This window comes from Mugil cephalus, chromosome 6, assembly GCF_022458985.1.
Source record: "Mugil cephalus isolate CIBA_MC_2020 chromosome 6, CIBA_Mcephalus_1.1, whole genome shotgun sequence".
In the NCBI taxonomy this organism is placed as follows: domain Eukaryota; kingdom Metazoa; phylum Chordata; class Actinopteri; order Mugiliformes; family Mugilidae; genus Mugil; species Mugil cephalus.
Window position 1 is genome coordinate 4714056 of NC_061775.1, and position 114504 is coordinate 4828559.

The 114504-nt window shown below is 41.3% G+C and overlaps 3 protein-coding genes and 1 long non-coding RNA gene across 9 annotated transcripts; 2 read left to right on the forward strand and 2 right to left on the reverse strand.

The window, feature by feature from the left end:
• Positions 1 to 5351: 5351 nt before the first annotated feature.
• Positions 5352 to 6609, reverse strand: LOC125009944. Its single transcript, XR_007112999.1, has 3 exons — positions 6504 to 6609; positions 6183 to 6353; positions 5352 to 5767 (listed from the first exon to the last, which is right to left on the reverse strand). It is a non-coding gene; the product is annotated as an uncharacterized LOC125009944 (long non-coding RNA).
• Positions 6610 to 16326: 9717 nt separating this feature from the next.
• On the reverse strand, positions 16327 to 31698 carry LOC125009516 (guanine nucleotide-binding protein subunit alpha-11-like). 2 transcript variants are annotated; one of them, XM_047587547.1, is made up of 8 exons: positions 31429 to 31698; positions 30857 to 31019; positions 27456 to 27640; positions 26944 to 27098; positions 23581 to 23709; positions 22404 to 22533; positions 21011 to 21164; positions 16327 to 19248 (listed from the first exon to the last, which is right to left on the reverse strand). In XM_047587547.1, exons 2-8 carry the CDS (start codon positions 31005 to 31007, stop codon positions 19043 to 19045), a joined length of 1110 nt encoding a protein of 369 aa, XP_047443503.1. In that variant the 5' UTR covers positions 31008 to 31019; positions 31429 to 31698; the 3' UTR covers positions 16327 to 19042. The 2 variants fall into 2 exon arrangements, with proteins under 2 accessions (XP_047443503.1, XP_047443502.1); XM_047587546.1 differs by having other exon boundaries at positions 30857 to 31030; positions 31429 to 31696.
• Positions 31699 to 39336: 7638 nt separating this feature from the next.
• On the forward strand, positions 39337 to 74807 carry LOC125009101 (guanine nucleotide-binding protein subunit alpha-11). 3 transcript variants are annotated; one of them, XM_047586723.1, is made up of 7 exons: positions 39337 to 40558; positions 61127 to 61311; positions 62577 to 62731; positions 63203 to 63331; positions 67197 to 67326; positions 69751 to 69904; positions 70279 to 74807. In XM_047586723.1, the coding sequence occupies exons 1-7, from the start codon at positions 40423 to 40425 to the stop codon at positions 70467 to 70469; spliced, it is 1080 nt and encodes a 359-aa protein (XP_047442679.1). In that variant the 5' UTR covers positions 39337 to 40422; the 3' UTR covers positions 70470 to 74807. The 3 variants fall into 3 exon arrangements, with proteins under 3 accessions (XP_047442679.1, XP_047442678.1, XP_047442680.1); XM_047586722.1 differs by lacking the exon at positions 63203 to 63331 and adding an exon at positions 63915 to 64043 and having other exon boundaries at positions 39338 to 40558; XM_047586724.1 differs by lacking the exons at positions 39337 to 40558; positions 63203 to 63331 and adding exons at positions 57495 to 57507; positions 63915 to 64043.
• Positions 74808 to 77053: 2246 nt separating this feature from the next.
• tle5 (TLE family member 5, transcriptional modulator) lies at positions 77054 to 114092 on the forward strand. 3 transcript variants are annotated; one of them, XM_047587102.1, is made up of 7 exons: positions 77060 to 78392; positions 93250 to 93338; positions 96994 to 97057; positions 101414 to 101458; positions 107748 to 107810; positions 108601 to 108675; positions 110042 to 114092. In XM_047587102.1, exons 1-7 carry the CDS (start codon positions 78366 to 78368, stop codon positions 110264 to 110266), a joined length of 588 nt encoding a protein of 195 aa, XP_047443058.1. In that variant the 5' UTR covers positions 77060 to 78365; the 3' UTR covers positions 110267 to 114092. The 3 variants fall into 3 exon arrangements, with proteins under 3 accessions (XP_047443059.1, XP_047443058.1, XP_047443057.1); XM_047587101.1 differs by having other exon boundaries at positions 77066 to 78392; positions 110039 to 114092; XM_047587103.1 differs by lacking the exon at positions 108601 to 108675 and having other exon boundaries at positions 77054 to 78392; positions 110039 to 114092.
• Positions 114093 to 114504: the final 412 nt, after the last annotated feature.

Below are 114504 nucleotides of genomic sequence, written 5' to 3' on the forward strand. Positions count from 1 at the left end.
ATTATTAGAAATTGTTTAACAATTTAATTCCTTGATTCCTTCATTCAAAATCTAATTCTAAAAAACTATACTTTGTGGTTTAATGTCGGACACTAGTCTTTAATTGTTGCCATGAAATCTATCAGCCTTGACCAGACTTCAGGGAGTTACCTATTATAAAAAGGAGATATAACGCCTCTTCATAAGTGTTTAAGGTGCATGTAGGCATCATTTTTAAACCTTGGCTTGAGCCAGGCTAGTTCTCCCCCCAGTTTGTCTGCCTTAAACTTGGTTTAATCCAGATCTATGCAGGGCCTGCACCATAGTCTACACAAGTGGCATACACCCTTGTAAACACGTATACATGTGTCCTGGTGTGTCGCCGTTGTTCCATAATTGCACCACTACAGTGTTAGCTGGTGCCTAGTCAACTGGGTCGAGATGCTTTGTGTATTGAAGACGATGGCGACAGCCACTACGCAGGAGAGGAAATGTGTCTCAAATTAATCACAATTTACCATGTCCCATGGCCTGACTTACTATGTTACTGTTGCTAGGTTGGACAAACAATGGTCATGTTGGGCTCCATTTCTATGGAAAAGGTTGAAAACATGTAGATAGGAAGAAATCTGTAGGACCACTACTTTTTCCAACATCTGGTTGTTAACGTTAGCTGTCTCTTCTCCATGTTACATCTAGTCTATTATTACAGGCTTTCAACATTTTTCTATGGGAATGGACCCCCACATGGTTACTGTTTGTATGTGCTAATAGCAGGAAGTGAGCCCTCTGGTTAGTGGTCAGCAGACCAAGCTCAATCGCCCAACAGATACAAAAGAGGCTTATTTCATTGATTTCTCAGCAAGAAGGTGAATAAACACAATCCTCGCTCCCCTGCTGCTATTCTTAAATATCAGACAAACTCTTCAACGGTGTGAGCACAGCTAGATTTTTGACAAAACTTAAGAAGAAGGTTATCAGGGTGCTTCCCTAATAAGAAGCCGAAAACCTAGTCCTGGAGCGTTGCTGCAGACGCAAAGAGCAGTCTGACTCATCTTATCTGAAACAGTGTGACCACTGGACCAAAAAAACAAAACAAAAACACAAAGCATAAGAAAAGGAATGAAAATGACTGTACTGGGTGCTTTTGTGGTTGGTAATAGAAGAGCTTAAACCCTCATCATCTGCTGGAAAAGAACATCAGCTAAAAGCCCTATGGCAGTGGCTTAATAGTACTAATTACTACAAATGAGTATGATGTCATGAATCCACAAAGAGTACCCTAACTGTCTGTGTGAGTGCAAGATTATGAGTAATTATAGACTTAGGAAGGTTTGAGAAGTAATTAGGTTATGAAAATACTGAAAGTAAAGCATTGCAGTGACAGTACAAGGTGAACATGTCTATATAGTGAGTGCACAAGGCTCCACTTCTGCATGTTTCCACTTAAGATTTAACAGCTTTGATTTGTATATAAATAAAGCATGTGTATGGAGTTACTGTGAAGAGCCAAATGTTTTAGTAGTGTTTCACATTAAAGTCTTCAGAGAAGTGTCATATTCTCCTCAGCCTATAATTGTCCAGGATAGACGGGCAAAATCATTGCTGAATAGGTCTCTCAGGGAGCCGATGTTATCTGCGTTTTCTACATGCACCGCTGAATGCCATAATTACATCTATCACATTTCAGGAGCCTGAACAGCACTCGCACAAGGAGAGGTTTCACTTCTCCTCAGCAGCTTTGCCATTCAGTCTGACACATGTGCGTCACGCAGGTAAATTACATGTATTCACATAAGTACACATTCAGTGTACTGTACAAGAAAAAAAAAGGTGCATGTACACATTTTCATTCTGCAAAGAGTCAGTCTAATGCTTTTCTTGTCCACCCGTCTCTTGGTATTTCACTTGGCATTGCTGCTGATCTTTGTCCCAAGGATGCTAGGCAGCCACTGGTTCCACTTCATGGCGGTGTGGCATGATAATTAATTAGCAGAGACTGCTTGAAATTGGTCATTCGTGTCTCTGATCAGTTGAAACGTCAGTTTACTGCAGGGCAACGCCGGTAGAATTTACATTAATAAGTTGTTATGTAATCAGTTGACCAATTGTTAAACCCCCTTCCTTGAAAAGCAATTTTCTAATGATAGCTTAGCAACTGTAACTAGGCACGGCAGGTCAAGCTTTGGATTACGAGCATTGTGCAAACAATGGAGCAAATGTTGTTTATCTGCTTTATCATCTGCCAAGCTTTACGTTTAGGACTGAAGAGCACCTTATTAACTAACTACATTAGTATGTGAGATTATATGCACTCCTGACTGTCACATCCACCTATATGTTACTATTATACTAATGTGTTTATAGGTTTATAATCCAGCAGATAAACTTAAACCAAGACAGTGTTGTGTTCTCCAGACTCAAAAGCAAAACACTGTTATAAAAGCTGAACAAGGATGGAAGCCCAGAAACCCAAAGAAAATAGTGTATTTGACTCATTCAATACAATAGTACAAGAACAAGGCTGTTTATTTATTCCTCCTTGAGAAGATAATGTAGCCTGGGAGCCTGCCCACAATATTTGTGTCAGGGATTTCCGGTCTGGAGACGCTCCATTTGGAATTCACCTTCACTCTTTGATGCACCTTCATCAAAGATCTGCCGAGCCAACCAAATCATTTGGGCAGGCGTTGTGTGGTGATGGACAGAAGAGTAACAGGGACATAGTCACACACTTCATCTGAGTGCCATTGAGTTGATTTTGTTTACAACATAATGGCTGGTGTTGAAGAAGTGCTAAAGGAAGAACAGTTAGCCCTGATTAAGGCAGTTGTTGAGAAGCACTGATTGGTCATTGTATCCAACTGCATGCAGAGGTATTTTTTTATATATATAAATCTAAAGAGAAATCTAAACGGTGTCCTACACCAGGGAGTTTACGACTAGAAAGTGAACAATGAATAATGAATGAGATGTTCTGCTTTTTCTACATAGTGTCTATACAGCAACTGAATGCATATCTAGGACTACACAACAAGGTTCTCATTTTGAAGATGTCTGCAGCAGAAGGCAGGAACAAAACACCTCTCACTTAACTCAACAGTACAGAGTGTCTAGAAATGAAAGGGCTACATCCATATAGAAGGAAGCTCACATCGACCTTATAGGGTAATGCTTTTAAGCTCAGTTTGTTACGATTTCTGACATTTAACCCTGGTAAACAGCCGCTGTCTTCAGATCACTTTGGGACTCGACTTTATTTTAAGGCTATGAAATCTCAGAATAACAGTAGAGAGAAAATGCTGGGATCATGGGATGCATTGCCTTTAAATTGCTGAACGTGGGTCAAACATTTGAGGTAGCCTTCAAAAAATCTTTTGCAATATGTTGCAGGAATTTTAGCTCATTCCCAAACAAAAGACAAAACTGATGTAACTGAATCAGGTTTGCTGGGCTCCTTGCTTGCACACAGCTTTGAAGTTCTGCCCACAAATTTTCTGTTGGTTTAAGGTCAGAGCTTTGTGATGACCTCTACAGCACCTCACATTTGTTGTTCTTAAACCATTTGGCCACAACTTTGTAAATAAGCTCTAGATCGATTTAGAAGACCCATTTACAACTGAGCTTTGACTTCCTGGCTGAAGTTTTGAGTTGTTGCTTCAATATATCCACACAATCTCCTGTCGTCATGATGCCATTTATTTTCTGAAGTGCACCAGTCACCCGCTGCAGCAGAGCACTCCCACAACTTGATGCTTCCACCCCGAGTCATCTGATTTGATAAAAAGACATCAGGGAGACACTTAAGCTTGGGATGAATCTCAATTTTTAAATGATTCAAGAAATTATTAATTAATTTACAAATGAAACAATCCAAGATCAAAATGACCTCGGGTGCTTATAACCACATTTAAGACTGTTGCACGGCTCGCACACTCTGCTCCACCAGGACTCTGGGCAAACTGGGTTACTCCTTCAGATTACTGCGGCTGGGAGCTTTTAAAACATTTTACCGACTGAACTGCTGCTCCACACCAGCCCAGACAATGTGTTCCCTCGGGGACAGGAGCGGGCCACGAGACAGAAGCTCTCCATTTAGAAGCGCACAGCCGTTGACCTGATGCGGATCTCATATCTTGCCAGCGTCCCCCCCAGCTACAAACACATGCGTGTATACTTTTCCATTTGATTTGGTGTCAGCGGTCAGGGATGATAATGGGGTAAACAGCATATTGCTCACAGAGTGTCTCACCAACTGGAAAAAAAAGAGGACTTTTAGGAACTTTTGTTGTTAGTAGTTGCTGTTTCGTGGTAAGAGGCCTTTAGATACATTTCTGTGTAGCCTTTACATAATTGATAACTCTCTCTCTCTCTCTCTCTCTCTCTCTCTCTCTCTGTGTGTGTGTGTGTGTGTGTGTGTGTGATGCTGTAACATTAAGCCCCAAGGGAGATAAGAGTAGATGATCTGCAGTCTCTCTTCCTTTTGACTTGTGTTCCATTAGATGAAGTGATCAGAGTGGCGCCATGCCGGGTGACAAAGAAAAGACATAGACGAAAACTCAAAAGCCTTACATGATGGCAAAGCTATCACAGCAGCACAACACAACTCTAGTGTCTTCTATATGAAAATACATCTGAAATGTGTGAGCGGTTAAGGACAACAGATGGCTTAAATTAGCTTAACTATCATATTATCATATCAGTCTATAGTGGATGGAATAGTGAATATCAGGATAAAATGAATTAAGTCTGTGTTACCTGATCAGTCATCTGCAGAGTGTTTATCCTGCTCAAAACGAATACAAAAAACATAATCATGGCTTTGTTTTAAAAGGTCATTGGCCAAAAGGCAATTACATTAACTAAACAACAATCTGGTCCACAAAATTATTCAACCTCATTTGTTTTCAGCTGGTTTTAATTTAGTTTAAGTTAATTATTCCATGGTCTCAGCATATGTTGGTGAAGTTTTTTACCCACTCAAACTCAGATGATTTCTGTGGCATCATCTGGGGGGAGACAGCTAATCATGCAAGTCTAGACTTAAAAGCTTTGAGCTTTGACTTTCAGGGCCTCTAAACTCGGTTCACCATTCACCTCGTTTCCTCACAGACTTCATTTAAATGTCTACCAAAGGTCTTTCTATTTAAACGTTAAACTGTGTTTCGGAACACTGTCTGCTTTGGACTGATTCGATAAATTAGTATTTTCTTTATGGATGAAGATGCTTTTTGTTTGAACTGTCCTGTTTGTTTCTCATTTTGAGTCATTATTTTGGGCACTTTGTAACTTGGTTTTGAAAAGAGCTATCTGAGTAAAGGTTTTTGATGAAGATTATTATCACAGGTTGTAGACGCTGTCATCTGGAACAGTTTTTTTTTTTTTATCACAACTCTATTTCATGAAAATACTTTGTGATGTTTAATAGAGGTGATATGTAAGCAAAATTGACTTGCTTCCAAATGCTTTTTAGATGAGCTGGTGTAACAACCTCACACCTTTCACATTTATTCCTTATTTGTGAATAGATGATTTCATTTTTATACCTGGGAAAGTAAGAAAATATCAAATGAAAAAGTAAATATGCAAAACTTTCTGTATGACTACCTCTCTCCATGAGGTAGTCATACAGTTTTCCAACAGTCTTGAAGGAGTTTGCATACATGCTGAACACTTGTTGGCCTTTTTGCCTTCACTCTGTGGTCATCCCAAATCATCTCCATTTGGTTTAGGTATAGGTCAGGTGACTGTGGAGGCCAGGTCATCTGGCGAGGTTGGGGTCATTTTCCTGTTGATAATTAAATAGTGGTCCAATTAAACGTAAACCGGACGGGATGGCATGTTGCTGCAGGATGCTGTGGTAGCCATGCTGGTTCAGTATGCTTTCAACTTTGAATAAATCACCAATAGTGCCACCAGCAAAGCACCCCCACACCATCACACCTCCTCCTTCATGTTTCAACGTGGGAACCATGCATGTAGGGACCATCCATTAACTTTTTCTGCATCACAAAGACATGGTGGGTGACTGGTCTAATGATCATTACTTGTGTTTCTTGGCCCGAACAATCTCTTCTGCTTGTTGTTTTTCCTTGGTAGTGGTTTCTTAGCTGCTATTTGACCATAAAGGTCTGATTCACAGTCTCATCTGAGCAGTTGATGTAGAGATGTGTCTGTCTGCTACTAGACAGTGTGGCATTTACCTGGGCTCTAATCTGAGGTGCAGTCAACGTGTGATTTCTGAAGTGGGTGACTCAGATGAACTTATCCTCAGCAGCAGAGGTGAGTCTTGATCTTCCTTTCCTGGGGCGGTCCTCAGCCAGTTGAGTTGTGGGCCAGCTTCATTGTAGCGCTTGATGGTTTTTGTGACTACACTTGGGACACATTAAAAGTTTTTACAATTTTCCGGACTGACTGACCTTCAAGTAATGATGGACTCTTATTTCTCTTTACTTGGCTGATTGGTTCTTGCCATAATATGAATTCTAACAGCTGTCAAATAGGGCTGTCAGCTGTGTACCAACCTGACTTCTGCACACCACAACTGATGGTCCCAACCTCATTAAGAAGGCAAGAAATTTCCCAAATGAACCCTGACAAGGCACACATGTGAAGTGGAAAGAAAGGGTGTGTCATGGTCCTGCTGTTCCTGCTGCTTCTTTTTTCCATGTTCTTATTCTCTCCCCGTTTCCCCCATCTATCACCGTATTAGGCTCACCTGGGCAGGAGAGTGGCAGGAACACCCAATCGCAGCTGCGGCCCATCACTATCAGGGCTCTTTAAAAGGAATGCCATGGCTTCCCTCCAGTGCCAGATAATTTCGCTTTTCTCGGCCTGTGCCAGCATGAGAGCTACGTCTCGAGCAACAGAAGAAAACCTCCTGTTGAAAGTGTTTGTTTCTCAATGTCTTTTTTCTTCCTTTTTAGTGCCTCCATGCCGACCCGGTCTCCTGCCCAAGCAGCTGATTTTGTGTTTTTTCTCCTGGAGTTTCCAGTGCTTTCTGTTTGCCATTTTCTCTGTTGGATTTCTTCTTGACATTCCAGAGTTCTGAGTCTCTTGCATTCTGGGTCCAACCTCTGAGTGGCCAGCCGTCACAGAATTATCTGGCCAAAACTACGGACCCTGCAGAGACTGGACACGTGCTTAATTTACTAGAAGAAGCAATGGTGGGACAACATAATGCCATACTCCAAACCCTTACTGCCCATCTATACTTGCTGTCCTTAGGAATGACTCTGATCGTGACTGGAGACGATCATCACCCAGCTCACTGCCTCCGCTGTTCTAGTGGCTCTTCCTCCGGCAACTCACACAGAAGCTAGCCCGAAGGAAGAACCGATGTAGTTGGGCCACACTCGTTTGACTCCGACTAGGCAGCAGTGGTGACTAAGGCAGTGCCTTTGCATATATTAAGAGGCTGTCTCAGTGCCCTGAACTTCATCACTCAACTTCCCTCATCAAGTCTCCCATGGCCCAGCCTACAGCCTCCTTATCCAGAACCGGCTCTTGCACCCTTCTAAAAGGTACTCTGCTCTGGCCCCACCACGTCACGCCAGTCTGCACACTGGTGGACAGCGGGGCTGACGAGAATTTCATTGATGCAGTTTCTGTCCAGGAACAGGGTCTACCCTTGCGAAAATTAGATGCGCCCAAGGAGGTGCTGGCCATAGATCCAGGTGTTGGTGGGGTTACCCTGGCTGTGGACTGGGGATCGACGATGATACGGGGATGGCTTCACTACTGCCTTGCCCAGTGCCTCTGGTCAGTGGTCCCCAGTTCAGAGGCCTCAACACCACGCCTGAACAGATCAATTTGGTCAATGAACCCTCGGACTACCGTGACCTGTAGGAAGTTCTTGGTCCAGACCAAGAACCAGGTCCTCTCCTTCCCTCCTCACCGTCCTTGTGACTGCTCCATACGACCTCCTTCCGCTTTCGCCCCTCGGATCTAAAAGTCTGTACAGTCCCAGCAAACCCGAGGACACCATAGAGAAGTACATCACTGAGTCTCTGGATGCCGGGCTGTTATGACCGTAGAGGTCATAATTTGTATTCAATCTTGGTTTTCTGTGTTGTGTCGTCCCTTTCTGTCCGGGGGGGGGGCTATGGCATTGTGTGTCCAGTATGTGCCCTTGCAGGTGGATGCTGCCGATTGGAGGAAGTCCTGGAGGCTGCGGTTTCAAAAGTGGAGCTGGCAACAGACTCTCTTTCTAGCATCACCCGCATCGCGATCGTCTCCCCCACAAATCGGCGACTCCAACCACAGTTGGCCTTATTAGTGTTGCCTCGCTTATGTGCGGATGAGATGTTGTATCTCACTTGTAAATACTGTAAATAGCATTGACAGTGTGCAGTCCCATATTAGTAGGGGTGGGTAGCCTTTTTATTTTGGTCCATCTTTTCTCTTGTTTTGTTGGCTAGGGAGTGAGGTTGGAAACCTGTTCTGTTGAGTCCTTTATCTTTGGGTATAGGCAAGTCAGATTTCATGTTTTGTTCATTGTTTTAGGTGATGGTCACCTGTTTTCATTTGGGTAAATAAATCCCTTCATTTTTGGATTGCATTTCTCCGTGTTCTGTTTCCTTTTCATAAGTGTGGAAGAGGGAGACTTTTAAAAAGGGTATCCCTAGGCCGGGCATAACACCGGCTCATTCGGTCCTCCTCTTCTCCAGTGGGTGGAGGTTTGCTTTTTTGTTGAGAAAATCAACAAACCTCCATCCTTGTATTGATTACACAGAATTACAGCCTTAATTACATAACCGTCAAGAACAAATACCTACTTCCACTCATGGACTCGGCTTTCGAGCCATTACACAATGCCACCATCTTAACGAAGTTGGATCTACACAACACCTACCACCTTGTTAAAATCAGGGAAGGGGATGAGTGGAAGATGGCCTTCAACACACCACTAGGACATGTTGAATGTCTTGTAATGCCTTTTGGTCGCACTAATGCCTCTGCTGTTTTTCAAACACTGGGACCTCCCTGGTAGGACGCCATGTTTTACATGATCTGTTGGCATTAATACGTATTTGTCTACCTAGATGACATTTTCATGTTCTCCCGCGCCCCCAAAGAACCTGAACACGTCCGGGAGGTGGTCCGATGACTGTTGGAGAACAGACTGCATGTGACAGTGCGAATTCCATGTCACCAAAACCAACTTTTTGGGGTATGTTATTGAGGAAGGGCAGCTCAGCCCTGATCCTGTGAAAGTTAAGACGGTTGCAGTTTGACCAACTCCCCCATCCCATAAGCAGCTACAACGCTTCCTTGGCTTTCATAAACGACTGGATGATTTGAGGGACAAACTAGAAGGGAGACAATTTTACCTCCCTGGGGGAACAAATTGAGCAAGCCATTAGCCTGGATAATCGACTTAGTAAAAGACGAAGGGAACGATTAAGCAGATCCAGATTGCTGCGCTCTTACCCAGTCACAGAGCCTTGACCAAACAAGGCCCCAACTTATGCTCCCTGCTAAACCAAACCCAACTTCCTCCTGCAACCTGCAGGTATCGAACTGAAGGAAGAACCGATGCAGCTGGGCCGCACTCGTTTGGCTTTGGCTATGCAGCAGCGGTGAGTAAGGCAGCATCTTTGCATATATTACGGCAACAAGAGGCATACCCTGGCTCAGTGCCCTGAACTTCAACACTCAACTTCCTTCATCACGCTCAAAGTCTCCAGCGGCCCAGCCTATGGCCTCCTGATCCAGAACCAGCTGTCGCACCCTTCTAAATGGTGCGTTGCTCCAGCCCCACCATGCCATCCGAGTCCACATACTGGTGGACAGTGGGAGTGACACCCTTAAGAGATGCATCCCGTGAGCATCTACAATGCCTCCTTGGCTTTGCCAACTTTTACTGAGGTTTTATCAGGAATTACATTAAGATTGCTCTCACACTTATCTCCATTAGGTGTCCATTTGCATGGAGCCGGAAGGCACTGTTACCTTTTGAACATATTCAAAGTTTATTAATGCACTTGTGTGATGTATTGTAGTTTATAGTACATTTTTTAAAAATACCATTGTATCTATGTTCATAATAGATCAGTATTTTGCTACCTGTACAGTATAGACAACTTCTTATCGGAAGAATATATTGTCTAGTGTCTGAAACTGGTCTGAGATGACAAATTGCAGATACAATATATATATATATATTATATTTTTTAGATAAATAGTTAATTTTCAGTGACCTCAATAAGAACCTGTATAGTGTCACACGTCCATGGAAATGGAAGAGGGAAAACAGGATTTCCTGGATATGTGATGTCAGCAGTTAGCTGTTGTTTCAAAGTAAAAGGTCCATTTTCAGAGTTTAACAGTAAAAATATAGATTTTATTTTACTGTCTTCCATAAATTTATAATACATTTTTGCCACATGGCAACACCAGGCAATAGATGGAGACTATCTTCTGGACTGCCTGATTTGAATTTAACAGATTTTGTCTCCTTTCTAAAAACATTCCTCACCTATTACAAATCAAAATAGTGAGACAGAGGTTCCTTACTTTTAGCAATACGCATTTTAGTTTGCCATATTGAATTAAATAGAGGGATACAGCATCAACTACTGCTGATGAATTCAGTATAAGTATTTATTTTTCCTCCACCCTGCACAGCTCTGTGGCTCTGCTCTTCAGTAGCAGACTGAGACACCAAGGGAGCAGTGCAGCCTTCGGTGCTTAATGGCCTGTCTGTGTGGCAGAGATTTAGGGACACATACAAAAGTGGAGCTGCAACAGGTACCCGCTGCTGCAATTCATCTTCATTTTAATTGGGAACATTTTGTGTTGCTCACTCCTCCACATAAATAAATCAGAACCCTACCCCATTTTCTCAAAAACTCATTAATGCGCAAAAGGCTGTCCTGTCCAGGTGTTTCTGAGCGGAGGACATTCTAAAAAGTAGTTTGTTTGTTAGCTTGTTATCATCAGTATTATCCATGGCATGCACTAAGCTGTTTGCCGTAATCCTGATTGCAAATAAAAGCTCTATGTGGTTTAACATTAAGATAACTAGCTAGCTAGTTAGAAAGCATTAGTGTTCACTCTATTGCATCTGGTGTGTTCGCAGAAGAAGAAATATTCAGAGAACTGCTGTGCCCCGCTTTGTACTGCGTCATCCAAACACCAGGGTAATTTCACCATCTCTCACCAGCAGATGCTTGTGATCATCTCTTAGATCCAGCAACCCCCGATGACTGAAGCTTTTTAAACAGGTAGTTATAATTTTGTTTATAGGAAAAAGAATAGAAAAGCACGGAGCTACCTGGAAGGTTTGTTAACTTTAGCAAAGGTGTACAAAAAATGCTACCTTTCACTAGCTGGCAGTTCTTGTACACACTTGTATACGCATAATTTAAATTGTGGTTTTAATTCTCCTGCAAATCAAAACAGAATTCATGAACTTTATCTTTGAACTTACCCACCCAGCAAAAATGAGTCGAAAAGACATCGAAAAGACGTAACTCATGTGTGTTCAAACAACGTCTAAATTTAGTTGAAAAGTGAACACAGCCCAATTTTCAATGACTATTTCTGTACTAAATCAAGACTACGACGGACCGACCAGATTCAGCCCAAAAACCTACGTCCAAATGACGTCTGGTGCTTGGTGGGTAATATAGAGATAAATGGACCCTCACTGACGTCACCCATGGATCTTCTAATGAGAGGTTTTGAAGCTCAGTGTAGTGGCCTTGGCCCTTGCCATCTTGGCACTGCCTGACTCCAACTAATTTCCACCTATTCCAAACATGTGGAGCCCAGACTGGCTGTTGACAGCTTGGCAGAGACCTAAATACTTGTGGTAACAATCAAACTTTAAAATGCCATTTGAGAAATAAGTTATAAAAGAAATTCACCCCACACAGAGTTGAATGAACAGAGGTTCATTCACCTCTGTGTGAATGAACAGAGACCACAACTGCCTCTAACTCCCAAACCCTCTTTCTTACCAGATTCTAAGTGTTTTTTCTGCTAGAAAGGTGTTTAAATATTTGGACCTAGCTTCAAGCGGCTAATGAAGGGACATTAGTATTTGAGACTTAAATGCCCCCTTCATTTTTCTTGATTTTAACCTGATTGAAGGCGAGGAGACATTTAATGAAATCTGACTGTCATCAGTGTTGGATATGGAAACTGCCCGAGCAGTAATGAGTAATGAGCTGAGTAAAAGCAGTCATTAATTGTCATTTAAATTTCTGTAGCTGCATTATGATACAATAGATACTAATCCCATAAACGTGATAATGATCGACGAGATGTAAACCTCTGGATTTTATCACTGAGTAAGAAAACGGCTTTCAGTTCTGGCCGACACTTGTCAGATCAGTTGAAGCTCTTGTAGGGTTTATCGATGTGCAGCATCGAGAAAAACTCTTCCCCCTCCTGAGTTGAGCAATGTGTGTGAAACAACACACAGAGAGGGAGAAGCTGCCTACAAAGGGCCAGCTGCTCCTGCAAATGCTGGAGCTGTTTTGGGAAACAGAGTGGTGATTCATGCTGGCAAATTGATTCATTTCTTGTTGCAGATAAGCACCTTTTTTTCTTTGTACCCTCATGCTGCAATGGCTTTGAAAAGAGTCGCTGAAAAACATGTCTCCCTTGCCACGGAAAAAAAAAAAAAAAAAAAAAAAAAACTGGGTGGATGAACAATAACAGTGACATCTTACAATATGGTCCTGGAGTTCAGGTCAGCGTCACCAACTACAGCTTCAACAATGAGCACACAGTTAAAGCTGCAGCTTAGTGAACGCTACAAACTTCACTTTTCCGCTTTGTTTGGTTAGGATTAGGCTACAGGTGTTGTGAGGCTATTTTTATACACTAATCTAGACAGGTTATTGTTGTGATTGACGCAGTGTGAGAATCTGTGTGTGGATCTCTGTATGTGGAGCATATGCTTGATAAGTGCACAGCAGGTGTGTTTCTGCTTTGAGGAACATTGGTGGAAATGGAAAAGCTTTGACCGGCTCTTATCAGTAACAGGCAGTCCATAGCAACAAACCAGGCAGCAATATAGGTTTTAAAAAAGCCCCCAGGTAAACCAGCGCTACACATCTCTGCTCAGCTTCCGCTCAGGAGATCACCCATGCTGGAAAGCTGCTGGACTTCTCACCCATCGCTCAGCACCCTGGGGCGGCGAGCACATGTGAGCCGAGAAGGGGGGTTTTTGATCATTATAGTGGCGGCTAGTCGCTGAATATGGATATGTCATCTGAGATTTACATAAACAAATCCCTCGTTATATCAGCAAACGGTACCGAAGCCCGGTTTCCCACCTGTTGTTAAATCCCTTCCTTCAAAGCAAAGCCAATTTTTGGGAGGCATGCACACACAGTGCTGAAGGAATCAACCGTTTTAAATGTCAGCCATGCAAAATTGGTTTTGTCCCAAATGCTCAGGAGACAAGTCAGTCACGGTGGTTTCCTCTAGGTAGAATTAAAATAAATCTTATTGTTGTTGTTTTTTTTTTTTCAAAGATGAAGATGGAATGATATTTACATATCAAGAACAAGAAGCCAAACACAGCCTCTTTCTTGGTGATGCACATTGCCCGACATTATTAAACATAAGATTACGCACAGAGGATAGAGAAAAGAATGAACCTGAATGACTCCCCTCAGAGTTGTTATTCCAAGCCATATGGTACACGGCTCTGTCTTCCATTTGGCAAATATTATTATTTAAAAATCATTTAAATAATTATTATTTAAAAAGTACACTTCTTGTTTAAAACTAGTTTGACTGCCAGAAATGGTCTACCAACACGATAAAGCAGTGGGTCTTGAAATAAAGTCACCAGTGTGTGAATGCAGGATTAGGATGTGGACGTCAGTGTCTCTTTAGATCTCAGAGGAAAATAGCCTATCCCTGCTGGCATTTAGAAACAGGCAAGACTGCCAGTCGATCAGAGAGCTAACACGGAGACACAAATAAGCAATCAGGCTCACATGGACACCTCCAGACAATTTAACTAATAAGCGTCTCTTTGGACTGTGTGAGGAAGGTGGGACACCTGGAGAAAACCCCTGCATTCATATGGAGGACATCCAAACACCACAGAGAAATGCCCCAGCCATGTCACACCATATTGATTACTTAATTTATTCACTGATTCATTGTTGGGGTGGTGGATGTTATTATTTACACATATCGATGAGTGTTTGAAGACACATTTCTCTGCCTTTTTCTTTCACCATTTCCTCTCCTGCTCCGATCACCTCTAGCTTTAAACACCCTGTCTGGACCAAAAATAAATCTCTAATATTTCATTGCACTGTCTTCAGCTTTGATTACAGCAGCATTCTCTTTGGTATTGTTTCAGTAAATATCTGCAGTGTCACAAAATATATTTCCATCCAGTGTTGCATTAACATTTCAGCAAGATCTTGTATTGATGATGGGAGAGTCTGACCACTGCACAAAGCCTCCTCCAGCACATCCCACAGATTCTCAATGGGGTTCAGGTCTAGACTCTGTGGAGGGCAATACATGTGATGTAAAAGAAAAGTCACCTTCTTCCATTTCTCCGTGGTTCATTTCTAATGATCACATGTTGATTGTTGGGCAGGAGTCAGCATGTAAACTCTGACTGGTCTGTGGTCATGCAGTCTTATAGTCAACAAACTGCAGTACACTGAGTATTCTGACGCATTTCTATCAGAGCCAGCTTTAATGTCTGAGTAGTAGTCTGTGGGACCATGAATCAGCCTTCGCTCCCCACATGCATCAACAACCCTTGGTCACTCATTACCCTGTTCACCGTTGCTCTGTATCTGAAACACTTTTGGTAGATACTGCCCTCTGGAAACCAGCAACACGCCTATAGCTCTGACCCAGTCGTCTAGCTGTCACAGTTTGGCCCTTGTCAAACTCGCTCAAATCCTTCCACTTGCCCATTTTCCCTGCTTCTAACACTTCAACTCTGAGAACAAAATATTCGCTTACTGCCTATTATATCTCGCCCACTACCAGGTGCCGTGATGAAGAGATAATCAGTGTTTAATGTAATGCCTGATCTGTGTATATCTGACAAGGGTTGAAGATGCCCATTTGTTTCCCTTTGTCTTTGTTTGACCAGTCACTGTCTGACTCAGTCAGGTTGTATAACACAGTCACTGCTTAGACAGGTCTTTGTGGAGTGTTAAATGACATCGCTGCTAAAAAAAGCATCTTATTGATGGGAACGTTAAGTGTGCAGCAGTGTGCTTTTTCACTCCAGTAACAAGGTTGCTGAAAGAAGTATGAGACGGAGACAGAGACAGAACGGCCGACTTGGCCCTGTCGCTGTCTGAGACTTTGACACACACGCACACACACACACACACAAAGTTGTATTTCTGTCTCTGTGAGGATGTTCAATTGACACAATGCCCTCCCAAGCCCCTTTTCCCTAACCATCTTAGCTGTATGTCAGACATAATGATAACCTAATTGGAACCTTTACCCTCAAACCAAGTCGTGAAAAGGTTTTACCTCTGAAAATATAATGGTCCCACAATAATAGTATGCAATGAAACACTGGCCCCCATAACTTAATAAAAACACACACACACACTAAAAGAAACACATAAAGCCAGGCTGCAGACACACCACTCACACTTCTGTGGGCAAGATGAATAAGTGCATGTACCCTCAGAGACATACCAGCCTCTCTCTCTCCCTCTCATGCACAAACTCACACACACAAACGCACACACTTTAAAATGTCAAGTCGTCTGGATGGAACTGACAGTTACCAGGGCCATTGGATCACAGTCTCTCATGGTGCGACACCCTGACAGCCACTACCAGCCACTACCAGTCATGGTGTGTGTGTGTGTGTGTGTGTGTATCACAGCAAAGTTTCCCGGGATGGGCTTCAGCCTCTCCACATGATATTCGTTATGTAAATATGTGTCATGCAGAGTGCACAATGTGTTTCTGTTGTCAGTGGAAGGAAAGTGTGATGGTATTATTGTTTGGGGGGGTGATTTGTCACCAAGCAGGGAGGAACTAGTTCTTCTGCCAGGGGAACGCAGCAGCTCGAACGGCTCTCACATGACCATGAGGCCTGATCTACAGCCAATCTGCATTTCTTAGACTGACAACAGGTTATAAAGTTTCAGACACGCATGCTGTTTTATGCTAATGAGTTGCAGCATTTACACGTCACTCCGATGCGAATCCTGTAGCGTTTTATTTGCAAACTGCGGGTAACAGCGAGCGTGTGAGATTTTTTTTTTTTCTAGGTGACAGAGACAGCTCTGTGTGGTGAAAACACACCACACAGACAGACGCGGAGACGCTCTCTAGTCGTCTCTGCCAAGGAGACAAACAAAAGAGGAGGCAGTGTGTGTGTTCAGGAGTTTGTTTTTATTATGGACTAGAAAAAAAAATCGTATGCCCACTTCCTCCACCCGAGTCTACACGAAATAATTTGCTGTCACTGCTTAAAAGAGATTTCCCAATGCCAAGAAGTAGTCCACCAGCAGACACGCTCTCTAGTCACAGTTTAGGAGCTGCTGGTCGACAATATTAGAAAATACAGCACTTACAAATCAATCAAAAGCAGCAGTTGTAGATAAATTACAGTAAAAATTACACATTTGAAGGAATAGTTTAAAAATGTAGCTACCACATGGGAACACAAAGCAGTGTAGAGATCAAAATACTTAATAGTTAGCAAAACAGCAGCTCAGCAAAAACTCAACGCTCAGGGTCTGGGCGTAGAACTCCAAAGACTGATCAATATGACAAAATCCCCCTCCTCCCAGTGAGTTCTCACTGCCAACTCTTACTGACATTCATTATCTATCACTCTAGTCACATGTCACCTGTTCAGGTGTTTTCTTTGATTGATCTTTGTAAAGCTGTGGTTTAACTTAGACTCCTCCGATGACTTTAAGAGTACTCCCAGAATGCTGCTCTCGGCTGTATTGCTGCTTGTAAACAGTGAGTACAAATGGTATTAAACATTTGTAGTGAACATTTGTAGGTCTGCGTTTTTATTTGGAGACTCTTCTGGCACAGTTCTGCATGATTTGCAAATACCTTTATCTTTTAATGGCTTTTCATGAATCCATTCAGTTCAGACCGGCTGTCGGTGAGTGCCTTCCACTCTAGCTCGTGCACCGCACCAGCGTCACTGCTAGTAAACGGACTTCTGACGGCGGCGCTTCCAACGTGTTCAGTCCACGGCAGAACAAGTCGGTTAGAGAGATCCCTCTGATTGGCTGCTCAGAGAGCCAATGCACCGAAAGAGAAACGAAAGCGAGCAAGTAAATGACGAGTCAAAAGCACTACTTTTCCTCCTCGTCTCATTACACCATTCCGCAAAGTTTCACAACATCTCCATCTGGAATAAAGAAAGGTCAAATATCCATCTGCGGTCCTAGCTGTAATCTTTGCGCCATGTTCAAGTGTATCTTTTTGGAAAGGACGTGAGGCGCCACCTTCATCACCACTTGATCTTCAATGTGAGTTTAGTGTGTCCTGGACTTTAAGCAGGTATTTTCAGCTCCTACATCCTTAAGGTCCTAAGTCTCCCAATGTGTCTGTTCCATTCACATTGGCCAACTTTGAGAAGCTGTTGGCTCTGGAAGCTAAAACAAACAAACAAACAAAAAAATAGTAGCTGTATTTCACGTCTTTAACTCATTCTGCACTCAGACACATCCATACGTCGACAACCTACTCGCTACAAACACCACAAACCGGGCGCACGCTTGTTGTTTTGTGGAGACAATCGGGCTCAAAGCAGAGGTAACACTGTGCTCAGAGCAGACTGAAGACACAGAACGTTTTTTTTTGTTTGTTTTTTTACATGTGCATATAAACGAAAGAACATCCCAAAAAACTTGTGGTATCCACTTTACCAAGAGATTTCTTTTTTCTTGACACACAGAGGCAGCAAAAACCAACTCAACACAACATTGATAAGGCAGACTTGACAAGCTTGTAAGGACTAAGTGACCCAGCAGGTACTTAACTGCTTTCCAGTGCACTCTGATTTGTGAAATGAAAAGTCATTAGTTAGATCTGCTTTGAATTTATGCAAAACCCCCATTAACTCCGACTGTCTTTGTTTCTCATACAGTTGCCAGGTGTGACCCATGAGCTGCCTAACAACAAAGCAATTTAGCACAAAACAATCAAGTCACCGGGTGCAAACTTTCACTGTCACTGGAGGCTGGGTGTGAAGATGTTATTACATGCTCCTGCTAAGGCACTTCGAGATTGACTCAGTGGGTGGCAGCTACACAAATGACTTCCTGCACGCTGATTGACAGACACATGTGCTGAATGCAGATAGCATAAAAAGAATATTGCCCGTGTGAGATAACTGTAATCAATAGGGATTGTGACACAGTGCTAGTGAAAACTCTGTGGTTCCAATAACACAGAGAGGGAACTGCATATCCAGGACGTCTGATAATAAAGACAGAACTAGGTTGAAACATACATTTGGCCTGTGTTTACAGTTGGACTTAGTGTGTCTGAACATCTGCTATACCTGAATGTGACTAATAACTAAAGCATCATAAACGTGTGTGTGTGTGTCAGCGGTGTGTGGCGCACCGGCATGCAGCCCCATCTCCACTTGTAAAAGTCATTACGCTGTTAATGGCAGCACAGCACTTCAAGGCATCTCTGCTCCTGCTTCAATTATGGATCAATTCTGTCCCAAACACAGCATCATCATCATAAAAAATAAAAATCTAAATGAGAAATAGCTGAAAGTTGAGAGAAATGAAGGGAATTACAGGTTCCCCGCTGCGTGGCCAGAAATCACACAGTTTTTGTTTTTTTTCTGACACTCCCTGGACGTCATCGTGCGTACTACTTCATCATTAAGACCTGATGGAGGGGGAGGAGGCGAAGGCGGAGCGGACAGAAGCGTTAAGCATCAAAAAGTCTCGCGGCTGATGGTCTGATTGTCCAGACTTTGGAGGGAATCCATTTTTCATGCGGAGAAAGATATCACATTTTGGCCTTCATCAGAGTCTCCACTCATAGAGACGGACACAAGAATCAGTCTTTTACTCCTTTTTCTTTTCTCTGGAAAAGTTCAGATGACTCCGTAGTCCCGGAGAGACTTCAGCAGCACCGTGTCCTTGACGTCACTGAACACCCGGCGGATGTTGCTGGTGTCTGTGGCGCAGGTGAAGTGTGGGTACAGAGTCTTCCACTCCTCCCTTTTGTCGCGATTGATGGCCTGTTGCTCGTACAGCTTGCGGATGTATTCCTTGGCGTCTTCGGGGTCTTGTGGTTTACCTGTTAAGGAGGGAAGGCAACAAACAGATGTTTGGTATAGGGCGGAAACAAAGGGAATATATTTTAAAAAGGCATTTTGACTTATTTCCAATGAAGCAAACCTCTCTGATGGCTTATAGTCGTATATAACATTCAACATTCATGATTTATGCATATGTAGATGTCGGGTCGTCAGGAAGGTGTGATGTATAAGCTGGAGGACTGAAAAATAACACTAATACTTAGTTAGTAGTGATGCCTAATTATTTAAATTATTGATTAATAAGGTAGATGATATATAGGTGATGACAGCCCCACTACAAAAAAACAAAAAACAACAACAAAAAAAAAAAAAACAGAAATAAAACTGTCACATTTTTAAAAGCTGAACGCTCTGATTGTTTGTTTGAACTGTTTCTCAATATTCAGAACGACTGTGGGGCTATTTAACAGGTAAAGGAGCAGGAAGAAGAGTCTCTACACAGGAACAGAGCAGCATTGCCAGCAAACAGCAGCTAGTGGTAGAAGCTGCTCGGAGTTGTCATTAAGGTTAAATTGACATCAAGTAGCTTGACCCTGTATGAGTCATTATTTCACCCTGCTAATGCCGGTGGTGAAACACACTGGGAGCGCTGCAGGTACACACGCATGTGCGCATTTCCGCCTGAAGTCACTAATTCCAGACCTGTGCGCACACACACACACACACACACACACACACACACACACTTCATGCGTGTGCACCTGGGGGTGTTCAGGAGGGGGAGGCATGGTATCTGTCTGTGGTTGTCATGGGTAACAGTGGGAGGACGGGGTGGTGGAGGTGGAGGCTGTAGGTTGACGTTCTACAGGCTTTCACACACCAGCAGAACTACAGCCGACAGCTTCATCATTAAGTACTTGAAGTGACTCATATGTGACTGTGAAAGAAAGGAAAAAGAAAGACAGCCTTTCTATATTTGTCGGCGGTGATGTAGGTAAGCCCTTCTCAGTTCAGAGCCAGAGGGGGAAAAAAACAAAAACAAAACACACTGTGGTAGAAATACATTTTTGGGAAATGAGAAATTTTCAGCGGCTGCGGCAGGATGTAATGAGATAGCTGCTTGCCCAACACAAATTGGCTGGAGCAAAAAAGCGTCACAACCCTGATATCTGGGATGTGATTTTGTCCACACAGTGATGAGATGAGATAAACACCTGCAGACAACTTGCTGCTGTTGTGCTCGTGCGTGGCGGTGAAACAGGCTGCTGACAAAGCTCTGCTCTGGTTTCATGTTTGAAGGTTTGCGCCTCTACTTTGAGTGCTGGATCAATTTTGACATTTAAAACCCTTTAAAACACTTTGCTCCCAGCAATATTTCTGCCCAATTTGACCAAAAGTATCCTAGCATTAGTGGGGAAGCCGTGACTCTCACATATATGAACAGTTCACTTTTCACCTGCACCTGTTTCCTAATGGTGACACTAGAGGAGCAGTAAAGCCTCTAGGACCTAACCTCTAAGGACCATGAATTTCTGTACAATGTGTCAGAGTAATTCAGATTTTTCCATCTGGACCTGGAACTGGGTTGATAGACACCTCCTTGGAGAATAAATGGTGACAAATGTCCATCATAAGTTTCCATACGCCATGTTCACTCTGACCAGTCACACTCATGTTTGCTTCTTTTCTGCTTCATGAATAAAACCACAAAAGAATCTCTGTCCAGTCAGCTTTTCAGCATGACTTACTAAATGTTTCGTCTATTATAAACCTCATTAAAAATTTAAATAATGAGTTCACCTCCAAAACTGGGGAAGTATTTCTGCAGGTCAGACGTCTTGATCTTGTCAGCCAGGATGTCAGTCTTGTTGAGGAACAGGATGATGGAGGTGTGGAGGAACCAAGGAGAATGGATGGTGGTGTAGAACAGAGCCAGGCTCTCCTGCATGCGGTTCTGAGGAAGAGACCGTTACAAAGCCTTAGTTATCCTGGAGCCTGCAACGCTTTGCCCTGTAATTTCATACTCTGACCCAGGATATTTAGTTGTAGATAAAATAATTACACCAGTGGGTTTTTAAGCCATGATCTTGTCATGAGAAGGGAAAATAAAAAGGATGTATTGTGGAATGGCCAAGTTGTGATATTTTTTATTTTTCTTGTAGGAGGGGGTAATTCAAAGGGTTAGCAGACCAGAAAGTGGCTGGAAGAGATAAGCGGCTTAGTGGCAGGATGGGAGGAAAGAAGAAGAGACCAAGGGGGAGAGATTTTCTTGTACAAGAGGGACACCTGCTGGTGCAAGGACTCTATGACAGCAGTGAGCATGACACTGGGAAGTTGGAAGGCAAAGAGCTGATCCAGTGAATTTAAATGGTTTTACACTACCTAATTTACCCGTTAGCTTTTGTAATTGACTTGGAGATTCTGATTTTACATTTAAAATGTCCGATCAGTTCAGAAGAAACACGAGAACGCCTCAGTGAAACATAGGAGCGGCTCTACAACTTTAGCACAGACAAACATTGGCTACAATGTCGGACTCGCTGCGTGTGGAGAGCAGACAACAGCACAAAATACCTCAAATTAAATATACAGTCATTTTATATAGATTTTGTCTGGTTTGTTTTGTGTTCTCCAAGTGTAAGATTTGTTAGAAACGTGGCCCTGTATCCACCCACAGCATTCAGAGTCTTAAACAGGGAAAACGGCCGAGATGCCAAAAGCCTCATCTCTCGTCATGGTGATTTGTGGCTCACTCTGCTTCACGTGGGGCTTTCCAATTATTTTGCTGGCAGGGCCAAATGTTCTGGCACAAACCTGCGGCTCAGGTGAGCAAACTGTGAATTCAGTTAAAACACTCTCAGTCGGGGTCTTGTAAGAAATTCCCAAGGCCGACTGATTCACTTGAAACTCTTAAGTCTCACTGTTGTGACGATTTTGTCAAAATACAATAGCAATCTCCTTCCTTTCTTTAGTTTTTACCATGAACTTTCGACTCAAAATGTCTACTTTTGCAGCAAGTTTGAAGAGTGGTTCAAATTACCTCCAAATTAATGTAGCTGTAATAATGATCCAATAACAAAATATATCATGTGTGATGATAATAATAGTAATAATAATAATGATGATGATAATAAACACTCTGAAAGTGGTTGTTCTTCCTAATGTCTGTTTCTAAAGACACATGTGCTCTTACAATAGTCTCTCTCTCCTCCAGGACCTGGTCGTACTCGCTGAGGGAGGCCAGGAAGATGAGGGATGTCACGTTTTCAAAGCAGTGGATCCACTTCCGACGCTCTGACTTCTGACCACCGACATCCACGATCCTGTCAAGAACCAGACGGAAGAGAAAGGAAGGAAGAGCTGTTAATACAATTGCATTCATATTCATCAAAATGTCTTTGGGGGTCTATTTAAAAGAAGTGATATGAGTTCAAAGGGCGAGTTCTAGTAATATTAGCTGCATACAGACAGATATAGACACATTTTGAGATGAGTCACATCTAAACTGTGAATGTGAAGCAATTCTTATAGAAACAAATCATTATAGATGGAAACATTAAAACTGGAGGTCAGAACCTCTAGTCTGGTCTAAAGATGATTATTTGTTTAAAGTTTAAATGTGGTTAATGTCTCAAAAGCCTGGAAAACAGACTAAATGGGCCCCTCTGATATATGGATGTACAGCATGTATATAAGACACAGTAAAACTTCATTCATTCATTCTTTCATTCATGCATTCATTCATTCATTCATTCATTCATTCATTCATTTGCCTGTGAAGCGCACAGAGCTGAAGAACAGAGTCAGAAACAACAACAGAAAAATAAAATGTTCTGGTAATCAGAGCCTGCAGCCTTAGTGCTATTAAGGTTGAGTCATGAAGATGCACCTCACATTGACAACATGTCACTCTTCTAATGTTACACTTTCACACAGGAAGAAACACGTCTTCCACTTTCTCCAAACTCCTGAAGAAAAAGATGTAGCCAGCACCTTCACGGCTGACTTATTTTCTGTCTAATAACAGGACTCCATATTTCATTTTTTCCATTAAATCAGATTATATTGTCCTAAGGGCAGGTGTCATTTTGTTTCTGAACACAGTGTCCCTCATAAGTGAACTTTGGATCTGCTGAGCTACAGTCAGAGCCCCCTCCACATGTTCAAACTAAAGCACACAGAGCGACACCTCACTTCCCAGCAGGAGCTCTGTACAGAGGCAATCAGAAATGCGATCCTGTTGTGTCCAAACAGGCGTGAGCACACAAAGCCTTGGCAAGAGTCAATGGTATTTTTTTTGCACAATGCAGTGAATAGTGTCGGTATTGGATTTGTCCCTGTGAGAGGTTGGTAATCTGAGGACCAGTCACCTTAGCGTGATGGTCTTGATGGTGAAGGAGTAGTCGTGGATGCCCGTGGTGGGGAATCGAACTCGCAGCACGTCCTGTTCTGTGGGGATGTAGTCCGGCGCCGAGATGCGTTTCAGATTATTCATGTAGCTGAAACAGAAAAGAAAATGGGAAAAGAAAAGGTTTTTACAGCAGTGCTACAGGAGTAAAACATATTGCCTCTGTTTACTTTACACCCAGCCACGAGCGTGTAAAACAAACTCGAGTGACACAAGATGTATGATGAATTAGTGATGATAGAAAAAAACTGTGATTAAAAATACAAAGATGGAGCGGGGCTGTGTACAGACGATGGCTTTATGACGTGTTGATACAAGCCGTCCTTAGCTAATGTTGACTGCCTGTCCCTTATCGTGCCCACACCGTGATGATTGAGCTGCCGGGTAAACAAAGAGCAGAACAGCAATAGAAAAGAGAGAAAACAGGGCCCACGGCTTTGTTCTGTGATACTTGAGATACTTGGAGCACAATGCTCTCACCTACTGCTTGTTACATCTCTTCATGTTGATTGAAAACAGTCGGTCTGTGGGCGAATCTGTGCTCTGACGTTTTACAGGTTTCAGTTATCGTTTTAAAGCAAGATTAATGATGTCAGGGTCACAGAGCTGACACTAAGACAAAGAAAAAATAATTACAGTAGAATAAGCGCACGCTTCAACTTGTCTCGATCGGTTTTTGTCAGATGTCAGATGATTAGATAGGAAATAATTAGTACAAGATGTAACAAGTTTACTCGTGATTACACATTCCCCGGCTTCCTCCATGACTGTACGACGTAGCCTTTCACTTCCACCCTTGAACCGATGTAAACAGGTGAATTACACTATGGGCTAAGCTCGAGTTTTTTCCAGTGTGCTTGTTTACATTATTAAGAATGGTTTGGTTTTGCTACGTTGCATTGCGTGTATTGACAGTGCTCCATGAATGACTTGAGAACAAATGTTTTGAACTGTCCCGCCCTATCAGTCCAGTGTGGAAGCCAGTCCAACTTCCTTGTCCAACTGTTGTTAAGTTGCTCTTAAGTTACTTCATTGGAGACTGATTATGCTACAGCAAATATCTTGGACAGGCTTTATGTGGTTATGGACAAAGGAGTGACTGCAACATAGTCCTCCAAACCAGGGTGCTGTGGAGTTTAACTGGTTTCCAACAAAACTAAAGAAAGACTTTCTATATTTCTGACTTCCCAGTCAGGAAAAAAACACAGTGTCTGAAATAACTTTGTAAATACACTTCTGGGTAATGATAGATTTGTAGCAGGTTCAGCAGGATGTAATGACTGAATCAGCTTCTAGCAGCGAGGCAGTTCTTAAGAAAACAGTTCCTGTCACAGTATGTCGACTATCAAGAACAGCAGTGACGGTTCATAGAGAAAGTCGATGTGAACACAAACAATATTTTATTCATCTGTATGAAGCAAACTGCGGCCGGTATAAAAAAACATATATTTCACTAAATCCTGACTTTACTTTCAGAACTGAATGATTTTTTTTTGAAGACACAAAAAGGTTTAGGGCGCTTAAGGGATTTCATAATAGTTGTGTCCTCAGTGAAGTGAGAGATCAAAGAAGAAAAGATTACAAAGGCACTCTGGTTGAAAAAGTATTCAAAAAAAGCCTTTATTTAAACATGGGAAAAACTATATTGGCCTTCATCAGGACATGATGAATATGGCTGCAATGCATGGGCCTATGTGCTTTTAACCAGTTTAAATAAAGGCTTTTTTATACTTTTTCAACAACAGAGTGCCTTTTCTTTTCTTTTTAGATTTTTCTTACAATATCATGTTTGTCAGAACTATAATCCTCCTCAGTAGAGGTGGATGGTATGGATAAATAAAGTTAAAACAATTAGTTAAAACAAAAGTTAAATGGTATGGATAAATAAAGTTAAACAATTAGTTAATAAATCTTTTAGTTGAGAGACAAGCAAATTGACAGTTATTTAAATGATTTGATTTCCCTTTTATATATATATACTACTAGCCAAAATTCTGGACACACTTTCTCATACCTTACCTACTATATCATATGCCACTTTATTAGGAACACCTGTTCAATTGCTTGTTAACACAAACAGCCAATCAGCCAACCACATGGTTGAAATTCCATGCATTTAGAGAAGATCAAGACAACTTGCTCAAGTTCAAACTGAGAAAAAAAGGAAAAAGGATTTAAATGACTTTGAAGGTTGTATGGTTGTTGGTGCCAGATTCATGCGCAACCATCTCTAGGGTTTACAGAGAATGGTCCAAAAACGAGAAAATATCCAGTGAGCAGCAGGTATGTGGACAGAAATGCCTTGTTGATGTGAGAGGCCAGATGAGAATGGACAGACTGGTTGGAGATGATAGAAAGGCAACAATGACTCAAATAACCACTCGTTACAACCAAGGAATGCAGAATACCATCTCTGAACACACAACACGTCCAACCTTGAAGAAGATGGGCTACAGCAGCAGATGGCCACACTGGGTGCCACTCCTGTCAGCTAAGAACAGGAAACCGAGACTACAGTCCACACAGGCTCATCAACATCGGACAATAGAAGATTGGAAAAACGTTGCCTGATCTGACGAGACTCTTGATTTCAGTTGTGACATTCAGATGTCAGGGTCAGAATTTGGCGTAAACAACATGAAAGCATGGATCCATCCTGACTTGTATCAATGGTTCAGGCTGCTGGTGGTGGTGTAACAGTGCGGGGTATATTTTCGTCGCACACTTTGGACCCCTTAACACAAACTGAGCATGGTTTAAATGCCACAGCCTACATGAGTATTATTGCTGACCATGTCCATCCCTTTATGACGACAGTGTACCCATCTTCTAATGGCTACTTCCAGCAGGATAATACATCATGTCACAAAGCTCATATCCTCTCAAACTGGTTTCTTGAAAATGACAATGAGTTCAGTACTCCAATGGCCTCCACAGTCACCAGATCTCAATCCAATAGAACAGCTTTGGGACGTGGTGGAACGGGACATTCATATCATAGATGTGCAGCTGATAAATCTGAAGCAAATGTGTGATGCTATCATGTCAACATGGACCAAAACCTCTGAGGAATGTTTCCAACACCTTGTTGAAAGTATGACATGAGGAAAATTTGGGTTAGCTTTTTGAAAAATAAGCTGCTCGCAATGAAAATGAACGTTCAGGTGCACTTTCTTGCCAACTGCTACGATTTACCATCCATTCCTGTAACATAACAGCACAGCTGGCAGCACGTCGTGACAGTGTTTCAACATGTGATACTATGTGACACCTAACCGAGGGTGTGGCACACAGCTTTGAGCTCCAGTTCAGCGCAGATACTCACTACTCCGTGGAGTCCAGCAGCTGGTACTCGGAGCGGCGGCTGTAACAGACACGGATTCCCGGATCTGTCCACAGGCGGCCGATCGCGTCGACGTACCTCGACTCGAGCTGAGTGATATGTACAGTGTTCACGTCCTGCAGCCACTTAGCATATATCTGGAAGAAAGCAATGTGTTTAGTTTCACTTCACGGCGTCCTGATGTGCAGTGTGTGTAACTAAAACTGTAGATACAGCTGCTACAAGAACTAGAGAGAGCACTTTTTGCCTTGCTCAAGGATTCAGGCTGTGCATGTTCACAGTGAGACCTACATCTATATATAGGTTACGGTATGCCGTGCGAGTGTTTCTGAGCCAGTGCTTCTGATATCCTTTCTTCAGTGTGGGTGCAACCCAACAAGTCTGTTGGCTGCACTTGATTTGATGAACGCACACCTGTGTTGACACCTGTCAGTGCTCGTGCGTATCTAGTGCATGAGTAGGTGGAGGCTTATGTGCTGGATATGTCAGCGTACCTCGTTCTCTGCGTTGGAGTAGGGGATTTTGAGAGTCGTCATGGCCATGGACATTGCCTTGATGGCAGTGAAGATGTTCTGGAAGATACATTTGGCGAAGGCCTTCCTCTCCTCCTCTGAGAAGCCTCGTCCATGGATGATCCTCATCTGTCGGATGAAGGTGGTTTTTCCGCTCTCCCCGGTTCCTGAGGCAACAATTGGGAGAAATTAAATTGATCCAAAAATACTAATATACAGGGCTGCAAACATGTTGATGTTGGCTCTTTTGTCTGTGGGATTCAACTGGTTTCCCACCACAATCCAAAGATGAGCCGGTCAGACTAAACTGGAGAAGATATTTATAAAAGAGAAAAAAAGTGTCATTTAAAAAGGGACAGTGCATTTTTTCCCAAAAGAAAAGAAAATTGGAGGAAGAAAATTAGGAAAGAGGGATTTCACTATGCCTGAGAAGGCAGGGGCATTGCTATGTAAACTGATAAGTTACAAAGTGGGCTCAATATTATTTTGTTTAGATTTTGAATAAAACGAAACGCTCCATGAATTACGTAGATACTGAAGACATCCCAAAAAATAATCTTCTGAACCGCCCTGCAGTCTATTGTAACAGATCTAGAACAAGTTACCATTTTTTTTAATCTTGGCAAATAGTTTAATAACAGACAATAGTAGGCAAAGCTGTAGCCATAAAAGACTAATGCAGCTTTAAACTAGGACATAAACATCTTCTGCTACAAAGGCATGAATGTGATATTTAGTAGATTAAGTTACGGTACGTCTCAGCTAACAGAATGACTCAACCATAAGTTATTATCGAGGGGCAAAATTCAAATATATCATATAATAATAATAATAACAACAGATAAATGCTATTCTCTCAGAATCGACTGTTAAACAATTCACTCAGTCTTTAACAAAGGTCATCAGGCTACAGCATCCTTTTCTCCATAGCTACTTCTACATGATGACAAAAGCAAAAAGCCCTTGAAGGAAATCCAGTTAAACCACAGCAGAGCAAAAGATGCTGCTGAAGTGCACGCTCTTCTCACAGAGCCAGATTATATCTCAAAGATCAGATTCGAATGGAAAGGAAGTGCTAGGGGTTAAATATAGAAACTTTGATTCACATTTGTTCACCCTTTGGTCTAACAAGGACACTGTGTGTATCAGTTCATTATCACTTTATTATCACTTTATTATCACTTTATTATCACTTTATTATCGTGCCTTTATAGCACGCTGCCTGAATCTCAGGACAAGTTTCAAGTATGTATACTGTTTAGTAGTTGTAGTATGGGGAGTAAATGATCTGCAGGATAACATCACCTGAGGTCATAACAAATACACACTTTCAACTGTCTGCAGGAGGAAACCTAAACTATTTTTATTATCAATTTATTAGAAGGTTTATTATCAGTTTATTATCAGTTTATTATCAGTTTATTATCGTGCCTTTATAGCACGCTGCCTGTATCTCAGGACAAGTTTCAAGTATGCATACGGTTTAGTAGTTGTAGTATGGGGAGTAGATGATCTGCAGGATAACAGCACCTGGGGTCATAACAAATACACACTTTCAGTTGGCTGCAGGAGGACACCTAAACTCTTTTTTATCAGTTTATTATCGGTTCATTATCAGTTTATTATCGTGCCTTTATAGCACGCTGCCTGTATCTCAGGACACGTTTCCAATATGTATACGGTTTAGTAGTTGTAGTATGGGGAGTAGATGATCTGCAGGATAACAGCACCTGAGGTCATAACAAATACACACTTAAACTCTGAACCTGTTGTTGTGCCAAACACATTACTGTAATCTCTCAACAGTGTTGAGAAAGTCCACTAAAAAAAGAATATATTTATTGACAACTCTGTTCCCGTACACAAACATTTGTTTTCTGTAACTCTATACGGTGATTGTAGGAAAAACAGGAAGACTGAGTGTTAACTAAATAATATTATTGTTGACTGGACCTCCAGATCATCTGGGGTTTGCCCCACAGTTGACACATCCTGCCCGGTTATCTATTTAATTTGCTGACAGCAGACTAAACACAAGGCCCCCTCATTAAATATGTGGCTCTAATGAGGGTAAGAGTTAAGGTTTCCTCATACACACAGCTGAAAGTCTGTGTGTGTTCTGACCTGAGTCAGCTGAGAAGATCTCATTTTGATTTGATTATCTTTTGACTTTTGGTTTGAATAAAAAGATTCAGTCAGATCAGTCAGAACAAAAATCATTAGATTAAATGTGTAGTTGGAGCCACACTTTGTGAAAGAAAAGTGGGATTTTGATACGATTACACTAAGCAACAACATCTTTGAACGCGAGGAGCACCCTCATGTTGAGAAAATGCCAGCGGAACACTGGACTGTCATAAGAATGTCAATGATATTTACTTCTACTGTCACTGGTCATAATGTTGTGGCTGACTGGTGGACATTTTGTCCATATTGGTGCGGAGAAATTAAAATATTTCTTCTCGCAATTCGATTAAAAAAGCTTTGTAACAGCCAGAGCGAGGCAAACACTTATTTACTCCCATTGATTAGTTTTATTAACGGATACGTTTTCCCATTGTTTGTTAAAACAATGGGACGTTTGATAAAAACGGATGTTATAGTATATAGGTGGTAGACAAACAGTAAACACCAGTCAGAGTATGCCAGCTCAAATCATTAATCAAGACAACTGCAGACTTTGAGATTAAGGCGAGGAGAAACTAAAACTCTGCCAAACACTTTACTGTCATATGTCAGCACTGCTCTCCAGCACTGACAGAACTGTTATTGACAGTCATGTTCCTGTACACAAAGATCTGCCAGGACTCTGTACAGTGATGCAGGAACACAGGGGCATAATTTGATGTCAAGTGGTAGTAAAAACATTTCCTGTCTTTAAAAACTGGTTGATTGCATGAAAGGGACTAAAGAAAAGCCAAACCATATCACAGTGGTTGTCAATCGTGTGTTGGTCGTCTAAACAGTGAGTAGATTATTACCTTCAGCTCTATCTTTTGCTTTAGAGCTCGTCCTGTGAAGCTACATGTGTCTGACTGTATGGCAGTATTAAAGCGGCTGCTGCCATGCCGGTCGTGTCCTGAGCAGCCAAACCGGCTGAGAAGTAGGCTTGTAGGTTTGTGGGCTGCCGCCTGTGTAGTTTTCAGGTGTGATCACAGCTAATCTAGATCATTCTTTACATAATCACGGGGTGAAGCATGCCTCACATTACTTTGTCACTGCTTTGTCCTCAGGCTACCAAACAGGTCAAGCAGGGTGTTCATTAGTATCTGGTCAGACCTAAATCTCAACAAATACATTTGATATTTGTGTGTTTTTACAGGTCATAAGTGGGATATCCGTTGGTGATCAAACTGTTGTGTACGGGGTGTGGAGGTACTGACCCAGCAGGAGGATTTTAATCTCTCTCCTCTGCTGCTTCTTCTGCTGCTTCAGGATTCTCTTGATCTCTTTGTCCACAGCGATGGTCTTCTTCTCCTCCTCAGACAGAAGGCACACACAGGTGCGTTGGCACCACCACGACCAGCCCGCCATGGCCCCAAACCACTAAAATCAGACTGTTAATGGATAATCAGCTGTTGACATGAACAGATAAGGTCTGACAGTGTAATGGTCGTCAAGCTGCTTATTTGATGTCCATTAGTTCTTACGTCCCCACCGACTCATTAAGATTTATTCTAGCTGGGTCCCAGAAACCTTCCTTTAAAAGACAATTATTATCTACACTGAACAGGTGACAACTTTAAATGGCGTCTCATGATATTTATACATTTAAAGTGCACCGTGAGATCAGTAGTAAAGCCTTCGGTATCTATAAATAACCCACCTCCCCCTCCTCACAACTTAAGGTGAGTTATTCTTTGTCAATAATAGTTTCTTCATCAGAAGGTTGTGGGCTCCACACAGAAAACCAGCGCCTGCGGTAGGTAAATAATAAACAGGTACGGCTACTCACCTCCAATCAGTGTGTCACACTCCCTGAAGACGAGCAGGTACGGGCTCTGATCGCTGGTCGCGGGTCCATTTTCCACCGTGTCTCCGTCCCGAGCCAGCCTGCGGGCAACGGCCAAACAGACAAACTAAACACGCGACGGGAATCTCACACCGCTCCGGTGTTTTAACACCTTTTCTCCCAGCTCGCACGAAACAACCTGTGGCTCGGGAAAGTCCGCCGCGCCTACAGAGGAATGCGCTCCGTCCGTGATAGGCTGAAATCACCGAGTGAGAGGAATGTACTCAGGGCGGCGCTGAAGTGGGCCTACAAAATAAAAGCCCGTTGATTCCACTTTCTCCCGGGGCAGGTAGGAGATGAGACCACATCTGACGCCATTACACCTTTTTGTTAAACTTTTATTTCCACTTTTTACACCCGTTTATCAGGTAAAACACGTTTTTAAAGTCTCGCCCACGCAACAGCGTATTCATTAGTCACATGATATAATTTTTTTTTATTATTATTGTACCTATATTATTTGTTCTGTTAATGTACGTATTTCTTACAGTTTCTTTGTCTAAGAACATTTCACTTTAATTACCTTTAATTCACATCATGACGTACTTGTTTAGAAAGAAAACCCAAACCCTCCCTTGTCATCAGGATAACAGTTCTAGCAATTTCACAGGCGACCAAAATTATATACAAATATTATTTAAAAATACAGCACTTATAGAGTTGTGGAGATATACCGCATTTATTTTGGGTATTCTTTTCGCACAGGAGGCAGAAAAATAGACCTTGAGAGGAATTGGTTAATATCACTATGTTTGGTGTTATTTTTTCTTTTTAAAATCATTGGTTACAGGAAGCACAACAAAAATTAAGGAGTTGATCTTTGGATGTTTTCATTTTCAATTTTGAATTCCTGTATGCCACTTCTAGCGTCTAAAAAGTAATGTGCCTTTACGTTGTGGTATGACCTTTTATTCCAGGCGTTGTTGCTCTGACGCTGGTTGCACTGTGAATATCGGCGCAACATGTTTATGACCTTAAATCCACAGAGGGCCGAGAAGCAATAGTTTTTGGCAATCATATGTGATTCATTGTTGATCCATGGCCACACCTGCGGCATATTGTTCAAAAGCAAATACAAAGTCCAACTGGCTTCACGTTGAACTTCACGTTGGAGCAATTATGATTGAGTGCATCACATTGTAAATGCAAAATCTGTGTGTGCAGTATTCCATGTGCATGGATGAGGTTTGGTTAATGCTGTAACTTCTCATTTTTAATGAAACAATGAAGACAGGAGAAGTGTTGAGTTGAGCACAAAAAGAATCCTAAAATTATTTTTAAATTATAACAATTCCTCAACACTTTGAGATTACAGTTGCAAAACAAACACTCTAGACGTAAACAGAATAGTTAAAAATCTCATATCTACATACAGTAAATTCATTAAATTAATTTGAAAACCATATTATTTTGAAAACGACAAACTGTAAATTGATATTATTTCATCCAGTGTGATTCGGCGGTGTATGAATGAGTGAGCTGTGGCCCTGGATACAGTTTCAGCTGATGCACAAGCTCCTCTGCATCATGTTTCAAGTTAGCTTGAGTGAAATCAGGGACTTTCATTTCATATATAGAGAGATGAGGTATCATCAGTTTTCAAATATCATTTGTTAATATAATCTTTTTGTCCAAAAAGACTGAAAACTTTTGATTATTTATATTAAAATCCCATTCCAAAACAATTAACTTCATTTAACATCAGATTATTTCAAAAAATAATAATAAGTTCAAGTAAGTATATAATAAATAAGATAAAATAATAAATCTACTAACACTTTATTATACAAATTTATTTGTACATTTGGACACACACCCATACAAACTCATTACAAATCACTGCAGCTTTCATTGGTAGCAGTATTTATCCACACTGTGGCTGGTTTACCAAGCAGAGACGAAGTATACAGCAATTTTGTCCCTCCTCCTTTGCTGCTGTTTGGATCTCATTCTTTTGTCTCGACCAGCAGAACCGGTTTGTCCAGGCTTTCATAGTTTCAGATATTGAGATCACCTGAGCCCTGCATTGCCGTGGGAACAGGGTGAGGTGCAAGAGCAGGAGAGGTGTGTGGTCTCCCATAAAGTGTAAAGTCAGTAAAGGTTTAATACACTTTTTTTTTCTTTTTTCAGAGATATCATTAGTCAGTTATGGTGAGTTTTGTGTCTCGCGTGGTTTGTATTTGTGTAGTATGTGGTTTAACAAAGCAAAAATACAAAAGGCACTGAACATGAGCCAAACAAAAACAAGACATGAAATAGTATTTAAACTTTCTTCATAGAAATATTTCATTCTATTTATATCAACTCTTTCTGGATCAGTGCATCTGGAAAGTATTCACAGCCTTTCCCTTTTTTTCCACATTTTGTCATGTTACAGCCTTATTCCCAAAAGGATTAAATTAATTTCCCTTCCAAGTTATACACTCTAACGCCCCTTAATGACAATGTGAAAACGTTTTTGGAGATTTTTGTAAATTTATTAAAAAGTAAAAAAAGAACTGTATGTAAGTTTTCACAGCCTTTTCTCAATACTTTGTTGATGCACCTTTGGTAGCAATTACAGCCTCAAGTCTTTTTGAAGACACAAGCTTGGCACGCCTATCTTTTGGCAGTTTTGCCCATTCCTCTTTGCAGTACCTCTAAAGCTCCTTCAGGTTGAATGGGATGTCTCTGGACACTGCTGCATTCACATCTTCCTCTATCCAGACTAGTCTCTCAGTTCTTGCCGCTGAAAAACATCCCCACAGCATGATGCTGCCACCGCCATGCTTCACTGTAGGTGTAGATGGTATTGGCCTGGTGATGAGTAGTGCCTCCAAACATGATGCCTGGTATTCATGCCAAATGGTTCAATTTGTTTGTTTCTCATGGTCTGAGAGTCCTTCAGGTGCCTTTTGACAAACTCCAAACGGGCTGCCATGTGCCTTTTACTTTTCATTCGGCTTCTGTCTGGCCACTCACTCCTTACAGGCTTGATTGGTGGATAGCGGCAGAGATGGTTTGTCCTTCTAGAAGATTCTCGTCTTTCCACAGTGGCTGCTGGAGTTCTGAAAGAGTGACCATCGGGTTCTTTGTCAGGAAGAGTCCTTGTGGTTCCAAACGTCTTCCATTTAAGGGTGACGGAGGTCACTATGCTCACTGGGACCTTTAAAGCAGCAAATTTCTTTCTGTACCCTTCCCCAGATTTGTGCCTCAAGACAATCCTGTCTCAGAGGTCTACAGACAATTACTTTGACTTCATGCTTGGTTTGTGCTCTGACACAGACTGTCAACTGTGGGACCTTATATAGACAGGTGTGTGCCTTCAAATCATGTCCAAACAACTGAATCTACTACATATGTACTACATATGTACTACATACATCTCATGGCAAAGACTTTGAACAGTTATGTACATGTGATTTCTCAGTTTTGTATTTTTAAAACCCTTTGCAGTGTCACGAAATCCAAGGAGAGAAAAAATGTATTTAATCCATTTTGGGATAAGGCTGTAACATGACAAAATGTTGTATAAGTGACGCACTGTCAATACTTTCCAAATGCATAGAAGAGGATTAATTCATACAAAATGATTCAGTGTTTTTGTTTTGTTGTTGAAAATAAGCAATATTCAGTAAGGCATAGACAGTTTCTCAGAGTTTTTCCATGAACATATATTTGATATGATATATCATATATATATGATATGATATATATCATATATCATATATATTATATATCATATATTTGATATATTTTATGTGTTACTAACAGTAATGGAAGTCTTGGTGCATTTATGCAGCTTGTACAGATGATTATAATGCATCTATTTGTTTAAATTAATATTTTCCTATCATATTCAAATTTTAATTCATTTAATCAAACGTACCTTCAATGACAATACATCAGGATGAAAGTATAGCTAAGAAAGAAAGCAGGTGTGGGTGCTAGAAAAATAATCCTGTGAAGCAAGTGGGCGTGAGCTGACGGTAACAGGAAAGAATCTCCTTCATGCTTCCAGTTGCGGGAAAGCAGACGTCTGTGGCATTCACCTGCTGTCAGATGAGAATCGAAATCTCAAGGAATGATACACACACCGGATAATTAGAGAGGCCTTGTAGGTGCTGATATAGCAGCAAATTTGTCACCCTGCCACTTGCTGCAGTGGGAAAGAGACGATGATCAATGTTTAATCTGACGACAGCTATCAGACACAGTGACACACCTGAGACGCTGCAGCACCGCAGGCAGCTTCCTTTCATGTTAATATCGCTCCTAACAGTTGACTCATGTACACAAACTGTTGTTCAAGCAACAGGAATCGTTTCAGTACATCTGTTCAAGCACAGTTTTCAGTTGTTGGAGTTTTTTTTTTTTTTTTTTTTTGTCAGGTAGAATGTATTTAAAAAGGTGTATTTTATTCAGTTCCACCTGGAGCAGATATAAAAAATCACATTTATTTTCCATTTAAAGTCAAATTGTCCAATTTAACCGTTCATGGGGCCAGGAGTCATATATGGCAACTTCAGCACACATTTTAAATTGCGTTCTAGTGCGTCTCAGTGAGGTTTTGAAGAATGTGTTTTCCACACAGCCAATCAGGTCGGCAAGGTCATGAACGCTGAATGTTACTGCTTTATTAGGCAACATGAAGAAGTGGCCTAATGTGATAATATGTACGACAAGTGCCTGATTCAGCACTTCAGTATGTTCAAGTTGAATGAATGAAGTTGCCTGTCATCTCATGGGCATGAACTGGACAGACAGGTTGCTTCCACAGATTTTTCTGATCGTGCTGAGCATGACTTCCATTCTTTCAGGCGACTTTGTGTGTGTCTTTGGAATTTGAGCTTCAGATCAGATCTGACACTGACATGACACCATCTGTGATCATTTTTAACCTGTGATCAACTTTACATATAATCTGATCAAAATACACTTTATTATGAACTGAATATTTTATTTTAATAATTGAAATGTTTGGGAGTACTGTATTACCTGCAGCTGCACTTTTGTACAGTGGACTCCATCTGTTTAAATTAAGGCATGTGGATGAAAACTTGATTGTGGTTTATTTTTGATTCGATCCTTCTCTACCAATAATACTTTTATAAATTCCTCATAAAGATAAAAGGGAAAAGGAAAAGAAGGAATACACACAGAGTATATAGTGATTTTTTGTTGTGCCTTTACTCTTGCAACTAAACCACATGTCCACAAGATGTCTCTTTGCTCAACAACATAACCTGTCAGCTCATTGACAGTGAAGAATCCAGACAAAGTTGTAATATTATTGTTGCCACTAGGCACTAGGGTAGTAAGGACAATGACAATCTACACCATTGTCACGCGTCATCATCCTTGGTCAGAGACACATGAAGTAGTAACATGAATATTTAATATTTATTTATATTTACTGCCAAATATCAATGGCTATACAGTAGCAAAAAAGTAGGTGTCTTTGACAACATACAAAATCACTCTTCCTGACACATGCAGAGCTCGCACAACTCACTGACTCTGGACACTAATCAGTGTCTGAACAATAGCCCAATCAGAACATAAATGTCTCATGTAACTATCTCAGTTGGAACAGACTGGCCTAATCAGAAGTCATTTTCTATCAGATTTGATTCTAAATCTTTAACAATCCATTCAGTGTGAGACTGCAACATCAATAACGCTTCATCAGTCGTTTCTCTCTGAGTGGAAAAAAGGTCATTCTGCACATGTTTAACTCACATAGGATAAACATTAGGTGGCGGGAAAAGGGACAGAAACATGAGCACAAAAATTCATCATAATATATGTACCAGCCATCATAGGTATATGTGTGTGTGTGTGTGTGTGTGTGTGTGTGTGTGTGTGTGTGTATACATACACATACAAAGACAGAGCAGAGCAGAGCAGAAGAAGGTGATGGGGTTAGATGTGGTGATACCAGCTGACGCTAATATCAGAAAGAAGGAACATGAAAAGGTTGAGAAGTACCAATGGTTGAAAGAGCAGCTGGAACAGATGTGGAAGGTTCAGGTGAGCGGGGTCCCTGTTGTAATAGGAGCACTTGGGCAGTGACCCCCAAACTGGGAGAGCGGCTCCAACAGATTCCCAGGAACAACACCCGAAGCTTCAGTCCATAAGAGCACAGTCCAAGGAACAACTAAGATGCTGCGCAGGACCCTCAGCCTCCCAGGCCTCTGGTAGAGGACCCAAGTTTGAGGATGACGCAGATACCACCCCGTGAGCGTGAGAGGGACGTTTAGATATACATGTACAAACACACACTATTCAGCATCTATTAAAACAATTGGATTGGACACTCAAATGGAAAATATTTCGTTTTGGTTCTCTTAAATTGTCCATATGAAGTTAGCCTATGTCTGCATCTCTGAGAAGTAAACAGCTGCAATTACCCCTTATTACCATAGAGGCCGCCAAAAAGAACAAAAATTATAAGTTCCTGATAAAATAAATTAATTACTGCTTCAAAATGTTAATATTCTCGATGTCCGAGTGGCAGTCAACGAGATCAACCCAGAATAAGGCAAGTAGACATAGATGTTCATTTTGTGAATTAATTCACTCAGCTGGTGTCTGATGAGTCATTGTCATGACCAACTGTGCTAAAAAGGAAACAACCGTGAAATTGTTCTTTTAATCTGTAATTTATATATGGGTTATTTGACTTGGGTCCTGTGTGATGCGTATCACATTACAAAGAACGTATAATACTTTCTGTTCTGTACCAGGTTTGCAGAAACACAAGTCACTTTACTCATCCTATCATGCATATCCAAAGGAAAGACAGGAACTTCAAATATTGACAGTATCTGTGCTGCTTCTTGTTTTGTTTGGTAACTACGTGTTCTTTTGGGAAGTAGCTCTGGTCTGATGGTTAAAGACACTACTTAGAAACAATTTCCTTGTATTTTTTGTGCCTTTTTGAGCACCAAATGTTGTATCACTGTATTCCAGACAATGATGGAAGACAGAAGGACCAGCCAAACCATGTAATCACAAGAAACATGAAACTTTAATATCCCACTTCATTTAAGGCAAAGACATATTAGGACATAAATATGACTAAGGTATGAAATGTCACAATATTTTATTTATTATTAGAATGAGTAGTTTTAAATGGCAAATATGGGTACAAGTAGTCTATTTTGAAAATCATGCTATTCAAGTAGATAACATGACTAAATAATAAAACATAACAATTCAAAACGTCTCAAGACGCTTTACAAAATCCGTCCTGAAATCTAAAGAGCAAGCCTGAAGGCAACGGTGGCAGGGAAAAACTCCCTTTTACAAGGAAGAAACATTGAGCAGAACCCAGTTCATATGGAGAGACCCATCTGCCGAAGACCAGCCGTGTAGAGACAGAAAAAGAACAGCAGGAGAAATTAGATGAATTAGATTACATCTGTCATAGATTCATACATCTGACTAATGCAAACAGGTAGAATCTGATGATAACGCAGATACAAGATATAGCTGACGACGTTAAATACACTTAGTTTAATTTCAGTGCTTGCAGCCAGATGTTCAAATATTTCCATAAATGAACCGGTGAAACCCTTGCAGGCAACTGTGCAGAGGGATCAACAGGCGCTATCAGCTCTGTGTGTGGGTGTGCTGCTCTCTGACGGGAGATGGGCGTTGCCCGTCCAGTCAAATGTCAGTCGCCGTCGCAGACACGCCTTCCGAGGAAGGATCGCTCAGGGATCACTATGATCACTCCCTCTCAAGCAAACATGGGGAAGCGAACCACCCGGGAACGCCCCGCCCTAAAACGCCCACATACCCTGCTTTGATTGGCTCTCCCGCTGTCAATCACTCCATCCCGGGTGACGTCAGCAGCAGCGCCACACCGGGGCTGAGGAGGAGTGAGTGACGAGGAGGGAGCGATCACCACCAGCACCAGGGAAAAAAAATACCAGGAGCGATAAAATGCACGAACGACAGGGATCCACTATTTGACTTGTCAGTATTACGCTTTTCGCGCTTTGGGGTTTTGGCGTCGGTGAGGCTTTTTTTTTTTTCATTTTTAATTGGGGAACGTTAGGTGAATGACATGAAGCTCCTCTGTGTGTCTGGTTTTTAGCCAGTTGGCTGCAATTCCAGGGATGGCTCTCTGAGAGCTAACCTAGCCAGCTAACTATTAGCCTGCCCGTTCAGCTACCTTGGTCGCTGGGTGCCTCCGTCTGAAGAGGTACTTGTCCTGGGCGCCGACTACTCGTTAACACAGCCCAGGGTTCGTGGAGGACTTAAGGCGGGGGCTCAGCCTATCTGGATGGACTCTTGGACGGGGCTTGGACAGTGTTGGTGTCGGGGCGGCTAGGCTTGTACTCGGCCGGGCAACCAGAGGGGGGATTGCACAAATGCGGCCGTGGCAGCTAACTCTGTCCCACTATCTCTGGGACCGAAGTTGGTAGTGTTATGTATTTTTCCTCGAGGCCAGGCGCAAAAAGTGATTTTTTAAAAAAAAATTGGCGCATTGGAAATTCGTCAAGTTGTCACGTTAGCTTGGTTATAGCGTTGGTAGCATTTAGCTCAAGGGCTAGTTACTGAGTTATCCAAACTAAAACAGGCTCCCGTGGAAAGTGCATCAAACGAAATGCTTCTTTGCGCCCTTGACAGGCTTCTAAGGTGTTTGCTGACGTGTTGCGTTGCAAATTGTCTGTGAGGAGCTCCCGGTCCCTGTAGCCTGAGGATTTGCTGAAGATTTCTGACTAACGTTGATCTGTCAAATATTTAACTCTTGACAGCAGTTTTCGCATCAACAAAGGAGGCCGGGCTCTGCAGAGACTCTCCAGCTCCGTTCTCAGTGTCTGGATACAAGTTGTTGAAAGGAGACTGTTGAGCAGGGGGGTGGGGGGGGTTATTTATTTGATACTTTGTGTGAGGTCCAGCCCGGCGCCCCTTGTTAGACGGGCTTGTTCAGCTCATGCGGTGATGACTTTAGACTCCATGATGGCTTGTTGCCTGAGTGAGGAGGCGAAGGAGTCCAAACGAATCAACGCTGAGATCGAGAAGCAACTCCGGCGAGACAAGAGAGATGCAAGAAGGGAGCTGAAGCTGCTTCTGCTGGGTAAGTCTGCATGACCTGAGCTGAGTCACATGGACTGTCACTGGCTGGATGCTTGAACTTCATCTGCACCACACACAAACCAGAAAATACAAAAGCCATTGCTGTGATTATGCTCTAAAGAGCGTCTCATGCAAAACACCGAAGCCACAACTGGTCTCGCCTCGCTACCATATCGCCACAGGATTTGCCTGTGATGTGATATGCAGATCTAAATTTACATGTGGTTCAGATGGTGTATCCAGTCTAATAGAGGGATATCCAATAGTAGCCACTGGCACCGTGGGAAACAAATCTACAGCTACCTAAAACACTAACTGAACCTGAAAAAGTTCAAAATCTTGTGTCTTAGATTTTTATTTTTTGATGTACCGTGACCTGGGTGAGTCTTTTGATAATAATTGCATCACATCTTTGTGTCCTCTTTCTTCTCTGTCTGAAAGTCTTTTGACATTGACTGTGGGATTGATGATAAGCTTGTTAACCAGGTGGACAACCAGTCATGAGATGACGAGTTTGGCTTTACTGCCTGCATTCATTCATTTACCTGCAGCTGGATGGCTTTGGTGGCTTAAGGCGATAGTTGTTTAGACTTTGTTTTGCCTGTGATATACATTTGCTGTAACTCATAACCTTAAATAAATTATATTCTCTACATATAAGCCAAGCAGTAGTAGTATCCTGCTCTTACTGTAACTTTGAATAAAGTATTAGAAATCTATTAACACTTGTTCTGAACTACATAGATATGAAGTGTGACTTTGACTAAGCAAACCTTTTCACAGCCAGCTGTCAACAGTTCTCTCTTATTAATATATCTTTTTAAGTCACCTTCTATGTTAGGTTTATAGGTTTATCTGCCTGTAAAACGTGGCTTAAAAGATGAACAAGAGTTGGTTTTTAATTAAGTCTGCTACAAGTGAGACAGCACTCCCTTGGTGTCTGCTCTGGAAAGAAGACTTTCACTGAGGTGTCCCGCTTTGGGAAATCACTCTCCTCCAGAGAGTTGGCAGTGCCCTTCACAGACTAATTTTCATGTTTAAGGAAGACTTAACAGAGCCACTGTGTATGTTGATGTAATATTTCATTGACAAAAAACATGGTTTGTCTGTTCCACAGTACATGAAAGAAGTCGGGAGTTTAAGTAGAGTTATAGAAAATGCAAGATTCAGTATCATGATAAAGGATACTTCAGAGACTTAGCGGTTTGTTATCACAGGTGACTGAGTGTACACTTCCTGGTTTTAAGGGTGCTCTCACTCATAGCTGTGTCAACATCCACAACTCAAAAACATAGAACCGTATAAGACAAAAATGTTTTCTTGCCTCGCTTCTCAAAAGAATCCTATTCAAGAGTTGTTGCGTTGCTGAACCTCAGGGGATTAATAATTCTTGAAAGCTGAAATTTATGCATAATTATGGTTTTAGCTCTTGGAACAAATGAATTGTTAATATGTTATTGGTAAAAGGTGTAGTGGGTAACTGTTTCGCATGGACTATAACCAGAGTAACCTTTTAGAAAGGTCTTTCCTTAAACTAGCTGTCCACAAGAAACATTGTTGAATGTTAACAGCTTTCTGGAGGCAAACAGAACAAGACAAGATCCCCAGTCTCCACACATCACCATTCAGGACCTGCTGATCCCGGTGATGCTAATCCAGTTCGTTTGGTTCTTCAAACCCAAATGAGAATTTGATTCAATCATCTGAGATGATCGTGCACTCCCTTGGTCATAGACTTAGGTGTTTGAATAGATACTGGAAACCATGGTCAGCATCTCTGTGACTGTAGAACCGACGAAAGAGTTTTCACCCCAGGGGAGCCGTGAGCTTCTGTTAGAGGGCTATGAGGAATTTAGCAAGATGATTCCAACTAAAGGTAGTACCACAAAAGCAGCAGAATCAAGAAAATAAGTGTGGGAATAATACAAGAAAAGAAACCTCTATTCTACTAACTCTTAGGGAACATAAACTGGTGCAGCATACAAGTTGGACATAAAAACAAAGCATAATATAAAACTTCAGGTTTAGAAAAAACTATTAACAACCAGCAAAAGTACACCTTGCCTGTAGCCTGAAACATCACCCTTTACAGGATTTTCTTTATGCAAATACCTGCCGCCTGACTTTGAGTGGGACCTGTTTGTGACCCACATCTGGAGTTACATATGTAGCGCTTCATATCAGAATATAAGTTATTAGTTTAAACTAACACAACATACTAAGTATGCAGGGATAGTGTTGTATTAGTTTTAGTTCAGTATTAGTTTTGTGTAGTATTATTATAGTAATTATTTCTGCATGCTGATCCAAGACTTCATTCCGACTTGCACAGAGATGTAAAATGACAATAGACTTAGAGTCACAATATCCTCTCCAATTGAAATTCTCATCTTGTTGTCAGATTGCAGACAGATTGGTTGATTTCTCCAAAAGAGCTGGATTTTAGGCAGTCATCTAATCTCGTTTACATCAAATAAACCACGGAGTTTACGGATATGTTGCTGTGACAACCAGTTCAGTTCCAGGTTTGAAGGACTTAAGAAATCACTCCAAATTGTCAACACTGTAATCCAGATAAAACATTAATCTGTGTATGCAGAGCGAGCCCAAGGTCTCACAATTGGCCTTAAATCGTATTAACTTGAAGTTATTTCCTGAGTCTTGTGTCATTTTGGATAGCTCAGTGTTTGTTTGAACCCAGACAGGTGTTAAACGGGTTATAATCTAGCCGTCTGTCCAGGACTCATGTACTACATGATCTGTACCCCTTTAATTATTTTGTAAAAATTGTCTTGTTTGCCCAAAATCTCGAACTCAAAACACCCTATTATTTCTTTTTTAAAAAGGTTGTGTAGTTATTAAAGTAGTTGCTGGTCATTTTCTGGTTGTTCAGCTAATCAGTTAATCAATGGTCATCACATCTTTAAAAATTAGCTGTCATTCTCTTGTTTCTTTAAAGTGAAAAGAGGAAAGTGGCTGCAGCTGTTTCTGAACTATTAGTATGATCGTACTACAAGCTGTTTCCCTGTACGTCAGATCCTTGGTCAGATCATTGATCTTCATGGGTGAGGAAGTGGTGTTAATGGGAGCCTGAGCAAAACGTGTGCCTTCTTCATAATTCAGTAATGTGATTCTTTCACATGTTTGTGTTAGTTTATGGATACTTACCTGCTATCTGGTTGAACTAGAAAGAAGGAAACTGTGTGACTTATCAGAGTACACAAAACATTCACATGCTTATTATATTGTTTTGATTAATCATTTGGTTTATAAGGTGTCAGAAAAGGCTCAGTAGTTAATGTTTTGGTGTAATGTGCCTCAGTTTGCCTGAATGAGGCCTATTGATGGACTACTTGTCCACGTATAAAATAAAAGTTGGAATTCTTTGGGCCTCGTGGTGTGGTTAGGCTTGGCAACGCGCAAAACATGTCGCTGCTTTATTTGACCCACATGTTGCCAGATACTGATTAGTGATATAAAAGTGTTGTTGGCAGAGAAACATTGTTATGGTCAAGCTTTTCCTGCTCACGGATAAGATGGCGGGATGGTGACTCATAGAGACATAATGATTTGGAAGACAACCCTTTTCTGTCTTCAAAACAGAAAATGATGAAAAAATTGCTTTGTTGGAAGTCTGCTGTCATTTTACTTAAGCCTGCGTGAAAAGGATCTAAGCACTATCTAACTACAGCTCAGTCAGTTTTAGTGTTCTCTGGTTGTCTCACTTCATTTGGAACCTATTATGAACCTCTTTCATCCTTTTTATAGACCTTTTTATTATGTTTTTGGCTGCATGAGTGGGGCATGGATCTTTTATCTCCAGTTGTTTGTAACTTTTTGAATCTACTATTAAAGTTTAGTTTTGTGTGACTGATTTGGAAAAAAAAAACTCATAAACAATGTTATAGTTATTGCTTACCAGTGTTGCTGGTGGAGAAGACACAAATATGTCAGTTTTGAGCTGGAAATACTCGGTAACGCGCATATTTACTGAGCTGAACTTGAACTACTTGAAAGTTTGGATTGATGTGGCATTATATGCTTATCTGCTACTTATAAGGAGCATTTTTCTGACGTTTTACGCGACAGTGTCAAATTTTCCTGCTGTTTATCAGCAGCAGGCCGGCTTTCCTCTGTGGTGTGGTTAGCTGGTCCATGGTGGAAGAGCCTTTGTCAGAGAAGTGCTCTGCCGCCTGCTCTGTAGCTAATGAAAGTCACAAGTAATTAATTGTGTACAGGCTGAGCTCCGGGAACTGCTGCAATAACACCAATTTGTGCTTTCTTCGTAAAATAGGACATATTGTTGCGCTTACAGTCTAGTCCACATTAAATAGTGTTAAAAAAGCTAATGCTGATCATTTTTCATACAGTTAAGTTGTCCGATACACTCTGAAGTATAAACTGGCTCTGATGAGTGTGAGCAGTGGTGGTGGGTCTGACAGTTATCAGTGTTCGTTTCCTGTTCATCTCAAATTTGATCAAGATATATATTTTTTTTCTAGCTATCACTGTATATTTTACTTGTTCATGTGATGTCCTTTTCTCAGAAGTATGATGCCAAATTATTACTTCATAACAAGAAACCTGATTAAAGAACCATGTTAGGTTTTTGAACTGTTATGTTGTACTAATTTGACAAATAAGTCAGGACAGAGGTGTGGCACCTTATAAGAAGTTTTTTAAAAAACAAGAGTGTTAGAAAAAGAGAACTTTATGCTTAGTCGCAGTGTGCAAACATTGACTGGAGACACTGTTGTGGAGCCACTGTTGACTGAAGGATAAGTCAGTCATATGGATTAAACAAAACTACCTGTAAGATGTCATGCAGTGCATTGTCTTGCTGTTGTAGTGTGTTCATATTGTATAAATCTTTTTCAAAGAAGCAAATTAGGAACATTTTGTTGGTAATTGAGTTAGATTGTTCTGAATTGGTCCTTTGAATGTTTAAACACTAGTGTCTGACTTATCAGTTATTGTCTCATCATGTTACACTGGATTTTTTTTTTATACTACACCCGAACACACACATGCACATGTTCATGTCCAAATAATCCTAGACATACACAATTGCACACATTCAAAGGAACAAAACATGAGAGAGCCAACGGGTTGCAAGTATTGATTGCAGCATTGATTTTCTCAACCAAAATATATAAGGCATTAATACAAGTTATAACCTCTTGCAATATAGGTGCTCAGTTTTTCATCTCCTTTGTCCCTTTGTAATGTGAGGATAAAAGTCAGTGGTTTCATGGTTTGGATGTCTTTAATTATGACTTCCCACTGATTAACCGTGGGAGGTTCTGTGTTGAGCCATCTTCTTGTTATGGCTGTTTTGCTGGCTGCCATGTAGATTTTTTAGGAGGTATATCCAAAAAGCTTTTTTTAAAAAAAGCAACTTGTTGAGTTTTGAGAAGACGTTTCACCGCTCATCCCAGTAGCATCTTCAGTTGTAAGGGACTGGTGGGAGGTTTGAGGTTTAAATAGGAAACTGTGGGTATAACCCACCAGGAAGAGAAGTAAAGGAAGTCATCTGTGTGAGACTGGAGAAACCTTCTTTAAACAGAGGATGTGTGCTGACATATAATCTTCTATCAATTTACAATGCAGTCTTAACTTCTGTCCCCACGGGGTTTCAGCACCATTCACACCTTGAGACTGGAGCATCTGACTGACAGTGGCTCGTTAGGGAGCCATTCATAGGGGAGGAGGACAGGGACTAACAGTCCACCACTCTCAATGACCGTATCTAGCTGTTCATCAAAATTAATTGTGCCACTTTTCTGGTCAAGCAAGTTTCTGATGGAATATGCCGCTTTCCCTTTACCTCGGAGGTTGGAAGTCGGAGCTGGGAATGACGTCACACCTGAGTTAAATGTGCTCCAGAGAAACTGGAGAACAGGATGGTTAAAGTTAAAAAATAAATTAAGAAATTAGAGTTGATGTTGAATATTATTAATATAATGTTAAATTGAGTCAGGCTATTTAAGTTACACAATTGTAAATTGAGCTGATAATTTGAACCAACTCATGAGTTTGTTGCTGAAATCTCAAGACCACACAAGGCACAGGGTTAAACAAAAAGAACGCACTTCATACTCATGTAGTTTCTTACTTAAACCTCAAACTCCACCAGTCCCTTAGAACCAAAGAAGCTACTCAGATGAGCTGTGGAACTTCTCAGAACTCAACATGTCCAGATTCTCTTTTAAAATGCTTTTTGGATATAACGTGATGTGGATGATTGAGAACCTTCACAGACATCAGGGGGTGTCTGTCTTTTTGGGGCAATTCTGTGTCCATATTCCCCAGGTAGATAGGTGAAATTGACATTATACTGATCTCCTTCCCAAAGGGATTTAAGACTGGGACAACTCCAGAATATGGGCATATGATAAGCCACACCGTGTCCACATCCTCTCCAGCATGTAGGTTGTAGTCCTGTTTGTTTAGACTTTTGCTTTGCAATTTTTCCAGGAAAAATCTCTGTAATTTCTCATGACAGTATACATCAATAGCTTACTCATAATCATGGTGAAGTAATATATGTATATATATGTGTGTGTGTGTGTGTGTGTGTGTTCAGTATCCAAAGCACTTGGCTAAACCAACACTTAGAACATTTCCACATCCAGCACATTTTGGCTGGCACCACCATAAAACAGACAAGTGTGAATTAATGAAAAATAACAGTATTTTATTTGAATAAATATGAACGCCTCCTACGTTATGTAATTCTCATGCACACTGTAGATGGGAGAGTACAAATACCATAGTTTTGTTGCTCTAAGTGTAAGTACAAGCACTTAGATTTCTGTACAGAGTACTGATAAGTTCTTTGGTTGTTTGAGAAAGTTTAAAACAGAGGAAATAATTAATCCAGTAACAAGGTAGTCAGAATGACAGTGTATTGCCTTGAAGTCACTTAAAAAAACAAACATATAAAAAAAAAAACATGTACTAAAACACATACATTGGTCATGCTAACAAATGCTGACAGCTGCAGCTAAGGATGCTTTCATTGTTTTCATGCCACGATCCTCATCTGTTGCTTTGGTCAGGATCAAATGTGATGCCAACGCATCAGAGATGGTCTGGTTAACTCCTCAAACAGAGGCTGGACAGGCAGCGTCTTGTATAGATGGGTCCACTACTGAGCAGTGAGGCATAAGTATTCAGAGTCCGCTTCTTATATTTGAGAGATAGAAGCGTCATGGTGCATGCTGTTCCAGCTTGTCGTCTTTTTATAGGCAGATTGAGTGGCACCTGAATGTCTTCCAGGAAGTAGGCTGTGGCAGAATATTTCAAGTCACCCAACTGCTGTTACTTCAGAAAAACCCTTGTCAACAGCCAGCGAACAGTGGCTACTCTGCCTATCTGTAGTAAGCTAGAGGTTAATGTTACATTGGTCTAGAGTCACATTCCATGTGATTGTGTCCGAACACATAAAAATAACTGACCAGACCGTTTGTAAAAGACATTGTTGACTGGTTTGTTGTGTGTTTTTTTTTTTTGTCAATAGCATATTTTATCCATAATATCTAGTGTTGTGTTTTTGGTCTCCATCACCTCCAGATGCAAATATGTGGATGTTTTGCTGTTAAATGTTCTGTTACGTCATCAACAGTTTCATTCTGCCGTTTGGTGCCGAGGAGGCTGTGTTCAGTGGAGCTCGGATTCCAATCCAGGAGCACATTCTGTACACCTGAACGAACTAAGGCCCCAGGCAGCACAGGATATTTACCTGAACTCATAATTGAAATGGGAGTCAGGACGCTGTATATATATACACACACACTGTGCACACATTTCATCTGTCAATGTGCACACCGCTCAAACAGGTTGGTAGTATCTGGGTTAATGAGTATTTGTTTTTTGGCAACACCCAAGGATGTCTCATGCATGGAACCTACCTACGCCTATTATGGTTTCTCTTAGTAAGTCTTGCAGTAAGCCAAGCAGATAAGCCTCGTGTTGGCCATATTTATTTGGATCCCTGTTAGTTGCTGCCAAGGTAACGACAGGCATGGCTGTGTTTTGTCAAAATAACAAAATTGCAGACAGTACAGATGAACAACCCACACACACAGAATGAAACCCAAAAGAGACTTGTGAGAGTGTGTATATGAACGGGAACATTGTGGGCCATCACAGGGATGCCCCCTGGTATCCCAGCTCTCCTCGTAGGCATAATAGCACTGCTGAAGGCAGATCTGGCAGATGCCTTCCTACGTCTTCACTCCCACAGCTGTATGTCTGACAGCACCGACAGCCAAGGTGGATCCTTCTAATAATCACTCGCATGAAATTTTTCCTGAATATCAAATCGCTAGACTCTTACCACCTTTCCTGGTATACTGGTATGACTGCGACAACTAACTACCAGTTACTATCACCCAGTTCCTACTGGTTTATATTGAAGTGGTACTGAAGTACGCTGAGTTCCATTACACTAAAATGTACTTAGTATTTAAACAGGTCAAACCAGTTTCAAGTAGTTGTCTTGTGTGCACATCACAACTATTGGGGATTATTGAATACACTGGAAATCTATGTATGTCTCCAGCCAAGTTTTTTTTTCAGTCCATTTCCATTTTGAGTCATTCGATGTCTCAATTTTAGTTTACTAAAATGAATGCTCAGTTAATCTGTTACTTTATTACAAAAATAGTTTTGGTGTGTGATAAGTTACGTACATGTGCTAACTTTAACCAAAGTCAGTGTTAAGCTATGGATCTTTCATTGCGTCATATTGAGTTTAAAGGAAATATTTTGACTGTGCAATACAAAAATTATAAAAAATAAAACTATGTCTTATCCATTAATTAATTGTTAATTTGTTCCAAGACTGGAACAAATGATTGTTTATATTTTTACATGACCTGTCATTTCTAGTATGACAAGAAAGGTGTGCAAGTTACCACATTTTATATGTTACGATTATTAACAACAATATCAAGTTAATTTTACCAGTTAAAATGTTCTAACCCTAATAATGATAACGAACAGTGAATGAACTAATTGTTACAGTATCATATGGAGTATTACATTTAAATGATCAGTTGCATTCTTAATATATCCACGTTACCTTTTATCAATGAGTGAACATCTGAACATCTTTCTAATCTAAAATAAGTTTGGATTTTCTTGTGAATTTACCTTTTTGCTTTTACTCAAGCTCATAAAAAGCGAACTACTACAAGGTTGACCTCTTGTTTCTTCCAGATCTAAAGCAACTTAGGAGTTATAGAAAAGAGTATAACTAAAATTCGAATATAGTTACATCCTTTACCTTGTTCATACGTATATTTTTAGATATTTGACACATACAATCACATTACTTTTCTTGCTGCTTTAGATAAAGAAATATCTGTCTTTCTCTGCCATGTGTGTTCTAAGTTTCATTCATAAGCATTCCTAATAGCATAACTGCCCAAGACATATTTTACTTACTGTCAGAATATCAGTAAAAAAAGCCAATGTGCTTGCTAAAAGTTTATTTTTTCTTGGTTCCCAAAAATGTTCAAATATGACTTAGGCAATTAGACTATTAATGTTTTAGCATGTGTGTGTGTTTTTTTTTTTTTTTTTTTTTTTTTTTTACCCCTAAGACATTTACAGTACATTCAGTTATCAGTTTATTAAGTACATCTGAGGTAATGAAGTTAAGTACAAGTCTCACCTTCATGAAGGTTATGACACACACACATTTTTGTCTGAGAACCATTGTTGTGTTTTGTGTTGCTCCTGAACCGTATACTATTTTAACAAGATGTGCTCTGAAAAGTTCTGATAAATGTGAGAGAAGTTTGACTGCAGACCTTTTTCTCTAAGGTAAACTTCATGCAACCAGAATAGAGCTCATGATCCATTTGTTTTCTGGTGTAGAAGAGGGACATTTAAGTCCAAGTTGTATAACTTTTCCTGTAATGCATCGGCCATCCCAACCATTTTTTTTCAGGGGTGTACATGCACAATCCCGAGCTCTTGTACCTGGAAAATGAAAAATTGAGTTTCGCAGTGAGCTACGAAGGCAAGACAAGTAGGTGTTTGTAGTTCTGCACTGTTTGTCTGGCGGCTCTGTTGGTTGAGCAAACTGATGTTGACACACCCTTAGTTTCGGCAGTTATGTGGCAGTCAGGCCCGTGAATGACTGTCCAGTCCTTCTCATGTCACCGCGTGTCTGGCTTTTTTTTTATTACTAACACATATTGCTCCATTAAAAGCTTCTTATGTTGATATACGTATGTGATTTATGTCTGAGATGTTTGACCCAAAAATGAGGAATTATATATATATATATATATATATACACGCACACACACATATATAACATACAACAGAATGCAGAAGAGTTTTTTTTTATGGAAAGGGTAAAAAAAAAAATTCCCAAATACATTAGGGGTTTTGTACTCATGACCTGATGTTAATGGCATATGAAGTTAATAGCACTTGTTTTATTAATTGGACACCCTTGCATATTTTTATGTGTGTGCAAAAATGTATCTGGCAATGAATCTGTAATAGCTTCAAAGTTCAAAGCTTCAAAGTTCTTTTTAATGTTTGCACAGCAACACATCAGCAGTGGGCAAGTCCCCAACAAAGTCTTGGACTAGGAAGAAGGAAGTGAAGTTGAAGACTGATCAGTTACTTGAGGGATTGCAAACTACAAAACCTCCGTCCAGTGGGAAATACGTCTGTTCCAGTACAACAAGCATTTTGATTAAATGGGAACCAAAATAGGCAGAATGATTAAATTGACATCTAAGTCCTTTAGAAGGAAAAGTATGCCTGGAATTTTCTCAAAACTGGAATCGAGATCTTGTGCCGGCTGCCCCCCTCCCTCGCTGTCTCCTTCTCATTCTTTCTTTCACCAAAGACCTAGATGGGCTCTTACAGTGGACATGTTCCACGCAGACTTATTTCAAACATCCAAATGCAGCACAGGAGACACTTGGGTTCTTATCCTTCCCACCCATTCCTTCCATTGACTCTCTTATTGAACAGGCATGTGAAAAATGACGGTCGTTGGGACCATCTTTGAAGTTTGAAGGTGAAGAATTGGAACATGGATGTTAGAGGAATGATGTGGCATAGCATGTGCCTGGAACCATCGTTTTATAGATGTAACCAAGAGATTGGTGTGTTTTTAAAGTTAAATTAAAGATATTGAAATTTTTCTAAGAGGCAAAGATAGTTGTAGATGTACAATAGATTTGTATTTTGACTCACTCTCACATTTGCTCAGTTGTGCTATTTTGTACTTATAGCTTCACAATGGCTAAAACTGAGAAGCCTGCAAGACCACAGATGAGCAGCGCAATAAATTGTCACTTGTGAAGGCATTTTTACAATCACATTGTAATCTTTTTTTAATATTGAGTTTCATTAGGATATTACAGATGGAATAGAATTGCAGGTGCACATGACATTACAGTGCAATGCAATGCAACACAACCGAACCACCGGATATAAGTTGTCATTGCGTTGAAAAATAAATCCTCTTAAAATATTAAACATCAAATTGGACATATTTAATCTCAGTTAGACCTGACATGTATCGGTTAATCTATTAGTGAGAAAATGAAGCATAGATTTCAGTTTAAGTAATTTCTTTAAGCAAAAATTCTCAATTTCTAAAGTTCATTTTATATACCAAATAATTGAATATTAACCAATAATAATGATAATCATTAGTTACAGCCATTGTGAAGACAATAGCAATACTTTATGACACTAATAACGATTAGAAATAATGCTAGTTACATGTCCCTTGTGGTTTTGTCCTGGTTGTCTTGTAGCTATACGTGTAACCAGTGGGAGAAGGAGATGAGGGGGTCTATCTAGTGAACAGTAACGGGGCAAAACAATATGAAACCATTTTTTTGTCTCTTTCACACACAGCCACTCCTAGACAGACTTGAGTTACTGTATCCACAGCAGCTGAACATTGTGAAAAGCCAATAAGCCTATACAAGCACTGTAGTGACACCACCAGTCAGCCACTGCATCCATGTACCGACAGTGAAATTAGGCAAATAGTGTTTTATTCTGCAAATAGTTCAACAGTCAGTCAGTAACAAAGTAGCCTCAGGATCTAGATGTGTCTTAAGTACACTTGTATTTCTACCACATTTAAAGTACTGCTGTGAATAGGCAAATTAGGCACACAGTGAATTAGCAGAATCATACAGTATATATTTTTTGTCTGTATTTTTCTTGAAGACACACCTTATATAATAATAATAATAATAATGATAATGCATTTTATTTATAGACGCCTTTCAGTACTCTCAAGGTCACCTTACAATAAAACAATCAGAAATACACGGTAAAACAATAAAACAAAAATGAAGCAATAGTACAGCAACAATAATAAAAGACAACAGTAAAACAATAAACAACAGTTAACAACAGAGAAATGCAATATGTTGGGGGAGGGGGGTCTGAAAATGACACGTGCCGCTGATATTTGGACTAATTGAAGTTTATTAAGGGACTTCTTTGGCAATAATCAAGACAGGATGTGAGAAGCGCATTGACCAATATGGAAGTGCTATTATTTGAGAGGGATGGGTGAAGGCGGTTGATATTGTGGAGATGAAAGTATGCCGACCTGGTGATGTTGTTGATATGTGCGGTGAATGAGAGGGTGCTATCCAGAATAGGTGGGAGTGGAGCCAGGAGTGCAGGAGAGATAGAGCTGAGTGTCGTCTGCATAGCAATGAAAGTTGAGTCCGTGATTCCTGAAGATATTGCCGAGAGGGACTAGGTAGATAATGAAGAGGAGGGGGCCAAGGACAGAGCCCTGTGGCAACCCACAAGTGACTGTGGAGTTGGGATTGGTAGTTCTTCAGCTGTACAAGTTGTGTGCGACCGGAGAGGTAGGAAGAGAACCAGGAGAGAGTGGTGTGAGTTAAACCAATAAAGATTAGGCGGTTGAGGAGGGTGCTATGGGAGATTGCGTCGAAAGCTGCGGTGAGATCAAGGAGGATGAGTATGGTGAGATGTCCAGAATCCGCTGCCATGAGAAGGTTGTTGGTGATTTTTGCCAGAGCTGTTTCACTGCTGTGATGAGGTTATGGACCTGTGCAGCAACCACTTTCTCCAGGGTTTTTGACGGAAAGGGAAGGTTTGATATTGCTTGGAAGTTATTGAGGTCATTGGGGTCCAGTCCGGGTTTTTTGAGTATAGGAGTGATAATTGCTGTTTTAAGGGGGGCTGGAATGGAGCCACAGGAGAGGGAGGAGTGTATGATGTCCGTGATCAGTGGGAAAAGAGATGGGAGACCAGTGTTTAACCAGATTGGTAGGGAGAGGGTCGACACGACAGGTGGATGACTTGGATTTGTGTATGAAGGTGGATATTTCTGTGATGGTTGGGAGATCAAAGTTAGAGAATGAGGATGTAAGAGGTGGAGCAGGAGTAAGACAGTCGTTGCAGTCAATGGTTTTGCATAGAGGAGGTAATTAATCATGAATGCTAGATATTTTGCCACTGAAAATGTCCATGAATTTATTGCAGAAGGTAGTAGAGTACATGTGAGAGGCAAAAGTGTTTGGGGGTCGTAACATATTGTTGAGTGTGTTGAACAGAGTATGCGTGTTTTCATCAGCAGTCCCAATAACAGATGTATAGTAGTCCATTTTGGCCTTGGCAATGGCATCTTTATATTTCAGCAGGTGATTGTGGTACATGTTATTGTGAATAGTGAGATCGTTTTTTCTTGAGAGGCGTTACAAACGGCGTCCTTCAGTTTTGAGTGTATGGAGTTCCGGGGTGTACCGGGGGCAGAACGCGTGAAGGTGACAGACCGTGTTTTTAAAGGGGCCAGTGTATCCACGAGGTTTTGGAGTTCAAAGGTATAGTGAGATGTCAGCTCCTCGGGTGTGGTTAAGTGGTCGGCACTTGGGAGAGAGTTTATAGCAGCTGAGAGAGTTCATGGATTGATGTTCTTGATGTGTCTGAATGTAATGCAGCGGGGTGCTTTAATTTATATGTTAGCAAACCTGCAGTTTGTTAAAACAAGTCCATAAAAAAAAATAATTCAAATTGAGCTTTTAAAAGCTGGTGTGTAGCAGCATTTTACATATAAAAAGTACGATGACAAAGACAAGCTGGACAAAAGCAAAGCTACATGCAAGATGTGCCTACTAGGGTTGAAATATTGTGGAACTGCCACAAATCTCCTGAGTCCACCACAGTGCCAGCAAAAACCCAAGCGAGCAAAAATGCATGTCTTTGGACTGTGGGAGGAAGTCAGAACACCTGAAAAAAATCCATGCACAGTCCACACAGATAGGCCCTCAGCAGATTTAAACCCACTGCTGCACTACTGCCTGTTTCATGGAGAATGAATATAAACAGCTTGTTATGGCCTTTGGAATCACCAGGTCTCGTCCATTATCAAGATGTTTCGTGATTGGTTCTCAGGTATTTGTTCCGTTTTCTGTTGCATGAACCATATTAGAACAGCATTTCAAAGTCAACTTTATTGTCAATTCTGACATGTGCAACACAATACAGGATTGAAATTACCTTCTTTAAAGGCCTATGTTGCAGCAACTAAACAAATGTTTAAACACTACTCACTGTTAAGCAGAACTATGCTTGATTATTATGACATTATAAATCACATGACGATAGTCATTCTAATATGCAAACGAACAGGTAACAATGGCTGTCATGTTTAACAGCCCTGAATTATTAAGTCAAGCATTGTTACTTGCTGCTGTCTTAAATGAATCCAGTCAATGCTTATTTGGTATCTGAATAGTTACTATGGTTTCATCAAATATCTCTCCTCAGCAGTACCCTAAGAAACTGCAGAAAGTTCCTAAAAATGTTCCTGGAAAAGTTCCTGCTGCCCAAAAGAGCCACTAGACAGTCATTCAGTCATTCAGTTCCTGTACAGTCAGACAGCTTTCCAGCTTTCCAGTCTTTCCCAACGCTGAGCTGAAGTGGACAGAGCTTCCTGTTTGATGTGCTTGGAGAACTTTTAAGGAATCATTTACTCAGAGCACTTGTCTCTCCTCTACTCTGTCACTTTGCACCTCCTTCCTTTCCCTCTTGCCTTTTTGACTCTTTGTTCTTTTCCTCACAGTGTGGATGCCAGACTCTGTGTTAAGGTATTACTCTTCACGAAAATTATGACTCCAGTGTCTGTCATATCTTCAGCTGATCTTGTTTGAATTTTTTATCTGTTGTGAATTAAGGATTATTTACCTAGGCTAAATGACAAATACGTGGCCGGTGATGTGGGCTGAGTGAAATGGTTCTGCCTCGAGTAAAAGCCACAACTGTGTTGTTAACATTTTCTTCACCCTTTCTCCACTGCCTTTTCTCTGTTGGCGGTTTCAAAATTGCATGTGGCAACTGGAAAGCCTTGATCCCAGCATCTTATTATTGTTACAGTCTTTAAACATCTTCTAAGATTGAGGTTTTGTATACGATGCCTTACTTTTCCTTTGACCCTATGTCAATGAAGCCAATCAACTTTTGCATTAAGCTGACAGAACACAAGGTCACACTTGTCCAGACAGCAGCCTCCTATAGAAACCCAGTTCTGGACTGGAATCATATGAGCTTTTTTGCTGAAGTCTCGTCCTCCTCTAACTTACAAAATGTGAGCCCATGTCTTCTCCTGCACCCTACCCTGATCCCAGAAACAGTCAGCTTGCATGTTTGATAGCAGGCAGGCCAATCGGGGCCTCACTCTTCAGTGTCACTAATAACATGTAGACTGCACGGCATGTAGGATACAGTGTAGGTTCATTTACAGTGGAGCCTACCAGCTGTCAGCTGGAGATAATGGGAGCATTTTGGACATCATATGTGATCTTCCGTGGCATTAAATATTTAAAATTTGCCATGGGGGTTGCAACTACCCTTTTTCTTATTGGAAAAACAGAAGTTAAATTGGACATGGGGATTTATTTATTTATCCCCCAGAATTTCTAACATTTTTGGAGATGGTTGACTTATCCTGGAGATTAAAAAAAAAAACAGGATACAATGGCCTTCTTTGATTTGATTTCGACCATGTTTATCTAACAGCATTATGGAATAATAATAAAATGTTTAACGTACCTCTGATGGGGGTGTACTGCACTTCGTTAAAACTGGTTTTAAGTACATAATTGTTCAAATATTATCCATTGTGACATGTCTTTTGTAGAATATAGTGTGTAATATTCAAAGACTGTCAGGATCTAAAAAACAAACATTATAGCCTTCATGAATATTTACTCCGTGACTGTTTGAGTAAACTCTGTATTGGTCCTTAGCAACGGATGTAAATGAAACATGTACGGTAAGGGCATTATGTGGTAGTTAGTAAAGTACATCAGCAGTAGTTTTTACACAGGCAATGTAACATTTTACAAGGTTTCTTTGAAACCGTGGCAGCAGAAAAATGTCATTGACAAAGTAATAACAGAGTTTTTGTTTTTTGTGGCAAAAATGAAACCAAAAGCAATTTAAAAGTCACCTGTATATATTTGCACAAAACAAAGTGACAAAATAGTTGTGTATCTAAAGCAGACGATACACAATGTCTTATGTCAGTTTCATGTTTTTGTGCCTTCAAAAACTTGATTTCCAGCATAAGCGCAGCATAAGCAGAAAACTCCCAGTTTTGGAGGCAGAATAAGATGCTTGCGTGTAAGTGACAGATCTTTATAGTTTCCATAAATGTAGAATTCCCATAGGCTGAGTGGGGAGTCCTGGCTGAGGATGTTGTGGGATTCTCAACAGCAGCAAAAAAAAAATGTTGTAAAAAGTTGCGTGTTTCACTGTGCTCTGCGGATACACACTGAAGCCTATCAGATGGTGTTTTCTGCCATGTTTTTAGAAGTCCATTGCTGGAGTTGCCATGGGAACTAGCATTACCCCTCAGGAGTTGCTCCAGCGAGTGTACAGTTGCTTGTCCGTGAGAAATGCTTCTGCTGGGTTTTCCAGTTAGGCAGAAGAACAGTGGGATCTGTTGAATTAAGCTGATCATGGCTGCAAGACATGCCCCTTTCCTCTGGTTGTCTGTGTTGAGAAAATTCAAATGCACATGAGTAAATACACGCACACACACACACTTACTTAACCAACACGCAACTCGTATATCTATCCCATATCCGCACCCATTACTTCTCAGCTTATCAGCTTTAAACTTGGGTTTATCACACCAACATGACTGAGTAAGGAAAAGGAAAGCAGAGAAACTGAGCACTCAGTATTTCTTTTTTCTTTCTTTCTTTTTTTTTTGCGCTGTCCCTCACAACACAGTAACAGCCCTCCCTTCTGTTCAGCTCTTTAGTCAATGAGAAAGTGAATTCGCTACTGCTGTGTCTTGACAATTGCTATTTATGTCCCTCTCTCAAAGACATACTCTGTCTGAAGGGGAAACTCCAATGTTGCCTGACCTGCTTTCCACAGTGAAAGATCCTGTCTGGTTAGAGGGCAGTCAGCGCTCACGGCACTCCTCCACTGTACACTCAACTGTGCTCTTCACTCAGCGAGAGTCAAACTTGTCTCTCGTCATCCTTGGAAGACATTTCAGCTTCTTCGCTTTAGGAATAGCGGCTGTACTTCATAGCACAAAGTGCTTCCAATTATCTAATCAGCCGCTGCAGCCGTGCTTCGACAATGTGACTGTGAACGTTATCAGTGCCACACTGGTTTTGTTGTCATGTGTTGTATGTTTTTTTAAATTTTTTTTTATGTCTTTGTAATTTTGTAGTGCCAGTTTAGTGTTGACTCATGTTAGTGGACACTAGAGGCTGGTGGACCTGGCAGTCATTGGTGTAACATCTTTTTTTTTGCCTCCTTCTTGGGACATTGCGCTGTGAATGGCAGTCTTCTGTCCTTCCGCAAGCTTGACTTGGATGAAAATATCTTGTATTGTATTGCTCATCTATCACTGATTCCTAGACAGATGAATTTCTCTAACGTTAGTAACAATCCCCTGACTTAGTACTGCCATTGTGAGCTTGTGGCTTGAAAATGTTCTGACATCTTTTCAATTGAATTTCGGTTTGTCCAATTATAATTGGAAAAAAGTTTCCCTGAAACGGAAGTTTGATGCTCACTTGGGATTTCTTTCCCAATAAGCTCTGATGTTGTGTTCACTTACGACTTACCAGCTGTTTCTCACAAGTCTTCGTGTGGCTCATGCTGCATTGGACTCGTTCCATTTTTTTGTCTTCTTCTCTGGAAAGCTTAAAACACGACCAATACTAAAGTGAAAGAATAAATACAACTTGAAACAAGTTCACGTTCTCTGTTTCTCCTTAAGGCAAGAATAACTTAACTTTCGATACCGCCACCTTCTTACCACACTGTGCTATCTAGTTTATTTGCTTCAAACCACTCATTGGATACGCACCTGGTTTGCATTTTCTCTGTTTTTTTCTTTCTTTTTTCTTTCCAGAAGTCTGTTTCAGCTTTGCTGGAGTATTTTCATGTATGCTTGGATGTAAACATGTTAGCTTATGACATTAGCATTCAGCACTTAAAATTGTACCCAAGTGTTGCCTCACTCTTGTTATTGATGCTTACATTGGTTTCACGGTCACAGCTAAGCCACAAATAAGTGTGTCCTTTAAATTTACAAGTGTGTAGGAAATATGCTTAAAAATGTATCTGATAGGACAGGATTTAAAATAAATAATTTGAATGATCTGATAACTATTCAAAAAATCATTGGATGCTTTTTTATACGCATTTCCTGCGTCTTCTAGTTAGAAATCTCGTTGCAGCCTTCAAGTCTTCAGACTGCACAACGAGATTAGTTCAGGGAGACTGAAAACGTGACAGAGGCTACAACTCTGAGACGCCGTCAGACCTGAAAGCTGATGTGTGAGAGCATTTTAAATTTAAAAAAATATGATGACTGAGAAGAACAAAAGCAAAGCCTGATGCAAGATGAAGTTAAATATTGTGGAAATCCCACAAATCTCGGGAATCAATTCAGGAAATGGGCAGCAATATCCACTCCTATCTTCAACCTGACCTTTGACCTGTGGAAAAGACAGTGATCCATTTTAAAAGGTTTAGTCCTTTAGCTCTTAGCATATCAATACGCAACTTATTGTAAAATTATACTGCAGTTATTTGACGACAAGACATCGTCACCTGTTGTAGCCTTCGTTGAGATAAGTAGAGCAAAAAACAAGCATGAAAAGTAGAGCCCGAGAGAATATGTGAAGCCGAAACTGCAGTGACTCAGACTTGAGTGCTGGGAGAAGTGAGATGGAGAGATGAGTGATGGAGAGTTTGAGCAGGGTTGTAGAGGAGGAAAGTAGGTGCTGCAATGGGGGTGGAAGAGAGGAGAATTGCTCTGGAGAGGGCTGCTTTGAGAAACCAGTGGTTGCGTGTTGGTTAGCCTGCTACCCGCCTTGGTCTTTAAAATGCTCCTCTTAGTGCGAAGACCACAGTGTGCAAAGCTCCGATACTTTCTTCCTGACTTCAGCGTCTCCCAAGCCTAGAGTGGCAGTTTGTTCACAGAATATGTCCATATAAAGAAACAGAACCTGCTGTGGACGGTCTCGTGGAGAAGGTGAAGTGTGTGTGTGTGTGTGTGAGAGCAGGATCTTTGGGGTTATGTGCAGTTCTTTCCCTGCATGCGCAACCAAGTTCTCCTCTCTATGACTCGGTCTTTCTCTGTGTTTATGCACGTGTGCATATGCATGATGACTGATACAAAATTGGAGAAGTGAACTCCATGTACCCGATTCTTTGTTGAGCTGAGGTGAGCCATGCAGTCCTCATGTGGTCACTGGGGCCTCTGTGGTAACCGCTGCCAAAACAATCATTACATTGCATTGTTACGTTGCACATCTGAGGACGCAAGAAACAAGATGGCAACTGTTAATGACTATACCATAAATAACCCCTGAAACATTTGTCACTATATGTATGCTCATAGATCCCTATTGAGAAGGATTTAACTGCCAAACTGCTCAATCACCAGAATTAGAAGCTGCCTGTATTGGTAAAAGAAAAACTGGCATTTTGGTCTGGATCATTGCCTGGGGGCACAATGGCACATATTTTTTGAATAGCTTTATGAATCAACACCAGAGTGTAGGAGGACAGACGAGGTCAGTCTGATGTAAAGACAGACCAATGTAATACCACATGAACGAGAGTTACATAAGAAAGGTCTCTTCTGTAGTAGCTGTTGGTATGCTTGGTTGACCAGTTGAGGACAATTTGGCCTTTTTTTTATAGTTCATTCTTAGAGCAGCAGAAATATCTTTGCTTGTCATTGTGCAATGGGAAAATTTAACGGATTTGGTGGCTAAATGACAGGTTGTGTTGGGACATTAAGGCTTTGACCGATTTTTTAAATAAATCTTTGCACCCATTATTCATACTATTGTTCAGTTAATGTTTGCTTCATTTTGCAGGTACTGTGAGCCAGTACTGCAGACTACTATAACTTTCTGTTGTGCTTCTGGCTCACAGAAAGCCACAGTAATGAACCAAAAAAACAACATCCAAGAGTTCCATATGTCTAAGCTATTTATGATGCTCGGGGGCTCAGCTAAATGCCAGTTTCTTGTCTTTTTTTCAGGTACTGGAGAGAGTGGCAAGAGCACTTTCATCAAACAGATGAGAATAATCCATGGGTCAGGCTACACAGATGAGGATAAGAAGGGCTTCACCAAACTGGTCTACCAGAACATCTTCACCTCAATGCAGGCCATGATACGTGCAACTGAGACCCTCAAGATCCCCTTCAAGTATGAACAGAACAAGGTGTGTACTGTCGAGGATGGAAAGTATTGTCTTATTTAAATGGACACCTACGTTGAAGTGCTAGCTGGCAGTTTACGTACATACAAAGCTGTGTAACTGGGTAAAGACCCTAAGAAGAACCAGATGATGTCATATACTTCTGTTGGCCAGTCGGTCTTTAGCAGTGCTTAATGTCAAATCTGGTATCAGTGGGTGGATTGTGTGTTGGCTGTTATTCAGATCTGCTCAAAAAAATATACAGTACCCACCCAATTGTGATGAATGTGGGTTATAGGTATTGACTGCTGTACTCAAGCTCTGCCTACTGTGGCTGTCACTTGTATTTTAGCCTAGGCTGACCTGCATTAAACAGACTGAAACTGTCTCAAACCACATGTAACATTTGTCTAGGAACATTTGTTTTGGGGACTGAAAAATCAAACAGAATTGGGTATAGGTGCCCAACCCTCCATTCAGTTGTCCCCTATTTAATCACAGAAATATTAAATCACAAACAAGAAACAATACTCGAAGTGCTGTATCTTCAGTCAACATTGACTCAGTTGTCACTCAGTGTTCTTTGAAATACATAGCCAGTAATCACTGTGCTCGCTGAGTCCAACACTCATGTGTTAAATTAATCTCATCAGGTTTTCAGTCAGTCTATCAGTTAGGTTTTTCATCCATTTGAATGTGGTTTGAGATTAGGAATAAACTGAATAAATACTTTGCAATAACTGAGAAATTTGTTATTTTTTTTATTACTTATTATTACTTTACACTTATTATTTTTAGATGTCAGCCAGACATTTTGACGATGTTCTGTATCAGACACGCCGTTCATTCAACATGTGTGTAGTGAAAATATTAGCATCTGAGAGCTCACGCTCACGCTCACGCTCACACTCACTAGCAAAGGCCTTTAGCCAATGTAGTCAATCACAGAGTAGTTAGGACACCACACAGTAAAACGTTCTGCCCAGATGAGAGAGAACACATTCTTGTGTGTACCAAGCTTTACTCTCTTCCAGTGAGCTGTCGTCTCTGGAACATAGACCATATCTGAAAAGGCAGTCAGTTGGTGTGTACTACATGTAGTAGAAACACTATAAATAATAAATAAGTTATAGTACTGCTATAGGACTACAGAGATGGAAATGTAGCCCTAATATAAACAAATAATCCAAGTGTTATAATTCGCTTTACAATCTGGATTTTTTTGGACCATTGCTTGATAAAAAGCATATATTTTTAATAAGCGTGTTCATTCATATTTTTTTTCTCAGAATAATGCACTGGTGGTGCGTGAGGTGGACGTGGAGAAGGTTTCGTCATTTGATCAGCCGTACATTGGGGCGATAAAGATGCTGTGGACCGACCCTGGCATCCAGGAGGCATATGATCGCAGGAGAGAGTACCAGCTCTCTGACTCAACCAAATAGTATGTCTGCCATGTATTCATCTACTAGAAAGACTAATTTTTTGGTTTATTTGTAGAAGCAGTGGAACAGTCTCAAACATTTTTCTGCAGCTTTCTCTCTGGGCTAAAATATACACGACTGGAGGAAGGGATGAGGGCTCAGACAGATGGGAAGAGAAGGGGAAAGGGAAATGTTGGCAGGTTTATAAACGACTGCTAATTATATCACTGCTAATTCCAACATACATTAATCCATTTCACACTAATATGGCTCCTTAGAAAGTTGAGAATTGGGATGAAATCGGAGCTGATAGATGTATACAATGTATGTAAGTGTTATTTATCAGTTGCTGTAGTTAACAAATTGGTATTTTAATATTATTTTTAAGCAATTATTCTTGTGTTATTTTTTCTTACTTTTGTGCATAAGGTCTTGTACAGTTGGTTTGCCTACATGTGCATCTCTGTCATATGTTCCTTCCCCCTTCGCAGTTACCTTAGCGATATAGATCGAATAGCAACACCAGGCTTCGTGCCCACTCAGCAGGATGTGCTGCGGGTCCGAGTGCCTACCACCGGCATCATTGAGTACCCGTTTGACCTAGAGAATATTGTCTTCAGGTACTTGTGTCACATGCTGCCCACAGCGTCACTGGTTGACTAGCTGCGCCACAGTTGGTCAGCCAGTTGGAAACCGTCGATGCCGCTATCTCCGTCTACCCTGTGCTGTACTGCAGGACTTGACACTTTAACATGTCCCTGATGGTACGCTCTCAAAAGCCGGTCTTAAGAACAGGCTCCAGACTAACTGCCAACGTCAAATACGAAAGTAGCGAGTTTTATTATCACTCAGACAGTTTTCTCCTTGAGTGCTAAATCAACATTTGGTGTCAAGTCAAAAGTTCCCGCTTTCCTTAAACTTACAAGCCTCCGCATGGAGCATTTTGACGGGCGCAGAAGTTAAACCTGCCCAAGGACACATTTATCTTTGGGAGCTGCCATCAAGGATGAAGCTGAATTTCTAAGAGGACATTGGGGAGTAGTGGTATGAAATGTCACGTAATCCCCTCATAACTCTTGGGAATGGTCTTCTTTGGTTACATCTGGACTGGTGCACTTGCTTTTGGAGGGGGTGGGCTTTATCTGCTGTTATGCTTCACTTTCTCTTCCCTCCTTCTCTCTCTTGTTGTCCGACCTCCTCTAGCTATCTAAGTGATCTGGATCGTATTGCTGAACCGTCCTATCTGCCAACCCAACAGGACGTGCTTAGGGTTCGAATCCCAACCACTGGGATCATAGAATACCCTTTCGACTTGCAAAGCATCATTTTCAGGTAGAAGAAGACCTACACTACTTTGACTAACCCCGAGTTTGTTCCCCATTTCCTCTGAAATCTGTCAACAAATTAACGTTGTGTTATGTCCTCATTCGTGTATTTAAACTCCCAATCAATTATGCTAATTACTGTATATTCAATGTGAAATACCGCAGTAATATCAATAAGTCCGACAAAATGACCATTCCCTGAATCCATAAATTGATTTACAGAAAATCTGCTCTTCTTTTTAAATAACTAATTAATGATTTAAACTCATTGTTTAATGAAGAATTTAAGCTTATTGTAATAATTGATTGATCATTTCCATCTGATTTCATACCGTGTTTGGAGCAGTTGATCCAAAAACTGTCTGTAATGAGAGAAAGTAAAGTTATAGGATCAGTTAGTTTCCCACAGTTACAGGACACAGCAGCAGAAAGTTTTGACCGTACCATCTCTGCAGTTCTGCACTTCTGTATCTCACTGTAAAGACAGTGATAAGTCAGCGCTGGAGGTCTTATCAAACAGATGAATATCCAGTTTCAGAACTTTTAGGCTTTTGCCAATATTTAGATAAAGGCAGTAGAGATTGGAAATATGAGGACTGACGTGCAGCAAAGGTCCTGACGCCCAAAGTCAAACCAGGAACTTGGCTAATGGGCATGTTAGTGGAGCAGCATCTTCTGTGGCTGGAAAAATACAGCCAAACGTGAAGTGCCAAGACAGTGCAACTTCTTGAAATTACCACTTGAGGTTTACTCCAAAGCAAGTCAATTTCCATTCATACCCATGTTAAAAATTGGGAAACAAATATCTTAAAAAATCTCACCTCCATCCCATATTGAAGCTTGAAATACTTCATAAAGATACAAGGCATAAAACATTGTATCCAACATTACAGAAGTATCTTTGCAAAAACAAATGGGGAAAGGTTGAGGTGTTGGAGTGACAGGTTGCTGTTGTCTCAGGTTGCTAGCCATCCGCCTGACCAGCCTCAACTCCATTCACGTTCCAACGCTTTTTGTCTTTAGAAATGTGTGATGCATTCATACATAATTTTATCCATGCAGTATTATTCCTTTCCACTTGGCCATCATATTACTTTTGAATAACTGATAATATGAATAATATCAATAACTGAGCTCATCGCCAATTAAGTGTAATACAAACAAGTCTACATGAATAATTTAATGTAAAATAAACGTAACTATATGTGGATGCTTTACGCCAGTTGTCATGCTCTGCTCTGACATGTTTGCATATTTAGAAATAAAGGCAGTCATTTTACATCACAGCCCCTCCTAAAGATGCAGGACATATCACACAGACTGTAAGGCCAGCCACCAATACGTAGAGCAGCTTCCTTCCTCCTCCTCCTCCTCCTCCTCCTCTTCCTCTTCCTCTTGAAAAAAAGATGAGGAGATAGAGATGGACTAAGGGAACAAGAGCGATTACAGAAGAGTGCAAATCGATAGGAAGCCATCATGTCAGCCCCCTCCTACGCTTGGCAAGGCTAGAAATAACTCTGCTTGCAATGAGGCTGTGTTGAAGAGGTTCCCAGCAGCTCTGCTGCAGCTAGCCGATAGGCTCTGTTCTGCTTGGCTGTGCTGCTGACGGTGAATCACTGCATGCTCTCATTGACATCCGTTTTCTGCTATGAGACTGAGAAGAGAAATATGAAGAGGCGATGAATGTGAGGTATACGGTTTTAATGGAAGAAGAGTGTCATAATTGAGGTAATAATTAAGGAGAATATGTTGCCACATTCATGGAATGAAACACAGAGCACACTTGATGTAGACGAGAAGTAATCTAGCCCAATATGTGGATATTAAGAATCATGTGTCACTATACAGCTGCTGTCTGCAGTTGACAGGGTCATAGTTGCAACAAGGACGCCTTTCATAGACAAACATCTCCATTAGGCTGGCTTCCTTCCCTTTTAATTGGCTTTTGAAGTCACAGAAAATGTCATTTCACTTGGTTTATCCAGCATAGAAGAGCTTATGGAGCTAAGTAGGTCACTCATCCTTGCTAGAGGGGAAAAAGGAGGTTGTCTTGATATGAAGGAGTTTTATTTTAGGCTAGCTTCTGGAGGACTCCATTAATCAATGCTGTCCCTTCTTCTGGCAGACTCACGGAGTTCACCTTTGTCTGATCAAAGTTTCACTGTGTAGCTGTCAAATGGGACTGAATATCTTCTATGTAATTCAGACTTAAACTTGCATAACTGCCAAGTACTGTCATCGTCAGAGAGGCTGTCTGGCCTTAGAAGTAAAATGGACAGGTCAAACCTCCTAATTTTAGACCTCTCTGAAACTTCTAACATGTGTTAATATAAAAACAAAAGCGAAAATAAAAACAGTTTAACCACGATCCAGGTCTCCTGCACCAGAATCAAAACCAACATACAGCAGCAGGTCCCTTGTTTTGCCCCCCCCTGCTCTCATCCTATTGATCTTGCATCCCTGACACATCGCCTCTTTGTAGTCACTTCTAAACAACAAACTACTTTCGAGACTTGCTTAGCATCTCCTGCATGGACAGTCCTGCATGGCTGGACTGGATGACACTGTTTGTGTGCAGACATACACTTCCTTGTAGTTATTTTAGTTCACCTTAGGGAAGATCTGCTCTGTCCTCTCTGTGATTCACGCTGCAGATTCTCATTTCATGTTTCTTCTGTTTATATTCACGGTGCAAATGGGGTGTTTGGCTTGAACTGTGATCTTCTGTTGTAGCCATCCTACAAGCCTGTCCTTGAAATATATTGAGTGCCCCCCAGTGGGATATGAAGCACAATGTAACTGAAAATGAAAAATTGAGGTGACATTTTCAAGTCGAATGACTCTTTGCACCGATACATTTCATTCTTGAAAAGTCATATTCCCCTCCTGAATTGACCCAGATCCTTGTCTTGTTCTTGGCTCAATCACTTCAATGTTTCATCTTGGGTTGTTCCATTCTTTTCCTCTTTCTGTGGTTGAAATTTTCCTTGATTGACGTTTCCAGAGATTTAACATGAGTTAAATCTTTGAGGTCATGACTGAAAGGCATGCTGATCGTAATTATTAATAGGGGAAGATTAGCAATCAAAAGACTGAGTGATCACTTTAAAGGTAACTGATTCCCATTGCCTTCCAACTCATCCCGCCATATCCCTATCAGGATGGTGGATGTAGGGGGTCAGAGGTCAGAGAGGAGGAAGTGGATCCACTGCTTTGAGAATGTCACCTCCATCATGTTCCTGGTGGCGCTCAGCGAATACGACCAGGTCCTGGTGGAGTCAGACAATGAGGTAAGAAAAGTTTTCTTTGTGCATACACAACATTTTGACTGTGCATATCATAGTGAGCTTTCACGTTTTACTGTATTTTGTAAGGTTTTCACTTTAGTTAATGGGCAAGTTGTTTTCCTCCATATTTGAAGTTCAAATTAAGTTGCTTAAACATAGCGCTGACTGTCCTATAGTTGGAATGTAAAACTTAAAATCCATTTACAGCTGTTAATAATTTAATTTCACTCAATTCAACTGTATTTGTATAGCGCCAAACCATGTGGCATGTTAGGACACTTGACAAAGATAGTATTTTAGAGATAAAATCAAAGCCTTTTGAGAAAGCCACAAATGAGCCTTTATTCTGAAAGCTGTTCCACTTTACCTCAAAACATATACCTCAAAACATATACCATAACAGGTGAGGGTTATGCTGTACAGTATTTCTATTTTTGCATACATTTTTATTCTTATGCTTTTTCAGTGTTGTTTTTTATTTTGTTGTACCATTGAACAAAGTGACCGGAGTCAAATTCCTTGTATGTGATCACATACTTGGCCAATCAAGCTGATTCTGATACGTGTAATGTGAAAGGTATGGCAGTGAAAATGCCTGTTGGCAACAAAAATGGGTGTTTCAGAAGGGCATACTGTGTTCTCTGGGTTACCCCAGATGTAGACACAAGCTAATGGCTGTATAAATTATTAACAAATCTCTCACAACTGACTGGATGCAGGTCTCCTATATGTTTACTCCACTGATATTTTGTCCATGTTGCCTCTCTTTGCCTCCTCTGACTGCTCCGATAGAATTAAGTCTAATAAAGCTAATGTGATCAGCCCCTGCCTGCCCTCTGCTCCTCTCTGACAACAAACCCTTTTTCTGACCTGGTCATATGACGGCCTGTCTTCAGAAACCAGGCCAGCTGCCGTCCTGACTCACTAGATCTACGGTACATCCGAACAGTTTGCCAGGGTTCGCGTCCGTCTACACGTGCAACAGTTTAACTGCACACAACTACTGTAAGCTGAGCCTTCAGTGGTGTGGTGCCTTATAACAAGACAAGGATATAATATATATATACGAATATGTCTTCATTTTGCAAATGTCTGCCATCGATTACATCAACTACTTAAATATGTCGATTTGCATAAAATACATTGACTCATTACATTGTTTCCTTAAAAAAGCCCTTATCCATCAAAAGTGAAGAAATTCATAAAACAGAGAGCCAGACGTTTCTTATTGTTAATACTTTTGTATCCGTTAGAAAGCAGTAACATGACCATTAGCTCAAAACCGCAAAATCCCAAAAGAAAAACACAAAGTTGTTGCACACTTACAGAATGTGTCCCAAGCACAGTGGCCAACTGTAGCGGAGCCGCTGTGTATTAGGACGAATACGTCGAATTCAGTCTGGTTGTTAGTTGATGGTCAAAGACTAGGAATCACCATCGTGTCTAGCTGAAGTTATCATCACAGCATAACGGTCTTTAGGTCTTTCTCTGTGGAGTTCCCGTGTTTCCCCTGTGTCTGATACGTAGACATGCAGGTTAGTTTAATGCAGTGTTTCTTAATTCCCGTCCTCGGGACCCACTGCCCTGCATGTTTTCAATGTTTCCCTCCTCCAACTCACCTGATTCAAATGAATGGAACTGAGAAACACTGGTTTAATGTATGAACGGTGGCCCTCTACAGGATACTATAGATGCATTTCCAATTACAACCACCACAAGTTCAAACATACTATCTGTATGTTATTTAATGAATCAACAGATGAATAATTAAACTCATAGTTTGTCGCAGTACTTGCACGGTTAAAAGATGGTAGGTCACAGGACAAAGCTAGTCCGAACACTGGCTTCACAGTGTGTAGACATTACCCTGTAGTGATGACAGCCTCAAGGATGATACTTTGACCTCTTCAGACCAGTCAGACCCTCACTAGATTGTTTTCAAATGACTTTGATTTCACCGGGTCAGGTCCAGCCCGGACCATGTGATGACCATGGGAGTGATGCAGGCAGTGATCTCAGATTGGGAAGAGGAAGAAGACATTTGATAGGATCTTTCAAACTTAAGTTGTTTATATGAGTACATTTCCAACTTTAACCGTCCCACATTTTAAAGTTTGCCACACAGTTTTGGCTGGAGGGCTAAATCCAGTGTATCTGGACCGGCTAATGTTAACAGGGAGCGCTTAATGTAGTTTTTGTGGTTATTCCCTGCAGTTGTACAGCCCAAAACTATTAGCAGGCGGATATTTTGTGTCTGATTACAGCTAAACATCTTAGTATGTGTTATAATAAAGCAGTAGAGGTCATATATTTATTAAAATCAACTACTTCTTTTCATTATCTGGTTTAGCACCGTTAATACTCTCTTCTATATTCAATAACCCTTTGTTATTTTCTCTCTGTCCATCTTTCCTCCTTGGTCCTTAGAATCGTATGGAGGAGAGTAAAGCTCTTTTCAGGACCATCATCACATATCCCTGGTTCCAAAACTCCTCTGTCATTCTCTTCCTGAACAAGAAGGACCTGCTGGAGGAGAAGATTATGTACTCTCACCTGGTTGACTACTTCCCAGAGTTTGATGGTAATCTCATGACTTCCCTCCACTCTAATTCTGAAGAATTATTACAAATGATAAGAATTTGGTATAGTCCGCTCATCCCCGAGTTATTGACTGAATTTCATCACTTGAGCCCCTGTGTATCCACCACCATTGATTAATCCAGGAACCTTTCAACTGCATATTTTTTATTGTAGAGTGACACCTTATGGTTACAATCCTCCACTACAATACAAACTGTAAAGCTAAGTCATATCCATTCAGAACCACACATTCATGGGAGTGGTGTCTCCCAAAAGTGATTTTCAGAGAACCACTGCCATAAACTGACCCTGTATATTTCAACCGATGCTGCCATTAAAGCGTGATCTGTGAAATAAATTGCCTCTCTCTCCCAGGGCCTCAGCGGGACGCTCAGGCAGGCCGGGAGTTTATCTTGAAGATGTTTGTGGACTTGAACCCAGACAGTGACAAGATAATCTACTCCCATTTCACGTGTGCCACCGACACGGAGAACATCCGGTTCGTCTTCGCAGCCGTCAAAGACACCATCCTGCAGCTCAACCTCAAAGAATACAACCTGGTGTGAACAAGAGAGAGAGAGAGAGAGAGATGGAGCCCCCCACCCACACACCCACAATGCAGAGTCCACTTGTAGAACATGCGCATCTGCATAAAATGCACTGCTCCTCAAGGAGATGAGCATTTAGTTTACCAGACCAACACTCCCCATGTTTTGTCCCTTCTGTCCACTCAGATCGGATCTGTCCCCCTCCTTTCACAATCACACTTAAACCACACGAAATATAGCACTCCCTCCGTTTGTCCTCCTCTCTGGTGGGGTTTTGGTCTGCTCCTGGGCTCCTCCTGCTCTTCTTCTGGCCCTCGATTGTGGCTCACATTTTTCTTTCTTTACACTACATTATCACTTGTGCTTGTGTGTTTGAGGTGCGTAGAGGGCCTTCTCTGGGTAGCCTGAGCTTTTAAGGACAAAGGGCTCTCTCCTGTTCTTATTTAACCCGTGCATGCTACACACTACAGCATGAGGACATGAGCCCAGGCTGCAGGATCTGGACTCATCTGCAAAGGGTAACTAACTACGATGATAGAAGCATATAATCAGGCAGTGCTGGGGTGCAGCGTGGTACTTGGTTGCCCAGGTCTTTAAGTATGTTTGATTTTTTTTTTTCTCCCCCAAATCAGAGCAAAGGAGCTCTGTTGAATGTTAATAAAGTTCACGCTCCTCACACAGAGTGAGGGCCACGCAGAGACATGTTCTCTGTTGACTTATATTTCCACGTAACATCTTGGTTGTTTTATTCCTGCTATTATCCACCAGTCAAAGATGACTACTTAAAGAAGCGCAGCCCTTAAGGAAGAGTCACATTATGTTTCTAAAAGACAATTTAAAATGCAGGAACACACTGTACATCAACTCGCCTGTAATTTTGTGTCACATTGCCAAATTAAGTCCATATTTTTTTTTCTGTAAATATAATTACGTAGCCAGTATCATATTCAGAAGTAGAAGATGTTTGGGAACTGATATTGCCAAAATGAAGTGTTTTCTCGTTTTCTCTCCTCTTGGATCATTCAGATGTTGGCGGCATAGCGACTCTCTTTGCGTGGCATTTCTTCACGTCAGCAGTTGTCTGAATCACACATGTAACCGTACTATGATTTATTTTGTTCCGATTGATGGTGAGAATCATTTTCTTGTGCACAACGTGTGAATGACACCAGATTAGTTCGGTGGAATAGTCGGCTATAGATCGAAATAAAGCTTCTTGCGTTGCCACTCGGCTGCAGTTGGTTGGCTTTTGTTTTACCATATTATTCGGCCAACATTTGATAAACGGTCACATAAAGCGAGAGAGTAAATAGTTCTTTTTTTTTTTGTATGTCTAATTTATCAATCAGATCAGTAAGTGAGACTTCCTCCCCAGTTTCAGCTCAAAGATTTTTCCAACCTTGGAGATGGGAGGAGATTTTATACTGCTGTAAAATATCAAAACTATTTTATGGACAAGTGTTCTATCTTTCTAATGATACTTCATATATTTAGCTGTCGCCGTTCTGTTTTGAAATGCTTGACGAAGGGCAACACTATTTCCCCCCCGTCAGGTTTGTGCTTTATGCAAAAGTAAAATGAAAACAGACAAAAAATACTTGGTGGTTTAAATATTTACTGTTCGAGGATGCTTGCAAGTCTCTTTTTTTTTGTAACTTTTGAAGATATGCGTTGGCTCTTGGTACCAATCCCATATCGTGCGTCTTGCCTGATAGTTGTTTAAATATTCCATTAAGCTGAGAGTTGATAGATGGCTATTTTTGTCTTCACAATGTAATTCAGGTAAGTTTTCATAACTTTTTCATCACAAGGGCTACTCCTAGCAGCTTTGGCAGAAATGAAAGGACTCTATGGATGACATGGAGCAAAAGGTGCAATTAATTAAACGGGGGGAAGGGGTTGGGGGGGGGGTGTCTGAATTGCGAGCGTGTTGACATCCTGTTGGGGGTGATGGCTGCAGAGGTGGGAGGGGGTGCAGCAGTCCACAGAGGCCTACGTGACATTCCTGAGGGACGTCTGCTGGCTGGTTGGCTCTTTGTTCTCTTTTTGCCTTTAGAGGAGGAAAATGGCTAATGTCAAAGACAAGTGGGGTTTTCTGAGGTGCACATTTTCAGTGTCCTAGCTGTCGCACCTTACCACTTCTCTTATCAATGTGCTGATCTTTTTGACTCTTTATTATCTTCTCCACTATGTGCTTATGCATATTTGCCTCTTCATTGGTAGTGTGTCTATGTTTGGCATCGGCTGTGGTGGGAGTTGGGGGGGGTGGGGAGGGAGTGCCGGGACGTTTTGACTTTTATGTGCACATTGAAAAAGCTGGCGGGGTCAAATGACACATCAAAGTGGTTACTACACATCCTGCTGCACTCGTTGTATTTGAAATAGTTTGCCAAATGGTTTACAAATGTTTCCACAGAAATCCTGTATAATCTGCTCAGTTTTAGGGGAGTCTATTCAGCCCCGTGTGTTCCTTAGCCTTGATTTTAGTCCCATGTAACCAGTGAGAGTGTGTTCAATGTGTTTAGAAACCCATTATCTTTTTCTGAAACATTTAATGAAGGAGGGACATATATTTATGCTAAGTGCCGACACGTTTTATTAAATGAAACTGCAGACGTCGCAGAGAAGTTTGGTGGTGATCCTTTTTTTTTTTTTTCCAGCGTGTATTGGTAAAGGGTTGATCTCTGGTGCTTCAGCCAACATTTAAAGGCCTTTTTTTGACCTGTTTTGTCCCATGTGATGCACACTTACTTGCTTGCAAGTTAATTCTGCAGCCGCCACTTTTGTATTTCAGTCCGTGGATTAATAAACAAGTTGACAGCTTAATTTGGAAAAGAATATTGTGTTCTGCTTCAGTGTTGGGATAACATGGTCATGTCTGTGTTTGAAATTTTTAGCTTCCAGAAAGCACACGGTTCCCCTGAACTGTGGCTTGTCACCTTGAGGGCAGGTGTTCGGTCTCTTGCACTTCATTTTCTTATAGATAGCTTACTGTCCTGTGAGTGGACTTGAGAGAGCTTCTATGTGATGTGATGACAAAAAGAAAATATATTTATGAAGAGCATCTGTGGTGGACCCACATCTCGCCTTGATACAGAGCCAGAAAGTCACGCGGCTACACTACCAGTGATCAGAGCCATCAGAGGATCTGGGTCAGACATTTAAAATCCTTCTGATTTCTACTTTTTTTTTTTTTTTTTTGTTCTAAACAAGAGAAGGTTTGGACGACAATCCAGTACAATGTGTGCCAAACAAAATCAATCAACTGAAAAGCGCTGAAAAATCTGTTATAACTTGACCCTGACCTCTGTGGTAAAAAAATAAAAATGTAATGAAGCTTGCGTACTAAGCCTCAGTGTTATCATATTTATTGAAACACTTGCCAAGTGAAGGTACTGAAATTTAGGGGGTTATAACAGTGAGCGAGTGAATATGCTGCGAGTTTCGTCCACCATTCTCTGCTCTGTGGGTTTTTTCCCCTCCTTTATTGGATCGGACTATGTATTCTTTCTCTGGGTCGAAGGCACTGAAACTGCACCAATGCAATGGGCCTGCATCCATGCAACTTAGACGTCCATTCAACCACGCTCGTTGGTACTCTGAGGTGTGTGTGTATGTGTGCATACACTTTGATGGCTGTTGCTTATGCTTGAGATCCATTCTGGTTCTTGGGATGGACATAGTGATATGAAAAGCTATCTTTGCATCGTTTTCTTTTGGAAGGTTGACACACCTTGACACATGTATTTAGGACCACTTAAGACGACAGACTTTCTTTTTTTTCTTTTTTTTTTAAGAGTTAAAATTAACTTGTGTAGTGGTGTACAAATTGAACGTAATGTATTTTTTGTTTGATTTTCTTTCTTTCTTTCTTTCTTTTTTTTTAAGTATACCAAATGTAAATTCTGTACAATGAGTGTGCCAATCCCCTTTCTTTGTAAAGCCAGATTCTTAACAAGTGCCAATGTTGTGAAAAATCAGAGGGCCCGTGAATTTCATGGTCCAGTTTTTAAAACAAACACTAAAGTATGTGATTAATTAACAACAAAAAAGGACAATTTTATTCTATATTTAAGATTAACGATGAACTGCTGTTTTTAAGATAAGTGTCATTTTAATTGCATGTGTTTGTCATGTTGGGGAGGGAGTGGGTGGGTGAGATACTCTATTCATGCAACGCCCTCAAGAAAAGGGTCCTAATGGTTATTGAGTTACAGTATTTTAGCCATATTTCTCTTTTTGTATGTTTCATTTCAACCACTGTTGCCTGAACCTCATTCAAACATGAAAATGATTTTTACATAGCCTTCTCCTTTAAATGTTTTAAATTGGAATAAAATATGTTCCTATACTCTCTCCTTGCATCCTTGTACATTTCCTCTGGGGTGGTTGAAGTTATTTTCTTTTATACTGTGGTGTAAAGATTACAGTGGTTGTGATTTAAAAAAAATCATGAACACGTTTGAAGACGGCGTCTCCTTGAAACATATTGCTTTGGACAATGACTAGATGGTAGCTGTGACATACACTGGACATTCACATATATGGGTTAAACAGAGTAAAATCTGCAGGGTTAATGGGAGGTCACTGGTTCAATCCCCTCAAATGTTGGGACTGTGCCGTCTTTGAACAAGACAACAGTAACTGTGGCACTCGTACATTTTTATCACAATAAGTGTGTTATGATTCACTGTCTGCCTCCAAATGAGGTAATGAAACAAAAGGGTAGTCGGATCAGGATGTCTGTGGAGACATTCCTGCTCAAAATTAAAAGCTGTGCACAGTTAGTGATGACAGACTGGTACATACATAGGCGAAAAATAAGTGAATACTAAATCCACTGTGTCATCTGTTACACAGATGAGAACTTGAACAGGTGGAAGACTTGTGGCAGGAAAGATTTCTTGAGGCGTTCTTTGAGGGTCTGAGTTTTCTTGCCCAGCAGGTATTTTTCTTTCAGGAGGCTAACATCCAACTTACTTCAAACTGACTGGCGGTAAAACGCAAGCAACACGGTTCAGACCTCTGAAATATGAGGGCCAAAAACAGACCTGCAATTACATATAGAGGCCATAGAGGTCGACAAAGTCACTGAAAAGTTTCAAGATTCAAACTGTACGCATTCACTTACATGTGACGCTAAATATACACGGACATGACATAATTACTACTACTACCACACTACCTTTATCACTATAACTACTTCTACTACAATATATTGTTATACTGTTACACAGACACAGGAGAAGCAGGAGATGTACAAGTGCAATCAAGTACAAAACCGTGTTGACATGCACAACTTAAAAGTATAGCCGCAAGTAGAAAATGTAGCTATATAATGAATGTCAATAGTTGTACAGTGCAAATGTATCCATACAAATGTACAAAATACTGTGCTACCGTGGCACAGTGAAAATGTCCATTGTAGATAAGTGGCTGATGTAATGTTTTATGGGTGTGTGTGTGATTAAAACAATACTCACAAAATGAAAGGATTATATTATTTAATATAGAAAGTACTCCAACCCTGAAGAAGTGTGCATAACCTAAGTGTGTATATTTAGTTAAAATGAGAAAATCTGTCATTGCCACACTGAGTACGTCAGGTTTGTTTCCTTGGTAATATTTGTACAAGTTTAAGGTTTTTAATGACAGGGAACATTACATTACATCATACAGTTACACATATTCCATTTATTATTTTTTTAAGCCCAACACTGAATATCTTAAAAAAAGAAGCCTGAAAAAAGAAAACTGAATTAAAACACTGTTAATGTAGTGATGGAACATTTTTCAGGGTCACATAGAAAGGTTACATGTTTCTCATAATGTATGTCACTAATATTTACCATAAATAAAAAAAACAAAATACACAAAATGTTTAGATGACTGTTAGGATTGTCAGTCATCCCACTCATGGTATATGCTGAAAAACAAGCTGAAACCAGGGCAACTGGACTTGTTGAGCTCCTTGATGACACCTCTTCTAAGTATCTTCTTCAGTTCTAAAAGTCTGGTGTTCAGGTGAGGTTCATCATCAGAAATTCACATTACAAGGTTCTGTAATGACCAGAGAAGCTGTTTTGAACTTTTTTTTTTTCTTTCTTCAGTGAATGGGGCTCTACCGACCTATTAATGAACCAAGACTCCAGTCTCAAGGTGTGAAAGCGGGTGAAGCTTCTTGAGGGACAGATGTTAAGACTGTGTCGTAAATTGATGTCACGCTATAGCTCAGCCCACCTCCCGTGCCCAGAGAAATTTTCCAACATAGATGTCACTCACGCCTCTTTCAATACATCCGTCTCCTCTGGCTAAAATGTGTACACTCAAAGGAGCATCATTGGTTCTTCAAGTATAACAGATGAATCCTGTTCTTGTTGGATAAACTCTGGCTGTATGGACGCGAAGAGGTACCGAACAACAGGCTGAAAAACAGCTTTTTCCCCAGAGCTGTTTCCTCCATCACATCCTCCTCCCAATTATACCAAATACACTTTAAGCCCTTTTTAATAGCCACTATACATTTTTTTACTTTTAATACTTGAGTCACTTTTTTTTTTATACTTGCTTGTTTTAGTGTCATTTGGAGAAGCTGTGTGTGGACATATGTGATTTGAGTGCCAACTTACTTTATAGTCTAGTCTATGTAAAGAAATTATAATGAAAAGAAAAAGACAGATAAACGCAGTCTTTGTCTCAAAGTCATGTTTTACTCTACTATTTACTCTACTATACTATTTAAATACTTTTGCTTGCTGAACATGTATGTTTTTTTAACCACTGCTTTTTTTTTTTTTTTTTTAACTTGTCTTCGGATAAAGCCGTGTGTGCCCTGACATCCACGCGTCTCCCTCCCGTGCTGAGCCTGTGTGCTAACCCCCGACTTGTCCACTGGAGGCGCTGCTCGATCAGACATGGGCCGGCTGAGGCCGTAGATCCGCGGCATGTAGATGCGCTTTTCTCGCCGCTCTGTTTCTGTGTGGGGGCGTTTCGCTCAGCAGCGTCGCGTCTACCTACCGAGCTCCAGGAATGGACTGACTTTACGGCTTCACTACTGCTGCCAAGTCCGCTCTGATTCCCCAGCAGCCTTCGATTCAAAGGAAAAGAAAACCCGATAGTTTTATACTTGAGAGAACGTTTTAGTTTTAAATCGACACACCGTCTCAGCGGCAACACTGTTTTCTTTTTATTCCGCTCGCGCGACGAATTTGTTGTCGTTGAATGAAACGGAATTCAACTTAAACGAACCCGCAGACATTTTGTTATTTCCGAGAATTACATCGTTGTTTTTTTTGCCTTCACTCTGTCATCAGTGTACAGAGAAGAGAGCGAACTGAAAGCTTTAAAGGCCAACACAAACCGCGAGAGGAAGAACGCACTGCCCTCCGCTCGCCAGTTACATCCGAACGGCACGACGTGTCGGCGCGTGCGTGACCTTATTCATTTACACCATACGCGCGGAGCTCGCGCCGCTGCCGCTCGTGCGTTAAGGCGGAGAGCTCGCGGCGGCGATGAATCATTTTGACTGACAGCTCGTGAAGAATTAGCTTAGCTTAGCCTGCGAGCGCCGCTGCTGGCTCCCTGCTCCCAGACACAGTGAATACGGAGTCGGGACAGCTACAGCTGAGTGGCATTGCATCACCGAGGTAACAACATTTTTACCTCGCTAACGACAGCAAAGTCCACCACTTATATCCGGCTGAATTTTTTATTTTTTATTTATTTTTTTATTTTTTTGGAGCTGGGTCCGCTAGCTACCGTTAGCTAGTCTTCCTGCTAACGCTGGACAGCTCCTGTGTGTGCCTGGGCTAGCTGTGGACAAAGGACCAACGCAAAGGAAAAAAACAAACAAAACAAACACCGGCCACACAGTTAATCGCGTTTGGGAAGGAAATCAACAGCCAAGGAACTGACATGATGTTTCCACAATCAAGACACTCAGTAAGTGTTTTCATTTAACGTGACATTTGTCCAGTAATTTGCACATAGCAAGTGTTTGTCCACGCAAAGGTAAATGAATTATCCATGCAACTTGTGCTGCAATTAAACAGTTTTTAGTAATGGAACATTTTGGGGGGAATAGTTGTGTAATGTCGGCTGGGATCTGCATTGTTGCGTTCTGGTAAATTCTGAAGAATATGTACGTTTGGAAATAATGGAGACTTCAGAAAAAAAACTTTTGAATTTGTGCTCATAGTAGTTTCCTGCGCATTATGGGGTTTGAGTCATCCACCAAACCAAACAACTCTAATGAATGCTAACGTATTTCACAGCCATATGCTTCTTACATTACAGTGTCAGTGTCAGGTACTGTAATTTGGTTTTATCCTCCCAAATGCCAAAATAAAACCAGATATTTACCAGGCGTGTTCCTGTTACAGCATGTCTCAGAGTGAAAAGCAAAATAACAAAGGCGTCTGCTCTAAAATGAACAGCACACTGTTACATTCAGGTGGGTGTTTTTATGACTGGAAAATGCGCACATCTCCTCTGTTCCCCCTAAATCTCAAGTTTCCATGGTAACAGAAACTCAGTCCAGACCATGCATTCATCAGTGATGAGGGCTGACGGCCCATTGGTCAAACATTTTATGTTTAGTGACTGTCAGATTGGTGTCAATTATCATTGTTGAACTATCTGTTTCAAAGCAGTGTTTCTATCAACTGACCACTTAACGTTAAATAAGTGAAGCTTTTTTTTTTGGCTTGCCTAAAAGACCATCACATATATTAAGAATTATGCCCACATCTCAAATTTAGTACCATATCTGTGGTTTGCCCCCAATCTGATTCCTAGCATTTAATATTGATGATTGCCCATCCCAATCTGATATTTTTTTTTTTTGCATGTTTTGTAAATGAGCAAGATTTAATCCACTGTTGATTGGTAAAAGCTTTTCTTATCTTACATGTATTCTTCCGTGCTACTGTACTACATAGACTTTAAAATCAGTCTAATTTAGGCTTCTATGTATAACAGCTTAATATTTCTGCAGTGTGTTGAGGAACAAAAACCCTTCTTCCTTAAAGATTTTTGTTTTATTTCACAACATAACAGTAAAGCCTTCTTTGTTGAACAAAATAAATAACAGTAAAGAAACAAAGTATATTTCCACAAAGAAATGGCTTAGCTTTGTGGTATATAGCTTGACTTGAACGTTCTCATTGTCACAACAAATACTAAATCACAAATCTGCTTAGACCAGCACTATAAAACTATACAAAACACATCTCTTTGCAGTTCTGTAAATCACTTCCAGGCAGCAGACATGTTTAGTCACGATCTTTAACATTTGGTTCTGGTTTACCCTCTGACATAAAACAAAGACAAAAAATGGGCTTGGCTTCATGCTCAATCCAATCTGAACTGATCATTATAAAAATGACTTGACTGACCCCAACACAGATCAAGAGATCACTATTTTTTTTGTGGTATAAAAAAATCGAAGATGACAAAATTGTATTTGAGTAAGTGCGTTGCAGGTTAAAAAACAAAGCAACAAGGCTATTATGTTGTTAGGAATTTGTCCCCTCTGTTCCTCTGTGGTAGCAGTTTGTTGCCACCGCTGGTTCTTTTTACTGTGGAAAGGGTAAGTGTTGTTTGCTGAAGCTAGAACCTGAATGTCTTGTGACATGAAGGCTTTGCCCTTTGGCAGTCAGTCTGTGTGGCAGCCTGATTGTGCAGCGCTGTGGTGGTGTTGCTGATGTGAGTTCCCTGACTAGAGAGCAGGATGTGAGAGGATTTGGGAACCTCTGGTTGCACCCTGGCTTGTCAGATCGGTGAAATCCTGTGTAAGTGGTCCGCCCTAACAAGATCTGAACCGCAGTGCTCTGAAAACTGTTCTGTTCAATTTCGCCTGCAAAAAAACACAAAAACAAAACTGTGTGTTATAAAGATGATCAACTTTAATTCCACCCTTGGTTTTGCTTCTTCAAATTGAAAATGACAGGGATAATATGTTGGACATTGTTTGTTTATCAAGACACAGAATTGAGGATTCCTCATTTGTTAGCTTTCCTATTTCAGCCCAGTGGCTGCTCTTCTTATGTTTCTGAAGACATGTACATGGACGTTTTTTGGTCCATGTCGCAAGAATATAGAGAAAAGTTTTCTTAAACTGGACTTATGGTCATGGTCACATCTACCCTGCAAGTATGGTGTTCATTTCAGTCTAGCTCTGTAGCTGACACAGTAGCCTGTCATGTACCTTCCCAGAAATGTATCTATGCATCAGGGCGATACAGACTACAATGGCTGTGATTGGTTCAAAATTATTTTCAGATGCCTTAGTGACTGGACTATCTTTCGAGATATAAATTTCTTATATTAACATTTGTTAACTCCAACAGGAGCTGCTCAGCCCCTTTCACGTCGTGCAAAGTATATACTGCAGGTGAACACATCTGATTCTTCACTGACTAGCACATTAGCAACATGATTTCAGAACGATGCTGACACACTAGTGTACAGGTATAAATGCTATAACTGGTGTAGCCCGCTACGGCATAAGCTCCGCGTAGATCCATTGAGGGAGTATAAACAAAGCTTTACTGGGACAAAATCCCATCTTAGACCTCTGCTTTAAACCAATTCCCCTTCCTTTAGTTGAAGTGGTGAAGCAGTCACCCCCTGATGGTGTAAGAACTTATTCACCTTTCCAAGGTGATAGCAGCTAGACCACTCCAGTCTTGCCTGTCTGTCTGCCTAGGGGGTTATTTTTCTAATCCAATTGAGTGCCCTTATGCTGCTTGATTGGAGTATTAAGGCCCAGCACACAGGATTAAAAATGGGGTTTGGGAATTTAACGTGTCTCTTTTCGCCAAAGCTGCAGCTGGTTCAGTCTTAACTCAGTACAACTCCCAACCTCTGTCAAATTTGCCTGCGTGCTAACCCACCTCCTTCCACTTCCACAGGCTTTGCACATGCATGTCTTCCTTTGGCTCTTGAGCTGTTGCTGTTGCTATTCTCACCGTGGTCCAAAGATGGAGAGAATGTGTGACACCCATATAGATAGGAGTGACAAAGATAAGGAACTGGAGGATGAGAGAGTCACAGCACTGCCCGATAATGACAGATGATGGATCACTCTAACATACTCTACTGAATGTGTGTTCCTATTTATTGGCCTTTGCTCACTGAGTTGTAAAGTACCAACCATTCTGGCAGATATGAACAAGAGCTTTGAGTTTCTACAATGGACATATGCAATCAAGGATTCTTATTTGACTCACAGAAATAAGCTCTGTTGGTGGTAGTAATGTGTGGTCACACTGCATTAAAACAATGTTAAGACGTTTCCTGCATTAATCTAGAAGCTGTTGCTTTTACAGAGACTTTTGAAGCTGTTTATTTTGTAAATGTAAAATGAAACGCCAAATGGCTGAAGATAATCAGCTTTTATCTGTTTCATATGTATACACAAGGGTCAGATTTAGCTGTCTTATACTGGGCTAGCTCATATTCCCTATTCAAAGTGTCTCATAGAAGTTTTTTAAGAAATATTTACCAATTAGTTTTTTACTTACTAACAAACCAAGCCCTTGTTCATGTGGTTTATTTCAGATGTCTGACTCAACTAGACACAAGAAAAGACAGAGGTTTCCAAGTTTTAAAATGGATTCATGTGTACAATCTTAATCCCCCGTGCCAGGTTATGTGCGCAGTTCATTGGTTTAAGAGGAAAAGGCCTCATTTGATTGTGGCACAGTGCCTGACCCAGTTGACAGCATTTGCCATATTGTTTGGGTGTTGATTAATCCTAATGCAGCTTCAACAAAGCTGGCTGTGGCGTGAAAGTGGAGCAGCAGAAAGGCCCGGTGCCAGAGCCAAAGAGAAGCGCAAGTAATATGGAGGCGAAATCTCTCAAGTCCCCTGAGCCAATGCTCAACTGTAGAGATGGCCACAGGTTGCGCGCACACACACACACACACACACACACACACACACACAAAACCTCCTCCCCCTCCTTGTCTCCCTTTATCATGTGTTTCCTCCCAGATCTGATGTAGTGGTGGGAGGGTCAGGGGCAGAGGGTGCACAGGCATTATTAAGCCCACTTGAATTAACAGAACAGCCTCCAGCCTTTCCTCTAAAGCCTCCAGCTGGGGGGAGCTTAATCCCCATGGTCCCCTGTCTCGCCCATTAAACAAACTCCCCCACCCCTGCTCCATCGCTCTGCTGCACACACACACGCACACACACACACACACACACACACACACACACACACACACACACGTTCCTCTGTGTGTGCGTTTGAGAAACGAGTCTGGCTGTGTGTGTGTCTGATGTGAGGTACTGGACATTAGTGCATGTGCGCACATACACACAGAAGAAATGAGAACACACAAACATACACTTTGGCTCTCTTCTGTGCTGATAATTATTGCTCTAGTACATGCATGGAAATAAAAGGATTTTTCCTCACCGCATCAGCAACGAGAACACACGCGTGCACACACGCACACACACACACACACACACACACACACACACACACACACACACACACACACACACACACACACACATTCTTACCAGCCTCAAGGGTCTTATCTGCTTTTTGTATGCGGGTAACAAATTGAATACGGGGCTTGACACACGCAGACCAGCAGATGTCTGGGTCATTAAGGTTAGGCCAGCTGATTAGCATGACAAACAGAGCCTGCCATGCCCACCCCTCAAAACACCACCACCCTGTAGGAGGCCCTGCTTTTGAGTGGTCGAGTTGAGGCCATGGGTCACAGGTGATGTTGATTTTTGTGAAGGGCCACAGTAGATGATTGTCAAAATGCTTTGGGGTTAGTTGAAAGGGAGGGGTGTAGACTGGTGCAGCCCTTCTCTTGTTGAACACGCACACTCAACTAGGCAGAGACGATATACGTGAATACACATTGAAGCACTGACTTTTACCCCCTTTAAGTCCGCTACATGCTTTGGGGTGGGCTTCACAAACGAATGTGTGCCCTCAAAGCTCTGCAAAGGCACAATGGTGGTCATCTTGCTGGGGCTGCTCCTTTTCTGCTTCGTTCTTAAACAGAAAATTCTAAAGCAACTAGAAAACATTAGAATACCAACATACTTCAGTAACAACCGTTGTAACACAACAAAGGACATTCAGCTTTGGCTTTTCATGTCTTCCTCTTCTGCCACAAAGGTTTTTGCATGTGTAGCTGGCACCTGGAGCTCCATCTGGATTCATCTTTACATGACGATCGATGATTCAAAACGCAACTTGTTTGTTATGAGTTGTCACCCAACTGTAGTGCTATTGCGGTTAAAGTTTGAACAGATGGTATGACGATTGGTTAATATATGTATTCGTTCATTACACACATTGGAGCATTGAGCTAAACTGTTGATGACCCTGCTTTTTACTTGTGTGCAAAACGAAAGAGGGCACAATGAGATGACATTATTAAGTGAGTGTGATGCAAACCTTGAATGAATGAAAAAGATGTCAAGACACTAAGTATAGTGTCTACTTTTGTCTCATGTAGTAATTTAAAGAAGGATTCATTCTCATCATTTCCACACGCATCCCATTTTTTCATCTACTGCCACTTCTCTACTAAGTTCAGTTGTGTTCAGTGAAATTTTAGTTGACGATTCATTCACATCTTAATTAATTAATTAAACAGCAAACACATTTCTGTTTTAGTGGACATGTCAACATGTACAGTTGGCCAACAATAAGTGCACTGCACACAAACATTAATATATACGCACACCAAGCGTATCTGCAACCTATTTCGAGACATCATTCAGAAGTGTGATGGCAATGAGGAAAGATTTGCATTTGATAACATGGGACACATTTGGATTTCATAGCATTTGGTTTGAAAGAAACGCTGAATCAAGGTGACAGAAAACATGCCAACGCTTTTTGAATGATGCAGTTCCCTGCTTGGCCAGTTGCTTATAAAACTCTCACCTTGTCTTTATTTTAGAAGAAAAAATACATTGAATTGTTTAGAAAGGCACAGAATATAAGACAATGTAAATTGCATTTGAACTTGATATAAACCTTGGCATAAACTGGCAAACAGAATTAGAAAAAATGTATCTTACTACGGATTTTGTTGAATAGTTTTGCAATTTTGACTTGCAATTTGATTGTGTCTGTGTTTTTTTTCATCACACTAGGCTACATTGCTTTATGTAGAAAACCGCAGCATGTTGTTAGTTCTCAAGTCTTCACAAGCTACTGTTGTGTGTGCGTGTGTTTTTCTGGTGCATTCGTGGACATGGCCTGCAGGTCGATGTGGAGGTGGAATGTAGAACAGGCTGTCATTTTACAAATTCATAAGTAATTGACAGCTTTGTTTGTGTGGGACAGCCTTTTGTTGTCTGTATACATTATTCTCTTTTTGTACGTGTGCAGATTTTGTCTGTGGCTGAAAGATGGTCTGTGTCAAAAGAGAAAAATGTAAAATGGTAATGACTTTGCGCTGATGTGTGCTTGCATGTTCACATCCAATAAAGAGCTCATCGGGGAGTCTGTGTGTGTCTGTGTGTATTTTGGTTTAGCAGTGAACCTGGGGGGGTGTGTGTGTGTATGGAGTGGGAATTGCATCAGTATTCAGGAGGGGCTTCCTATGAAGCGAGTGTGGAAGGTGGGAAGAAAGGAGGGTGATGGTGGGTGGGGTAACCGTTCCCCAGAGCGGAACGGTGCGATGGGCTGGAACAAAGCGGCTTGGCGGGAGGTGACTTGATTAGCCTGGCCCGGCCTGGCCTGACCTGCCAAACCCTGGACACTGCACCAGTTCAGACAAGAGAATTAGCTGCTCTGTACATGTGACTGAGAGCAGCAAGGCCACAACTGAAACAATATGTCGGCTCAACCATGCCAAAATCCAATTTATACACTAGAAAAATATAACATGACAATGAACCCCCCTCCCCCATGCTGTTAGTCTGGGGGTGGGGGGGCATCCACTATGAAAAGGGACTGCTTTCTGTCATGTTGTATTCAGAATAAATGTTGGCAGGCATTGTCGCCACCCTGCTGTGACAGAACTGGCATCCTGCTGTTCCTGAGTGCACATCAGGACCTGCCAGTCCCATAATTATTAAACATGCTTGATATTTGCAACAGGACGTCCTATCAGTTGTAATAATTACATTCCTTGAATGTTTGTGGATATTCTGACCAGAAATGGTGTCTTAAACAGTCAGAGTGTTTACATGCATGTGAAAAAACTAGTTATTGCCTTTATCGGACTATAACAGGAGAACTTAAGTGCATGTAAACACATTACTCCGATTAAAATCGGAGTTCTCATTGTCCGATTGAGACACCCAGTTAATGCGATTGGAATCTGAGGTCTCATCGGATAATGCGTGTGCGCATGCTCCACAACCACCGCGCTGGCGCCGCTAGAAGAACCATCTGAGGGATAGCGCGGATCTTACCTGCACCAGAAGTAGCGGGAATGTTACGTACAAGATTAAAAAATGTAGTATTATCCGTCTGGTTGTTGTTTGAAATGCAGGTCTGCCGCATGAACGACTCTTGTTTAATATATCATGTAATAGGTCAACCGGAAATCGGGCCGTATTAACGTAGTATTAACCCGCTGAAAAGACATGTATCGCCACCTAGTGTGAAAGAGGCAGCTTTATAAAGCTACCTTCCTACCGCAGGAACATTTTCCATTGACTGGGAACCGGAGCCTAAAAGAAGTTATGGGGGAAAAAATCTTTTATTTTCATTACTACAGATGTAGACAAACTTTTGGGTGTATATATCTGGCCAGTAGCGTTATCTTTCATTATGTTTGTTGTATAGTCTACAGACAGTACCGGCAACCAGCGGTCCACTTCCCTGACAACGAAACACTGCACAGTTATATGCAATACTACAAGACAACAGTTTACAACTGAGATTACTATGGTGACAAGCATGTTTATAGAGAGTGAGTGATCAAGATGCGAGTGCTACAATTAGAAGGCTCATCTTCTATAATACTGTCGATGTTGCTGAATGACGTAGTGTTGCATTAGTAAAGTTGAACCAACAGATAATCTTGTGGTTTTTCTGGCTTTGGGGGTGGCACTGGCAGATGGGGCAGAAGCCAAAGCCATTGGCATTATTGAAAGAAATTAGTCTGACAGCAAAAACATTCTAAGTTTGGGTGAAAAATCTCACAATGACCAATGGACTGTTTTTTTTGTTTGTATGTTTGTTTGTCTCGTCATGTAAAGATTACTTATTAGCATATACTAAATTGCCCCTGAGTTTTGAAAGTTTTCCTATGTGCACACAGTTTACTGCTGGAACCTCAGTTGAACATATAAAACACCAATGCCCCGGTGCACTCCAGCTTTCTGCTTTCATTGTCCACTTACTCGTTGCGAACTTTGGGACTAATCTTCCTCTCCACCCTCCTCACTCGCTGTGGTAAGTAATAACCTTGGTTTTTACAAGCAGGCATCAATCATCTGCACAACCGTACTGGGTGTAATCTTAAAACCCCCTTCTGCGAGCTTGGCTTTAATCTCAGCCATGGTCTCCAAACCCACAGTTCTGTCGGCCTCACCACTTTCCCCACTCTTGACAAATTGCCCACTTCCCTTGGCTTTGCAATCTCTGCACTCTTTTACTGTGGCATGTGTGTGTGATATACTATGGCTTCCCCAACCTATGTTTGCTCTATTTGTGTACACGTCTCTGTGAATGTGTGTGTAGTCTACGATAGCTACACAGACAAAAGCACGCACATTTTTTGCCAATTTGTGTTTGTAGGCCACTCTGCGTAGTCATGTTTGTGTGTGTGTTGTACTGTTCGCTTGGCTGGTCTTGCGCACAGGGTCAAGATAGTTCTGCAGAGTGGGGAGGGAAGGCAAGCCATGCCAAGCCTATGTTTGTAAGGGCACTTCACTCGAAGTGATAAAAGTAGAATAATCCCCTTTAAATCGTCTTAACGAGGTCAAATCTGTTGGGCTGAAAGAGGGGTGTGTGTGTGTGTGTGTACGTGTATGTGTGTGTGTGTGTATTATGGGGATAACGCTGCAGAAATGGGGGTAAGCCTTTGCTTGGTTTGTGAGAGATAATAATCAAAATCAAATTCCTGGCCGAAACAGGATTAGGCTCTCCCCGCGCTCTAAAGCCCCTGTCCACAGCGGCTGAAGACACAATCCTATTCCTCAGCCTCTCCTCTCACACACAAACAGCACACACACTTACATTGCAAGGCTTCCCTTTGGTCCAGACAGAGTTGGCTGGGGTGACGTTGGATGTTGGCCAGTTAGCCCTGTCCCTCTCTCAGATCACTGGGCTCATATGCTTTAGTCCAAACACTAATCTGGGATATTTAGATGGAATAGTTTGTTTGGAGCTATTCTTAGATGGAGGATGTGATCTTGTCTGGTGCTGGTATATTAGCAAGAGGCTTAAGCCCACAACGTCTGGCTCTGTGAATCATGTCATGATGGATTTTCACTGGAAGGTTTGCCTAAATGTTAAACACTTGATCCATGATTCTGTTCACTAATGCACACCAGTGAATACTAATACACAGCGGAGAAAATTGACTTTGTTGTTGGTCACATACCATTTTAATTATTACTGAAAAGGCAATGACACTTCAAAACCAAAGATAAGCTAATTTACACGACTTGATAGCAGCATTGATGTGAACAAACCTCACTCAGACACAACCAAGAACCTACTACTGGGAGGAGATGCTTTGTGGGAGCAACCTGATAAAGATAACATCACCAAAATGTTTCTCATGTTTATTAAAATTTTAGTTTTCTTCGCTTTGTTATGACACTATGGTGGGGTCATCTTATGGCCAGCTGCCATAGTCTTGGCGATTGATGGGAAACGCACAGTAGTAGTCAAACTTCCAGCAAGTTCTGAAAGAAATGAGAAAAATGTGCAGATACAAAAGGTCAGTAGCTCCCTTAACCAGCCATTTATATGGTATTTTGTCATCTTAGCACTGGAAATAAGTGTGAGTCGGAACCTTCACAGCGATGCAGTAGCTTGATGGCTCTGAGTAGTTTAACTACACAGTGGATTGAAACCAGCGTAGCAGTCATATTGTAGCAGGTGTTGTCTTTGGTGTCCGTGAACATTCATGGCAACTTTGTGGTGGAAAAGCTGCGTTAGTATTATTAAGTACTCCGTATCGACAAGCACCCTAATATAAGTGATTGTACTTGTTCTGAAAATAAGTGGTTTGGTCAGTCTCTTGTGTTTATCTAAACCACACATACTGCACTCACACCTAGGATTTAATTTACCCCTACAATTTGTAATCTTGCCACCAGACAAAAAAAAAAAAAGACAAATGAACAGTTTGCTTTTAACAGAAATCTATTTCTTTTCAGTCGTTTTGGAAAAGTGTTATCCTTGAATAATAATGTGTTTGCATCTATCCTCTGCACTCAAACTAAGCAGCGGGAATCTGTGATGGACGAGGCGGGTGGCTCAAATGGCATCCTTGAGACTGTTGCTATGGAGCAAACAGACAACCTGGCGTTGAGAAATAGGCCAACTGTTTGTCTGTGTGGATCCTCTGCTTTCATTTAAAAGTGGGAGTGAGATAACATCCAGTCATTAGTGAGTGATTACAATGCCAAGGCTCCATCCCTGCCCCCAACACGCAAACACACACTTGTATACCACACACAAACACACTCCAACTGAGATGTAAACAGTCAGGCAGTGCTCCAGGAAATACAATCCCCCCACTGCCACTACCCTCAGGCAGGATTTATACTGAGGAGGATGTTTTCCAATGTATCCTGCTGTTATTGTGTGTGCGAGTGTATGCTCCTCTCTCTGTCTGTGCGTGCTTGTGATGTACTGTGCTTGCATGTATAAATGCTCTACTGTATTCATGTATTGTTGGTGTGTCTAATCGCTGTAGTCTGATCTTTGTGTGTGCCCGCAGAGCTGAGCTCTTTCCCTGTAATCTCCATCCCCTCACATCGCCTTTGTCGACTGATCTATGGAGCAGAAACAGCCTTAGTCTGATTCTTATTTAAAATAGACATTATGGTTCACAGTAGATTTCACATGGATTGGACCAGATGATGAGGCCAAGAAGGGTGGGTGTGCGGGGAGCAACGATGAGTAGGCTTTGGGTAGGTGGGTGGGGAATGGGGGTGGGGCAGCAATTTCCTGAAACGATGAATCCCATTTATACGCTGAAGACTGTCTCAATTGCCACACGAGCGCACAAAGCTTTTTAATGCTTTAATTACGTCTCAAAGGAGCAGGGCAGAATCAAATTAGAGATTGTCCTACATTTAGGTGCCGTGCACGAGCATTTGTGTGTGTGCTATGCAAATTTTTACATGCAAGGAAGAGCCTGTGTGGGCCGTTGTGTCCTTGTGTATGATTCGTGGCAGGGAATATTTGTTCCTCTGGCAGCCGAGCATCATGCATAGAGGCTTATCACACCCAGCACACAGATGTGCACACACAAAAATCTGTCCTTCATACTCACTGTTAAGACTTTCTCTAATGCTCTATCACATGCACACTCATCTTGCTCTGGCCCATTCACATCGTCCAGCTTATCCCTCTGTAACACAGACACACACATATTAGCCCAGCGTCTCTCTTGCACCAACACATATTCATTCTCGCAGCATGGAGGCACCTTTTTTGTCACAGCAGATGGCATGTGTCACAATATTACGACAGTATTTCATTAACATTATGGGCATCCATCTGTTGTGGGCTCTCAGGTCCCCATAGAGCACCTTGTTTTGGTCACTGACACGGAGAGAGATAATAAACACTGTTAGCAGTTTATATGGCATGGGGCTTGAATAGGCTCACATACTCTGGTTGTATAGTAGCCAAAGTATCAGTAGAGCCGTGTGAGAATTGTCCTTCAAACTTTTGATTGTTGTTATGTATTCATGTTGCATACAAATGCTCGCTCTACTTTGCTGCATATTTGATCCAGCATTTATGCTTTTTTTGGTTAAACATTTTTACCAATGTGTACTCTTGCCACTTTTATACTTTACGGATTAGGAAAAGTGTTGTGGTGAAGTAGGGTTCTGTTTTTCTGTTGTAGGTTTTCTGTACTTGATTTAGATTTGAATAACAAATCTGTGACTGTTAGCAGGGCCTTTTGCTATAATGAATCACCTCCAGCCAAGCTTGCAAATGAATCCCAGCCATCAGCCAAATATGGCCACATTTGAGCTGAGGTCAGGCACATAAATCCTTTGCGCCACAGAGCTGTGATCTGTGTTAGATATCTGTGAAACTTTTTCAAGTAGAAGGGGAAGGGTGACATTTATCTTGTATCCCCAGGCAACCACATGTTGACCACTTCCAAGTACTTTCCTTGCACTGGCTGCCCTTGTTATAAAATCCACTGCATCCCTTGTCTTTTGGTGTGCAGCGTTGGTCAAGGAAATTCTACATCATTAAAGTCCTAATCTGCCTTGGGTTGCCTTGCTGTGTGGTTGTATGATGTTCTTTAAAAGAAATTTGCTTGCTTTTCTTGTTTTTGTGAGATTGTTTGCCTTCTTTTTCTTGTGTCTTTGTCTTTTGTTTCCTTTGATTCCACCTCTGTTCCCTGCTCCAACTACCTGGGGCAGTTGACTCAGAGAGACGTTGGTATTTTAAACGTTTGCATACTTCGCTTCACAGGGAAGAAATCGGATCTTGAGCAACAACTGTACCCTCTGGCACAGGGCTACCTGTACATAAACACATACAGAACATGCACATACAGTGCAGTGTGAGTTTCACAATTGCCTGTAGCCAAGTGCCTTGTGTTGACACAGACTCTGTGTGGCACAGACCCATATAACCGCTCTGTTGTTTGCAGTTTGGTCCATGCCATACTGGCTGCAGAGATAATGGATTTTTAAGGTTTTTCTGCTTTACAGTCGGAGCCTGTGTCTCCAAGCAGCAGCATGCTTTGTGTGGACTGGAGGTTCATGTGTGTGGAGGCTGCATGATAATGTCAGCACTTCTCGTGACATTTGAAAGTGTAACGGCTGCCGTCACTGTATTTGCCTCTATGTTACTGGACGGTGTGTGTTTTCTAAATCACCAACCAACTTTCTGTGCTTTATAGATTCATAGTGCTTCTGAATTTTCCAATTATGGTCTTTAATGATCAAAGTGCATAATGTTAAAAGTATTTGATACAAGTCCAGTTTGATATTTATTGCTATATATGTTTTTACCCCGGGAGACTTAAGTAAGATTTCATCCGCAATCCTTAACCATGTTCGAGCCAAGTGCTGCCTACTGAGCCACAAAGCGAAAAATAATTCAGCCTTTGAAGCAAGCAGGTCTATTCCTACAACCTGAAGCAATCCCGTGGCTTAGCATATTCCCTGGCAATGGCTCTGTGAATGCAAAGCAGCCTATTTGAAGTTAAAAATGAGACTGAGCGACACGTCGTGGGGAGCAGGGTACAAAGCGACAGGTCATTCCTAACAGCGACGGGCTAGCTTCCTATAAGTGCTGCAATCAGATTTCTGATGGTTTTTTATGCCTGCTCAGTTGTAGTGGGAAAATGTCGATTTCTTCCCCCTCCCCCACCTGACCTATTATGCAGCCTGCTGAAATAATGAGATTTTGTCCCTATTTGGGTTTGATACTTGCTGCGCTCTAACACACAACCCGTCCATTCGCTGCTGCCTGGGGAATGTGGTATGGACAGAATTACAATAAGGGCTAATAGTAACAGCCAGGCTAGGTGAAAGCACAATGATGTAGCCTGCTGGAAACCCGCTCTGGTAAAACATGGGTGGCGTTTGGTGCACCGCTTTATCCAAAATGCCTTAAATAATTATTCACAATAAGGCAGGCTCTGCTGTGAAATGAAGAAATAACTGTGGCCAGGGTAGCACAAGCACAGAGGACCACATATTACATAGAACAGACAGAGCAGTTTTCTTGGATAATACATCAACATTCACGCTAGGTAGGTAGGTAGGTTAAATCAAAGTTGTATAGTTACATAGAAACAATTACTACTTCATTTATGATTTATTTTTGTATTGCTGTGAGGAACAACATCTAATGGGAGCTGAGACTTTTCAAGTCAAAGGACTGAACACCATCAACCAAGTTCCCTTCAACAATATTTATAAAAGTGTGTTACCATTATCATTTATACTACACAGGTTTATTCTAGCAGACCGGTGGGTTTACACATCATCACCCAAGCTGAATGTTGGAATAACAACAAGGAATGTTGAAATAATAACACACAGTGGATTATTGAAGTGTGACTCACTCGTGTGTCATCAATCAATGGGCTGTTATGGCTCACAGCATGTGCTGTTGCTCATAATGGCCCTGGGTAATAACACTTAAGGTTGCTTCAGCATTGTAGAGATGCTGCCTGTGCTAGACTAAGGCCAGTTTGAGCCTGGGTTGTGTCTATAGAAGGTTAAGAATACGTGTGTTGAAATCTATTTATGGCTAATTATGGCTGTGTGCGGGGCTAGGCCTGTGTGCTTGTGTTTAATTTCACAGTACAACAGTACAGTGTATATGCATGGTTTAAAAACCTGGCAGGAACAATAGGTATGCATGTTTCGGCTTTTGAGTATGCACATACTTTTAGTCTAATCCACATCCAGGGTTTTAATCATTTGGCCACTGGTGCGTGGAAACATACTTGGCAACCAAGTTCTTAGTAATGTGGTACATGTTAGACCATGGTGAACTGGAAACCACTTGATTTCATGTTCATGTTTCTAATTATTGCTCTCACTCAGCTTTTCCCTGTCTTTCACCCCACCTCATTGTTCCTACTCTTCTTACGGTTTCTTCTCATATTTTTGTCTTTGACAGGCCTCATCGCAGCAGCTGAAATTCACAACCTCTGACTCCTGTGACCGGATCAAGGATGAGTTCCAGTTTCTCCAAGCACAGTACCACAGGTGCAAACACAAACACTGACACAAACTGAATGGAGTACCAGTTACATGTGGCAGTCTGATAAGTGTAGCTCTTTTTACTAAGGAGTACTGCCCCAGGCTAGAGTGTATCATTTTGTCTTGGTTGTTGAACATACTTTTGTAACAATAGCTGTTGAACTGAACAAATGAACTGAGCTGCACAATGGCTGCAATAATCTAGCATGTCTTGGACAGAAGTGACTTTTAATGTGGATGCATGAATCTTTTTGACACTATATATATCCTTTTATTGAACTAGGTAAAACTCATTGAGATTTAAAACCTCTTTTTCAATAGTGACTGGGCCAAGATGACAGCACAGAAAACAGAACAGTTTCAGCAAACGCACAAAACGCAAACAAAATACAGACACACACTACAGAAAAACAAGCGTGGGATTACATGATCACACAGCGCAGTTACAAGATCCAATTGAATGTATTTCTCTGTCTTTTATAATTGCCTTGAATTCCCCCAGACATATAAGATGTGTCAATTTCATGTCCTTCTGCACATCATTCCAGGTGGATGGGCCAGAAAATTTAAAACCCTTTTTTGCCCAGATCAGTTCTGACTTTCAGGACCTGCATCTGTGTGATTTCCTGAGAGCGCAGGCCAATATGTACATCTAGCCAATACGCAGCAACACTGGAATGGTCACTGGATTTTATATTTATTAAAACTCTTCAGATGATATCTCTGATCTTGTTCTAAAAGAGATCCCGACAGGAGAATCATTAATAATAATAATAATAATAATAATAATAATAATAATAATAATTAGGACTATGTAATTTAGCAAACAGGCAACTGCCTGTTTGCTAAATTACACATCCACTTCAGTTAATTCTAGTTTAATGTTAAGTGCCAAAAGACTAAATAATCTGTGTTTTACTCTAATTTGTATCAAATCAATTTGCAGGAAACCTTAAAGAAATTATTGGGAACTCGATCGCCACACTGCACACTGAGGCAGGCATTATTTATTGACTCAAACCACTATCAGTCTTATTTGCCCTCGGCTATTGATCAACCTTTACTGTTTAAATACTGCTACAGTTCCAGAAGTCTGAGATTCCTCCAAAGTCTGACCTTCACTGATGTGTTTGATAGAAGTTATAAAGGAGGGATACCACAGGGTCTGCATCTCAGCGAGAAATCCTCTCTTTGTGCTTTGGGAGTCTTTGAAGCCAGCCTTCCTTCCTGAGGAGGTTGGTTTGTTCCTCTGTACCTGTACTCCCAGAATCTTCCAGAGGCTTGCCTCTGCCGTTTACAGACACAGGCAAAGGCAGATGAAAGTCTAACATAGAGTGTGAAAAATCCCTGCTCTGGTCTGACGCAGAGGATTCTGAAGCTCCAATCACGCCCTGCGCGTCTTTTTTCCTCGCCGTTGGTTTATCTAATTCCCACAACAGTGAGCAGCGCCGTTTAACCCCCTTCAGAGAGTCAGGGCGCTGTTGAAAGAATACCATTTTTGTCTGAGCACATAGTACATGCATACAGTGCCTATTGACTCAGGAGGGGGCCTGGGATCAGGTGTGGGGTCCTGGGAGCCACAGACAAGGCTTTGTAGCACTCTGCTGCTGCACTGCGCTTGTCTGTTGCTGAAGACTTTAAAAGACAAACGTACTGCAGGCGTTCCCCCGGGTATAGTAGCAAGCATTGTAGCTGCCGCTGTCTTCCTCTTCCCACCACACACACCACCCTCTTTCCCCACCCCGTCTCCCCTCCCCTCGTTCACATTCATAAATAGATCAGGGAATACATAAATCAAAATAAAGATGACAGCAGGAGCGATTTAGAGACGGAAGAATCGGCAATAAAACTCCATCAAAGTGTCGTTTGAGAACAGCGGTGCAGGCCCGGGGGCTGTTGAGCACCAATCAGAGGAGGCACACAGCCAATCCTAGGTAGGCTGGCAGCAGGGACGCCAGTCGTCATGACAACCCACCATACAGCCTACGCATGTACAGAGGGATAGCAGGAAGGTTTTTTATGTAGGTGGGAGGAGAACATTTTGGATAAGTGGAAGCTGCTCCTACACAAACGGGAATAGGAAATAGAATTACCCCCAACAAAAAATACACCCTACCCCATATGACCGGGTATCAAGTTGGGTATCTGTTGTGTGATGTGGACCAACATTGTGTTTCTGTACAGCAGGATTCAACATGATGAACGCAAAAAGTGCATATCACCTGCATATCTTCATTTAACTACGAGTTTTGGTTGCGGCTGGACTTCCTTCATTCATATTTATAAAATAGTTAGGTTCCAGATGATTTCACATTTTTATCACATGTCAACGTTTCTCATGAAATATTCACATGTAAGGAAACAATATCCTTCTTATGAGTGGAAAATAGGAACTGAAAACTGAGTTGTGAGAGCATAGTGAATTAAAATAGTATAATGTTATATTATTGAAAAGTGAAAATATGACCAAAAAATATAACACAAAAACTGTTGTTGAACATTTGTTCAGTGCCTTCATGCTCTGCGTGATTGTTCCTGTGTCCATAGGTTCTTTGTTGTTCCTTGGTGTGATTATGTGTTGTGTTATCCCTCTGATGGACTGATAACCTCAATCATAAGTAGGAACCCAAGCTAGAAATTTGAAAGGTCAAATAAGACACATAATTTTACTGTATATTTGTCAGTCACATAAATTGAAGTCAGAAGAAGGATGATCACCCAAAACTGAAACTCCAGCCAACACTGCAGCTGCTGCGATAATTATAGAAGAAACACAATGCTCTGCGTAAGAGTAAGCTCACATCATTGGCTGTGTCTAACACTGTGTTCAGTCTGCCAGTTAAAGCCTACAGCAGCGGAGATTCAGCCATCGCTCGCTATAATCGAGCTGTCATTCCTGACAGCTGAGAAGAACATCCCAGCATAAATATACACACGCCATCAAACAGGTTTCAGACTTATCCTAAATCTGAACCTACCAACCGTGTGTCTGTGTATGCTTTGATGAGTCTTACCCTGCGCTCACATCAGATTATGTCTTCTGAGACTGGCACGTTCTAACTGGCTGCCTCAGTCAAAATCATTGAGAGGTCCTTTTTTTTTTCTTCTTACTTTTGTCATTTTTATTTGACAACGAAGCTGACTTGTTGACAAGTCCTCCTTTGTCCTGTCTCCTCGCGTGACATCAGTGCTGACATGATTACAGCTAATGGCTGTCTGAGGGGCCGGGTCACAGTCACTGCTATGACACTATATTTAGAGTTTCGACTTCACTGCCTCGCAGACATTTTGGCTAGGCCTGTGTGTGTGGAGTTCAGAATGAGTATCACCACGTCCTGTCCATCCACACCTGAAAACGCAGCCAGTCACTAACAAAGGTGAGGATGGTGATGGCGGTAATGACAGTGATGGAGAAGGCAATGATATAGATGGTAATGGTGGCAGAGATGATGAGAACGGAGGTGGTGCTGATGATGATGATGATGATGATGAAGGCGGGGATTGAAGTGGTGATGAAAGTGATGACAGTGCCACTTGTGAAAGTGGAAGTAATGATGATGAAGGGGGTAGAAGTCACCTGGTGTCAGCACTTTAGAAGGAAGATGTTGAGCTGAATAACAAGGTCTGACTCTGTGCTCCTCTCCTCTCCATCTCTCACCAGTTTGAAGCTTGAATGTGACAAGTTGGCCAGTGAGAAGTCAGAGATGCAGCGCCATTATATCATGGTGAGTCAAGCTCTGGGCGCGCGTGTGCACCCCCAGCGATAATGGTTTGTGTATGTAATCAGTATGTCTAACCAATCAAATGTTTTGCTTATTGTGTGAAGTTTTTTTTTTTCCAATGTTTATATGCAAAGACACTATTTCCTTCCATACTTTTATTTTTTTCCTTCTATACATGTTCTTTATTTCCATGTACCCTGTCCTCCTTCACCCTCTTGCCTCTGCACTGCAAAAAATCCCATTTCTGGGTCGTCAAGTTAAAGGATTACAATTGTTCATTGCAACTTTGCTCTTACTTTAAAAGATTGGGCAATTTGTGCGCAGGAACAGGAGTCATGGTTCCCAACATATCAGTTGTTTTTATTGATGCTGACAGTTGCAGTACAGTGTCATCAGTCCACGCTTGCTCTGTGCTGCTGGAAACGTGCCACAAAAGGAGTCGTGGTCGAGAGGAAGTAACAGTCCAAAACGTGGCTTCATATGATGCTTAATCGGACTATAACAGGAGAACTTAAGTGCATGTAAACATGTTATTCCGATTAAAATTGGAGTTCTCATTATCCGATTAAGACACCCAGATAATGCGATTGGAATTAGATTTTCTCTAGCATGTATACCCTGAACCGGACTTTTTAATTGGATAATGCGTGTGCGCATGCTTCACAACTGCTGTGCTGACCGTGGAAGAGAAACGTCCAAGAAAGCCGGTGGCAGAATAAGAAGAAGATAAACAGAGCCACTAGAAGAACCACCTAAGGAATAGCACGAATCTTATTGGCACCAGAAGTAGCGTGCACATTATGTACGAGATTTAAGAAATGTACTAATATCTCTATGGTTGTTGTTTGAAACGCAGGTCTGCCGCGTGAACGACTCTTGTTTAATATATGACGTAATAGGTCAACCGAAATCAGGCCGTATTAACGTGGTATTAACCCGCTGAAAAGACGCGTATCGCCACCTAGTGTGTAGGTGGAAGACGTTCCCGTCAGTTATTCGATTTTCTCTGTTGCACATAAACTGGGACAAGGACTGTAGTCAGAAAGTCAAATTTTGAGCGTACCTCCATTAAGCTCTGTATGTAAATGCACTTTGTGAGTTAATTCTTCTTATGCAAACACAATTACACTGAGGTGTAGGCAGTGGTGATTTCAGCAAATGACAACATTTGTTTATGTTCAGGTGTCGTTTCTGTCCTGGGCATAGAAACAATTCTGCTCCAGTTCCATTGGGATTGAAAGAAGATGAGAAATGTTACAATTAGAGCCACATAGTCCACAGTGGGAGGAGGTCTAGTGTATTGTTCTGTGGTCAGTTACAGACAGTATACGTTGTAGCTTAATTTACTGGATGGTCCTTGTAAATGAACACACGTGACATAGGGAAAGCAACCCGATTAACTTGATTTGGATGGTGGAACGATGTCCCAAAAAATTAGACCATAATAGAAATAAACCAGAATGGGTTCTTCATTTTTCACTTTATTCCCTCAGTTTTCTCCATATATCTCTCTCACTCTCACGCTCTCTCTTTCTCTGCTTCCCCAGACATACGTATACTTTCACACACAAATGTGCTCACCTGCTCTCTGCTCCACCTCGGGACTAATCTCATTGTTGCTGGCCATAGCAGTGTAGCTGTCTGATGTTTTGCCTCTAATTGATCCTCTGACTGGCTTTAATCTCATCGAATCTGCGTCGCCGCACTGCTCTCTCCACCATCAACTCAGCAGCACACATACACACGGCTTCTGTGTGCCTGAAGATACAGTTTCACATACTCTGGCATTTTCAACCTTATATCAGCCGTGCACACAGACACACAGACTCACTGATGGAAAGGTGAATGGCAAGATGTGTTGCGATATATAACCTTTTCAGAGTATTTATTTTCCTTTACTTTGTGTTTAATTCTTGTGAATTTTCATGATTATACTTCGTAGTTGACTTAATAGTTGTCCATTGGGAAACCATGCAACCAAGTTTCATTGTTCCTTTGATGGTCAGGCTTGATGTTTCATTGCCAACAGGCTGATATTATCAACACAAAGTAATGAAGGAAAGTGGAGGGGGTTCATTAGTCTTTAGTATTTGCACTGATCAGTATGTAGCACACTGACAAGTGAAATGCCCCTTGCAGCTATTTAGGTTTTCAAGCACTGTTAGGCAGTGTTTTAGATTTTAGCTCCTCAGTCACTGTTGTTTATCTCAGTACCCACGTACAGTACGGTCATTCGTGCTTCAGCAACTGACCCTAGTGTGAGTGCACCCTTAAATGTTGTGGCATCACCTTGTCATGCACACAGCACAAACCCTCAAATTCTTTTAAATGGCCATAGGCTGTGTTTTGCCTCTCAGAACTACTTCTTAAATCGCACTGTACAACCACAGAACGTGACACTGTGACACACTCTCTGGGATATTGTTGAGATTGTTGTTGATATTATTGAGATTTGGTTTTACATATGAAAAGTACCACAAATATTTGAGTAACACATGAAAAAACAGAATGTAATATCCCTGTCTCCTCGCATTTCTACACAAAGTCAAACGTATGAACATTGGTTTTGCAATGTTCTAGCAGACGGACAAGGGACGTTTCTGAAAAGGAGTTTATCTTTTTCTTTTTTTTTTTTGTTCCAAAGCTACTGACAGGAAACGTCGCCAAAACAGACCTGGATAAAATACAGCCCAGTCACCTGCACTCAGTGATGTGTGTGTTCAGGCTGCTTTTGAAACCTAGGGATTATATTAACACTTTGATCTAATTCACGTTAATTATATCAGACAATGGGAGGCAGGGTTTGGGGATATTTATGATAAGAAAAAAAAACAATTTGAATCATAGTCTATAATTTTACAAATGCTGAGATTCATCGATCTATTGGTGAGTCTGAACAGATTATGTTTGTTCACATTTGTTCAATTTTTGAAAATGTCACAGCCCCATTTTGCTCCATGATCCGCTGACAGATCGGTATAAACCAGACTTTATTCTGGTTGCAATAAAACCGTGCATGAACACACAAGTGGATTGATGTTCTGCAGTTGCAACCGCCTTCTACTTTAGCTCCAAACGTTGCCATAAAATTGAACTATGAATGCAATATTGTTGAACCCTCTTCCACTCACTTTAATTTAGACACACACACAATCCACCAGGCACACACAGACACACCATGTGCGTGCATGCGTGCACTTTCAATCGCACTTCCACTCCATCAGTGGCAGGCCCAGTCTTGTATCCCCACAACGACCCCCCCACCCCCACCCCCACCCACCCCCCCCCACTCCTGCTCTAATAGCATATCAGGTTGCCCCACTCCCCGAGCTAGCGGCAGCACCTCCATTTCCCCAGCGCTGTAATTACTTTAGGGAGCTTCCGCGTGGGCACGAGCAACTACGGAGAAAAATATAGTGTGTGTGTGTGTGTGTGTGTGTGTGTGTGTGTGTGTGTGTGCGTGTGCGTGTGCGTGTGCGCTTCCATTCATGTACAAGATGGTGTCAGTGTGTGCTTGAAGAGAAAACAACAATGGTGTGTGTGTGTGTGTGTGTGTGTGTGCGTGTGCACATGTGTGTATGTGAGAGAGAGAGATCTGTGTGTTGTTTGTTTTCCAGTGACAGATCCAGTCCCCCTGCAGACAGAGTGGGTGATTAACAGGGTTGACGCCTAGAAGGTGGCCCTCTCATTAACACTGAGCATGCACGCGCGCGCACACACACACACACACCATACACACACACACAGACACGCACACACACACACAGGCTTTTTCTGTACTGTGCCTTGTTTTCTCTCCCTTCCTGTTTGTATAAATGTGTCTTGTCTTTACTTTGTAGGTTTGCATGTTTGGGTGGTAACATTCTAACATTTGTAGGATCAGAGTCTGGAATCTCAGGGGTCATATGAAGTGAAATATGTGTCAGAATGAATTCAGAGTACTTTGTGTTGAAGGATAATTATGTTTCTTACGTTGATAGCTCTTGTGCCACATACATAATGGTTACTCTTGAAGGTTACATCACATCTTAAGATTCTCTTTAACATCTGTGAGTTGTTGAGAGGCATTCGCTGATCTGTGATTATTTCTGAGAACTCCTTCAGCTGCAATGCTGTGGCGATACACCTCTGAGGCTAAGAGGATTGTATGTTCATCTCCACTTAAGATGCTTTTGGAAAACAGGTCCAGACCTTAGACCCTTGAAACATTTCAGCCAAAAAAGTCCTTTCCCACTGTCATCTAAATGCACATAAAAACAACATGATTTGTCAAGTTAGGGTATGATAAATGTTTGCATGGAGCTTCTGAAACCGGAGTTGTTATAGCTTTTTAACTTTTTTCTCTCTCTCTCTTTCTAGTACTATGAGATGTCCTACGGGCTCAATATTGAGATGCACAAACAGGTAAGAGTATATTTAGTCTTCTGAGAGTTTTTTTTTTGTTCCCATCACATAATATATAAAACTGTTCTAAGGTTATAGCAGATTGCTTATGAAAAAAAAAAGATTCGAATACAGGAGGATGCTTTTTTCCAGGCTGGATTCAAACTGTGGGGCGTGTGTTTATGAGACCACAACAGAAAAATAAACATTGCAGTCTTCTATCAGGTGTGATAAGAAGTCGATGCTGCTGTTATCAGTGAAGTTTGTTGGTCTGTCGTCCTCGTCCTATATGCGTTTGTCTAGGTTACACAAGGTTGTATAAAATAAAATAGGGGAAGATACATTTTCCATAGGGTTTCCATAGGGACCAAATGACATATCCTTACCCTATGTCATGTGTGGTTCTAGACCAAAACTTGTTTTTGAGCTGGAGCTTCTACAATGATACAGTCTGTCAGGCCGTCGAGTGACAAAATCAGAATGTAACAGACAGATATATCAGCGTGAGAGCGAAAAACCCAGGTCGACGCGGCATTGCTGTTCACATGTGAAAGGGGCTTTGGACTTCTGTGCTGCAGCAATACATTTCCTGGTCACACATAAAGCAATACCTATGAATTTAATTTGAAATTTAGTTAAAGGTCCAGTGGTTTTCTGAAGGTTACCTAGTTGATACCACTCAAGGTGTGATCAAGTGGTGATGTTGAACATTTCAGTCTTGGTTGATTTGGCAGTGGTAACATTAGTTGGCTACCTTGCTGAATTGTTGGAGGTGTGCAGCACTTCATCTAACAGCTCATTGTGCAAAAATTTTAAATGGACTGACTGTCAGAAAATACCAAAAATGACTGTTTTTGTTTTGTAGAAACATTTTAATGAATGTTTAACAGCAACTTGCAATTTAGCCGGTAAATGCTTTAATGCAAAGCTGCTACAGAAGAAAGATGGTCAAAACAGCAGGAACACTTAGGTTTCATCTTGAGGTCTTCATCAGAGTCATCATGGGTGTTTTGACCACTTCATACCACTTTCCTTTTTCTGTGCACCTTGGAAGAAGGTGAGGCTGGGCCAAACTTCACCAGCAGCAGACTGGTTATAACATGATGATGAGTTGGCATTCTGCATTCATGTCCATCTGTCTGCTTAACAGTAACTTAATACAGAATTTCTGGGAATGACACCACAAATGTCTTTCACATATATAAATGTAGTAACAAATATTGAAAATAGTCACTTGTTATTGTTGAAATATTCCAACCATTTAATCACTTTGTTTTGGCAAATGGCTGTAAATACCACAATGAATATGACATCACTAGAACAAAGACATCACTAAAGACAAATCTAAGTGCAACATTGTTTCATTGTCTAGCAGGAAATAGTCTGTTCAGCGTGCTATGAAGAGATCAGCAGGAGTTGAAGTTATTTCATTATATTTTTTTTTTCACAGTCACAAACAAAGCCTCCATCTAACTTTAAGTGAGCATCATTTCAAACTCACTGACTATTTAAGTCTCAAGGACTACCAGTTCTTTATCCCATTCTGTCATTGCTGTTGCATCAGAATCGGATGCTAACACATTCAATGGATTTGCCTTGGCAGTAAGTGCAATACACATAAAAATAAGTCTTAACAAGAACAAAGAACAATATGAAATACAGAAAGAATATCCAAAAGGTATGGATTTGAATCAAGAAGGAACCATTTTTAAATAGAACTGTACAGTATAGACACGGGTTGTATGACTGTTGGTCACGTACATATGACATATAGTGACTTTTTGGAGAATTTCATTGCCATCAAAACCTTGGTAGCACCAGTTAATCATAATTTTTCATCACATTGGAAGGTTTTGAAAAATAAATAATGTCTGTTTTTTTAGTATATCTTAATGTTTTTTGGATTATTTTTATTTAAGTATATATTTTTTTTTTTAGCATTGTCAACGAAAAAACGACAAAATGTTAATCTGTTTCAAATTTAGCGAAGACCATGCAGTCTGAAAACCGAAGAGAAAAAGACTCCTCTGTTTAGGCAGAGGAGTGTGAAGCTGATGTCCATACATCAGTTTGTGTGGCTGAAGCTGGGGGAGTAATTTATGCTCAGCCTGTAGGAGGGAGAGAGCGATGGGTCTCCAAAGGGCCAGACCTTATCTGTGACCTTGTCTGGTGCTGCCCGTCCACACACACAAACACACACACTGTCTTATGATTGACGGCGCATGCTGACAGCCATATTGGAAGAGGCGAGTACGCTTTGAGAAATGGACGCGCACACATGCACAGACAGAAGTAGCAGCCTCCGTGATTTAAAGACCTGCACATAGACTGTATGCACCCACACACACTCTGCCGTTGTGAGCACACATACACTAAGCCTCGTGTGTGCAGTTTATCACACCTTTTTCCTTTATCTCACAGGGGCGAAATTCGCAGGCACAAGTGGGGTTGTGTGTGTGTTTCATATACTGTATATGTGTGTCTGTCTTTGTGTGCTTGTGATATTGTACATTTACTTTTGTTCTGACTCTCTGCATTTTTTTTTTAAATGTCAGTGTGTGGGTTGAACCTGAACAATTTTTGGTGTGTGCGTGTGTGTGTATATGTGTGCATGTGCCCCCCTCTGTCAGTGCATATGCTTGTGTTTTTGTGCGCGTGTGTTTTACTGGCACATGTTCGTAAGGGCTTGTGTGTTATTGTTCATGTGTGCTCCTGTTATCCTGTGTCTTTCTTTGTGCACAGTGTGAGTGGGTGCGCACAGTCGCTAGTTCCATTAGAGAGTTGAAATTGAAGGGGATGTGTGGAAACGGGTGTCGAGGAGCATTCATGTCTAGGCCTATTGTGCAGAGCCAGTCTCCCCCTCTCTCCTCCTCCTCTTCCCACCTCTGTCTCTATTTCCCTCTCTTTCTTTCTCTTTCACACTCTCACACATTCAATTGCTCCCTCTTGATCACTCTGTCCTACTCAATTCAAAAAATGCCCCTCCACTCTGTCTGTTCATGCTCTCTCTTTTCTCTTGTGTCTCTCTGCATCTCTGTTTTGTCTTGGTGAGGAGAAGCAAGGTTGAGTTGTGGATTGGGAATACGTTGAACGAAGATGTATTGTTGCTGGATCCTTTTGGGTTTTTTTCCGTTCTGTTTCCTTGTCACACTGTCTTTCTTCCTATAAGTTTAGTCATGCAATCCTGACACCATGCACTGTGTACAATATGTGTGGGTGGGGCTGGAGCCTACCTCAGCTGGCATTGTTGTGTTCAGCAAAAACATTTCTACATCAGGTTTTCAGACTTTCTCTTGCGTTAATGCATTTATTTTTTTTCATGCAAACTAAATATCTGGAGTCACAGGTAATTTACTCCATTAGAAGTTCAAAAGTACAGTATCGCCTGCTGAGTACCTCAAAATTGTGGTTAATAACAATATTTAACTAAATGTTCTCTCAACTAAATTCTGTACCATTTGCATCTGATTCAAGTCCAGTTGTGGCATTTAAACGTGCAGAAAATGTGCACCTTTCGAATTGAAATATATTTATGTTTACAAAAGGATGGATATCTTAGGGTACTATCTATTCTTGGCAAGGAACTATTTCCACAAGTCTCAGATAGTGAAGCTCCTGCAGCTGCAAAACCAGGACACTCTAAGGAAGTCTGTGTAATGTTAGGATTGTTTATGCTGTCCTCCATACTTCCTTGAAACACATATTAAATCAGCTTGAACACATTTTTTCTCTCTCTGTTTGCTTTTTTTTTTGCATTATAAAAATATAAAATATTATTCAAGCACAAAAGTGAAAAAGTCACAGAGACATCTGAAAGAATACACTCTTCAGCCATTTGATGAATTAGCTGTGTCTTAAAGCTCAGATTTACATTATACAGAGTTTACTTTACACACATACAGTGCTTGCGTCAGTGAAGGAGTGCTTCGGCAGCACTTCAGGGAAGCTAGATAGAAGCAGAGTAAAATGTAAAAATGGACTCGAGCGAGCAGCATTCGTATAGAAAAATGTGTGACTGAAGAAAAGATGATAGAGAGCACAGATAAAAGAAGAGACAGCAGCTGGGTTGGAAAAAAAAACAAGAGTTAGGATAAAGAGCGCCGAAAAAGAGGAAGAGACATAGTTAGCGTGGAGCGAGTCCCACAGAGACGTTTTAGAGAGACATTTTAGAGATGTCGGGGAGATTGTATGTGTAATGATGAGCGGATAGGAGTGAAGCGCTTGATGGGGAACTGTGCTCTGCATGCCTAATGACTGTTAGGAGGGCCCTCTCTCCTCATCTCGCCATGAATTAGGCTCTAACACAATTACTGCTGCTTTGCATATCTCAGACGGATTGGATGATTACCAACCAAATGTGATAATAGACCTGCATGTGAGAAAGATAGGGAATGTGCATGGCATGAAAGAGAGCAGCGTGTATGTGTGTGATTGTTACTTGGTGTGTGTATGCGTGCGCAATTGTGTTTTCTGAAAGATTATTAAGTACAAGCAACTTAATTAATGAGGTGAATAAAGGGATTCTGCTGTGGCTGATATATACGTATGTGGGATATCTTTGCCCCAGTTTGGGAAGGTCATAGCAGATGTTTCCCATACTGATGAGTGAAAGACAGTTCACATTTAATCAGGGTTTAAAAGATAAGTCTGGATATTTTCTCTTGTCAACAATAACCCTGAAAAAAGAAAAAATCATTAAAACGAGTTGATCCTCGCAAGTTTTGTCTTTGTAGCTAAAGCCTAGTATATTCCTCTGTGCCATAGACATGCATTGTTGTCCAAAAGATATTTAAGTAGCTACATACCAGCAAAGGTGATCAACAGAGACAAGATGAAATGGGTGGAGCTATTTTGAAAATTCATAGGAGATGGCGATCTTAATTTGGCGTATCATTTGCTTTTCAAAGGAAGGGGACCAGCTGGTTATTAAACTAAAGGTTTGCTGTATTTATGCATCTTATTTTGAAAGTTCAGTGGTAGCTAACCAGCTGGCCACAGCCCACAACACTACCTGCCATTCAGCTGCTTAACAAGTCTTTCATCCTGGAGATGGATTCTGACTCCAGTGTCTTCGACTGCAGCTGGCATTGCTAGTTGGCTGTCGTCACAGGGGCACTCAATCGGCTCCTCTGTAAGCTTGTTGTAGCGGCACAGGAACCAGTTCCCCACCTGCTGCAGGTTCTGGTTGTGCCTCCAAATCTCAGTAGATCAGTCAGACTTTAGAACAAGTGCTAAAGTGTCACCACGGTGGAGACGATGGAGTTGTGGTCCATCCACAGGATGAAACAGTCGCTGGAGAGACAGTTGAACGACATCAACCACAACCACAACAGCGGCCATGCCAGCTGCAGTTACACCAAACAAGACTTTATAATAAATTCAGTTCACTGGTGTGAACACTAGCAGGACCCTGAAACTGAAGCAGATGAAAGGAATTCGGGCATCATGCGCGTTTCCTACTACAATATGTCAAAGTTTGAAAAATGTATTGTTGGGCTTGTGCGCTGAAACCCAACTAGCATCCTGTTCCAGCGTGTCCACAGGTCCACACGGCCGAGAAGAGATCTAATCATACAGTTTATGAGAAACCACTTGTGGACAGATGATGCACTCAGGCTGAAATTTGCTTCTCATTCATTTCAATTCAACTTGGTGAACTATCGAGGATACGGTACGGTTTGATGAAATGTTGATGGCTTGTGTGGCTGTTTTCACACTGCAAAAATGAGAATACTGACACAGGTTACTGAGGGTGAGGTGTTTGACTAAACAGTGTATAATAAACACATTTGTGCTCCCGCTGTTGTTAAAGTATTGGCCATCCCACACTTTTTAGCCTCCAACCACTACCCCTGACTGCATTGTGTGAGTCATTTTTGCCTAGGCGGATTTCGGTCTCACTGTGCCATTAGGGGGCTTTAAACACACCAATGAGCAACACTCAACACATATTACTTCATGATCATGAACATGTGCACCATATTTTATTTTGAGTCACTCATACTTGAACCATCCTGTTTCTGTAAATACGCTCAAGACCACCAACTGAGTAATCGTCTGCGAGTCGTCCCCAACAGATGCTAATTATTCTTGTTGAAGTACCGTTCACTAAGAAGGCAGTTCACAGATTTTTTGCGAGAGAATTTAGACTGTTATAGAAAACGGTTCATGTCTGACCAGTTTAACAGGTTAACATTACAACAATAGTTCAAACAGACCCGCGTAGACTAATTGGTTATTTGTTGTGTTTTGTGGACTTGTTGCAGAAAACGTTGAATAGTAATAAACTAATAAACTTCTCCTTCTACAGGCTGAGATAGTGAAGAGATTGAACGGGATCTGTGCACAAGTCCTCCCCTACCTGTCTCAGGAGGTAAGACACGCACACACACACACGCACGCACACACACACACACGCACACACACACACACACACACACACACACACACACACACACACACACACAAGGACGTCACTAACCCTGTGACCCTCTGCACTATTCCTTACATCCTGGAATGAGATCACCCTCATTCCCGCCTCATTACCTCTCCTCCTCCGTGACCCCTCTCTCAGCATCCCTCCCCTCTCCCCCCGTCATTCATCATCACTTGCTTCCTGTCTTCCTTTCCACTTTCACCCTGCCCCCCTTTCTTCCCCTCTGTCATATTCAATCCGTCCCTTCCTTACTGTTTTCCCTTCCCCCTCCCCTCTCAACCTCCTCTTCCCCTCCCCTCCCTCTCTTCTATCCCACCCTCCCTTTTCTTTGTATGTGTGTGTGTGTGTGTTTGTGTGTCAATGTAATAAATGGTTGTGTGATTCAGATAAGCCCTGCTCTTATCTGCCCACCAGGGGGTTGACCTCCACCCATTACAGCACACCAGCCGACCATCCATCCACCGATGTCACACATGGCTTTTGTGTGTCTGTGTGTGTATTTGTGTGCATATGACTGGATGAATAGCTAAATGACCAGAGGGGGAGGTGCATCACCAGAGAGCGTTGTCGGGTCTCTGTTGGGACTATTGATATTGATCTAACCTCTCCACCTCTCTCTCCCCAAACTCTCCACCCCTTGTTTCTGTCTCACTTTTATTGTCTCCCTCACTTTGCTCCTCTTGTCTTCATCCCTCACTCCCTCCCTCTTTCCCTCCCCTGTCTGCAGCACCAGCAGCAGGTCCTGGCAGCCATAGAGAGGGCCAAGCAGGTCACCCCCCCAGAGATGAACTCCATCATAAGGGTACGATGTTCCAGCCCCCCAGTCCTGCCCAAGGGCCTAATGATGGCTAGTAAAGTCCAAATATTGATCAGTGTGATCAATTCTATTGTTTTCTTAAATGACTGTGTGTATTGGCTTATTGTTAGTGGGAAAGGCTTAGTGCGTTATCACAAGTGCAGGTCTGTGCAGGTTTTCTGTTAGATTAGGTGAGACAACCCAGATGATATCATTATGGTATCATTTCCTCTTCCAGATCTTGTTTTTGCAGACTTAGCAGTAATCAGCGATTAAGAAACAGGTTTTCATCTATAAAACGAGTGTACGTTAAATGTAGCATTTAAATTACTGCCCTATAATCCTATTTATGGGCTGAATCTCTCTGCCGCCCACTACTTTGGAGCAGTTATGGATCATTAACTTTAGCTTGCTAGCTAAATTACTGAATAAATACAGTTTGGGCCCCAGCCAGTTTGCTGCAGTCCTTTATGTCTGTGGCTTTAATGTTAGCCAGCTACAATTTATCACTATCCGCCTTGTGCTTGCTAGCTTAGCTACTCCATCATTTTAGTAGAGGTTTAGTATTAGCTAGCCTAGCCACTTCATCATTTCACTATGTGTCTAGTGTTGGCTAGCCTAGCCACTCCATCACTGTGATTCATGTTGCAAAGAGGTGCCTTGCTTTTGTCTTTGTGTCTATTGCTTTAGAGACGCAGGATACTGGTCTGTCTAGGGCTGGAGAAGTTTTTCTCAGCACGGGGGCCGGGGGGAGGAATCTCTGTCTTCTCACCTTTCTGACTCATATCATGTATATTTGGAGAACACATGAAGGCTGGCTCTGAACCTAAAGTGCTTTGTAGGTGTAGCAGGAGCAAGCGGTTTATGAGAAGTCAGTCAGGACTGTCATAAAAACCAGCCCACTAATGTGTCGTCTCATTGAGTGGTGGCAGGGAGTGATGAAAAGGCACAGGGCTGGCAGTAACACTGTGTCTCTTTATATTAAAATGAAAATCATGTGCATCCTAAGGTAGTTCTAGAAATATTTTAGATAACATTTCGGACCTTGTCTGTCCTCTGTCCTTTGCCTCCTACAGTCCTAATGCACTTGTTTTCTTAGCGTTATATATCTTGAAAATTGCATCTATTATAAATAAGTTATGTGTGCTGCAGACTTCTTACTGAGCATGTATTTCAGCTGTGATATGTGCGTACCATCTATCCTATTGTTCCGAAACTATTAACGCTGAGCCTCGGGGGTTATATATTCATCATAACTGGCAATTTATAATAGCTCTGTGCAGGTTTTGAATTTCCTACATTGTTCTGCAGTGATTTGTGTGCTGGGTCTATGCGGTGTCTAAGTTGTGTCTGATTGTCTTCCATGCAGCAGCAGCTCCAGGCTCACCAGCTGTCTCAGCTCCAGGGTCTAGCCCTGCCCATGACCCCCCTGCCGCTGGGCCTGAGCCAGCCGACTCTCCCCGCTGTCACCACCTCTTCCGGTCTCTTCTCCCTCTCTTCTCTGCTGGCCTCCCAAGCCCAGCTGGCCAAGGAGGAAAAAGCATCACGCGACGGTGTCGACAGCCACCGCGAGGAGGACGGCGACAAGTCTGATTAGATGGTGTCCCCATTCAGCTCTGTCTTTATCCAGAGACCTGAATGCCCAGATCTGCGCCCCCTTGGCCTTCAGCCTCTCCCCTGGTCTCCCTCTCTTTGACCTTACCTAACATGGGCTTCAATCCCATCACCACAGCTCCAGCTTCAGACCCCTAACAGTCCCATTATTGGGAGAGCTTTGGCACCTGCCACCTAATATCTTCATATCTATCATACTTCGGTTGTATCCACATTTCTTTTTTATCACCATGAGACTGCCCCCTCCTTATGTCTCTTGTGTCTTTTCCTGAAGCGTCGTCCCTTTTTCTTTTCTTTTCTTTTTTTTTTTTGGTATGGGATTAAGCTACATTTCCAGTTTATTTATTTTTTATCAGGACTATTTTCTATTTCGGTTCCTTCCTGCCTTCCTGTTGCTCTGTCTCTCACTCCTTATTCCTGTTTAGTTTCTGATTTTTTTCTCCCTTGCTCCCTCCCACTCTCCCCCAGCCTTTTGCCTCCGTTCTACGCAGGTCCTTGTTAGGCAGCACTGATCTATGAGACTGAATGGTAGGTGTTAAAGCAGGCTAACTGTTAAACACAGGGATTCATTGGCAGGCTGTAAAACTTGTAAGACATAACACAGGATTCCTGCAGACTTCTAAGATAAAGATCTTAGAAATCAACAGTGTTGATATTTCGTGGCGTTTCAGATTGCATGCTTCCATTTTCTTCTAAAAGTGGGCTGTGAGTGCATTGTTACACATCACGAAAATATTGAAATAGTGCCCTAACTGGTTAAAGATACAAACTAAAGAGCTACACTCACGTCCACACCAAAAACTTGGACTAGAGGACGAAGAAGAAAGGTCCAGTTGACAAACTTAAGATGTTGTCTACAAACATTAATGTACAGAGTGAAAAGCACCCTCTTAGAATAAACATCCTGTCAGACTAGATAGCAAACCCTCCTTAGTAAGTAATCCACCTTACTTGCCTGACCTTGTGAGGTATGGTGGTTAAATAAACCTAGCACCTTAATTGAAAGGGATCATTAAACAGAAATAAGGTAGAAAAGAGTTGAATTCACTTCCCTTCTGGCCCCCTTCAACCACCTTTTTTAATCTATTAATGTGCACTAATAGAGCAAACACTGAGGGGAGAGAGTGTGCATGGTGAGTGTTTGACAGCAGAGGGCAGCGTGTGTCTTTGAAGTATCCTCCTCGCTGCTATCAGACCTGAGGACGGTGACACAGTACAGGCTGTGTCGCATGGGGAATGGCTTATTTATCCACTCTGAGTGTACAAACCTAATATACAGACACTAGACTGTGACATTAATCTGCAGGCGGTCAGTCCCAGTAACAGTTGTGATCAGTCCCTGAGAAATGGTCTACTTTGCTCTCTGAGTAGTAGATTATGCAGGAACAGCTCTGTTCCAGCGTAAAGAAAAAATATGGTACATTATGATTCATACGCACATACACATCTGTCACGTATCAGACTAATGCTGTATTAAACAGGTGATTTAACAACTATATACAACGCTGGGTTGGAAAACTCAATGACTGAACACGAGTGGAAAGAAGAACTCCCTCTCACACAGATTAGTCAGTTAGATGTCCAGAGGAGAATTAATCCATTCTTCAATATGCCAAAATTCACATGTGAATATTTGAAGGACATGTGTGTTTGGTTATTTCAGATCAAAGTACAGACTGAATTTATGCTCCTTAAACTACAGCATGACAAAACCAACAGGAGGATAAAGCAGTCGTCACTTGTACTTGCACCTACTGTCCTATGAAGAGAACATGTGTCCTGAGGGGTCCAATCTCAAGTGGCCAGTTTATAGAGCAAGAGTGAACTCACTGCAGATGTGTGTGAGATCTGATCACCACGTTTGGAGGTGACCTGGGTCACTTGTGATTGCAACAGCAGTGTGAACAGACAACGTGTCCTGGCCACATCGATGGACCACCTACTCAGCTGACGGCCTCTTGCATAAGCACAGTTTTGCCTCATTGATTTAGAAGAAAAAAAGAAACACACAAAACCACTTCTTTGGCAAAAGCACCTAAAGTGTTGTTAGTATGGAGAGCCTTTTAAAATATTTTGTCCTTGTGGTTATAAACATGAATAGACAAATTAAATTACTGAATAGGAGTTGACTATCTGGATTTCCATCATAAAAAAAGCCTAACTGCAAACAGCACAGCAGTGAAATTACTCTGTGGATGAACACTTCAATGGTTTGAGTAATCGGAGGTTTGTGCAGGTCTCTGAAATAACAAACGTCATGGCAGGGATAAATAATATGAATAATAACTTGACGTGTGTGCTTTCACTGAGTGAGAAAGACTTTAACAAGCCATCAAACAGCACAGTAGACGGTTGTGTACGGCCGTAGGACTGTACATTAGTCTTCTGCTCTTCAGGTGATGTTTGGATTTATTTACATTCCGAGTGTAAAACTTGGATCCAGTCCTAACTGGTGGATCGAGACGCATTTTAATTGTAGGTGTGAACATAAAGCTGGATACATTTGATCTGATCGTTCAGGACTCATGTTCATACTGACCAGGGCCAGAGATATAGGAGGGTTAGTTTGGTTACAGACTGTCTATAAAGTTAGGTTTTATACACTTTGCCTCTTCTGATTTTACCATCTAGAATACACGCTCCTTTCACTTGGATGAAAACAAAGTCAAAATGATGATAAAGCACATTTTGTTGAAGTCACCTTAAGACATTTCGATTCATGTGCACGCTTGATACAGTATGCCAACAGTTAGTATATGAGGACACTTCAGAGTAACTCCGTTCTAAACGTCCAGATGATAAATCGGGGACGGCATTGGCTCCTTCAGTGATGCCCACTGTTGTGTATGTATGTGAATACATAAAAGAGGTGTGTATAAACAGTTGTACAGGTTGTCGATGACCGAGCAGATGAAATGCGTTGCTGTTCGTGCTACAACTAAAGCTAACATGCTATCCTGCTTGTGAATTAAGCTCGCAGCACGTCCTCCTCCCATCTAGCCACATACCGTATGCATCTAGCTACATACTGTACTTGTCGTAGTGATATGCAGAACGTGTAGACAAAGCAAAACGAACACACACACACATCAATGCATGTCTGCGGGGGAGCTGAGATTGATTTCTTTCTAGTGGAGACTTGTTTTTTTAAACAGAATGTTTGATCTGAAATTTGTGTGATCAATGCACTTGTTTTTTCTCCCCTTCATTTTTAAATATTAATCAATATGAACTAGAAGGAGACTTACAAAGCTGACGTTATAAACATACAAATGAAATTCTATGTATTTGTTCAAGTAGTTGGAGGTGCTCGCCTCTGTATACAGTTATACATAGAAAGCTTTATGTGTATATGGCTGCATCTTGTCTGTCCTGGATGATTCTTGTGCTGTTGTGTTACAAAGCCGATGTGACACCAGGGGGGAAACTGCAGTATGTTGACCTTTGACCCCTTCTGCTCTTCGCTGACCCCTTCCTCCCCATCCCTTTTTTTCTCCCGTGCCACATCCCACCTCCCCAACTTTTTTGCCCTCATGGCGTGAAGCATTGTAAGCGTTTTGAGCTTTGTAAAGGTCTTTTTTTAAATACTTATTTTGTGTATAATGTAAAACATACAAGTGTGTACTTTGGCAAAAAAGAAAAAAAAAAGTTTTGTGTCTGAAATCATAGCTTCATTTAAACAAACAAAAAATTAAAAAAAAAAAAAGTACAACAAACATTTACTATAAATAATATGAAATGTTCTGCAGTAAGGAAGGACTTCTGGTGCCTTACAAATAAAGTCAATCAAATCATAAAAAAAACAAAAACGTCTCTGTGCCTTTGACTTGTTTGTACTTTGACAACTACACACTGTCTCCTGATGGGGACGCATGGCGATTGAGTTACTAACTAGCAACATGTTTAATTCCAGGAACAGGGTTTTATGATTTTCAGTTCTTGGCGAGAGGCACACAAGCCCTCATGTCTTAAGTCCCTCGGTTACTTTTACTGGGTTCCTTTTCCAAGCAGGAGGTCCAGAGTAAAGGGTGAGCAACACTGGTTTTATATGTTTAAACTCATTACATCAACTTTTTTCTCTCTTTTTCTTTTTGACGATTTTGTATTTTTACTTTTTTAAATATACATTTCAGACAACGTCCTTGTAAAAATCATTTTTGATTGTGATGTTTGCTCTAGCATTTAATGTGCAGCTAAAAATGTTTTATAACTAACATAATA

Coding starts and splice junctions, on each gene's coding strand:
- LOC125009101 (XM_047586723.1), top strand. CDS start 40,423: ATGACTTTAGACTCCATGATGGCTTGTTGCCTGAGTGAGGAGGCGAAG. Junction 40,559..61,126: donor GCTGAAGCTGCTTCTGCTGG/GTAAGTCTGCAT, acceptor TCTTTTTTTCAG/GTACTGGAGAGAGTGGCAAG. Junction 63,332..67,196: donor CTAGAGAATATTGTCTTCAG/GTACTTGTGTCA, acceptor TATCCCTATCAG/GATGGTGGATGTAGGGGGTC.
- tle5 (XM_047587101.1), top strand. CDS start 78,366: ATGATGTTTCCACAATCAAGACACTCA. Junction 101,459..107,747: donor ATATTGAGATGCACAAACAG/GTAAGAGTATAT, acceptor CTCCTTCTACAG/GCTGAGATAGTGAAGAGATT. Junction 108,676..110,038: donor AGATGAACTCCATCATAAGG/GTACGATGTTCC, acceptor TCTTCCATGCAG/CAGCAGCTCCAGGCTCACCA.
- LOC125009516 (XM_047587547.1), bottom strand. CDS start 31,007: ATGGCGGGCTGGTCGTGGTGGTGCCAACGCACCTGTGTGTGCCTTCTG. Junction 27,641..30,856: donor GATTAAAATCCTCCTGCTGG/GTCAGTACCTCC, acceptor TTGTTGCCTCAG/GAACCGGGGAGAGCGGAAAA. Junction 19,249..21,010: donor ATACTTCCCCAGTTTTGGAG/GTGAACTCATTA, acceptor CCTCCTTAACAG/GTAAACCACAAGACCCCGAA.